This window comes from Eublepharis macularius, chromosome 3 (assembly GCF_028583425.1).
Source record: "Eublepharis macularius isolate TG4126 chromosome 3, MPM_Emac_v1.0, whole genome shotgun sequence".
In the NCBI taxonomy this organism is placed as follows: domain Eukaryota; kingdom Metazoa; phylum Chordata; class Lepidosauria; order Squamata; family Eublepharidae; genus Eublepharis; species Eublepharis macularius.
Window position 1 is genome coordinate 167,570,840 of NC_072792.1, and position 121,657 is coordinate 167,692,496.

The 121,657-nt window shown below is 45.4% G+C and overlaps 1 protein-coding gene across 2 annotated transcripts; it reads right to left on the minus strand.

Annotated features, from left to right (window-relative positions):
• Positions 1 to 9,779: 9,779 nt before the first annotated feature.
• On the minus strand, positions 9,780 to 113,309 carry AMOTL1 (angiomotin like 1). 2 transcript variants are annotated; one of them, XM_054974117.1, is made up of 15 exons: positions 113,159 to 113,309; positions 105,832 to 105,941; positions 99,210 to 99,260; positions 62,298 to 62,438; positions 57,655 to 58,567; positions 43,623 to 43,920; positions 40,671 to 40,815; positions 38,492 to 38,581; positions 33,582 to 33,709; positions 31,462 to 31,611; positions 24,094 to 24,284; positions 23,447 to 23,572; positions 14,413 to 14,639; positions 12,064 to 12,336; positions 9,780 to 10,390 (listed from the first exon to the last, which is right to left on the minus strand). In XM_054974117.1, exons 2-15 carry the CDS (start codon positions 105,914 to 105,916, stop codon positions 10,284 to 10,286), a joined length of 2,925 nt encoding a protein of 974 aa, XP_054830092.1. In that variant the 5' UTR covers positions 105,917 to 105,941; positions 113,159 to 113,309; the 3' UTR covers positions 9,780 to 10,283. The 2 variants fall into 2 exon arrangements, with proteins under 2 accessions (XP_054830092.1, XP_054830093.1); XM_054974118.1 differs by lacking the exons at positions 99,210 to 99,260; positions 105,832 to 105,941; positions 113,159 to 113,309 and adding an exon at positions 63,837 to 63,968.
• Positions 113,310 to 121,657: the final 8,348 nt, after the last annotated feature.

A 121,657-nucleotide genomic window follows, 5' to 3' on the forward strand; every position in this document is an offset into this window, starting at 1 on the left:
CAAAAGATCAGGGCAGTATACATTGTCCTCATCTCTATTTTTTCTGACTTCTATTTTTTCCTCACAACAACCCTGTGAGGTAGCTTAGGCTAAGAATGAATGACTGGCTCAAGTTCACACAGTAAGTTTCATAGAGAGCTAGGATTTGAACCTGGGACTTCCTGGTCATAGTCAATCAGTCAATCTTTATTATGGCTCCAAGACATACAGAAGCAGAACAAACAACATTAATGAGTTAATCTAAAACTATATTTCAGGATACATCATTCATCTTAGCACATCAGACAATGAAAAGAGGGTATCAAAGGAAATGGTCTTAATCTAATAATACTCTAACCACTACACAACACTGGCCTTAACCAAGTTTCATCTCTTAATCTCAGACCCTTCTCTAATCTGTAATTTAGGAATAATACTGGGCTAGCCTACAGGGCTGCCTTGACCTGGGCTGAATCCATATTACCTCGGTGCGTCCCAGTATTGCACTAAATGTTCGCTAAACACCGGGAAGTATAACATCTTTCAAGCGCGATTTCTGAATTGCGCTAGAAAGACGCTACACTTCCGGGTGTTTAGTGAACATTTAGTACAACACCGGGATGCGCCGAGGTAATGTGGATTCAACCCTGGCTAGCCCAGGCTAGCCCAATCTCACCAGGTCTTGGAAACTAAGCAGGGTCAGCCCTGATTAGTACTTTGATGGGAGACCACCAAGAAAGTCCAGGGTAGCTATGTAGAGGCAGGCAATGGCAAACTACCTCTGCTCATCTCTTCTCTTGAAAGCCCTACAGGGTCATCATAAATCACCTGCGACTTGACAGCACTTTCCACAACCAGTTTAATGGGGCTACTATGAGAATGACTGCAACTAAAGGTGGTTTTAAGTGGGGTAGTTTTACATAGGTAGCCATGTTGCTTGCAGTAGATCAACAGGATTTGAGTTCAGTGGCACCTTAGGGACAACAAGATTTTCAGAGTACCTTTACATCCCGATGTCCTCCCTTACACACCCCACTGACCTTTGGCTGAGATAGAAAGGCTTAGGGATCTCTGCTCCAACTAGTGTCTGAAGAAGGGAGCTCTGACTCTCAAAAGCTTACACTCTGAAAATCTCATTGGTCTCTAAGGCGCCTGTGGACTCAAATACTGCTCCAAATAAGATGTGTGATATCTTCTCCACACGTCTTGTTTTCTATAAATGCTGGATTGTTACTGGAGTATGTCTGGATTTGGGGCTCTCCGCTGAAGCCTTAAAAGTAACTGAGACTGCAGGAGTGAGGGGCTCCTGACCATATGCACAGCAGACACATGTGATGATATGATACCACCACTTATGCTGGCCCAGAGCTGGTGGTTCAGTGTTAAGAGCAGAAGAGCTTGAAATCAATCCCCAGCATCTCCCATTGAAAGAATAAGGTAGTAAGTGATATGCCGGATCTAAGACCCCAGAGAGCAGCTGCCGGTCAAAACAGGCGATACTGTTGATAGACCAATGATCTGATTCCGTATAAGGAACTTTTACATGTTTGAATGTGTCTTTGCATATTGAAAAAGAAGCAACTCCTTGTACATTTCAAGCTATATGGCACTCTTGTTCCCTAAGTCCAGAAAGCCGTATTTATACGGTGGGGCATTTAACATTCAAGCCTCGCCTAAAGTTTGAATGGAGCTGCCTGGCCAGCAGAGTTTGGGTGACAAATTAACTCTCTGAATGAATTTCAGAGAGGTAGCCGTGTTGATCTGCAGTAGAACAGCAGGATTTAGTCCAATGGCACTTTACAGACCAAAAAGATTTTCAGGGTATGAGCTTTCAAGACTCCAAGCTCCCTTCTTCATTCTAAAGTATCTCAAAGGTGCCACTGGACTCAAATTCTGCTGTTCCCTCAATGAGGAGGATCTTTCCCCACATGCACAGCTCTATGTATGTAAAGAAGGATGTATAATGTTGAAACAGTTTCCCGTCTGTGTTGAGAAGGAAGAGCATCATAATATGGAAACTATCGTCAGACATCATAGACGAAGCTTTCTTGTACTCTCTCAGCCATTGCCAGAAGACTGGAAGGAAGAAGCAAGTTTAGTACTTAATGGGCAATCTGACAACATCCCTTATATTTGCACAAGTGTGAAGGAGCTGTTCGTTTGTTTTTTTGTTAATGGAAGCTAAACATTTAAAGGAAGGGGCCTGAGGTGGGGGTGGGGGAGATCTTGGCTCAGTGATAGAGCAACTGTTCTGCATGCATGTTCTCAGGTTCAGTTCCCTGCATCTCCAGTTGAAAGGTCCAGATCGTTGGTGATTTCCCTGCCTGGGAACAGGTTGGACACTTGTCAGCTTTCCTCAAGTTTTGATGGGAATTGTAGGCGTCCTGGTCTTGCAGCTTGGCTCTCCATTTAATTGAAGTTTACAGAGCGGCAATCTATGGGAGGGAGAACATGCAGTCAGGAGGGGTTTCCAGACATCAGGCTCTTGCTGGGTGCCCCTCTTCCCCTCTGCTGGGTGGGTGGGTGTGGGTTTCTGTAAACTTCAATTAAATGGAGAGCCAAGCTGTAAGACCAGGATGCCTACATTTCCCATCAAAACTTGAGGGAAGCTGACAAGTGTCCAACCTGTGTCAGGCATCACTTGTAGCTTGGCTCTAAGTAGACAGCACTGACCTTGATGGATAGATTGTCTGACTCAGTATAAGGCAGCCAGGCACCTGTACTACTGCACTGATATGTGGCAATTAATTGGAAGTGTCTTCAGCAGGAATTGACATAGAAGATGAGGTGATGATCTTTGTTATGAATGCGCCAGTCCTGCAAGGGAGATCTGCACATGCAATGGCCATGAATGTCCCTTGCACTGTGTAGCTCATTGAACTTTTAGTGGATGGATGCACTTTGAGGAGAGATGCATGTCCTGTGAACAGCCAAGGCCATTTTCTTGGAAGCAATTCGCACAAACTTGTTTCCATGGAAGGAGGCTCAGGCTCACAACAAAGAAACATGAGGGTTTTGTGAATGCTCGATGTGCTGAAAAGCAACAAAATGAATATCTTTCAAGGCACGAGAGAAACGGAACCTGCCCTTTTGGGTGGTTTTTCCATCTATGGTTGCGAGTCTTGGCAAATCAGCCTTCCCATTCATTTCTCCAGCTGCTGGCTGAGGTCCTGCTTGGGAAATTCCAGAGGAAAAAAATACTTTCTCAAACCCGCTGTAAGAAGAGGCCATCCATTTCTAAGTGGAATGCAGGCCAGAACAGGGAGGTTTCTTTCTCATGGTCTTTTGGCTCGGAGTAGCAAATTCCAAAGCCAGCTTCCATCCTGACCCCCAAGTTATTATGACAGGCTGGGCACTTAAACAAAAACTCCCTCCACAAAAGCAGAAAACGAAGACTTCTGGCAATGTCTCGCACATTGCATTAGGAAGTGGTGGTGGTGGTGCTCTTTCCATTGGCCTCAGCCAGCAGAAGCAATTTTAGCCCAAGGTCAGACGGTGTAAGGTTCCAAATAATGGGTCCCATCAAGACTGCAATTGTGTAGATGAAACTTCAGGAATCCAACGTTTGGGCTACTCCCAGTGTCTTTACCACTACTGCATGCGAATAACAAAATCTACAAGGAAAGCATTCTCCCAGCAGGAAATATCTATCCCTCCGGTGGCTTCTACACAGAGATGATTCCCTGTTGTGTACTCATTGCAGCTGCCAATGCGGAGACACTCACAGCAGCTATGGTTGCCAGCCTCTAGGTGAGGCTTGGAGATCTCTTGGGACTACAATTGGTCTACAGACTTCAGAGACCACTTCCCTTGGAGAAAAATGGCTGCTTTGAAGTGTTGACTCTATGCCATTATACCCCGTTGAGGTCTCTCCCTGTCTTCCTCAGGCTTTACCCCCAAATCTCCTGGGATTTTCCAACCCAGAGATGGCAACCTTAATGCAAAGTGCCACAAATACATGAAAATAAAATCATGTTTAAGTGTGCAGGCTAGAACATGGAATGCAGAGTGGAAATGGCGTATGTGCATGCATGCATCAATGGAGATATTAATGTATGGTTAAAGTGTGTCAAGTATAGGGTTGTGATTGTGAACCCTGGGTTGAGAAATTCCTGGGGAGGTGGAGAGGATGGGATTTGGGGAGGGGAGGCAGTTCAGCAAGGTATAATGCCACAGAATCCATCTTCCTGTTATGATAGTCAACTCAGCATGCCTTGGACATGGGGCGGAGGGGTTGCTGCATGTATCTATGTGTCATTTTCCTGATTAGCAAATTGCTTCTCTTTGTCTAAGGTGGGAATGCCTCCTGACTCCTCCTCTTCCTCAGAGAATTTCTCTCTTGTCCCATGGCTTTCCAAGGAGGATGTTCCTTTTCAGAGTTCTTGCCATGAAGGCCTGATCCACATAACTGCAAGCAACCATGGCGCCAGAACAGCTGGCCATGCCAATAGAGAAAGTTTACTTTTAGAGTAGGATTTTTTCTTCCATCTTCTATGAGAAAAAAAGCTGTGAATGGAATCTACCTGAATAAATTACCTGGGGACTGCATGTTGAGGAAAATGCTTCTGACTGGGTAATGGCTACCAAATGAAATATAACTTTCTCCAAGGAACTGATCTCTGTCATCTGGAGGTCAGTTATAATTCCAGGAGATCCACCTGGAGGTTGGCAATAGCAACTGTAGGTGAGGAGGAGGAGGAGATGTGAGTGAAGAAAATTCAGTGGTATGTGTTTAAAAGGTATGTTTTGTGAAAGGCTCAGAGTTTCACAGGATTTCATGTCTACTTGTGAGGATAAATTGAACATAAACAAACTGTTGTGTTGATGGGGCCCACAACCCTTGAAGGTCAGGAAGCCCTGGCTTTTCCTGGCCTTTCCCACTTTCTTCACCCCTGTTCCAAATTTTCTAGCATTGAGATTGTCTTTAATTTAAAAAAAACCTCAATTTTTAAAGATAAACAATTATCGAGTGAAGTTAATGTTTGTTTGGGCCCGAAACCAACAGCATTTGATGGATTTCTAATAAAAACCATGTGTTTGGAGTAAGTTTTATAAAGATCACTTCTATCCTCCAGTCAGCAAAGAAATTACCTCAGTTAGGGAGACATGCCAAATGTCCCTTGCCTGCCATGCATCTTTGAGAGACACACTCTACCATCTTTTCCTTGTGAGAAAAATGGGAAACCCAAATTATCAGAATCAAAGCAATATTGCCCCGGGCTTTTCAAAAACCAGCCAGAGCTTTTTTGGGGAGTGGGGTGGTGGTGGTATTGTAATTCTGGGAGATCTCCAAGCTCCATCTGGAGGCTGGCTTCCCTACTTTGCATTTATATAGCATCATGCTTCTCCAATGTAAGTTCCTATCACATTTTTAACCACCCTTCTTCCAAGGAGTTTGGGGCAAAATGATATCTGGATTTCCCATTCCCATTTTATTCTTACAGCCCTGTAAAGTAGGTTATGATCAGAGTGACTGACTGACCCAAGGTCACCCAGTAGGGTTGACAGCCTCCAGAATGGAGAGTTAAACTTGAACCTCCCCAATCTTATTCCAACACAAATTGAGCCACTGTACCCACACTTTCTGTATATTCCTGCCGTCATGGTCTGTCAGCCCATGAAATGTTGGTGCCTGAGACAGTGGGAAAAATTCCTCTCCAATAAAAATCAAGAACGAATAATGAGCAATTTTCCATCCTTCAGTGTTTGCCATGTGAAGGGTCTCCCTTTTGGTAGGCACACACATTTTAATACTCATAATCTCCACACAGAAAGAGAGTTGAGAGACAATGCTTAGCTCACCAATCCCTTTTTTGCAGTTTCCAATTAGACACTTGCCAGGTGGAGCCAAACAGAATTTAGGCTCCCGCCTTCTTTACAGTGTGTCTCCTATGCGTGAAAGAAAGAGTGGCACCTAACCAGAGTAAGGGACAGTGTCCCCCTCCCCCAATCATCATCCCAACACACACATTTTTTGTTTCTATGGCAGCATAATACTCTGGGAGGGGAGTATTTATAGCATCCGATTTTTCTCTTGGATTAGATTCCTGTGTATGTGCGTGCATGTGTGGGTACGCAGAGCTTGAAGAGAACAGGAGTAGCATGAAGGCATGGGTCTACGACTTTGCTCTCTTGATGCTTTTTAGGCCAAGAGCTCTTCCCCACAAGACCAACGTGCAGGCCTTTGCAAAGCTCAGGCCCAGCTTTTGAAGCCCTAGTCAGCATAAAAACAAAACACGACAGGCTTGCCAGTGTCCAAGCAGAGCCTGGAGGCCTCCTGGAACTACAACTGATCACCACTTGACCAATTTCAGTTTCTCTGAAAAAAAATGGTTGTCTTGCAAGGTGGGCATAGGGCCCCTAAGCCTGTAGTCTGCATTACAAGTATGATGACATCACTTCTAGGGAAAACCTGGAGCAACTGCAGTAACTCTAGGAATTGCCAGAAACTCTATGGTAACACTTTCTAATTTCATGTGATTCCTAGAGTTTCCCAGAAGTGACATCATCATTCTAGTGGCACTGCCCCCTGCCATATCCCTGCTCCATCGCTCCTGCTGGTAGCCCACTCTGCCTGGCAACCCTGCATCCTGCTGAACTCCCTCTCCTCCTCAAGATCTGCCCTCATCAGGCTCCACCCCCAAATATCTAGGCATTTCCAGGGTTGGCAACCCTAGACTGGACTGTAGAGAGTTTCTTGCTTGGAACAATCATCTGCTTAGTCTTGCATGCAACCAGCATGACATAATCCGTGCTGGTGTTCCTGGAATCTTGCTATGGCTGTTGACAAATGTTTCCTCCAGAAATGGTGGCTAAGGGAGGGAGAAGAGTTGCGTTGAACAGGTGCAAAACGGCAAGATGAGAACGTGTCAAGGCACTGGGGAAGAAATGTACTCAGTAGGTGTCTTGCCTTATAACAGAGCTTCTAGATAAGATCCAAAAATTTAGAGATTCATTTACAAACTTCCAGAAGCCCATTATTAAACTAACACCAGAAGCTATGGTTTTAAACATTGCTCTAATTTATCTTTTACTAAGGTGTTTCACTTGTGCATATGGAAAGCATATGATTAAGCAAAATACACAAACGTTTGGCCCGATTTTGCTGTGATGCAAAAACTGCTCTCTGGTAAGGTGATACAAGAATTGCAGGGGAGATTAGGCAATACACATGACTGTGGCTGGCTACCAGTAAACACGCCCCCAAGTGACCAGAAGAGCAGAAATAGCAAGGCAGACCACAGAATCACTCACTTTACAGATATAGTGCATTGTATGTTATAAATTTGTGGTCTGCCGACTTATCAGTGTTCCTAATTGAGAAGATGGTGGTCAAACAAGGCCACTTCTACTTCCCCTCCTACATGCTGTGGTGGCCCAATGTGCCGATCCCTCATGAACGGGCCATAGAAAATACCTCAGATACCGGGTTTTGTGACAGATATACAAGAGTTCTGCCTCTCGAAAGCTCAGACCCTGGAAATCTAGTTGGTCTTTAAGGTGCTACTGGACCCAAATCTTGCTCTTCTACTACAGACCAACATGGCTACCCCCCTGAAAAAAGTTGATGTAAAAACAGTTCTGGTGAAGACTGAAAAGTTTTAAATTATTACTATAAAATATGTTATATATGAGTGTCTACAGATCATACCAAAGGGCAGGTCATTGAGAAAAGTGATTGGCCCCATTCTGTGCTTTAAATCCATCCACAAGGAATAGCCCCCTAAGAATTTATGGTCTCTGCTGCCAGTCTTTCTTCCATCATGGACCTGAGACTGTGGCATACACTGTGTTTCCAGGAGTTGTTACCACCAACCAAATCCAAAATGGGATGAAATAAAATCAAAGTTTTAAAAAAGGTATTTTTGCAATGCTACTTCGCACAAGATCTTGGCTGACATTTGGGGTTGCCTGATCAACCTAAAACAACTTTGCTGAGCCCCAGAGGAAGAAAGTAGGGGATGGTGGAGGGAGAGATTTCCCCAGTCCTGCAGGTTCTTGTGGCCCCCCTTCTTATTTATGCACGTTTTAAAACTTATTTTAATCAGATACTGTGCTTCTTTATCAGCTGCCTGCAGCTCGTAAACTGCTTAGTTAGATATACATATTAACATAAACAAATGGCAAATCCTTAGGGCCTTCCTTTCCCAGGGACCTCAAGGAAGGGAGGGTTGGGGGAAGTTCATCAAGAAACAGCAACATCCACTTTCAGGTCTGACAAAGAGGATTTGCAGAGTTTGGCTTTGTTTCAGGACCTAGAAATCTTTCCATGATGAGCTGATCTTGAGTCCTATGCAGTCAGTATCTTCTGCTTTGGTGAAGTCGAGTTAGAAGCAAGGTTTTTAAATAGCGGAAGAGCAGCACTGTCCCCAAGAAAGTGAGGCAGCAGTAGGAACAAACTTGATAGGACAACAGACCAAAGTGCCGTGTTCATGGTCACCACGGCAAGCACCAATGAGTTTCTGGGAGCCATTTGGTTCTTCAACAAAGCAAAATTCTGGCTTTCCTTACCCCTCTTTGGCCTAGGAGGTGCTTCAGAAGTACCCAAGAACCACCTATTTGTCTCCAATAGTAATTAAGGTCCCATTTCGAAGTTCAAGAGCTATTTTTTGAACTGAGCACATTGTCCCAAAAGTTAGCAGAAAAGCAGCAATCACTGATGATCAAACTTTTATAGGAAGTATTTGACTTCTGGCTGTAGACACATCTCAGTATGTACAACTCTGCAAAATTTTAACAAAATCCATGATGGGTGCAAGCTGTCCTGAGTCTCAGACTACAGAAATAAATAAGTAAATGAATATCCCCGTTTGTTGATTTGGTATAGAATTTCCCCAAGTGTGAAAAATGAGCGCTTGTAAAACGCATCCGTTTTGTCAAGTAGTGAACAGAAGCACCTGTCTGTGAATCAGCTTGCACAGGACAACTCCAACGTAACTTACCTAGCCATTGCTCAGGGATATGGCAATTGCTTTTCATGGAAAAAAAACCCCTTGTTTCAGCCTCTAATGATACCCATTGAATAGATCTTAGGTCTTGATAGAAGACTTTGCCAGAGGGTCCAACTAGACAAGATACCTGTAACTATGCTGCTTGTGATTTTTTTTTTTTAAAGCAGCTGCATGGGGCTCTATTAGGTTGTCATAGGGCCATTGAGAGAGAAAAATAATTGACACAGGTATCTTACTGTGTATTTGTGTGTTGAATTAACACAAGGAAAACAGCGCAAGGGAAAGACTTAAACACCCTTCTCTTCTACTGTTGCTTCCCCTAATCCATTTTGAGGGCCCCTTTTAAGCTTTAAACAGCCACAGGAGATCAGATAATGGATCCGCTTTGGTGCCACGTCTTTGGAGAGCCACCAACTCTCTGACGGAACCAGAGAGACCTACGGTCTTGGAACACCGGTTAACTTCATATGCCCCTACCAACCTTCTAGACTACTTTATACTTGCAGTGAAGTGAATCCACACAAGTTTAAGCTACAATAAATTGGTCTTAAGTGATGCAAAACTCTGCCATTTTTTAATGGTTTGGTTCAACCAACTAATACTGTCCTTCTGGAAGAACTGTAAGGCTTCCTCTGTAACGTGTTTAGAAACAGAACATCCAGCTCTAAGCCCTCTGTCTTCACAACGGCACCTGGCAAACCATTGTAATTTTAATAAATATTAAAAAGCAAGATGAGACAAGTAGGGAAAGGATGAATCCTTGTTCATCTCCCTGTTATCGTAGGAATGTACTGAGATGTCGATGCTAACAAATGGAAGTGAGGAGACAAAAAAGAAGAAATCCATAGATAATATCTAAAACTTTAATAACCGGAAGTCCTGCTCCCTCATCCCAGATGTGTATGCGGTACAAGAAGTTTCACACAGGGAATGTAGCAGCTCTAGTTAGCCAACAGCAGTGATAAAAACATCATCCAGGTCATTGCAGAACAGCACCCGGCATGACAACTGCACCTTCTAACGATGTGCAAGAGAGAATTTCTTTGCAACAGAAAATGTCGCTTCCTATGAATTGCTGCCACCACCTCCTTCATCCACATCTCCATGGTCAACACTCTTTTGATTGTCTGTAGCAGATAGTCCAAAATGTCCACTTGTTTCCGACCTCCCACACACATTCCGCTTTGGCAAGAACAAAGTCAGGTTTACCCGGTTTTTCCTTCCAGATTTAATCTTTCTCAGTCTAGATTTTATTTATTTTCCAAAGTTCTCAAGGTTTGCACGACATCAACAACGAGACCCTCCTGGGGATTATGTGCTCTTGCACAAGAAGTGGAGGAAGCTGCCGCAACTTTATATAAGGACTTCCATCATGTCCGGATCCGGGAATTCAGGCTTGTGGAGCAGACTGCTTAGCTTTCCTTTGCCATCAGGTAGCTTCCCATGGCTGGGGGAGTGCTCTGTGGGGAAAGGGGCACAGAAGACTTATGCACTGATCTTAGATGCAAGCAAAGGTTTCCTGCTTGAAATACCTGCAAAACAGATCTTGGGACACTATAAAACAATATAAGGTGTAATGGATCACTACGTATTACATTTTTATCTTGCCCTTCCTTCCAAAAGCTTAGAGCAGTGTATGTGGTTCTCTAGTTTATCTTTACAATAATCCTGTGATGTATGTCACAGAGAGAGAGACTGGCCCATTGCAAGAGTGAGGATTTTGCAGGTCATGGTCTGATAAACTTATATTACACTGAAACCCGGTAACTTGCATTGCTAGCACCAGTCTACGCAAACAGAATGAAGTAAGCACTGCAAGTTCTTCTCCCCAATGAAGCACCCATTCTTGAGCACTAGAAATCCAGCTCAGCCTTCTCCCGCTCTCTCCCACAATTTGTTTTTTGCCAGTATGGCACGCACACAAGGCCATCTTCACTTTAAGATGTGAAACACGTGCCAACTTCAAATGCCACAGAACGTCAAAATCTACCCACTAATATACATCACCAGCATGTCTTTCTTTTTATTTATGTGATGTCTCACTTCTTACATCAACTTAGACCAGAGCGAGACATTACTGGACATGGGTGGCTTCCCCCAAATACAGCAAACTGACAAACTCAAACTGGGATTATGACTGTTGTCAGACATAATATCAGTGTTATTATTTCTATGATGTTACACACTTTTTTCCTCCCTTGTGTTTCTGGGATTCCTGCTTTGTTAATGGGGGGTGGGGAGGGACAAACATTCAATTAATTTTTTAAAAAAGACTTAGAAACTTTAGTAGATTTACAATAGCAAAGAGTCCAGTAGCAGCTTTAAGACTAACCAACTTTACTGTAGCATAAGCTTTCGAGAAACACAGTTCTCTTTGTCAGATGCATGCTACTGGACTTTTTACTATTTTGCTACTACAGACTAACACGGCTAACTCCTCTGGATCTAGATTTACAATGCAATCCTAATCATAACACAATCCTATTCAGAGTTACTTCAGCACAACCAACAATTAAATAGATTGCATAGGATTGCACTGTAGAAGTTACTCCAGCCTAAGTTCTTGAACTTCACGCAGTGTTGTCCTGGCGCCACCGTGCTGTACATTTCATTAATGAACCATAGAATCATAGAGTTGGAAGGGGCCATACAGACCATCTAGTCCAACCCCCTGCCCAGTGCAGGATCAGCCTAAAGCATCTCTGACAAGTATTCATCCAGCCTCTTCTTGAAAACTGCCAGTGAAGGGGAGCTCACCACCTCCCTAGACAGCTGATTCCACTTTTGAACTACTCTGACCGTGAAAAAGTTTTTCCTAATATCCAGTCGGTACCTTTGTGCATGTAGTTTTAGCCCGTTGCTTCGCGTCCTACCCTCTGCTGCCAACTGGAACAGCTCTTTGCCCTCCTCCAAATGACAGCCTTTCAAATATTTAAAGACAGCAATCATGTCCCCCCTCAAACTCCTCTTCTCCCAGAGTCTGCAGAGTCTGTAAATTTTAGTCGATTTGCCAGTTGCAGAATATGGCTTTTTCTGATGGCTTTTTTTTTTAAAGCAGGCAGTAAAATTTTTGGATTTTGCACAATACCCGCCTCTGAAGGCCGGTCGTTTCAGTGAGATTGGAATTACTCACCCAGTCTCTCGCCGACACCCTTGGCTGCTGTGTGCCTCATAGCTGGGCTGCCAACAGGAGTGTTACTAAACTTTCCGCGGCCAGGGAAGGAAGCTGAGTTTGGCCAGAAAAGCTCAGACCCCTTTTCCGTCTGAGTGCTGCTGTCTTTGCTCCCTGTTTTAGCATGGCACACCGTCACTGGCCACGAGGACACTGCCGATGACAATGAGGGTGGCGGAGGTGGCAGCGAAGGTATGGATGAATGTTCCTGGGGGTCCTTCCCTAAGAGCAGGCCTGGGGGGGGGAAAGCCCAAAGGGGCACAAAACCCTATTAGATTGGCATTGTTTCACTAAATTCCTATTCCATATCCCCCTAAAGGTCAATGGACAGTTGATCAAACAATATCTGAAAGGAAAGATATTGCTGAGGTTTTCTTAAAGAATATTGCAGAAGTGAGACTTGACAAGAGGCGATTTGGTCTCAGTTAGCATTCCCGTAATGCTGGTGACAAGTATTAACTAATGACAATGAGGATTAGCATTGATAGCCAAGAAAAATACCCCCCCTCCCCAAATGCCCTTCAAGTAACTTTCAAGATATTCACTTAAAAACAAACAACAATAACAACACCCCTCCCCAGCAATATTACTTGGGGGGGGGAAGAAATCATTTTAGCCCTTAGAACACACAAGGAATGATTGGGGAAAGGAGCAGTCCCGCACATCTATATTGTATCGCAGAGATCCCCAACATGGTGCCCGTGAGTGTCATGGCACCAGCTGACCTCTTTATTGGAACCCCTTTATGGGAAAGTGGGTGTGGTCAGGTACCCAGAAAGGCTTCTGATTGGCCATTGGAGATCTGAGTGGCTGCACAGATTAAAACAATGTTTCAGCAGCAGCTGTCACCTCAGTGTTGCTTTTATTCTCCCCAATGCCTCTTTCCCCTTGAATTTTTAAAATTACCCCTCTTCTACGCGTTTCCTCTGTTCTGCATGACTCTACCTTTGCAACAGCTGTTTTGTGTTTGGCTTCACCTCCTGTGGCAGCCATTTTGTGGTTGTACCCGCCACCCTTTGTCAGAGTTCCAAAGGTGCCCACAGGCTCAGAAAAGTTGGGGATCTCTGCTGTACTGCGGTGTAGCCTTTGATATATACTGACTAAGTTTGTGATGACCTGGAATGTTCACAAGCATTCCAGCAGTTCAAGAAATCAAGCAGGTAGAATGTAGTAGGTTATCCCTACTACTAGGCAAGATGGGATAAGCCTGGACTAACAGTAGAGAACCACACCTAAGGGACTAAGATCCAAGCTACAAGTGACGCCTTACTCAGGTTGGACACTTGTCAGCTTCCCTCAAGTTTTGATGGGAAATGTAGGCGTCCTGGTTTTACAGCTTGCCTCTCCATTACAGCTGCAAGACCAGGATGCCTACATTTCCCATCAAAACTTGAGGGAAGCTGACAAGTGTCCAACCTGTGTCAGGCGTCACTTGTAGCTTGGCTCTAAGATAATCAAGAAGGCTTATAAGATATAAATTTTTATAAATATATTTTTTGAATTTTAACGTGCCAAAGTGCTAATAAATATATAAATACAGAAATCTCTTTACATATAAGCTTCATACAAAATCTCAATGCAAAACACTGCTTGCAAGGATGACATTTAAATACCTAAGAGGCAAATGGCCAAACAATGTTCAATATAACAAGGCTACATTCAAACTGAAATCCTCTTGTATGAAGATGCAAAGGTGTCAGAGTAGTCCCAAAGGAGTCTCTAGACAAAGGCAGGTAAGCATCCACTTTTAACCCTCCGAAAGGTAAGAAATACTCATATTCTTTTTTCTTTAGTGTTTGCAGGTGGACCTAAGAAGGTGGAAATCGAGGAGCCGCTGACCCAACAAGGAACCGGTCATCAAAAACGCTTGTATCCAGGTTGTAGCTTCATCGGGGTCGGTAGACCTGGCCAACCTGCATCAGTACTGACAACTGCAAACTCTCATGGGTCAGTACGGCGCACCCACTGAACTGGCTGTGCACCTTTTGTTTTCTGTTTTATGAAGGGATACACAGCAGAGGGGGAAATGGGAGATGAATAACACATTGTAATTTGAACCTCACTAGCCGATTCCTTGGCTGTAGCCTCATCATCGACTGTGCTTCCCGCAAGGAAAACCAATGACTGAAACACGTGAGCACTGCTGAGAAATGAAAGCGTTGTACACACCCCCTTTTTTTTTGTTTAAGCTTCTATAGACAAGCTAAAATATATATACGAATCCAGTATTGTTTGTGTTGTGTATGTGGCTCATTTCCTAGCTTCTGTGTCTTTTTTGTTTGCCAGCGAGTGGCTCACCCCAAAGCTCACCTACGCTCCCTTTCCAAGCCCCATCTTCTTTCTTCTCCTCAACCAGCTGGTGGCCAGTGAGGGAGGTCTGGCGGGAATGAGTTCCCGTGGCTGCAGCAATAGACGGGACAGACCGGGCAGGCCGCAAGCTCGCAGCGTCGCTTTTGCCAGGATCCCTTCTGGACCGCTGCTGAAGGACCTTGATCATGGCGTCTTTCTCTATGATTTTTGCATGCAGATTCTTTATTCTATTAAAAATATACATATAAAGACGTTGCAGAAGTGAGACTTGACAAGAGGCGATTTGGTCTCAGTTAGCATTCCTGTAATGCTGGCGACAAGTATTAGCTAATGACAATGAGGGATTAGCGTTGATAGCCAAGAAAGATACCCCCTTCCCCAAACACCCTTCAAGTAACTTTCAGGTCATCTGATAAGACGCAGGTGATTACTCAGACAGGATGGGAGGACTGCTGAAATGTGGGCGTTCTGTTCCTCCTTCATGCACCTGATGAGGCCTAGAATGTTGATTGACATTTGCAGAACGCAAGCGCAAACATCTCTCGTGCCGATGCCCTGCATAAACCACTAGCTCTTCCAAAGGAGGGGTAATTGGAATGGATAAGGGGCTAAAAAACTGAAACTTAACCCTGACAAAAAGGAGGTGCTGCTGGTGGGAGGAAGCGTTGATCCAGGAAATGGGATCTATCTTGTTCTGGATGGGGTTGCACTCCCCTCAAAGGAGCACGCTTGTAGCTTCGGGGTGCTTCGGGCAGTTAACCCACGGCAGCCCTTCGAGGGGAGATCTTACTACCATGATGCATTGTCCTAGTAACATCTAGATTAGATTACTGCGAGACTTCCGGTTTGGGATTCATGGAGGTCTAACGCAGCTCCATTTGCGGAGCTGACCGGACTGCCGTTTTAACCGGCCGGAGGGGTGAAAATAACCCGCGGCCGACTGCTCTCAGGCGGGGAGCAGGCAAAGAACGCTCAAGACCCTAGGGTGAGCTAGATCTCGGATGAGGGGGGGCTCTACTCAAGGAGTCTCCCCCCCAATCCTTGAGGTCCCACCTTGCGACGGGTCGGCTATAATCTCTGCGGCAGTTCTGGGGCCAATTCGGCTGGCATAAGACCTACATACCCAAGCTTCGATCGGGGAGGGAAGTCGAGAGGAGAATTTAAGATCGAAACAGCGATTACAACCCGAGAAAGTTGAAGAGAAGGTAAAGATCGCTATCTCTTGAAACGGGACAGATTGATAAAAACAGAGAGGAAAGAAAGTAGATTTTTAAACTGCAACAGACTAGTGAAAAGGAGGTGAAGACTCGGCAGGAGTTGTATTTTAAAAGAGACTAAATTTAAAGAAGTTATTGCAAAAATCGGACTATTGTTTTGAATACCTGTGGTTTTGGAGCTGTGGGAAAAAGACACCATCGCGAGACCTGCTGTGGGAAGACGGGAGACAGGAAGTGCGTAACAACAATAGAGTGGCTGGAGGGAAGCGGCCCTTGCCGACGGACAGGAAGTAGGGAATCGCCATTTTTGAAAAGGGAAGGGTCGCGGCTTCAGCGGAAGAGGAAGTAGGCCATCTTGGATTACAATAACATAGAGAAACCATAGAGAAAAGACGCCCGACATTTTGGATACAAAAAATTAATTTTGGCAAAGATTGGGACATTTGAAAAAAAGGAAAACGTTTAAACATACGCCACGGAGCTAAGGAAGAGAGCAGATTCGTGGGAGCGAGCTAAAGCAAGCCCCATGATGTCGAAAAAAGAGTGGCAATCGGCAATAGAAAATTTGGACAAAAAGCTTATAGACATGATGAAAGAACTTAAGGACACGAAATTGGAGCTTATTAAAGAGGTCAAAGAAGTTACACAGACAGTAAAGTCGGAGCTGTCAGAAGTGAAAAAAGGCGTGGAAACGATTAGTAGTGAATTACAAGGAACGCAGCAGAGAGTTAAAACAGTAGAAGACGCGATGGAGAATTTAATAGAAACGCAACAAACAGAGATGAGACTGGTGAAGGGGAGGATGTCAGTTGCAGAAACTAAACACATGGAGAAGCAGCTTCGTTTTCGTGGTCTGCCAGAAGTGGAAGGGAAGTCAGCGCAAGAACAGATGACTGAGGTGTTGGCTGATTACCTGGGGAAGGAGGAGGAGGAAATTGTGGCTATCCTAGATGTGGCGTACCGTGTGAACTCGAGAATTGCAACCCAGAGGAAACTACCAAGGGATGTGATTGTGCAGTTTACAACTAGAAACATGAAAGAGAGGATTGTGACAAAACAATTTCAAGATCCATTGGAGATTGATGGCAAGACGATTATCATAATGAAGGAACTGCCCAGATCAGTGTTACTGGACAGGAAAAAATATAGAGTGCTAATTCAAACTTTGAAGGACATGAATATCAGATACAGATGGGAGTTACCGGAAGGAGTGTCCTTTGAGTTTGGAGGGGCAAAAAAACGCATCAGATCTGAGCGGGAGATGGAGAGATTTATCAAGGACAATGAAAAAGACTTACCAACAAAACCATGAATATGGAGTGTAATGTATTATCTTGGAATGTAAATGGACTAAACTCACCGAATAAGAGGAAAAATATTTTTCATTGGCTACTAAAACAAAAATGTGATATTGTTTGTTTGCAGGAGACCCATATTAGAAAACAGGATGTAAAATATTTAAAATCTGGAAAATTGGGCAAAGAATTTGTAGCGGCCTCTAACAAGAAAAAAAGAGGAGTGGTGTTGTACATAAAAGAGGAGCTGCAGCCAAAATTTGTTATGAGAGATGTGGAAGCTAGATTTGTAGCGGTGGAATGTAATTGGAATTTAAAGAGAGTGTTGGTAGTCGGACTTTATGCACCTAACGGTGCAAAGGAAAGCTTCTTTGAGGATTTAAGGAAGCATTTAGACGATCTTGTATATGACCAGATAATTCTTGCTGGAGATTTTAATGGAGTGACAGATTTGGAACTAGATAAAAAGACTACAACAGCACAAAAGAAAAGAGGACTATTGCCAAAGCTTTTTTTTGAGTTGATTCAACAAGAGACTCTCGAAGATGTATGGAGGAGAGAATATCCTAAAACCAAACAGTTTACTTTTTATTCTGCAAGGCATCTTACATTATCAAGAATTGATATGATCTGGGCCTCAAAGGACTTAGCGTTATGGACTAAGGAGGTAGAAATAATGCCGATGGTAGGCTCAGATCACAATCCAATTATGTGGAAATTTGGAAAAAGGAGAAAAAGGAAAGCCTGGAGAATAAATGAGGACTTGCTACAGGAAAGTGAAAATATGGAAATATTGAGAAGAGAGACAAAGTTTTTTATACAATATAACGTGAATAAAGAAGTACCAACCAGTAAAGTTTGGGACGCGTACAAGGCGGTTGTAAGGGGCATACTAATGGACTTAAATGGCAGAGCAAGGAAAAAGAAAGAGGAGAAAAGACAAGAGATTGAGGAGAAAATAAAGGCCAAAGAAATACAGTTAAAAAAGAGACCAGGGAAAAAGAAAATACATCAGGAAATTAAAATTCTTCAAGAACAGTTAACAGCAATGAGTAATAAAGAATTGGAGTGGAACCTTAAAAGACTGAATCAAAAAGCTTTTGAGGGTGCTAATAAACCTGGGAAATATTTGGCATGGCAATTGAAGAAGAAAAGGGAAAAGAAAATAATAAATAAAATCTGTGAAGAAAATAAAACGTACCTGGAGCAGACTACCATTAGTAGAGCCTTTTATAAATTTTATGCTAAGCTGTATAATAAAAAAGAAGTAACCAAAGAATCAATAGCATCATATTTGGAGAAAACCAAACTTCCAGAGATCTCGGAAGCTTGGAGAAATAAGTTGAATAGTGAAGTAACTGATGAGGAAATAAGTAAGGCAATACAATCTGCAAATCTAGGAAAGGCGCCAGGGCCAGATGGACTTACGGCTAAATTTTATAAGACAATGGCCAACGAACTGGCACCATTCCTAAAAGAGGTGATGAACGGAGTTTTTAGGGATCAAAGAATTCCAGACACTTGGAGCGAAGCGAATATATCATTGATCCCAAAAGAGGGCCAAGATTTGACTAACGTGAAAAATTACAGACCTATATCACTACTTAACAATGATTATAAAATTTTTACGAAGATATTGGCGGAGAGACTGAAGGGGTGGCTCTCGGAAGTCATAGAGGAGGAACAAGCAGGCTTTTTGCCAGACAGACAAATAAGAGACAATTTAAGGACAGTGATCAATGCTATTGAATATTATGATAAGCGTTGTGACAAAGAGGTTGGTTTCTTCTTTGTAGACGCTGAAAAAGCGTTTGACAATTTAAACTGGGATTTTTTGTTTGCCACTATGGAAAAGCTACAATTGGGAGAAAGATTCATCAGAGCAATTAAAGAAATTTATAGAGACCAGACTGCAGCAATTGTAGTGAATGATGAACTGACCAAGAAATTGACGATTAGTAAAGGAACAAGACAAGGTTGCCCGTTATCTCCATTGTTGTTCATTTTAGTATTGGAGATTCTGATGATACAAATACGACAAGACGAGGAAATACGAGGAATAAAAATAAAGGACTATTCATACAAGGTTAGAGCATTTGCAGATGACATAATGTTAATTGTAGAAGATCCATTGGAGAACATGCCAAAAGTGATAGACAAGATCAAGGAGTTTGGTGACTTGGCAGGTTTCTTCATTAACAAAAAGAAGTCAAAGATATTATGTAAAAACATGACTAAGCAGAAACAACAATTGTTAATGGAAACAACGGACTGTGAAGTAACTAGTAAGGTGAAATATTTGGGAGTTGAGCTGACTGCAAAAAATATAGATTTGTTCAAGAATAATTATGAAAAATTATGGACTCAGATAGAGAGAGACTTGATCAAATGGAATAGACTGAATTTGTCATGGTTGGGCAGGATTGCAGCAGTTAAGATGAATGTGTTACCAAGAGTAATGTTTTTGCTACAGACAATACCAATCATCAGAGACTCTAAACAATTTGAAAAATGGCAGAGGAAAATATCAGATTTTGTTTGGGCAGGCAAGAAGCCTCGAGTGAAAGTAAAAGTTCTACAAGATGCAAAGGAAAGAGGCGGAATGCAACTGCCCAACCTGAGACTTTACCATGATGCAATCTGCCTAGTTTGGTTAAAAGAGTGGATGACATTAAAGAATAAGAAACTATTAGCCCTAGAGGGATATAAAAAAATTTTTGGATGGCACGCATACCTATGGCATGACAAAGTAAAGGTCAACTCGATGTTCCTGCATCATTTTGTAAGGAGAAGTTTATATACAATCTGGAAGAAGTACAGAATTTACCTACAAGAAGGAACCCCTTTGTGGGTGGTTCCATACGAGGTGATAGATCCGAGAGCTGTTGATAATGAACAACAATGTTTAACGTACAAAGAAATAACTAAAACTGAAGTGTCTAAACTTAGAATAAAGACGCAAGAGGAACTATCACCGAACTACGATTGGTTCCAGTATAGACAGATCAGAGATTTGTATAACTCGGACTCTGTAAAGGGAGGTATACGAACAGAGAATTCGGAACTAGAGCAGACCCTTTTTAAAGAGGACAAGAAAAGAATATCCAAGGTATACCAAGTACTGTTGAAATGGTATACCGAGGATGAGACAGTTAAAACACAAATGGTGAAATGGGCTATAAATTTTAATAAAGAAATAACAATGGAGGCATGGGAATACTTGTGGAAAACTACAATGAAGACAACGACATGTATTAATATTAAAGAGAACATTTTCAAAATGATCTATCGTTGGTACATGACACCAAAGAAGATTGCGCTAGGAAACTTGAACACTTCTAATAAATGCTGGAAATGTAGAAAGCATGAGGGCTCCCTCTATCATATGTGGTGGTCGTGTGAGGTAGCTAGGCAGTTCTGGGGGGAAATAATAAGAGAAATGAGTGAAATTTTACAGTTTCAAATAAATAAGAACCCAGAACTCCTGCTGCTAAACTTGGGAATGGAGGGAATCCCAGCCCACCATAGGACGTTGATATTTTATATGACTGCAGCAGCTAGACTTTTGTATGCGCAGAAATGGAAAGTACAAGAAGTGCCAACTATTGAAGATTGGATCTACAAATTGCTGTATATGGCTGAAATGGACAAGATGACAAGAAAACTGAGAGATCTGGACTCAGGGCAGTTTAACACAGACTGGGAGAAGCTGAAACAATATCTGGAGAAGAAGTGGGAGGTGGGAGGAAAACTGTGGCAGTTTGAGAACTACTGAAGTACAATAAAAGTATAAAAGAGAGGGGTGACTTTACCGGGGGAGGAAGAGAAATGTGAATTTATAAGCAGTTAGATTAATTAATTGATTGAGATATATATAGATATGTAAAGGTTAATTGATAGAATATTGATAGAGAATAATTAACGGTTTAAACATGAGGATTGAGTAATTAACAATATTTTTTTTTTACTTGATAAGACTTATATGCACCAAACTGAATGTATAGAAGAGTTAAAATGACTGACTATGTGATGAGTTATATAGAAATACTATAAAAAGAAGAAATGATTAATATAGAGAGAACAAATCAAATTGTTTGATTTAAATGTGGGAAATTTTTATGGTTTATGACATACAGAAATATTCAAAACTGGAAAATGGGATAAATTGTTTATCTAAAGAAGTATAGTTTGGATGTTTAGTAAGTAAAAGAGTTAAAGATGTACTGCTTAATATAATGGAGAATATATATTTGTTTTAGATAGAGGAAATTAATAGAAGTAAGGGAAAAGGGACAGAGGGTGGGAAAGCTGTTGGAAGTCAACAAAAGGGGGGGAAAGGGAGGGGGTTAGAAACGAAAAATTAGGGGATAATTGAATGCAATGTAATGTAAAAATATTAATGTTCTAACCCAATAAAAATTTTACAAAAAAAAAATAGATTAGATTACTGCAATGCACTGTAAATGGGGCTGCCTTTGAAGACTGTTCAGGGCCGATTCCAGAAGACTAACCTTAAGGCGCTTCATGCCGCCCTCTTCCGGATCGCGACGGGGAAAATGCGAAATATCGCGTTTCCTTGCGCGAGTTTTGCGCGTCGTCGGCCCAGGTGTTACAGTTGGTACAGAATGCTGTAGTCACAACATTGACTGGAGAGGGCTCCTAATGCAGGGTGGTGGTATTGACATTTAAAGCGCTATACAACTTGGGCCCAACATTCCTTAATGACCATCTTCTCCCATATCAACATACCCATCCACTACTGTCATCTCCGGAGACCCTGCTTTGGTTGCTCCCCCATCATATATAGACGGGGCAATCCAAGAACGGGCATCTCAATTGTGGCACGAAAACTTTGGAACTCCCTCCCTAAGGAAATTCATCTGTCTCCCTCTATCATTGCCTTCTACCTGCAGGTGAAGCCTTTTTTGTTTGGTTTAGTATACCCCCCCAAAAAAACCCTGTTACTGGCAAATCCTCCCTGGTTTTGGTGTTATGTGTGTTTATATTTTTTATTGAATTATTTTATATATACATTATTTTAAATATTGTGTCAGTCTTGAAATGTTTTAATGTTGTGATGTTGGAGGACCCTATTTGGGTGGGAAAGCAGCATGGGAATGTTTTAAATAAATAAATAATCTACTAAAGGGGCATTGCAGATTTACTTCATTTACCCCTTATTTACTTCATTTATTATTTTATTTTCTTCATTTACCCTCTGCCATTCTCCCCAATGGGGACCCAGCGTGGCTCATATCAGTCTCCTCCCCCCTTCATTTTATCTTCACAACAACCCTGTGAGGCAGGTCGGCTGCGAGAGACTGCCTGGCCCAAGGTCAGCCAACAAGCTTCCATGGCAGAGTGGGGATTTGAACCTGTAACCTCCCAGATCCTAGTCTGCTACACTGCATTGGCTCTGTATTCCTTATAGAGTACAGTTTCAGGTAGGTATGTACGTAACCATGCTGGTCTGCCACAGAACAGCAGGATTTGGGTCCAGTGACACCTTAGAGATCAACATGATTTTCAGTTTATAATGCCCGGGTATTATAAACTGAAAATCTTGTTGGTCTCTAAGGTGCCACTGTTATTATAGACTATCTTCACTATCCATTGTTTTGGGAGAAACCAGATAGTAAGTAGCCACATTTCGTTCTCCCAAACTTACACAACACCAAAGTACACTTTAGCACATGTTGCAGCTGTGATATTTAGGACAACACAGAAGTTATCCAAATCCACCCCTTGAACACAAAAGTCACAGGAATTTGGGATTGATTTTCAGGGGAGATATCTAGAGGTGAGCCTACCAGGATGCAAGGGGAACAGACTGCTATTAAGGCCAAACCGTGTTATATATGTTTAAAACATGTTCATGCTGCTTTTCCACCCAGCTTAGGGTCCCCAAGGTGGGAGACAGACAGGGCTCACCCACATGAGCCATATACTACTGCTAAGACCTACACAGGATCCTAGCTTTTCCGGTGCTTATATTCTTGATTACAGGTACCTTAGAAGGCACTTCAGCAGCCTGAATAGCCCAGACTAGCCCGAGCTCATCAGTAGTCAGAAGTGAAGCAAGGTTAGCCCTGGTTAGTACTTGGATGGAAGACCACCTTGGAAGAGCAAGGTTGCTATGCAGAGGAAGGCAACGGCAAACCACCTCTGCTCATCTCTTGCCTTGAAAACCTCATGAGGTGTTGCCATAAGTCAGTCACAACTTGATGGCATTTAATTACATTATACTGAAGCCACATCATTTCCAAACTCTGGTTTCTTCAGAAACCAATCAAGATGTGACATCTTCCGAAGTCCTCAGTTAAAAAGGGTAAATTGCCCTTTTCTCATTTCCTTTAAGAGCCAAGAAGGAGAATGTCTCACACTTGAACTGCCTCTCCCCTCCCAATTTGGGAAAATGCGTGTTGCTGTGTAAACTCAGTGAACTGCATGTTGGAACACTGAGGCTTCAGCATCATAGATGCACACGGAAATCCCCTCTGGAGGCATTCGGCTGTTCCTTACGTGTATTCCATGTCCTGACATCTCCGGTTGGCTTGCAAAATCTCCTCCTCTTCCTGCCACATGCGGACCTCCAGAGAGCTCTCGCTAAAGCTGCCGTTCCGCGAGTGATTAGGGGCTGAAGCATCCCTAATAACAGAAAGGGAGGGGAAATGTAGAAGCAGCCTCTGACACAACACAAAGAATTGCTGTCGGAAAAGTTAATGAAGGAACAAACCCACCTAGTGTGAATTTCAAGGTGAAACTAAGCATGTGTAAGAAACATAGAAGTTAACATGGCAACCCTGCACTGAGTTCCCTTCTCTATAACGTCCAGTGCAACTTGCCTCATGTCCTAACATCTTCATGCTATAAACCCTCCCACAAACACACACACACTTGATATAACTGGCTACAACTGGCAGGAGCAAGGAAACAGGATAACGACATCAGAACAGACTCAGGGCCAAGCTACAAGTGACGAGTGACACTTGCTTGGCAAGTGAACAGACTCACGTGTATTCCTCCCTGTTCACTTGCGCTCCACTTGATCAAGTGGAGCGCAAGTGAAAGAGATGATAAAATGGTAAAATGATAAAATCAGAATGCTTGATACTTCCCATGCCCTATTTAGAAATCAGCAAATCAGAGAGAACGGTCCTAGTTCTTACTTCTCCGTGGCTGATGTGGCCGCAGCATTCATGGCAAAGTGTCGGATGGTGCTCTCTTCCAAGTACTTCTGCTCCCACTTGGTCATGTCAGCTTCCAGAGCCAGAATCTTCTCCTCCTTCTCCCGCACCAGCTCCATTAAGGCAGGCACATTGTACTCTGGCAAGGTGGATGCCTGGTAATTGCCTTGCTTCTGGAGACACGCAATGGAAGATACAATTAATGGAAGATCATAACGACCTATCTTGCTTTCCTGGAGAGTTTATACATTCATTAGAAATGGGAGCAGCCCAAAACGTCTTTCTGAGTTGGAAAGAAGTTTGGGAACTTTATATATGATCACGGCAGCAAGAGTACTGTATGCACAAAAATGGAAAACTCCAATATTGCCTACAATGGAGGAATGGGGGATAAAGGTTTTGGAAAATAGTAAAGAGTCCAGTAGCACCTTTAAGACTAACCAACTTTATTGTAGCATAAGCCGAGAACCACAGCTCTCTTCAGCAGATGTAGTTCTTGAAAGCTTATGCTACAATAAAGTTGGTTAGTCTTAAAGGTGCTACTGGACTCTACTATTTTGCGACTACAGACTAAGATGGCTAACTCTTCTAGATCTATGACCATGGAAAGGTTTTGGAGTTTGCATCAATGACAAAACTTACCTCACTGATTAGAGAAAGAACTTTATCTACATTTTTGGTTGAATGGAAACCAGTCATAGACTTTTTACATGGAATAGATAACAGTGATTTGATGATATCTGGATTTATAGATTCAGAATAATGAATAATAGAAAAAAGTGGGCTCTTATTTTTAACACAGAATAAATGAGACTTTGAAAACGATATATACATGTCATGGAGAAAAATCTAAACCCAACTTGTAATTCAGGGATTTCCCCCCCTATCTTTCTTCTTTATATCTTCTTCTTCTTATTATTATTATTAGTTGCTTTCCCTGTTTGTTTTTTCATGTTAATATGTACTGTTAGTTTGGTTCTTAAATTGTTGTGCCTTTTATCGTTTATGTTTACTATTTATCATTTAAATATATACATTTATATCTAAAGAAAAAGAAACAGGGGTGACCCAAGGAGGGTGCATGGGTTAAGAGATGAGCAACATGTTGGCCAGTCTGAGCTTTTCAGATTTGCCCATGAGCACTGTAAAGTGCAGGACTTCGCCAAGCCCATGAGAAGCAGCTTTTGTCACACATGTTTGGGGCACATGATTTATAGCTTGACTATCATTAGTACAGGAAGATGAGAAAGAAAAATATTAAAGGCGGACTTTCACATGTTGCATGGCCGTCTGTTCATTAATCTCAATTCCTTCAATATCTCAAAACGGTACTTGTAATTTGATTTTAATCAGATCACCTAAAAATTCCTACACCCAGGGACAACTTTTTACAAACAATTCTGTACAAGTCTCTCTCTGCACATTTGATTCGATAGCACAATGGGTTGGATCAAGCCAGGCTGTTTCCACACGGCTTACCTTGTTCCGGAAAACAGCAAAATCTCGCGAGAAGATGCTGTTATCACACGAGAAGACACGATAACAGCGTCATTTCATGTGAGATTTCGCTGTTTTCCAGAACAAGGTAAGACGTGTGGAAACAGCCCCAGTGTTTTCCACTCAGTCTCATTTAATCCCCTCCTTACTACAGCCTCTGCCCCACATGGCTTTTCTCCATGCAGGCCCTATGACCCCTAGCAAAGCCTTTTTGCTAGTCAAAGGGGACCACTAGTAGAAAAACTGGTTGGATCTACCCAGGGCTTTTTTCTGGGAAAAGAGGTGGTGGGACTCAGTGGGTTGCCCTTGGAGAAAATGGTCACATGGCTGGTGGCCCCGCCCCCTGATCTCCAGACAGAGGGGAGTTGAGATTGCCCTCCACGCCACTGAGTGGCGCGGAGTGCAATCTAAATTCCCCTCTGTCTGGAGATCAGGAGGCGGGGCCACCAGCCATGTGACCATTTTCAAGAGGTTCCGGAACTCCATTCCACCGCGTTCCAGCTGAAAAAAAGCCCTGGATCTACCCCAATATATTCATTTGCCAGACACAAGATTTCCAGTTGCTTATTCAAAGGCCTTGGTTCAACATGAACTCTCCTTTCTAAAAAGATAACCCTACTTTGGGAGACCTTACACAGCAAATCTGCCAAGCCGGAATAATTTTCAACACATATAGGTCAACATCCCTCAGAGCCAATTCCACAAGGAAGGGAGAATGTGGTTGCAGACAGCCTAAAAAGCAAGGGAAACAGCACACAGGGAAGTATTCCTGGCTTACAGAAGAAAGCCTGCTGAGGAGCTGGCAGGACATAAATAGAATGGCATTTGAAGACTCATTTCAGAATTTGTTTCCCTTGAGAGAGAGAGAGAGAGAGAGAGAGAGAGAGAGAGAGAGAGAGAGAGAGAGAGAGAGAGAGAGAGAGCATGTTCACAAGCGCTCCACACATTAATGACACTTGGCAAAATAAGTCAAGCTCCACCTTGATCCTCTCCAGCCAGGCTTGTTTTGGCCAAAGGCCCTGGTCCAACGGCAGCTACCCATGGAACAAATTAGTCACTAATTGAAACCAAGGCTGCCTTCCACATGGCAAATATTCTTGCTTTCATTTCCCCTGCTGATGCAGAGGCATGCCCATTTGCAATGGGGCTTCTGCCTGTAGGAGTTTTTGAGCACTTTCCTCTGTCGTTTCCCCCAGTGATTCCCTTCCACATGTAAGAGGCAGTGACTTTGGACTGGCTCTTGAGCACGGGGCTGTCAGCCCCCCCTTTTTGTCCTTTTCTGTATGCGGGCACACAGTAACCAGATATAAATGGCCATATAGCACTGTAGAGATCAAACACTCTATTGCCAATTTCAATTTTTAGCACAATCATTATAGCAACAGATTATTATAGCGCCGTAGTAATTATTGATTTTTTTAAAAAAAACCTCTCTAAAGCCCTTTGTTGCTGCAGCAGGGGGAAAAAAATTCTGGGAAAATGGAACCCATTAGAAACTGATGGAAGGAAAATGGCACAGTAAAGAGCAAACCATTCTTTCTAGACAACTTACAGTCTCTCTACATGAGACGCCTGAGTACGTGTTTGTCAATGTCGGGAGATGCAATATTAGCCGGGAAGCATAGTTTTAAAAGACAGAGTTGGCGGAGATCACTCTGGAAGGGATAGATTCTCTCACAGCCCTCTGCTGCCTCCGGCATGCCAGACTCTCTCCCCTTCCGGAACTTTTACCCTGCCACCCTCGCTCCTTAAAACTTTGAATTAATGAAGCCTTGGCAGGGCAAAGTCTCCAGAAGGGGAGCCGCCCGAAGTGGCAGAGGGCTGTGAGAGAATCCGTCGCCTACGGAGTGATCTCTGCTGGCTGTCTTTCAAAACTATGCTTCCCAGCTAACATTGCGTCTCCCAACACGTGAAGAACATGTGTCAGATGTCTTGTGTAGAGAGATTTGGATGCATTTTGATTGTATTTGCAAACAAAGCAAACAAACAACAAAAACCAGATTAAACATGCTTAGGAAGGGGTTATTGAGGATGGGGGAAACTCAGAAACAAGATAATTACAGCACAACGTTGTGTGGAAGCCCCTCTACCCATAAAAAAACCTCACAAGAAATCAAGCTTGGAAGCCAAACCCTACGTGTAGAATTAATCCAACAAAACAAGTTAGTCACAAATAAAGTCCCATCGTTTTCACTAAGGCTTAGTCCCAACTAACTTTAGTTAGACAGGAGTGACTCGTGTAACTTTTAAAAGGCAGCAATGGCCTAAAAAATACCTATCCTGCAAAGAAAAACCATTTCACTTTTTCTGATGTGGCTACACCATTCAAACCTATACACGTAACTAGTATTGTGTAATGTCTAAGGCTCATACTAGGCATTGGGGGGCCTGGGCTGGATACGCCAATGTATAATTTAGTTTTTTTAAAAACCCAAAGGGTGGGGTACTGATCAGGGCTGTGGCACTGGGAAAGGGTTTTTTTTAAAAAAAAAACAAAAACCCACGTTTCCCCCCACACAGTTTTGCCTGATCAGAACTCCCCCTGCCTTCCGCCCTGGTATGGGGGCAGGGGGAGGGAGACAGGCACAATAAGGGTACCTGTTTTGTTGTCTCTAACCAGGGCAAAAGTTGCAGAAAGGAAACAGAATTTTTATTGGAGGAAATGAGATGTAATAGGGAGAAACTTAACCCCCTCTCTTCCCCAGCCCTGATCCATACCTGGTTGCTATTTGGCTTCACTTATTTAATCCCTGCCAATTTCCCCAAGAGCTCAGGGGGGCTAACAACCCTTTTAAAAACTATAAATACAAAATGCAACACTGACAGAAATTTTAAAAGACACACACACACCCCGCCCAAAGTAGACCATCAAGCATGACAACTAAAACAGTTATGTCTTGTGCCTAGTAGAGAAGCTTATTTCCCCAATCAATTAAGTTTGACAACATAAACAAAGATCTCACTGTACGGTTCTGAAGGAAAGCAGGAAAGGAGATGGGTGAACACACACAGCTGCGTGACACTGAATCAGACCATCAAGGTCGGTAATGACTCCTCTGACTGGCAGTGGCGTTCTCCGGAGTCTCACAGAGAGGTCATCTCCACCTACTACCTGGTCTTTTTTTCTTTTAAGATTTTTTATTTTTTTTTATTAGCTACATTGACTAACAATACAGAGGGAAAGAAAGGGGCCAGGGGAAGGAAAGAAAAAAAAAACAGCAACATATAACAACACTACACTACACATAATGCTTTCCCTTCATACTGCCATTATTAAAGAATTAAAACTTTGTATGATATTGATGGAGTGGTTGACCTTGCAAAATACAGATTACAATCCAAATTAAGTCTTCCTCCCCCCCCCCCGGGCCTCGGACACAGTTCTCTCTGAGCAACTGCAACCGCAGTGCTCGTTCCCCCCCCCCCTTCAGACTTTGCCTTTTCTTCTTGCTTGGTGTCTTGCTGAAATTCTTGGTTTTTGTCCTCAAAATCCCTTAGTTGATCTTCTGATATTATCTTGTAAGCTTGATCTTTGTAACTGAACCAGATACCTTCCGGAAATAGCCATTTGTACTTTATTCCACGTTCCCTCAAAAGAGTTGCGAGCTTTTTATACGTAAATCTTCTTTTCCGAACTAAAAATGGGACGTCCTTCAGTATCTTGACTTTATTACCCAGAAAGTCCAGATCCGCATTGTATGAGTTGTATAGGATAGTGTCTCGGATCCTTTTAGATACTACCTGGTCTTTTTAACTGGAGATGCCAGGGGTTGAGTCTAGGACTTTCTGCATGTCAAGAAGATCCTCTACCACAAAACCAGCGCTACTCTCCTGAGGAGAGGGTCCACTGACTGAGGTGAGCCACATTCCACAAAGATGGGGCAACAATAAAAAGACTCATAGAAAGAAACATTGACTGGATTGGCTGATTCCGCACACGTTGGATAATGCACTTTCAATGCACTTTATCAATCGTTTGAGGTGGATTTTTTGTTCCGCACACGAAAAAATCTGTTCCAAATGACCTATAAAGAGGATTGGAAGTGCATTATCCAACATGTGCGGAATCATTCATATGAAAGCGCACAATTAATACCAAGCAAGGTAGTCCTCCAGATAGGTGCATCCCAGATCATGAAGGGCTTTAAAGGTAATAACCAGCTTTGAACTTGGAAACCAACTAACGAAAGTCATAGTTTCAGCACTGCATTTATGTGCCCACAGCAATTCACCCCACCCAACAGATGGGCTGCCACAGTTTTCAAGCAACTTAAGCTTCTAAGTTTTCTTCAAAGCAAACCCCAAAGTATGAAGTATGTTGCAGAAACCCATGCTTGAGACTATGGTAGCATGGATGAATATGGCCTGACCTCCTAAGTCTAGAAGGGAAGACAGTTTCTTAACCAGATGTAACTGAAATGGTGGCACTCTCGGTCACAGCAGCCAAAAAGCTCTGGGTACCTTTAGGTTTTTTGCCTGATCAGACAAGGATAGCCTCTCTCCATTTAAAACAGAAAGATCAATACTCTCCAGCGGGGGTCATTTCATAGAAAAAGAGCTGGAGGAACTCATTAGCATAACTCATTAGCATGAGCTTACCCCTGTGAATCCAACAGAAAAACAATTATTACAGCAGACACTGTCTGGTTTTAAAGACAGCCTTGAGCCATATGGTTTTTCCAGCTGTGTTAGAAAAATAACAGTCCCAGATAAGACTTTAGGTCATTCAACTGTATATTAGGTTCCCCAGTGTCTCTGGGGTGGCAGTCCAACTCATAGGCTCAGCTGGGGAACTCAAAGAACAAAAATTTGAGGCATATATTGCCATCTAAAGGAAGGCCCCATAAGAAGTTCAAAGTCTAAGATTTCCTAATGGCACTACTGTACCAGTTCAATACGCTTTATGTGCTTTGAGCAAATACTTTTGTCTTTTTGTCATTTATAGCCAAAAAGATTTTTTTCATACAAAAGTGGTCCAGCACATAATAGTTCAGCCCCCGCTGAGTGTAAGACAAAAGTAAAGTAAGGAGTAAAGAGGAATTAAGATAATTTGTTTCAACAACACTACTCCAATTATTCTTTCTCTGTTTTCAATACACTCATTCCCAAAGCCTCTTCAGTCTTTTCGGGAAGAGCGTTATCCAAGTGTATTATCCAAGCTCCCACCGACATTAGTGCTATTTTTCTTTCCTCAAGTCCCTCTAGCTGACATTTTCCCAGCTGTAGCCCCAGAGAGTTTTCGGGGGGCTTAAAAATAGTAACAACTAGATTGCTATAACTTTATAACAATCTATTGCAACAATGTACTCTCAATTCCCAGATTTCATATTTTTAAAGCAAGTCCCTTACCCTATTTGTTGTGCAGATACATGGGAAAAAATGAAACAGAATGGTAAATCAAACTCTCTGCATTGTTCAAGAAAAGTATTTATCATATGGCTTTCTCCTTCCTGTTGTTATCTCCAATGTCTAATCTTGCTAACGATTGTGGGGGGAGTCAAGAAGATTAGCTCCGTGCAAGATATTCCGACCAGAAGATTTGAAAAGTGTAGCTGGGAGCAGCAGTAGGCCTATCTGTTTATTTACTTGATAGATCTGCATGCTGCATTCTCCAAAGAAAAGACAGAGGCAATTTATGAGAATATCAAATGATACAAAACATAAAACTTCAACCGTAATATAAAAATAACGTGCAATTGATACTGTGCCTACGCCAACAACAGAACCGCGCAGGGCTGCAACTTGAGCGACCCTGAAAAGGATCAAGACATTGTGAACCGGGGGCTTAAAAGTTCCTTTGGAAACAACACCGACGACGCTGTCCTAGTGGCCCAGCCCCAGGCTCCTTCTCACCTGCTGCATCCGCAGAGATTCCAGCTCTCTTTCCAGCCGCGTGCGCAAGCGGCGCTCCAGTTGCTCCCGCTTCTCATAGGTGGCCTGGAGCTGAGCCAGCGCCTGCTGAAGCTTCTCTACCTTCTCCACTTGCACCTGCTTCTTCCGCAACTGAGGACAGAATTTCACCATGTGAAAAGAAAAGTGGAGGGGAAGGAGGGCGGAGGAGGCACTTTGTATGTGCAAGGCCCATCCCTTGTGAGCTCAGCTGTTGCCCACTTCCACGTTTCAGACATCAAGACAAGGAAAGGGTGTCTAAGAGCCAAGCTACAAGTGATGCCTGACACAGGTTGGACACTTGTCAGCTTCCCTCAAGTTTTGATGGGAAATGTAGGCATCCTGGTCTTGCAGCTTGGCTCTCTGACTGCTGTCCAATGGACTTTTCAACTGTCACTTGTCCAACATTCTGCCAAGCTGCCTACATTTCCCATCAAAACTTGAGGGAAGCTGACAAGTGTCCAACCTGTGTCAGCCGTCACTTGTAGCTTGGCTCTAAGGGCCAATACACTTTCTGGTGAGTCAAGGACTTGTTTTCCCCACAGCAGCTGGAAGGAAATGACATTTTAAAAATGAGAGGGAGCCCAATTTGGCTTAGAACTACGGTGTCAGTACCAAGCTGTATCAAGCACCTGCCAATTTTAAAAATGACATTTCCCTACAGCTGCTCTGGGGCTACCGGGAAAGTGTGTCTCTGCCTTGCCAAAAACATATTGCATAGTTTAACTTTAAGATAAGAGCAATCGGCAAAGTTTTCATGCTGAAGAGTCTACTCATTTGAGTTTCAGGGGACACGAGCTGAGCTTCTTAAACTCTCCATCCTCTAAAAAAAAAAAATCCAGCAAGTTTCTGGCCTTCACTGTAAAGGTAAAAACAATGGAACCAGTAGGGGGTTCAGCATCGGACTACGATCTGGGAAACCCAAGTTCAAAACCCTGCCACACCAGGGACGCTCACTGGTTGACACACTCACTCTCTCTCACTCTCTCACTCTCACTCTCTCTCCCCCTCCCCCTCTCCCTCTCTCTGCCTAACCTACCTCACAGGATTATTGTTGCTGTAAGTATAGGGCTGAAGAGGGGAGAGCGATGTTAAGTTTGCAGTGGGGAGAAAAGCTGGGTATAAATGGTGGGAAAGAAACAATATTTCTCTGCCACCATCGCAACTGCACAATACACAGATAGGAGGGCTGTATTTTAGGGAGATGATTTCAAAGAGATGCTTCACTAACGAGTTGGGGACCACAGACTCCACCACTATGTTGCCTTGCACACTATCGGTCGCTTTAAGTATATGTTCCTATGTACTACCTGTTGCTTTATGTATGACCCTATTGGGTAGTTCTACGTTGTCTAATGTCAGTGTTAGAATTGCTTATGCTCTGTTTCAGCATTTCTTCAACTTTGTATTGGATTTTTGCTAATGTTATGTCTTTGTAAATTTGCATTTATTTACCCTATGGCATTGTTTATTGATTTTGCCACTGCAGTACATGTCCTAGTAACATTTAGATTAGATTACTGCAATGAGTTCTACATGGGACTGCCCTTGAAGACTGCCTGGAAGCTACAGTTGGTACAGAATACTGCAGTCAAAATGTTGACTGGAATGGGTCATAGGGACCATATCACTTCAGCCTAGTTCTGTCTACACTGGCTCCCAATTTGCTTTCAGCCTCAATTCAAGGTGCTGGTATTATCCTTTAAAGATGGTATTAAATTTGGGGCCAGGCTTAAGTGCTATCTTCTCCCATATCAACCTACACCCATCCACTCTGGTCATCTTTGGAAGTCCTGCTTCTGGTGCTCCTGTTACAGTAGATTAAATAGATAGCAACCCAAGAAAAGGCCTTCTTGGTGGTGGTGCCAAAACTCTGGAACAGCCTCCCCAGGGAGATCGTCTGTTTCCCTCTATCGTTGCCTTCCGCCAGTGGGTAAAGACTTTTCTGGGGTTTTTTTTGGCATACCCCCACCCCAAAACTAGTATTGGCGTTCTCTAGAGAGAGAGAGGGGGAGGGAGGGAGGGAGGGAGGGAGGGAGGGAGGAAGGAACGAGTGTAGATATGAGGATGCTCTGATTTCTCACCTCCTCTTCCAGTTTGATGACTCTGGCCTGAGCGTTGTTCAGAGCCTGGTCCAAGATTTCAATATGCCTTCGCTGTTCCTCATTGGTCAGACGCACGGCTGTCAACTCCATTTCCATCTTCTCTTTATCTGGAAGGAAAAGTTCAGCCTCAGAAGAACACAGAGACTTTAACCCACATGACAAAGGTAAGTCAGAAGACAAGTCTTTTGAGAACATCAGAGCCTTGCCAGATCAGACCAGTAGTTCATCTAGTCCAGCATCCTGAATCAAAGATGGTCAAACTATGGAGGGCCAACAACAGGGCACAGAGATATTGCCTCCTGGCAATATCCAGGAGATATTGCCTCCTGGAATTCAGAGGTCTACTGCCTCTGAATGTGGTTGTCCCATTTCCATTCATTGTCTGACAACACACCGAGCTGCTTCAGACAGAGTTTGAGTTTCTCTACACGAGACCTCTTACATGAGGATGCTCAAGTGAAGGGAGATGCAATGTTAGCCAGGAAGCCGAGTTTTAAAAGACAGATCGGAAGGCTGAGAAGTGACAGTTACAGCCTATTAGAGAGGCTGCAGTCGTTGTCCCCTGTTACTGGTGATTTGTTAAATAAATGTTGATTGTTTGAAGCATTGCAGTTGCCTTCCAGTCTCAATACATATTAGAGACACAATGTTAGCTGGGAAGCCGAGTTTTAAAAGATAGATCAGAAGGCTCTATCAATTTCCCGTCTCTACAGAACCAGCAAAGATCACTCTTCAGAGGGTTTATTTCCTCTTCGCCTCCAGAAGGCTCTGTCAGTTTCACCTTCCCTTCTGGGAAGCGAAGAAGAAATAAACTTAGAGCCGTCTGATCTATCTTTCAAAACTCGGCTTCCCGGCTAACATTGTGTCTCTAATATGTACTGAGACTGGAAGGCAACTGCAGTGCTTCAAACAATCAACATTTATTTAACAAATAACTAGCAACAGGGGACAGCAACTGCAGCCTCTAACTAGCGGTAACTGTCACTTCACAGGCTCTCTCAGCTCTGAGGAGAACTACTGGCTCCACAATCGAAACTACAGTGGCTCCAACAGTCCAAATACATAACAGTCTCCCTTCACTTGAGCATCCTCGTGTAAGAGGTCTTGTGCAGAGAGACTCTCAGACCACTGGTATATCAGGGTCAGTCTGTCTACTCTAACTGGCATCACTTATGTTACCTCTTACTTGATCCTTTTACCTGGCGATGCCAGGGATTGAATGTGGGACCTTCCGCACACAAAGCAAATGCTCTACCACTGAGCCACAGCTCCTCTCATGTCTTAGCTTGACTGGCAGGCTACTGATAGACCTGCAGTTCTCATGGCCAGTTCTCACACCCTGTTTTCCCTTCCAGAGCCTCACATTTTTCACTGCAGCCAGCCATATGGGAGAGAGCTTGGGAATCTGAAATCTCAGCTGTGATATCTGATCCTGTGTCCATACATGGGAGAGCACTGCATGCAGGACACCGGGGATTTCTTTGCCATTTCCGCTTGAATTACGGAAAAGCCAAGCCCCTTTGCAGATCAGAGACTTAAAACACAAGTCGATTTGCTTCTTCAGCTTGTAGGGGAAGCGGGGGCAGAATCAGAGAAGCCTGTGGCTTGCCAGCATTTTATTTTCACTGCATGTGGGGTGGGAGAGGATTATTTGAAAATTCACCAGGGACTGTGTTCATTAATCCGCCTTTCTTCAAAGAACTCCAGGTGGCTTACATGCTTCTCTGCCCACCACTTAATAGTTACTACAGCCAAGCAAAGTAGGTTAAGAATTACTGGCCCATAAAGTGAGCTTTATAGCTGAGAAAAACAGGGCTTTTAAAGCCCAAGCTTCCCTGATCCCATGCGGGCACTCTGTTCTTTACCTCAGAGTGGCACTTTGTTTCAGAACCTCTGTTGATCTTTTTATACCAGCTGTTGATTCGGAAGATGTCGTCCAAATAGCGACAATCCTTCTTCCGTGTTCTTTATTTAGCCTCGCACCATTCAAGCAAGCTTTGCGGGGAGTCATCAACATGCACAGGAATAAACGTGGCTTCAGCAGCTGCGAAACATTCCAGAATAGCTCTCATTCCCTGGAATGGCCAGCGGGTTACACGTGGCCTGCTCATTCAGCAAGAGAGATTATTTGGCAGGCTAGCAGACCTCTTGACCTTGACAGAGTGCAGATGCCTTAACAGGCTCACGGGAATGAATCACAGGTTTGTACAGTTCAACAGGGATGCAAAGGATCATCTAGTCTGTACTAAGAGGTGATGGACAGCCTACTCGACAGTCTGTGTGGGTGGATTTTCTGCCCAATGGGTGTCCAAGCAGTGGACAGAAGGTAGGGAATAAGAAAGCAAAGGGAAAAGAGTAATTATATAGGGCACTGAAACTCTACCTACAGCATGGAAATCTTTTTCCGTTGTCCCCTCTGACCTCTTAAGATTTCAACAGCTACTACCTATACAAACCTATCTTCAGTCATAAAGACTAGAACCTTAGCACAATTCCCAAACTTTGAGAGCTGTGGCACCCTATCATTGTTTGATTTCACTATACCTCCTTATGCTCCTAAAATTTTGAATTATATGTGGCATAGAACAAAAAAACCCATTTTAACAGTAACATTTGGAATTCATGAAATATTGCACCTAGAATTACAAATGCAAGCTTAATAAAAATTCTGCTCATGGCACGGAACTTTCTGACCTCTCCGTTCCCAAGACAGGCTTTTCTGCTCCCCAGAATTCATCTCCTGCCATGTTGGTGGTTATTTGTATATTAGCCAGGTTCCTTCAAAACCATGCCAATACACTGATAGTTTTGGAAAAACAAAACAAAACCACAACAAAAGCACGTATTTTAAAAAAATATTAAAGTAAATTAAAATTGATTTTGTTTAGAGCATTTTTTTTTTAGAATCCCCTATGATAATTTGTAAGTTGCAAAAACAGGGCTAGGAATCACTGATCTAGTACCTCATTCTCCGCTCAAGTGCAATTATGGCTTAGGTAGAGCCCAGGCAAAGGTATGAGAATATAAATAAACGCAACCCTCCTGAAGAAGTCCTACATATAGCTCTTTCTATTCTTGGAAATATTTTTATCTTCTATTTGTAGCGTTTCGCTGTCTGGACTAGCTAGGCGGAACATGTCAAACAGACTAGTCGTTTTTCTAGGATCCTGTCTGAAGGAACTCTGTTTGCTCTTTCAAAGCCGTGTGCTGATAGCTGCCCCCAGGCTGTGTTAACTCCCTCTTCCCAATCAACATTTTTAATGCTGTGTAAACATGGCACATACTTCTGAGCATCGCTGTGGTCAGCCACAAAAGAAATAGCCAGGCAATGCTGATTTTAGGAGGAGGAGAGGGGCTATAAGAAAGAGACCTGGGCGTCTGGGACAGACACCTTTGTGTCACTTAGGGCAGAATTTGGAGAAAACTGTTAGCTTGCTAGCAGCTGCAGAGCTCAATCCGGGCTGACTTAATTTCTCTTTCCACACTACAAGGAGATAGTTACAACCGTTTTTTAAAGGATTAGACACATTCATGGAAGGATCCGCTGTCAAGGGTGATTAGCCAGGAGGGAAAAATGAAACCCCCATAGCAAAGACCAGGTGCTCGAGCCAGCATATAGTTTCATCATGGCCTGTATTTTGATCTTGTGTTTTTTAAACCTGCTTTATAAATTTTTCCCCAAAACTCTACCGCTTTTAATTCTGCTCTCTGTCATATGATTTAATTAGACACTGTAAGCTGTCTTGTATGTGTTTGCGTACTTTAACAATACATATATATAAAAAGAAAAATATTTTTTAAAAAAAATCAGGAGAGGGGAACATTTTCTTTCCTGCTGCCACTTGCGAGCTTTCCAAGGACATCTGACTGACCACTGGAAACAGTATCCTGTGGTCTCATCCAGCAAAGCAATTTACCACAGTGCCATGGGACAGAGCCTCTTCGAAACAGCTCTCAGAATGCTGTGGTCCGAAGGCTTGCTCACACTCAAGGTGCTTTTATTCACACCCGCATGAATTTGGAATTATCTGCAGGATTCCATCTACTTAGCAAGCTTGCTTCTTTTGAGATGTTTTCCTTGGCCGTTTCCACACGTCTTACCTTCTGCCGGAACATCTCAAAAGACAGTGTCTCTACTGAGAAATCACGCCAGGAAGATGCGATTTCATGCAAAAATCCCAGACGACAGTGAGCAGAACCACAAGTGACAAAAGGCACAGATTGGACACTTGTCTGCTTCCCTCAAGTTTTGATGGGAAATGTAGGCGTCCTGATCTCGCAGCTTCGCTCTCTGACTGCTGTCCAATGGACTTTTCAACTGTCACTTGTCCAGCATTCCGCCAAGCTGCCTACATTTCCCATCAAAACTTGAGGGAAGCAGACAAGTGTCCAATCTGTGCCTTTTGTCACTTGTGGTTCTGCTCAGTGTCTTCCTGAAGCGATTTTGCGTGCGAAGACGCGGTCTTCTGCAATGTTCCGGCAGAAGGTAAGACTGTGGAAATGGCCCTTACCTCAAATTCTTTATTCAACAAGCTCCTTTCTCCCTACCCTTGCAACGGATCCAGACTACATTCTCTACAGGCTCCCAATTTATCCCTCATGCCATTCCTGAGGGTTCGCTTGTCCCTCAGAAGCAGAATTTCAGGAAGATCAGGGAGCTGTAGTGGGGGAGGGACAGGCAGGAAAGCTCTGTTCCACTGATGGAAACGCCATCTGTTCACGGAAAATTTAGTCTGGATCCAGCCCCAGCTCCAGCATATCAGTTCCAGCAAACACCTCGTCTGCAGTAGTCAGCCTTCAAATGCACAGATGAAGCCCAAATGCTCCCCCCATTCTCATACCCCCTCCGCCATGTATGTACCTTCCGCGTACATTAAAACGGCACTTACTCTGAGAGGAATAGAGACCCTCTGTTGTCTTATCTTCAAGCCCATCGAACTGTCTGCTGGCCAGCTGCCTATTGGCTGTCTCCAATCGCTCTGCACAGAAACAGGAAATTGTTGAAGCACAAATATATATGTAAGGAAAAATAAATTGAAGGCCAGCCTCAGAAATAAAGACGAAAACCGCAACAGAAAAGGAATCTTGGAAGAGAGATAATCTATAAGTGGAAGGAGGCCAATTTACACAAACAACAAATAACGGGAGCTCAAGTTTCCAAAAAAACCGAGAGAGCCAATTCCAGACAGTTCAGCGACAGTTTTCCAGAAGGGTACGAGTTTGATCCATTTTAACAATTATAGTTACAAACGTTGGGAAGGTGGTGGAGAGGACAATTATGTGTATACACCAAGAAGCAGTGCTATAGCTAGCAAAGCCTACTGATTCCTGCCAGCTTCTGCACCATGACAATCCAAAATGCCACCCAAATTCTGGCACCTTTCTCGCGCTCTTTTTTTTGGCAGCCTCTGCGCATGTTCCACTATCCCTTTTTTGGAATGGTTAACCTAAAACGAGTGTTCTGTTTTTTGAAGCCAGATTGTTCTGCAAACCTGAGGACTTCCTTGGATTTGCAGAAACCTAAACCGTAGCTGTGGCTGATCCCATTGCGTGGATTTGCGTATGTGTACAGGAGAAATTCAATATATGAAGGAACTGAGAGTTTGGGGGTTTCTTTCATGGAGCAGAAGGTTGGATTCAGTTTTATAGATGGGATTCTGAAGATAATCCTCTAGGCCAACAGAAGTCACCTTACTGAAGCTGGCAGGTTGGCTTCTGCCCGGGCAAGCTGCCCAGGGATGGTTCTGCCAGCCATATCATAGCATTCTCCACCAAGCAAGTTGGTAGGTCTTTGCATCTTGAGAAATTAGAAGTCATTCTAGTCTGCTTGGGGCAAGATTATCCTGAAGGCCTTAGAGGCTTTTGGGATAATGCCTCACTGCTCGTCAAGAGTTGGGGGCCGTCTACCTAGTGACTGAGATGGAGTGGGCCATTCCCTTATGTGTGTCCCCGCTCCCTCTCGGCGAAACTAGGAACATGAGTTTCAATGCTACTTCTTACCTGGTAGCACCCTTCTTGTTCTTCAAATGAAGGGAATTACCTGGCAAGAAGTAACACACTCAGAATCCAAAGAAGTATGGCAAGGGCTGGGGGAAGAAGTTAGAATGGGGGCAGGACGAGGCCCTCAAACCATCAGCTGGCCATATAGGCAACGTAGGGGCTAAGCTGTATCTGGACCTTTATCTCGCCAAGTCATTATCCCATTTAAGAGCCAAGCCACAAGTGACGCCTGACACAGGTTGGACACTTGTCAGCTTACCTCAAGTTTTGATGGGAAATGTAGGCGTCCTGGTTTTACAGCTTGGCTCTCCATTACAGCTGCAAGGCCAGGATGCCTACATTTCCCATCAAAACTTGAGGGAAGCTGACAAGTGTCCAACCTGTGTCAGGCGTCACTTGTGGCTTGGCTCAGTCAGTTATTGTGAAATAAGACATGGATTAGAATAAAAGTAGCTTCAGGTCTTTTGGAGTAAGTATTTTCTCTTTTAATATTTTGAAGGATGGCTGACTGGCTGGAGGTGAATGGGGGTCTGTGACCAAGTTCTTTTGTGGAGGTCAGTTTTAACAGATTCCCATGTGGTTTTAACCTGCTACTGGCAGCATTTTTTTGGTATTTATTGGTATTTGGATTTTAGATGGAAGTTGTGTTTATACAGTCTTTACCAGTGTAAGGGGCTTTCGGGGGGGGGGGGTGCCTTGGTATTGAAAAGCAGCATGTAAAACAAAATTAATTAAATAAAAGTATGAGACGTATGGACTGATAGAGCTTGGGGCAAGACCTGGCTGTTTGGGGCAAAACCTGGCTGTTTAGATTGGCACCACAGACCTTACCTTTTTTTTTTAATTCAAAGGCATATTGGGACATATTAAAGGACTCTTGAGTATTCGGGCAGAAGTACAAATTTTGATCCAGGTCAGAAAATCTGTTAGCATCCCTTTCTAAAAGCCATGGCAGAAGACAGGTTTTGTCTAGTGGCTGACGTGGCAATCTGGAGTTTCACTCTTTAGAAACAAGATACACGCGCTCTGAAAAATTAAACATATCTCCGCAAAAAAAAAAGAACATACCCCGCAGGTCCCTGTTGAAGTCATGGAGGCGTCGGATTTCCCCTTCGAGTTTGTTTCGCATCGCCTTGTCGAGGGACTCTCTCTTGGTGGTGGTCTTCACCAAGTCTTCATACGCTTCTGAAATCCTCTGAATTTCTATTTCAAACTGGGGGGGGGGGGGAAGCAGCCCATAGTGTGAGAGAGGGAAAGAGAAAGAGAAAGAGAGAGATTGTCCATTAAAAACTGGGCAGGGACACATGCCATTGGCTTGAAGCTTTTGAAAGGGGGTTTTGTGTGGTAGCCAGAGGTGCGTGCCAATTTTCACACTAGCGTGATTATGCAGGATGAATTCTCCTGCCGATTATGCCAAAATGGAACTCCTTCACTGGCATTAATAATCTTGCTGCAGTTGGAAGCTGTTCCCCACGTATGTTAGTGACTTGTGGCTAGTCAAAGTCCTTCTCTCTTGGTCAAATGCTCCTGAAGAACCAGAGAATTGGGAAGGGGGGGTGCATAACACCCTGATGGATTCACCATTCACAAGCCTGAGCAGAACCTAATTTCATGGTCTTCTCTAAGGATTCCGTGTGGGAAAAAAAAATTATGCTTGCATGTAAAATCCAGGTAGGCATTGTGGGAAGTTTCATTCAGATAAGTCATCTTTTTTGGGCTCATTCCTGCTAAAATCCACAATTTTATATCCCACTCGCACATTTTTTCCTCAGATTTCTTCTGTTGGTATTCTTGTTGGAAATGAAAATGATTTGTTGGAATCAGCCTCTATCTTTTGAATGTATTTTTTGCTAGGCTGAATGCTGGGTTCAGTCCACACTTCTTTAGCATTCGAGAACTCTTGCTCTTTTCTGCTGCTACAGACAGACTAACATGGCCACCCATCTTAATCACTTTTACTGGTAGTCATGATATTGGGAACTCAAATTGACCAGACAGGACTCTCTGGAAACTTCTACAGCCAAGCCATAAAGGACTTCCAGGACATGCTCTGCTGACTGTGGGAGAATAAGCTCCACTTCATCACAAGACTGAGACTCCCAATAGTTTCTACTTTTTCTTCTTCTTGGGTCTGGCATAGTAGCATATGGTCTTTGAGTATGAGAAGATTAACCCCCCCAATACCAGTTCCTGCCAGTGGATGGAAACTAAAGATGAAGATGGCTTTAGTTTTGCGGGAGCTATTGACACTGAAGATACAGAGAGAGTGCCAGTCAGATTTGGAACACCCTTTGAAACTGGTGACAGGGTCAGCTCCCACAAAGTCACTCAGAGTTGCAAAATAGAAAAGAGTCCAGTAGCATGTGCATCTGACGAAGAGAACTGTGGTTCTCGAAAGCTTACGCTACAGTAAAATTGGTTAGTCTTAAAGGTGCTACTGGACTCTTTTCTGTTTTGCTACTGCAGACTAACACGGCTAACTCCTCTGGACCTCAGAGTTGCAACAGTCAGTTATGAGCTTATACTGTAAACAGCAGACAGCGCTGACGTGCGTCAACTTTATGTTCCTCTCCACAAGCAGGAGAGACAGAAGTCATGGCAATTTTAAGTCGTCGGTGTACCAGTTTGGCGTAGTGGTTAAGAGCGGCAGGACTCTAATCTGGAGAACCAGGTTCGATTCCCCACTCCTCCACTTGAAGCCAGCTGGGTGGCCTTGGGTCAGTGACAGCTCTCTTAGAGCTCTCTCAGCCCTCACAGGGTGTTTTGTTGTGGGGATAATAATGGCATACTTTGTAAACCGCTCTGAGTGGGCATTAAGTTGTCCTGAAGGGCGGTATATAAATCGAATGTTATTATTTATTATTATTACCTCCACAAGAACAGCATTTTAAAAAAATCTGTCTGCTGTAACATACAATCCAGTGTGATGGGGGAAGGGGAAAGGGGGTGGGAAAAATGATAATAAAGCTCCACACATCAACAATGATGAAAATCTAAGATTAATAACGATGATAAATGTTTTTTTTCTCTTATCCCTCAAGAATAAAAAGAGGCCTAGCTTGGCTCACATGTTCTCCGGGGAGTTCTTCCCAATGTCTCGGCTGTCGCAGAAAGGCACTGCTCCACCTGCCTGGGGTATGTGCAGCGGAGCCTATTTTCTCCCACACTTGCCAAGGCAAGCACCACAGATCCCTTCTGGCTGAGCTCTAGAAGTTTCTGAAGGATCCTCTGAGCATGCCTGAGTTCCCATTAGAGTGATGCACAGAGACTACAATGAAGAACCAACCAGCGCACGTTATTACTTTGCATGACTGTTTCCTTTCCAGTTCTTTCTAAGTCTTGCCGCCAGACAAATATCTGGTAGAAATATGCACAACTAACTGCTTCAAGCATGGAAATATGCAACCAGACTCTTCTCGGCAGCAAGCAGCAAGAAGAAAGTCCAGTGGCGGCCAGGTCAGCAAGTGAACTCTCTGCCAGCTAGCTCAGGAAAGAAAAAACATGCCGACAAAGGCCGGGGGACCCCTTTTTTGGCACGAGGCAGCCCTCGGCTGTATAAACAAACCCTTTGCTTATAATTTGGCAAAAGTTGAAAGAACGAACACTGTCAGAAAGAAAGACAGGGCAATGTCAACAAACCAGCGCCATCTAATTTACACTGAATTTTGCTACAAGTCAAGCAATAGTACCTAGCATTTATACTGTGCTTTAGACAGCGCAGAAGAGGGTGTGTATATCACTGCAATGATCCTGTACAACAGCCCTGGAAAGCAGGCCTATAGTAACCACTCCGTTTCAGAGAGAGTGAGGATGAACTGAAGAATGGTGCTTACAGCTACCTACTGAGTTGGACTGGAGACCTCCCCTGCTTTCTCTCTTTGCTAGGCTATGGCAGCCCCAATTCATACAAGCCACAGAAATTTCAAACATTCCAGACTAACAAAGCTATACGGCTCATCACGCCACTAATACAGAGGGACCTGGAAACAAGGGCCTGTTCTCTTAGAGCATGCCTTGTACCTTCTGAAGTTTGTCTGCTTTCCCATAGTAGCCCTCCAGTTCCTTCTGCAGAGCCTCATTATCTTCTGACAGCATTTCTACCATCTGCTGAGCTCGCTGCACGATCGCAAATGCATCCGGTGGGAGTTGCTGCTGGCTGGGAGGAGTGGCAGGCAGAGACTGGGACCCCGCAGCCATCGAAAACGGCGGCAAAGATACAGAGTGCAACGGGCCTGTCAGGGAGGAGGCTTGGGAGGACATTGGGCTGTGCTGCTGCTGCTGCATGGGGAGGGATGGAAAAGACGGCTGGCTTTGACGGCTAGATGGAAAAAGGGAAAGAAAACATAGACTAATTAGACTGGACGGTTTTTAGAGGGTAGGCTGCAAATAATGTCAGGATCGCTGGTGAATGAGAAACTGAAGAAGCCCAGTGCAATGGAAACGTTAAATCCCTGCCTTAAATATCTCCCAGTATAAATTTTGACAATGGGAAATTCAACTGGGGTGGGGGGGAGGTCAAGGGACAAATATGAGCCCATGAAGTTACACGCACTTACATTTTATTTTAGTTGCAAAGGAAGGAAGCAACATTTTAAGTGGGAGTTGACTTTTGAGCCAAGTATTAAGCCATACTAGAACAAATCAAGCCTGAATTCTCCCTAGAAGCTAAAATGACAAAACTGAGTACTTTGGTCACATCATGAGAAGGCAGGACTCTCTGGAAAAGTTAATAATGCTAGGAAAAGTGGAAGGCAGTAAGAAAAGAGGAAGATCTAAAATGAGACGGCTTGACTCAGAAAGAAGCCACGTCCTCCAGTTTGCAGGATCTGAGCACGTCTGTTAATGATAGGACATTTTGGAGGTCTTTCATTCATAGGGTCACCATAGGTCAGAAGCAACTTGACAGCACATAATGCACACACAGTAAACCATAACCAGAGTTACAGATACTATTCCTTTGAAAATGCAGCTCCCAAATGCCAAATGCAGTGAAATCTTACCCAGCTCCCCTTTTGGCTTGTAAGACTTCAAAAGACAATGCATTTTGAATGCATCTTCCCAGCAATGAGGACTAGAAACTCGCTTTGAGAAAAGAACAAAACTGTGGTGAAGAGGCACCAATATTCTGTCATTAATACCACATCCTGGAATTGCTTCTGCATATAGACCCAGAACATCCACACAGGCCCTAATTCAACTCAAACAAAGAAAGGCCAACAGGGGCTAAACCAATTTGTAGTCAGTGCATAATTAAGGCCTCTCGTTTGGGACATAATGGAGGTGAGCTAGACTCACTCTGTGTTTTCTCCATCAGACCTTCCTTCCTGATTTGTGCTGCTGCTCCTTATGTATGGCCGTTATGCACACTGCTCTATCAGATGAACACTTTCTCCTGTCCTACTTATCAACGTTACTCTCCCCAGAGTTGCCTCTGAAGCCTTTTTCTGTTATTTTGTGCACACAACTGTGCCAAGCTATAGAGACGAGGCTGATCCATACAAGGCATGCGATGCGTCTCACAGCAGCAGGCAAACCTATTTTGGAATGAACAGGCTCTCCTGGATGCCTCCAAGTAATATCCAGCCTCCCATGAAATGTTTTTAAAATAACTAACTCGGAACCGGCAAGAAGTAACCCTGTCCTACAGCAAGGATTTCTTTAAGCAGGCAGTGTGGGGCAACAGCTTTGCAATTTGTTGTTCGCCTAGGGTGAGTAGGAATTCCCTCCAGGTGAATGGCAAGAACATAAACGTGCTTGCTTTACCTATTGAGCATTACCTGCTTGCACCATTCCTGCACTGGCCTCCCCAACTAAATGGGACAATTTGGCTGCCATTCCTTCACCTTCCTCTCTCATCGGCCAGCAACCCTGTTCCTCCCAGTTAGCAATTCACTGGCTAATCTTTCTCCTGCTCTCTTTTTTATTCCAAGAGAGGAGAACTGATTAATTTAAAACATTTATTAGCCACTTTTCCTCCAAAGGCGGTCAAAGCAGCTCACAGTGTAAAACAGAAATAATATATTTAAAAAACAACAGTAATAAAAACAGACTTAAAACACAGTTTAAAAAAACATGAAAAAGCCGTCCCAAATAACACCATCTACAGCTGCCTCCTAAAGACCAACAGCATGCCAGAAGCACCTCCCTGGGGTGACTGTTCCAGAGTTATGGGACTACCACCAAAAAGACCTTTCCTGTATACCTACCTACTAACCAAACATTTTTGCTTGATAATACAGTTAAGAGGACCTCTCGCTATGATCTTAACTGCGGGACAGGAATGTATGGGGAAAGATGGTTCTCCTCAGTCTCAAGCCATTCAGTGCCTTAAAGGATAGAACCAGAACCACGAATTGGGCTCAGAAGATGAGGAACATCCTGCTGGCAGCAACCTTACAAGCAGCTGAGGTCCATCTAGGCTTGACTGTTTCTGTCTTCCTCTTCCTACAGGTATTTAGCCTGGGAAGGATTAGGCTAAATAAGCCAGGGAGTAGAGTAGTCTGCTTGGCAGACCTGGGCCACCCCAAATTTATTTGTGCTTTTTTGTTTGTCTGTTTTTGTAATTTGGAACTCTTATCTCCTTTCTTGTGAGCTACCTTGGGTGGAGAAAAATGTTTGCTTAAATAAGATCTGATCATTCCTTCCATCGACCCAGTATCTGAAGGGAAAAAAATACTCTTCTATATTCTTTACAAAATAAGATTTTGGGAGCTGTATGCAAAATGATAAAAATATGCATTTTAATATTGCACTGACGTATTTGTTAGAAATAACAATGTCTGGTGTACTGCAGCAGCAAGAAGTAAGAAGAGCCTACCATGCAGGGGGCAGCAAGGATCACTTAGTTAGGACAGTGAGAGTAGCACCTCTCTTGTTTCCTGGGGGTCATTTCCTTGTCTTGTCTCCTATTGGGCTAAACAGGGCAATATCCTGCTTCTTCTCTCTCCTGCCACACTTCTTCTCTCTCTCTGCAAGATGTAGTCAGATAGCTAGGATCTATCTCTCTTCCCTTTCCCTCAAGTATGTAACTTCCTCAAATAAAGCTTTTGCCTCTCTGACCAGCTCGGCGTTTAATTCCGCAGCGTAGTTTAACACTCGCTCTAACAGGGTAATGGGCCACAGAGGCAATTAACGCAAGCTGAAGTTAAGAGAGAGCAATAAAAGTTCTGCTGTAGCCGCAGGCTAAAGCACAGAGGGCAGACAATAGAGGAAAGATGGCTGACTCCTACAGTGCACAGCAGGGGTTCCAGATCGACCAACTAGGCGACGGGAGGAACTATGATCTTTGGGCAGAAAGAATAAAAGCCCATCTTATTCAACTGGACGTCTGGTCTGCAGTAACAGATGAAAAACCGACTGGAGATCCTCAGAAGGAAGCCAAATGGGTCAAGCATGACAATAAGGCAAGATCTATTATCACTAATGCTTTAAGTGATAAACAATTGATAAGAGTAATTCATGAGCCCACTTCTAGACAAATGTGGAAGTCTCTTCTAGAAATAAACCGTCAAGAATCAATTAAAACTAAAATTTTGCTAATGAGGCAATTGTATCGGATTGAGATGAAGCCACAGGAAAAACTGAAAGATCATATTGCAAATTTCATGGAATTAACACAGAAATTAAGATCCCTTGGAAAGGAGATCCAGGATGAGGATCTAGCTATAATTTTGCTGTCTAGTCTTCCTCAATCTTATGCAAGCATTGTACATGTTTTGGAAATGAGAGAAAATTTAAGCTTAAACTATGTACTTGCAACTGCAAGAGGAAAGTTTTAGCAAACTGGATCATATAAGTGAGCCAAGAGAGCTAGCTTTAAGAGTCAGTTCAAGAAGGGATTTCTCCTGCAGCGTCTGCAGAAAGAAAGGACATTTAAAGGAAGACTGTTGGTTTCGTGATTCACAGAGTAAGCAACCCGCCACGAGGGACGGGAACAAAGGGCTTTAGGAATGCTAATGCAGCCATTAAGTCACCTAATGCCGATGGTCAAAGGAAAAGCAGATCTGATAAGAATTGTTTAAATGTTGGTAAAAATGATCAAAGCACATGCAAATGGGCAATTGACAGTGCGTGTACTAACCATCTATGCAATCAAGAAAAGTTTTTTAATGAGATGAAAGAAAGCCACGACAAATTGTATACAGCAAATGGAGAGGCTTTAACGGCTCGGGGACAAGGGACCATATCTGCATGTTGTGCACTACCCAGTGGCCAAACTAGAGAAGTGCAGATCACTGATTGTCTATACGTACCTGAACTTAAATCTAATTTAATATCGGTTTCTGCGATGGCCAAAAGAGGAATTGAGACTGTATTCAAAGGAGAGAAATGTTTTATTAGCAATGAAGGTGAATTAATTGCACAAGGCACATTAGAGGATGGCCTGTATATGCTGGATTGCTCTGAAGGCGCAGTGAATTTAATTGAAAAGTGCACTCACAAGAATTGTACTAGTCTTATCCCTAGAAGGCTTGGACATGCTAATATGGATTATATATATCAGCTTGAAAGGCAGAATCTGACTAATGATTTGCAAATGAGAAAATGTCCTGATGCAGAGAAATGTGTTTGCTGTATTCAAGCCAAAGGCACAAGACCTTCTTTCACCAAACAGAGTGAGAAGCAGATGACAAGACCACTGGAGCTGATTCACAGTGATGTCTGTGGACCCATGGGAACAGTAACACCCAGTGGAAGTAAGTACTTTCTGACTTTTACTGATGATTTTTCAAGATTTACTGTGATTTACCTGCTCAAGGAAAAGAGCCAAGTACTGGAAAAATTCAAGATGTACCTAGCAATGGTGCAGAACAGATTCCAGAGAAAACCAATGGCTATCCGCACAGACAATGGAGGCGAGTACGTGGGGAAGGAGATGACAAGCTTCCTAGCAGCTGAAGGAATAGAGCATCACCTGACCGTGCCATACACCCCCGAACTCAACGGGATAGCAGAGAGGAAAAATCGTTCTCTCACAGAGATGTGCAGGAGCATGCTGCAAGAAGCACAGCTACCTCAAAAATATTGGGGAGAAGCTATCAACACTGCTGCCTATCTGCAGAACATGCTACCTACAAAGGGTGCAAGCAGCACACCATTTGAACTGTGGTACAACCGCAAGCCCAATGTAAGGCATCTGAGAGTGTTTGGATCAAAAGCCTACACTTATGTTCCGAAGGAAAAGAGGTCTAAGATGGATCTCAGAACAGAAGCAGGCATATTTGTTGGATATGCACTGGGATGCAAGGGATATCGAATCCTCAACCCAGAGACAGACACGGTGAAGATCCGCCATGTGGTGCACATTGATGAAGAAGAGAAGGCAAGCAAGCCTGACACCAGAGAGTCTACACCGAAGGAAGCTGATGCATATCAGCAGCAGAAGCATGCCAAGAACTCAAGTGGATTCTACAACTATTAGAAGACTTTGGGATAAATGAACCCAAACCTATACAACTCCTTGAAGATAATCAATATTGCATAAAGCTTGCAAATACAGAAAGAATTGGATCAAGAACCAAGCACATTGACATAAAGAATCACATTGTGAGAAATATGCAAGAAGAAGGGCTTGTTGAGCTACAGTACTGCCCTACAGAAGAAATGACAGCAGACATCCTCACCAAGCCACTTGCCAAAGAGAAATTTCAAAGTCTACGAGAAAGACTGAACTTTGTGGACTTTGTACACTAGACATTGAGAAGGGGTGTTAGAAATAACAATGTCTGGTGTACTGCAGCAGCAAGAAGTAAGAAGAGCCTACCATGCAGGGGGCAGCAAGGATCACTTAGTTAGGACAGTGAGAGTAGCACCTCTCTTGTTTCCTGGGGGTCATTTCCTTGTCTTGTCTCCTATTGGGCTAAACAGGGCAATATCCTGCTTCTTCTCTCTCCTGCCACACTTCTTCTCTCTCTCTGCAAGATGTAGTCAGATAGCTAGGATCTATCTCTCTTCCCTTTCCCTCAAGTATGTAACTTCCTCAAATAAAGCTTTTGCCTCTCTGACCAGCTCGGCGTTTAATTCCACAGCGTAGTTTAACACTCGCTCTAACAGTATTTTGATTGCAAAGTTCACACAGAGGGGAAAACTTAACCCACAAATTAACATCCAATTTCATGTGTAGTTCGTTCCTGCACAGACCTCCCAGATATTATCTAAAGTTCTTACCTCCTGCGGACATTTAAATAGAATCTAGAGCCTAGTTACCAAACCAGCACTTCTGTGGGTTATAAAAAAAGCTACCTTGTTTTGTAGCTATGGTGCAAGTTTGCCATCATATTGAAACCCTGTTGTCCGCTTCTTCTTTTTTCATACCCTGACACAAAAAATGCCTGAATAGTGAGGATTCACCTTTTGGATCTGAAGAAATGGATTCTAGTCCACAAAACTGATGCTAAAATAAAATTTCATTAGTCTTTAATGTGCCTCTTTACTTTTGCTGCAAAAGACTAGCAGTGCTGCCCTGCTAGAATGGGCTTGGACAAAAGAGGCATGGGGCAGGAAGACGCCACGACAAAAGGAGAGGTAATGTTTCTTAACAGTTGTAGATATCTCCTTGGTGGTGACAAGTCCCATCAAGGTGCAGCCTTGACCCTGCTGCGGTTTCAAGGCAAGAGACATTCAGAGGTGGTTTACCATTATTTGCTTCTGCGTAGCAACCCTGGACTTCCTTGATGATCTCCCATCCAACAACTAATCAGGGCTGACCTGCTTAGTTTCCGAGATCTGATGAGATCAGTCTGGGCTATCTCCTCAACGGACCTTAATTGTTAGGAAATGGCTCGGTCCAAGCTGCTGTCATGACTTGGAAGAGACCATCCCCACAGCTGGTGGGAGTGGCCAGATGTGTGTCTGCGTGAAAAGAAAGATGCTGGAAGAGACAGAGAAAAAGGCAGACAAGCTGCAAGTGGGATGAAACGCTTTCAAATGCATGAGGTTTCTCTAGGGATCTGACGAAGGAGAGCCAGTTTGGTGTAGTGGTTAAGAGTGCAGGACTCTAACCTGGAGAACCGGGTTTGATTCCCCACCCCTCCACTTGAAGCCAGCTGGGTGACCTTGGGCTAGTCAAGGCTCTCTGGAGCTCTCTCAGCCCCATCCACCTCACAGGGTGTTTTGTTGTAGGGATAATAATGACATACTTTGTAAACTGCTCTGAATGGGCATTAAGTTGTCCTGAAGGGCGGGATACAAATCGAATGATGTTGTTATTACATTTGCTGCCCTGTCGGAATGCCTCTTTCCTTTCACCTGTGCTCCACCTATGCATGAAAATAAACTAAACGCCGCAAACAGTGAAATACTAAGCAGAGTTACTCCAGTCTAAGCCCATGAGCTTACACTGGAGTAACTCTGCTTAGGATTTCACTGAAAATACTGTAAAGTCACTGTAAAGTGCTCTCTCCAAATGGTACCAACTGAAGTACTGCTGGTAACCTCTGGGGCTGGTGGGGTGGAGGGCAGGGCAGGGCAGCGCAGGGCAGAGCCAGAAGCAACAACAGGCAAAGGCAATTTTTCCGCTTTTGTCCCTTGCAAAAAAAACCCCTAAGCACTGCAGTACAGTTCTTTAACACATAACTAATCCCTACACAGATGCCAACCTAACACAACCTTTCCTTTTAATGTTGTGTTTGCAACAACAGTAGGAAAGTCATGCAGGAGAGAAACCTTACCCATATCTCCATCCTCTCCTAATACTCACTACTCAACACACCAGGCAGAAGAGCAAGGTTTAGGAGTAGGGCTGCCAACAGCCTGGAGACAAAATGTCTTGCCTCTTTAATAGAAGCTTAAGGGGATGCCATTTTCCAGGTGATGCTGTTTACCTCCATGCCATGAAAAGGAGCACCTGCCCATTTCCACACATGAAAAGCTTTTCTGAAAGACAAAGGATATTTTCTTCTCCACGTTGTTGGCAATTCCATTCATGAGGCAAAGAAGGATATGAGCACTGCAAGTTTCTTATTTCAGAGGATTCTTGACTTCATGTTTCTGGGAGCATCTCAGTTTTTTTGTCAAGAAACAACCTTGGAAGCAACCAGTTACAAAATGGCGGCTCGGCAGGCAGAGCCAGTTTCAAAATGGCAGCTTGTACAAAAATTACAGCATTTCAGAACCAGGTCGCAGTTCTTGCATAGGGACACTCTTCCTTGTTGTTTCTGCAAAGCAAACCACCCCAAACTGTATCTTGCCATGCAAGAGAAAAATATAGTTACCTCTATATTTTACCTGGAAGAGGCAAATAACAGTTTTAATACAGGGGGGAAAGAGTCCAGAGCAAGAGTGCATGTCTGTGTGCACTCACACCCATGAAGGAGGATGAAAAAGGATGCTGGTGCCTTCATTTCCTCCTCCAAAGTCAAAGGGTGTGTGCATGCCTCCTTCTCTTTCACAAAAGAAGAGAAACTCCTGTGGAGAAGGATAAGGAAGTGACTGTAACATCACTGGATGGGGAGAAGAGAACTACTTTCAATTGCTTGGAGAGTAACTGGTTGCTCCCAGGCAAACTTCTGTCCACCCCTGTCTTACCTGGCCCAGAACTCCCCAAATCTAGGAACTCACTCTCTCCATTCTGTAAAGCAACTCAAACCAAGGACACCTCTCACCAGGGGTGAAAGCATTTCCTCAACACTGGGAAATTAACCACATACAACCAGCCCAAACCAGGTAACGGCTTGCTGGTTCCAGAGGAGGGGTGGGGGAGCCTTGCAGGAGCCCCAGCACCTTGGTGTTGTGAAGTTATCATCTTTGCAAACATCCTGATAACAATGGGATCAAGAGAACATGCGCAGAGTGCCTGTAGTTAACCACTATGGATGCTATGTTTTGATAAGAAGGAAGTCCTCCTTATAGTCAGTTGTACTGAAGCAAGTGGGTGCATAGAATAGCCACTTGAAGGAGGTTTGGTTATTTGGAGTGAGGGAAAGGGAAAGCTCTAGCCTTTTCCCTTGCATAAACACTCTGTTCAACAACTGAGTCACCTTCCATCCTCCTTCCCCTTCGACTTCACAGAGCCATGGGAAAGGCAGGAAGACGGTATTTTTCCTCCTGACACTGAGCCAGGTGTTGCCATAATAGCAAGATTTCACTGTGAAACACATACCTGTATGAATGTTCTTCTCCTGACTTTCTGGTTTTCCTATTTAAAAACAGCTGCCTCCTCATGGCTGTAAAGGAGTAGGGCTAAAAGTCCTGAGTGGAATGGGCTTGTGTTAAAAAAGAAGAAGAAAGAAAGAACCCCGCCCTGGATTAATTCTGTTATATTGGCCCGATTCTGAATGGGAGGTGGGTGGAGCCTTAAAGAGACATTAAGCAAGTTCACTTAAGCATTGGAAGTTATCAGAGGCCTCCGTCTTAAGAGAGGCCCTGAGTAGTCAATCTCCATCCCTCCATGGGAAAGACAAAAAACATGGATGGACCAGGTCTGCATTCCTAGGGATCCATTAGGCAATCCAGTGCTCAGATGGAGCCATACGGACAGCTGTCCCTGCCTACTGAAGGAGTGTACTGGTGAGCATGCCTAGATAGCCCAGGCAAACCTGATCTCATCAGATCTCAGAAGCTAAGCAGGGTCAGCCTTGGTTAATAATTGGATGAGAGACCTCCAACGAAGACCAGGGTTGCTATGCAGAAGCAGGCAATGGCAAACCCCCTATCTTAGTCTCTTGCCTTGAAAGCCCCAGCAGGGGGTGCCATAAATCAGCTATGACTCGAGGGCACTCTTCACCACCACTGGTGTGCATGGCCCTGACTTAAGGGTGGGGGTCAGGAACGGTCTCACATGCTGAGTATATAACACATTGCTTTCACACACTTTCAATGCATTTTAGCAATAGTTCGCAACTGGATTTTTGCGAAAGTGCATTATCCAACATGTGTGAAAGTAGCCAAAGATGACACAGAGATCGATTCCACAGCTAGCAGCCTGCCAGCTAAGGAAAGTAAGGAGAAATGCAGGAGGGAGCCAGGGCAGCCAGAGCTGAGTCAACATCCAGTGAACACTATTCTGGAACATCTCACCCATCAGGAGAGCCCATAATGGTATTAAAAGAAAATGACTGATGCGGAATCAGAGACAGAGGTGCTTAGCCATGACCTGGGCTCTAGACGCATCAAGGGCCCAATGTTTGGAGACCCCTTAAGCTTCTCAGTGTGGAGCACAGATAGGGATACCTGGCCATGGGGGCACTCATAGGGCAATTTGTGTTAAACCACAGAGATTCTGGTAAGCCCTAGAGCATCGACCCTGGCATCATGATGTAACTTCTGTTTTTTCCTAGAAGTAACATGCCACTCTACCCCGTCAGCCTTTGAGGCACCAGTGGGCAATGGAGGGGAGTTGCCAAGAGGTGGGAGACCTGGCACTGGTATGGCCAGATAGGCTGAGGGCAAGGAAATAAGGTGGGATATAGATATTTTACATAAATTAAAAAAACATGCTGCTTCTGGCCAAGCCGGTCCTGGTTCCAAGACAGCTTGCAACTCAGAGGACTTTACAACTGTGCAAGGGATTCCAATATCATGCACCAAGTTGGTGGAATCATGGACATATTCCACAATCCCTTGCAGTTGTGCAGAGAACTGCTACGTTAGGTCTCCTGGTAAGCTCTGGAAAAAACTCTAGAACTTGGCCCTGCTCAGAAGTAGTACCAATCAGTGCCAAGGATTTTGTGCAAGGTCACGGGTGGGATCACTAGCTGATCAACTGTAATCCTACTTGGCCTTGGTCTGCCGCTTGGACTAGCAGAAACGGGGTCACATTCCTTGCATGGCTTTTGCCTGTCAGGCGTGTTGAGTCTGTGCTCCCGACACCTGCAAAAGCTCCAGCCTTCAGGATAGTATCCTCTTACAACTTCCTAAGAGCACAACCAAAGCCTGACACTGCTACCTTGTGTTTCTCATTAACTTATTGATGCCATGCTTATATAAATAGGGGTTTTTAGTTCTCTTTTAAAACCATTTTGGCAGGAGGGACACACAAACCCTCAGTATGTTGCAGGTGGAGACTCGGAACACATGCAGATTGGGTGGAAGGCAACACCGTTTCCCTGCATTTCAGGAATGCACTATAAAACAAAACAAAACCTAGCAGCCAATAAACTATGAGCTTCAAGGCCCTTTCCCAAATTATCGTTTCAGGAAACACATTTCTACGAGGGGAAAAAGAAAACACTGACCTGGTTTAAACACTGAGTTCGTGTGTATTATAGGTCAGTCCTTTCGGGCCTCATCGTTATCCTGCTTGAACAGAGAGTGTGACCTAAAATACACCCAATGCTTTCTCTGGTGCAAAGATTCTTGGAGTAGAGGTTCATCAATGGCAACTAGCCATGGTGACCAAATTGACCTCTGCATACCAGTGCTAGGAAGCAATGTCAAGGGAGTCCTTGGCCTATTTGTTGGCCCTTCAGAGCAACTGGTTGGCCACTGTGTAAAAGAGGCTGCTGGACTAGATGGACTACGGGCTGATCCAGAAGGGCTCTTCTTATATTTGACTAGGGTTGTATGCAGGGCTACTCTTGAGATTGACTCAGAAACTGCAGCTGGTCCAAAATGTGGCGGTGGCGTATGTCCTTACAGGGACACCGTTAAGAACAAATATACATCTGGTGCCACATCAGCTGCACTGGCTCCCAGTTGAATTTTGAATCAAGTTCAAGGTTTTGGTTCTAACATTCAAAGTCTTAAGTAGACTGGGACCAACATATCTACGGGACTGTCTCACCCACTATGCCCCTCAAAGGGCTTTGCGCTCTTCTGATCAACACCTATTGGCTGTTCTGGTCCAGATCGCCTGGCCCCCGCCAGAGCTTTTTCGGCTCCGGCGCTGGCCTGGTGAAATACTCTACCAGCTGAGACCCGGGCCCTGCAGGATCTAATGTAGTTCCACAGGCCCCGTAAAACGGAGATGTTCTGCCAGGCCTACGGTTGAGGTGACAGCAATTCATCTCCAATGGCTTCCCCTGTTCTGCCTTATTTTATTCCATCTTGGCAGATTCTCACCCACCTAATTGCACTGTATAGTTTCTTTTACAGCTACCACAAGTAGATTCTGTAGCCGACACCATCAAATGTTTTCGCAATATTTGGTTATGTTAGTATTTACATTACTATAGATTTTTAAATTTTTATTTAATTTTGTATTTTTATTGCGTACTATTTTAATCATGTTGTAACCCATCTTGAGCCTACTTGCGGGGAGGATGGACTAAATATTGAATGAACGAACGAACGAACGAACGAACGAACGAACGAACGAACAGAGGGACACAATGGAAGTAGCAGCAAGTGGTTAAGCATTGCCCTGAAACCCGCTCTCTGAGACATTTTGGACCCAGAATTTTAGGGGTAGCCAATGCTGGCATGGGAAATTCCTGGAAATTTGGGGGTATAGCCTGGGGATAGCAGAGTTTGGAAAGAGGAGGGAGCTCAGCTGGTATGTGATTCCATAGAGTCTACTCTTTGATGAGGTTGTTTACTCCAGGGAAAATGATCTGCATAGTCAGGAGATCAGTAGTAATTCTGGGAGAATTCCAGGCCTTACCTGGAGAATGGCAACCTTAATCCAGATACATGTTTGCCATATCAAGTGGAGGGAATCAGCTTGGAAAGTAGCAATGCGAACCTCCAAGTGGAGTCTGGAGTTCTCCCAGAATTACAACTGATCTCCAGACTACAGAGATCAGTTCCCCGGGATCAATGGCATCTACAGAGGCTGGACTCTATGGCACCACATCCCTGCTGAGCTCCCTTTCCTCCCCAAAACCAGCACTTCCCAGGATCCACCCCCAAATCTCCAAGAATTTCCCAACCCTAAGTTGGCAACCCTGTTGGGAAAAGTCATGGGGGAAGAAAGAAGGCAAAAGAAGAGTTAAGCAGTATTCTCGCTATCCATGTTTTTCTTCTGTAACATAACCAGCCTGCCCTTTTAGGCACCACACCCCTATGTCAACAGCAGAAAAGAGTTCTCAGTCTGCTGGACAGCTGGATAGTAGAGTTAGTGGTCAGAACCACCCCCATAATATTAGAAGGTTATGGATATGCCGTAAATCCCTTCTCTAAAATGTTCTTCCAGCACTAAAATTGCTGCGCAAGCAGGCAGAAAACATGGAAGCTGCTGCCCAAGCAAGCAAGCCAGATCCCGCCTGGGAGATGGAAAGTGCAAACATGGGGAGAAACAAGCAAGGCTAGCTTGACCCCATCCCTTACCCTGGAGGCGCACTAAGTATCCTGATACAATAGGGCCTTCCCAGAGTTCCCACAACCTATCCTACTGATCTCTCCTTAACTACTTTCCAATTCTTAAGCAATTTAGAGTACTGATAGCCTCATCTATCCACCTCGCAGGCGTAACTTTAGTTACGCCCGGGAAGACTTAATCAAACTTTTTCCGTTCTTTGTTACACCCAGAGATGGTTTACCTGCTTATTGTCCCATTTTGGGAACAATTTATGAGCTCTTTTCTCAACCCAGAGACAACTTCGCAATCCTTTGTCCCACCCCAGGACCAACCACTCAAACTTTTGTTCCTGAGGTAGAAGATGCAACCTTGCCCCAAGGTAGGATCCATGGTCTAAAATAGACTGCCCCTCAGCCCAAACTGTGTGCACACTTTGGATCCAGGATCCACCCTCGAAGCTCTGTTTGAGTTCCAGCTTGGAGTGCAGGCCGCTCAATGCTGCTCCTCTCTTCGATATCTGGATAGGTAAATATCACCTGAACCTTCAAACTCTATCCTATTTCACCACTACTTTCTAGTTAGCTCTGAATGCATGTTGTATGTCTGTTGTATGCTGTTGATCTTTGTTAGCCTGAATAAAAACCCCTTTTTGATTGATCATCTGTTTACTGAAGGAGTTCTCTAGCTGGGACAATCCCCGTATACATAGACTAAAAGATCCCTAAGTTACCCCTCCTCTTGCTAATTCTCTTTGCTGCTAATTCTCCCCAACTCGCAAGGAGATCCCTTTGGGTAACAGTAGCTTTGCCCTCAGAATCTTACTTCAGCTTTGGAAACTCCCTACAAGTTTGAAGGAAGGAAAGGTTTTCTTTTTACCTGCTTGTGCCATATTCTGGGGGAGGCTGATATCGGACAACAGCTCCTTCAGTCCTTGTAGGCTGTGGAGCCGAATAGGAGGATTTCGCAATTTCCTGCATCATTGCAGAATGCTGGTCATTAAAAAACATTCCATGCTCCTGAGTTTTGCTCACTGGAGACACCACCTGTTTGCTTTTGTAGGGGTACTCTGGTGGCGGCCCCCTCAGATCCATGCCTTTGCCTGCTGTCTGGGACGAGGGCGGTCCACCCGCTTTGAACCCTTTGCTTCTCCCCGAGGCCGGGGGATGCTGTTTCGCACCATTTCTCTCCAACGACAGCTGCATGATCCTCTCGCTTAGAGACCGCACGTGGCCCTGTTTAAGTTCCTTAAGAGCGTCATCTTTGTGCGCTTGCCCGCTGTTGGCACGGGCCAAAGTAGGCCTCCCTTCTGTTCTAGACTTCGGACAGGAAGCTGCAGCCCCATAAAAGCCGCTCGGCCCAACGGCGCTGGGCTGCTGGCCTCGGAAGAACTGAGACTGGGCTTTGGCCTCCTCGTAGGTGGGTAGCTCCTCATTGTTCTGCTGAGGCTGGGAGCCCCTGGACAGCTTCTCCATCACAGTGTTGTCCCCTTGATGCTCCTGGCCTTGTGGTTCCTGCCGTGCCGACTGCTGGACCATTTGTGGGTCTTCCAGCACGAGGTTTTCTGCAGAAGAAGAAAGCGGGCTGGCAGTGGAGTTGGATGGTCCTGTGCTCCCTGTGGCCTGGTGCTGAATGGCCAGCAGGTTCATGTTCTCGTTCGGGTTGCCATAGCGCAGCTCTTGGATTAGCCGCTGTAACACAGTGCGAGGGGCAACATCCTCCGAACCTCTCATCTCCACCTCTGAGACCTGGAGGAAGTGAGGAGGGTGGAAGCTGCTCAGAGGATCTTCAGCTGTACCAAACGGAAACAGAGAGGAAGAGAGGAAAGTGAGGACTGAATAACTGGAAGGGTTGCAGCTTTGAAGAAAAGCCGAGAAATCTTTGGTGGCTTTTTTTTTTTACACTAGTTCAATCCTGTTAATGATAGGACATTTTGGAGGTCTCTCATTCATAGCATCGCCATAGATCAGAGGCGACTTGACGGCACATAACACACAGAATCTCCGGCCATCTCCACTCAAAGGGCCTCAGGAGATAGGTACTGGTGCCCTGGTGAATCTCTGCCAGCCAGAGACGACCATGATGAAATAGATGACTTGGAGTAAAGGATGACTTGGGATAATCTAGTCCTGAAAATGAAATCCTGCCCTCAAGTCATAGTTGACTTATGAACCCCTGGTGGGGTTTTCAAGGCAAAAGACGAACAGAGGTCTTTGCCATTGCCTGCCTCTGCAACTCTGGTCTTTGTTGGGGTCTCCCATCCAATTACTAACCAAGATCAGGCTCACCTGGGCTATCCAGGTCATAGCTAATCTATTTCTATGGTGCACTTATTTCATTAGACCAAGGGTAAGGCACATACAAATGTGATGAACTTAAAAAGGGCCTATTGATGTGATTTTGTTTATGGAGAAATGTCCTCCATATGGATTTTTTCTTTTCAGTTATTTCGTAGAGAAGCGATCCATCAAACTAGCCCCTTCCATCCACAGCTATTTCATTTTATTTACTTCGTTTATAGTCTGCCTTTCTCACTGAGGTTCAAGGCAGGTTACACAATTGAAAACAAAGCTGTCAGACCCGTACATGGCATACTTTCAACAACACAATATCACCTCTTTGAAAACGGCCTGTTGCCTGCCCTGATCTCTGTTGTGGCACACTGTTGTCTGGAGTGTGTGAATGATGATGGGGAGAGACTACATAGGGTTAGGTTGATGTGTAGGCAGCCTAAGCGGGCCCCTTGCTTCCCTTTCAACTCTATAAATCTAGCGATGTATGGGTATTGTACAGGAAGGTTAGATAGGGCTGCCAATACCTCGGTGGGCAGAGCAGCCCCCGTGGCCAGTCACCCAACCAGCAGGGGGGAAAGGCCCCAGGGAACAAACCTGGGAGGCAAAAAAAACCCTCCCAGGTCAGCACGCAGCTGGCGTGCTCCCCATGGGTGTGTGGATGTCTCTCCTAGAAGTGAAATCATTATGCTGTGCCAGAAGCATGTGCATGAGGGCTATGCAAAGTTGAGTGCCGGGTCCCTTCTCTCCCACCATGAGGGTAAGGGGACCTGGCAATCCTAAGGTGAGAGCACAGCTCTCTACAATTCAAGAGAAGGAAAAAAGCTTGGGCAAAGCAGAGAAAGAGGTCCAAGTTGAGTTGGCTGGGACTTCATTCCCCCGCTTAAGACTCCAGTCTACAGCCTGGAGGTACTCTTGAATCCAGTGACGTTCCTGGATGCCCAAGTAGTAGCAGCAGTGGCCAAGAATGCCTTAAAACTGGTGTGCCAAATACACTCCTTTCTGAATGTTGAATGCCTAGTCATGATAATTCAGGTCCCAGCAAATTCTGTTTGAAGCCAATAATGTGTTTGAGGATTGCAGTTGGCTCAGAATGCAGCCACGAATTGTTGACTGGAGTAGACCACATAGAATGGCAGCTTCCAGTTGGCTTCTTGGTTGGCTTCCAGTTGGCTTCTTCTGGGTTCAATTCAAAGTGTTTGTGTTGACTGTCATAGCTCAAAATGGTCTGGGCCCAGAATTCGCACTCAACCTTTAAGACCTTCCTGCCCTGTGTCCCTCAACCATCTGTGAAGTGGGTATCTAGAGCTGACAGGGCCTTCTTTGCAGTAACACCAAAGTAAAAGAATTCTCCCCAGGGAAGTTCACTCCGTCCTGTCGTAGCTAGCCTTGAGACACCCAACTAACAGTGCAATCCTAACCTTCCAAGTCCCGTGAAGCAAATGGTCTGAGGATGGTGTAACTTTGCTTAGAATTGCACTGTAAGAGTTTTAATTCCAGAAGGCTCTCTGATTTTGACATATTTCACTTTATTTAACATTTTATATACCACAATTTCCTGGCACAAGGACCTTTCCTATATGCTCCTAATTTGGCTATACTGTTTTATATTAATCAAGGACTTTATACAATGCTTGCATCTTAGACTGTGTTTTTCTTCTGTGAACTACCTTGAAGACCTTGTTTTTAAAAGACAGGGATAAGTATTTTAACAAAATTAGTTAAAGGTGTTGCTGCATTTGGAATGAATCAAAAGAACCGCTGGTGCTAAGCGACCACACACCATGCTGTCCTGTTCCTATTTAAAACTGCAAACGGTCCTAATTCAATCCATACTGGAGTGCTACAGAGGTATATGGTACACAGATGAGGCATTAATCATCCTTATACCAGTTCATAGATGTAGCCATAAATGGTTGGCACTCGCCAACTAAGCAGTTCCAACCCCTTTCTTGGAAATCCTGTTCCAGTTTCAGGGTGTGGAACGCAAGAGGGAGAGGGCAAGAGCTCGTGCTGCAGCCCCTTGAGAAAAATGAATGAGGCTCTGTTTACTTGTTCCTGACCTGGATAGGTCAAGTGAGCCTGATCTCATCAGATCTCAGAAGCTAAGCAGGTCAGCCTTGATTAGGAATTGGACAGGAGACCTCCAACAAAGGCCAGGGTTGCTATGTAGAGGCAAGCAATGGTAAACCACTTCTATTAGTCTCTTGCCATGAAAACCCCACCAGGGGTCGCCAAAGGTCAGCTCTAACTTGAGGGCAAGATTTCATTTTTTTCCCATCTACTTATTCTGAAGTCCTTGCATTTGTTGGAGAACAATATGAAGACTCTGAATCACATGTGCAATGGGAGTTTTGTGACGTACGCCGGCTCTTTTCTGTTTTCGACTGCAGCAAGGACAAGATGCTTTAGCTTCCTCTACCCACACTGTTTTCGTGCCCTCACACTGTCTTGTGGAGCCATTACTGGCTGTTGTGGAACTTAACATGTAGCTACCACCTAAGTAACGTAATTTTTACAATAGAGCCAGTAGCACCTCTTTGAGGACACAAAAACAGTGGGAGGAGAAGGATGCTAAAGCTGCTTCTCCCTGTGTATTGTGGTCACAAGCAGAAAAGAACTGGTGTGCATCTTGGAGGCTGAAAGAGCTGGTGTGCATCTGGAAGAGCCAGTTTGGTGTACTGGTTAAGAGCGGGGGACTCTAATCTGGAGAACCGGGTTTGATTCCCCACTCCTCCACTTGAAGCCAGCTGGGTGACCTTGGGTCAGTCACAGCTCTCTCAGAGCTTTCTCAGCCCCACCACCTCACAGGGTGTTTTGTTGTGGGGATAATAATGACATAGTTTGTAAACCACTGTGAGTAGGCAAAGGCACTATATAAATCGAATGTTACTATTATTATTAAAACTCCCATGGCATTTGAGATACAAAGTCCTCGTGTTGTTCCCCAACGAACATGAGGATTTTGTAGAAGTAGGATGGGGGAGTGTCGATGACTATGCTGGCAAGCCATTTTTGAGAGGGAGAAAGAGAGGCCTATTTTGTCTCCTACCATGAAGACGACACTCTTTCAACTTCACTCATCCTCTTCTCTTTAAACCAAGGCCTACCAACAACACCTATTGTCAATCAGGGATCCAAACGATTTATTCAGGAAAAAAAGAATATGAAAATTCTATTGGCAATACACAAAGCAGCTGGGGGTCAGTTTTTACAAACACAAGGACTTACCGTCGATACCACTGATCACTTCTACCATGAATGGGGAATCATCTTGTCTTCTGGTAAGCAGTTGAGGCTCTGCATACAAATAGCCAATTTCTTCCAGTATCTGGGAGGGAGTACTGGAGGTGTAGCAAACTGATGGGGGGCCTACAGGAAAAGATAGGGGAGGGGGAATGGTTATTTATTTGTGTGAAAACTTCTCTCATGTGTGATTCATGTTTCATGGCTTATCAATAAGTTTTTGAGCATCCCAGGAAAAGTAAAGCGTGCTTTCATAAGACATCTGGACTATATTTCTCACTGATTCATAGCACATCAGCAGTGTGCAAATTTTTCAGCTTAAGGGCCATATCTGAGTCTTTGCCCTCTTTTGAGGGCTCTGAGGTGGATACTGGTTCTTCCTCTTTCCAGCACCAGCAGAATCTCAGAGCCATAAAAAGTGGGTTGAGCCCCAGATGTGTCTAGGATTCCCGTTTCCCCCAGTGAAAGCAAAAGAAAAAAAAATTAAACCCCACAGCATTGCATGTAGCATAACATTTTTACCAGGAGTGAGATGGGTAGCTCTAGGAATCACTGGAAACTCTATGGTAAAGCTACAAAGTTTCTGATAATTTCTAGAGCTGCCTATGTAACTTTCAGATTCTCTTTACTGGAAGTGACATGATGCCACAGCCAGTGTTGCACCTCCCCACATCCCCACTCACAGCCCTCCCACCAGTTACCAGGCACTACCTGACAACTCTAGTTGTCTCTCTCTTTCCCAGTCTTTTGGTCTTAACAGCACATAGCCCTGAAACTGATTAGCAGTCATTTATGAGTATCAGCCCAGGAGGAACACTTTAGTTCAGCGGGTTAATGCTGACCGTAGAAGGCAGAATGAAAAGCTCCTGTGTACATACAAATTTGCATGCGGAAGCACAAAGGGGAGAGCACAGTAAGTTTGCTACGGAACTGTAAGAATAAGGAAGTCTAACTGTTTACGAACATCAACAAGAGACAGCCCATGACTTTTCAATGTCCAAGACAAAAGACCCAAATGCATCTAGTAAAAATAGCCAGAGCAAAATTAAAATGGGTATGGGCCCTGCTCATCACCCTTGCACACAAAAGTTTCCAGATTCAATCCGGGCATCTTTGGTTAAAAGGACTAGGTGATACAAGGGGCCTCCACCTGAGATCCTGGAGAACTCAAGAATGTTTCGCCCACAGAAAACAATGGCCACCCTGTGCTGTTTGCCCCCAAGTCAACATCTGGCATCCAGTGATAATCTGCTTTTCAATTTAGGAGATTCCACTTATTTGGCTTTGTTTTGTTTTCAAACTGCGCCACATGTCTCCACAGTACCTTCAGGGCAGCTTTTACAACATGTCAGAATAGCAGCAAAGTAAAAAACAAGAGCAACACAATATCAAAGCAAAGCAATATCCACCAGGAAAAAATTAGTACGTTAGAAATTCTAAAGTGCCGTTAGAATCCCTAAGTGCCTGTTGGAATTTTTAAAAGGATTTTTGTTATATTTTGAAAAATAAAAAAATAAAGCTGACCTGACAAACGTTTTTTCTGTGGAAGAAACTTTACAAGGAGTGTGTCCTCGAGGACAAGGCCTTGCTTCTTGTTCTTACCAGACGGACCTCAGAAAGAACGGCGAAAGAAACCTTTGGACGGATCAAGACACACCAGAAGGACCAAGAGACCTAATAGCTGTATTGTTAGCCGCAGATAAAGCCACTACAGCATCTATGTGGAAGAATCCTAAACCTCCTTCCACTACAGTTTGGCATAATAACATTTGAGATTTTTTTTAAATGGAAAAAATAACTTTTCAGTTAAAACAGGCCGACTCGATTAATCTACAATCCAACTTCTGGGAAGACTGGCTGCCAGTTTTGGACTACATGACCAATCACAAGATAAAACCATGCAAGCCATACCCAATAGATCCCTTCTGCTTTTCAGAAACTACGTCAATGCTTCCACCTGTATCACTATAACCAATTGTTTACTGTATATTGTCGAAGGCTTTCACGGCCGGAGAACGATGGTTGTTGTGGATTTTCCGGGCTGTATAGCCGTGGTCTTGGCATTGTAGTTCCTTACGTTTCGCCAGCAGCTGTGGCTGGCATCTTCAGAGGTGTAGCACCGAAAGTGTCAAACTGTGGAGAAGATGTTGTCTTCTCCACATCTTCTCCACAGTTTGACACTGAGAGATCTCTGTCTTTTGGTGCTACACCTCTGAAGATGCCAGCCACAGCTGCTGGCGAAACGTCAGGAACTACAATGCCAAGACCACGGCTATACAGCCCGGAAAATCCACAACAACCATCGATTGTTTACTGTGTTTAACCTGTTTTAGTTCTGTACAACATACTGTTAATTGTTCAATGTTAATTGTCAATTGTTTTGTTTAATCTTGTTATAAAAACAAAAAATATTTCAAAAACAAAAAGCTAAGAAAGAAAGAGATCCAGTTTGGTGTAGTGGTTAAGAGCGCGGGACTCTAATCTGGAGAGCCAGGTTTGATTCCCCACTAGAGATGGGCATGAACTGAAATACAAACAAAAATTAAGCACGAACCAGGCTGGTTCATGGTTCACGAACCAGTGGTTCATCAGATCCCATTTCTGACGAACCGCCACGAACTTTAGGGTGGTTCGTTTGGTTTGTTTTTTGGTTCATCACTGCAGACAGCCTGGTGCCAATCAATCAGTTTCCTAGGCAACAGGGGATGGACTTCCTGCAGACCTTCTGCTGACCCAGAAGTGACCTTCTGCTGGCCCGGAAGTGACCTTCTGCTGACCGGAAGTGATGGTTTTCGGACCTGGATGTGCCGTTTTCATGAACCAAACGAACCAGTTTGTGAACCAGGGGCAGGTTTGTGAAAGTTTGTGGTTTGTGAAATTTGACGAACCACAAATCACATGGTTCGGGTTTTTTCCGGTTCGTGTCTATCTCTATTCCCCACTCCTCCACTTGAAGCCAGCTGGGTGACCTTGGGCTAGTCACGGCTCTCTGGAGCTCTCTCAGCCCCACCCACCTCACAGGGGATTTGTTGTGGGGATAATAATAGCATACTTTGTAAACCGCTCTGAGTGAGCATTAAGTTGTCCTGAAGAGTGGTATATAAATCGAATATATTATTATTGTTGTTGTTGTTGTTGTTATAAGAAAGAAAGAAAGAAAGAAAGAAAGAAAGAAAGAAAGAAAGAAAGAAAGAAAGAAAGAAAGAAAGAAAGAAAGAAAGAAAGAAAGAAAGAAAGAAAGAAAGAAAGAAAGAAAGAAAGAAAGAAAGAAAGAAAGAAAGAAAGAAAGAAAGAGGCCTTGGAGGAGGTTATTAATGCCTTAAGTAGATCTCAAACATGAAGCTACGGCCTCAGACCCAAATGCAGCTCAGTAAGGAACCATATATGGCTCTTTAAAAAAGGCAGTGAGCTATTTAAGTTAAGAGCTATTGGAGGGGTAGGTGGAATGCTAGAAGAACCAGAATGCAAAGGAAATGGCAGGCAAACATTTTTATGGGACTAAAGGGCTTCTTAACAATGCTTTACAGAAAGGGAAATTACAGAGGTAAACAATCACTAGGAATCCAGGTGTAGCTTTATGCCAATACACAAAAACAAATTACACAGGGTGTTCTCATGTATATACATTTCTTGTTGTGAGATCTTGTGTGTACCACTTCCTAATAAAGAATTCACAACAATCAGTATTTGGGCTGCAGAAATGTAATGGATTATTAATCCACAAGTCATTTATCAGTAACGTTAAACTGTATTGTTTCAGTTGTGTAGACAGGCTTTCTTATTCTAGCTCTTTGTCGATCTCTTGCTGTGAGTTTTGATGCTTGGCCCTTGAACTATAAAAGGCTGCTGACCCCAGCCCAAAGCATTTCACCTTCATGGTTAGTAGTCCTTTAGTAAGTCTATCATGAATTTGTCTAATGATTAAAGAAAACTAAAAGACAGCTAATTGGAAAGGGACAGCGATATGAAGATTTAGTGAAATGTTCTGATTTCGGTTCAAAAGTGGGATCAGATGCCCCAAGGGAAGTTGCAGAAACTCTTTATACAGGACATCGAAGTTACTCCCTTTACGAAAGAACAAATGGATATTAAAAATTCAGAAATCAGTGGGGAAACCATTTCACTTTCCCAAGGCACATTACTAAGCCTTCCATTTACCTGTCCGGGGCAGGAAATTACTAGTCCCCATCACCAATTTCCCATGCCCAAGGAACTGAGCAGCAGGGGGAAAAATGACCTCCGCTCTAGAAATGTACCCTAGTCTCTATGGCAAAGACCATAGAGACTAGGAGAGGTAGCCTAGAGCATCACCTAGAAGTGACATCACATCCTCCTAAAACTATGTGCTCCCAAAGCACAACCCCTCCCCAAATATCTGGGCATTGGCAGAGGCAATGTTGGGAATCCTAACTCTCACTGATCTAAAAGTTGCCATTCTCTAGCAGAATGTCAAAGAGAGACTTCCGTGTAAGTGACACTGCTGAATTAGAATTCATTAAGACATTTTGCACCATCTCCTCAGAATTTAACAAGGATTTGGGATTCCTCGGTCATTAAAAGTGCTCGACGGCTCAGCAGTAGTGGGGATTACTTAGCATTAATCAGCTCAGCAAAACTAGGAAAATGGAATTCATCACCCAATTACTATTAACATGAAGCATCTCTGTACTTTTCTTGATTACATTTGAATTTTGCTTAATTGTGGTCTCTCTCCATGCACTTCCTGGCTCCTTGATTGCCATTTACAAGTTTTCTTCTTTATAACCTCATATAATTAGGCATTACCTCCCTAGAGAGCTGCAGCTATACAACAGAATTTAAATCGTAGCATAAACTTTTGTGGATGGAAGCCAATTTTATCAGATGCATGTGTTAGCCCAAACTGTAGTGGTTCTCACTGAACAGACAGACATATTTAAACAACAAATGCGGTTAATATGCATCTGCGTATGTGGGAGAACCAGAGAACTGTGAATTCATGCTTTGTGGTTTCGATTTTTAAGAATAAGGATCTGGGATATCAAGAAGATTAGATACAGAAAAAATATATTAATCAGACTACAAGCTGATTGACACTAAAGGAGGAAGTGTTGTAGGTGAAAAACTGTAATGTTTTAACAACATGCTTATTATGCTTTTTATTTTATTTTTTACCTTGTAGATGGATGTAGGCCATTGGTGGCTCTCTGTATTTGTGTTTTTGTTATGTTTTACTTTCTTTCCTTTGCTCTATCTTTTAACCTTTTCATAATAAAGATAAAATTAAAACAAGAACTGTGCATCTGGGCATTTACAAAATTCATCTGGGATTGTCAGCTTTCACACTAAATGCACTATGAACTTGCTGCTTTCTTCGTATTCTCTGGCAAATGTTGAATGTATAAAATATCATTATAAAGGTGAAAAGTCCTTGAGAATTTGCTGCCCTTTGATGTGCAAAGACGGATTCTGACGTGCAGACAGGAGAGCCTCCTGCTTCAAACCTTCTCTTTTTTCCTCCAAAAGGGATTAAAAACAGAGCGCTTCAGTCAGCTGGGATATGAAGGAGTAAACTCTCACAGTCACAATGATCTAAAAAATATTGGCACTGAAAATCTAAGAATATTTCAGCTGGGAAGCCCTTAGAAGAACGTTGAAACACAACATAAAGAACACAGACATTTTCTTTCTGTTGCACTAACTAACTCGTAATGAGGGCTTTTTTTCTGGGAAAAGAGGTGGAGGAACTCAGTGGGTTGCTCTCGGAGAAAATGGTCACATGGCTGGTGGCCCCGCCCCCAGATCTCCAGACAGAGGGGAGTTGAGATTGCCCTTCATGTCGCTGAGTGGCGTGGAGTGCAGTCTAAAATCCCCTCTGTCTGGAGATCAGGGGGCGGGGCCACCAGCCATGTGACCATTTTCAAGAGGTTCCGGAACTCCGTTCCACCGCGTTCCAGCTGAGAAAAAGCCCTGCTCGTAATCCTTTTTTAATTGGATTGCAAATAGTGAGTGTTTATTTTATTTCATTTATATTCCACTGTTCTCCCCAGTCAGGACCCAGAGTGGCTTACAGCATTCTCCCCTTCTCCATTTTATCCTCACAACCACCCTGTGAGGTAGGATTGCTGAGAGTGTATGACTGGCCCAAGGTCACCCAGCAAGCTTCCGTGGCAGATTAGAATTTGAACCTGGGTCTCCTAGGTACTAATCTGATACTCTAACCACTACACCACACTGATATAACAGCTAATCTAGTTTAAAGGGGCATAATAAAAATAACCTTGCTTGCCCAGAACAGTTGCAAAGAAACTTTTGCAAAGTGTGAGTTTCTCCGTCAGCAGGGGGCGCCGCGTCCGTCGGGTCCGTTGTGGCGGGGGTGCGGTCAGCGCAGCCGGCGGGTCCGGGGGGTTGTCCCGCTGCTACCTAGGCCGGGCAGGCGGCCTGTCTGCTGGCTCCAGGGGTCTCAGCTTCCCTTTTGATTGGCCTCAGATGGCCCCAGGGCTGTTAAACCGTGTCTGGCAACAGGTAAGCACAGCCTCTGGGCCCAGGGTGTCAGGTCCAGTATATATCTAAACTGTACTGACTCCATTTTCTAATGCTTCTAGTGTTTAAGTGCTTTCTCCCCAGGTGCACCAGTTCCCAGGCAGCATTCCCACCAGAGGAGATTGTTGTGTCTAACACCGTTCCACCAAGCATTGGCCTTGAAGGAGAGCAGCTTCCCAGGACTGAAAGATGTTGTTTTGAGAACTATGGGGGGAGGCTGTTCCAGATGGGTATTGTTACTCTGTATCCTATGCTTGCTCTTCATTGGTAACAATGATCATGTACCATCCTGAGTCTCCTATTCAGGACAGTGGACTATAATGGACCTTTTCTGCAATAAAGCTTCCTTTGCCAGACATTGGACTTATTCTTGCTTCTAAAGGGAATCTTGCAGAGAGTACCTTATTTAGCCACAGTCTGACATTTTGTTACCAATCATGTCTGCGTCGGGCCCAGCGGAATCCAAGGTTGTCCCGGACAGGGATCCTTTGTTTGATCCGTATGCGTCTCCCGACAATCAACCGGTGCAAACCCAAGACTCCCAGGAGCTGGGAGCAACCGGGAACGGAACCGGAGCCTCCACTTCTACCCTGCCTCTCATCGACTTCAGTACTCGAAACGAGACCGAAAGCAATCTCGGGGCAAGGCCGAAAGCAACCGCTCTCCCCTTGATCTCGGTGCCCACCCCGTCGGAGTGGGGAGCCAGACCCCGAGAAACCAGAGAGCGCCGGGCAGGTGGACTCCATCCACGAGTCTCGATGGACGGGCGCCGAAGCCTAGAAACCGTCCCGGAACTAGATAGCAGCCAACCATGGCGATATTGGAACAGGACGTTTGAGCAGATGGAGGGGGACACGTCTCGCCGAGGCGCCCTGAGTTGGGATTATTCCGAACTTGCCCCGTGGAAGGAGCCAACGGAAGTCCCTGAACCAAGTTGGGAGCAGATACGAGGTCGCACCTATGCGGTAGATACCAGCATCTCGGCCGTGACGGGTATGGCCAAGGGAATTCTAGCCGCGAGGTCGCGAATAGTTCAAGGGGACCCTCCTCCGTGGGGCCCTTTCTCCCCGGTGAGTACAGCGAATGAAGGTTCCCTGAGCGAACAACCAGGGCCAAGTCGTATACAACAATTAGAAGCTAAGCTGATGGATATGGAAGAAAGCTTGGCTCACGCCATTCATTTAATTTCCTCAATGGGGGCAGGGGAAAGACTGTCTCCTGAAGAGATGGCGATACAGATAGCTACCCTTCAAAGTGTCATCTCCTATCCGATGGAGGAAGTTCAGCAGCGGTCGTCGCCTACCGGCGGGGGGGGGGCACCTATCCTGGCGAATCGGGAGAACAACCCAAGGAACTTCCCCCTCAGCGGGAAACTCCACCGAGAAGGGACCACCCGGTTGTGCCATCCGGTGAGACTCCCATCGAACCTCCTATCACGGGAGGGGATGTGCCGCCAGACGAGACCCCCGTTGAGAGGCCTACGGAAGGGGAGGAAAAGCCAAGTGATACACCGGTGATACCCCCCCATACTTCCCCGAAAACGGTCCGGCCGGACCAAGCGGGAGCACCCGTGGCTCCATCAGGGGAGGGAGCCCCTGGTCAACCGCGCGAAACTGTTCCCGTCGGGCAACCTCCGGGAGATGGTCTACCAGCGCCAAAAGGCCAGCCGACGCTTCCCAGAACAACAACGCCCGGAGGGGCAAGCCCGCGCGGCCTTCCACCCATTCGGCCTTCGCCGCTGCGGCCCCTTCCGCTTCGACCACAACTAACCCCGCCGCTGCAGCCGATACGTTTGCCACTGGAACAACCCGTAAGACCGCCTCCGACCCAACCGATGGGACCTACACCACTGCGACCCCACCAACCCACCCCTCAGCGGCCGATTATTACTCCGCCACACCAACCTCAACCGCCAGCACCTCAACCGCTACGGCCAGCACCTCCGGCATTGCCACCAGCCCTGCCGAGAGCACCGCCACCAGCCCTGCCGAGAGCACCACCGCCAGCCCAGCCGAGGCCGGCACCCCCGGCTCAACCGGTGAGGCCACCGCCAGCACAACCGGGTCCCCTCATACCTCAAGTGCCATTGAGGCTTCCGGCGGACTTCTACCCAGCCCCGGCTCCGAGGCAAGACCTCCCAATGGGTTGGGTGAAACTGGACGCCACTTTTGACGGGGATCCCTCCAAACTGGGCTTTTTTCTAGTGCAAGTCGTGCAATTCTTCAACCGGTGGGGACACCTCTTCGGCAGCGAGGCCAGCCAAATTGAACACCTCGGCTCCCGCTTACAAGGGAAAGCAGCGGACTGGTACGTAGGACTATATAATATCGGGGCCCCAGAACTCGATACTCTCCAGGGGTTGGTGGATGCTATTAGAGCACAATATGAAGATCCCTTAGAGGAAACCAGGGCCCGAACAGAATTGCAGGCCATTAAGCAGGGCAGCATGGCAGCGAGAGACTATATCACGAAATTCCGACAATTGGCTGCCAAGTGCCCCAGGTGTGAGGAGTCCACAAAAATTATTCTGTTCAAACAAGGACTTAATCCGAGACTTTTGGACAGAGCCCTCATGCAAGACAATCCCCCTACGCTGTTAGGTTGGATTCAACTTGTTTGCGAAGTGGAAAATCGCATTTTAGAAGTCCGTTTGGTTGAGCAACAACAACAAACGGGACAAAGAAGACCATTGACCTTACAGAAGGGAGCTCGGGGAGCTGGCTACGCCACCCGTGGAGCGAGAGATGCTAGATGGCAACAAGGGCTGTGTTTGCAATGCGGACAGGCTGGTCACTTTGCAGCACAATGCCCCTACCGGCCTGTGCAAAGACCTCCGCTCCAATTACGGCGTCCAACCCTTGCTCCGTTCCCTACGCTCCAACGCCCGACTCCAGCTCCACGAGCAAACAGAGGCCGCGGCGCTTCCCAAAGGCCAGCCTCAGAAAGAGGGCTGGGAGCGGAAGAAGTTATGGAATACGATCCCGCTTCCCCATCTGCAGAAGTCAATCCAGAAAGTCCCCAGTCGGGAAACGAGATGGATCTGTCGTAAAAGGGCCCAAACGACAGATCCGCCCCAAGCCCGTCCCTGCACGGAACCGGCCACCTGGGTCCATTTTATTCATGCCAGTGACTTTAATCAACCCAGAGAGAAAAATGCACATTCGGGTGCAAGCTCTTATTGACTCGGGTTGCTCAAGAGATATCATAGCCCCAGCTCTAGTCAATGGACTAGTCTTACCAACTCGGGAATTACAAAATCCAGTAATTTTTGAACAAATGGATGGTACCAACATGAATCCGGTCACAACTGAAACCATCCCGGTGATCACAGGCATGGGACAGCATTGGGAAAAGAGGTCCTTTGTCATCAGCTCTACTGCCAAGTACCCGTTAATTCTAGGCAGCAAATGGCTATGTGATCACAATCCCTACATAGACTGGGCTCAAGGATGTATTACCTTCAATCATGCCAACTGTAAACTTCACCGTTGGAATCAAAACTGGGGCGAAGACCCTACTCAGAAAGAAAAGGCCCTCCTTACCCAAGAAGAAGTCAACCAAATACCCGAACCTTACTGGCCTTTTCTAAACGCTTTCTCGGAGGAGGAAGCGGACACGCTGCCCCCGCATCGACGAACGGACTGTGCGGTGGAAATTTTACCAGGAGCCTCACTACCCAAAGGGAGGCTCTACCCCATGAGTCTCCATGAACGTGAAGAGCTCCGGAAATTCATCGACACCAACCTCCAACGAGGGTTCATCCGCCCAGCCTCTAGTTCCCACGCCGCTCCAGTTCTCTTCGTGAAAAAGAAGGATGGGGGACTTAGACTGTGCACGGATTTCCGAGGACTAAATGCAGTGTCCACCAACAACGCCTATCCTATACCGCTCATCCGAGACCTTCTCAACGTCGTGGCCCAAGGTAAGATCTTTACGAAATTAGATCTAAAAGATGCTTACTTCCACGTTCGTATCAAGGCAGGGGATGAGTGGAAAACCGCGTTTAATACGCCCCTCGGACAATATGAATACTTAGTTATGCCTTTTGGATTGACGGGAGCCCCGTCTGTATTCATGTCCATGATAAACGAAGTTTTACATGAATTTCTATACAAAGGGGTGGTGGTGTACCTTGATGATGTTTTAATTTATTCTAACACCGAGGAAGAACATGTTCAAATGGTACAAAAGGTCCTGGCCACCTTGATGAAGAATAAACTGCCCATCAAGTTGTCCAAATGTGAATTCCATAAAACCGAACTCACTTACCTTGGGTATTGTATCTCACAAGAGGGGTTGAAAATGGATCCAGCCAAAATACAGGCGATCCAAGATTGGCAAACACCCACCACCCGCAAAGAACTGCAATCCTTCCTGGGTTTTGCCAACTTCTATAGAGACTTCATCGCAAATTTCGCCCAAATCACACTCCCCTTAACAGAATTGCTGAAAACCAAAGATAAAGGGGACCAAGCCAAAAAACCCTCTGCTAAACTACAATGGACCCCCGATTGCCAAACGGCCTTCGAATGCCTTAAAAAGCAATTTGTAACGGAACCCATCCTCTCCCACCCCAACGAACAGTCCCCCTTCATAGTACAGGTCGACGCCAGCGATACGGCGATAGGGGGGGTTTTGCTGCAGAAGGGGGAGGATGGGAATTTGCGGCCTTGTGCATTCTTGTCTCACATTGTCTCACAGTCTGACATGGTCCTTCCCTCAGGACAGCCTCCCTGTTTCTCCTCCCTGGCCAGGGAGCCTCTGACCCCTTTTATCCCCTCCCTCGCTAGGGGCAGCCCCGCCCCGCTCCCCAATCGCCAGCGCCCCAGGTGAGGCTCATTATCTGTCCCAATGCCGGCAGCAACACCTGCCTCCAGCCTTTCCGGGGTGGGAAGCCTGGTGCTCCTTCCTCCCGCCTCCCAGCTGCCATTGGGCGCCCTTCCCCCGTCTCCCTGGTGGGCGGGCGGGCCGGCCTATCGCCTGCCGACGCCGGGGCCGGTTCCCACCCCCTCGCTGCCTCGCGGCCCCGGGCGAGGCTCGGCCTCGCAAGCGCGGGCCTCGCGGCTGCGCCGCCTCGCCTCTGCCGTCGTCGCCGCCACCGCATTGGGGCCGTCTGCCCTGGAGGCGTCCGCTCCGGCGGCCGCCCAGCCTGCCGGTTTGCTTCCCCCGGGTCGCTTCCTCCCGCCCGGGTTGCTGCCGCCGCCGCCTCCTCCACGGCGCCGCGACAGCGCTTCGCCCGGCCGCCGGGCCGGCTGCCGCGGCCGCGCCCGTCCGCCGCCGCGCCTGCCCCGGCTAGGTGAGTTGTGGGGCCCCTGGAGGCGGGGGGGGCGGCGGCGAGGAGGGAGGGGAGGCTCGTCCCCGGACACGCCCTCCCCCTTTCGCTCCCAGATGCAGGTGGGTCTTCCTCGTGCATTCTTGACAGGAAGTCGGCGTTCCGGTGCAGGTGCCCTGGTCGGTGTCTCGTCACAAAACTGAAAGGTAAGAGCGACATATACCATCTAAGTATGCGGGCATTGTGGTCCTTCATCCGCGCCATCCACAAGAGGGGGGCATGGTCCGTAACCAGGGTGAAGGGGTTATTGGTGAGGTAATACTGGAGGGCCCCCACCGCCCACTTGACGGCCAAGGCCTCCTTCTCCACTGTGGCATACTGCCGCTCGGCCTTCTGCAACTTGCGACTTAGGAAGAGGACTGGCCGCTCCACCCCGTCGATTTCCTGAGAGAGCACGGCTCCGAGCCCCGTGTCCGAGGCATCAGTGTGGACGACGAAAGGCTCATTGAAGTTGGGATTGTGGAGGACCGGGGCGTTGGACAGGGCCCCCCGGAGCGCCCGGAAGGCCTCATCGGCCGTTGCCGTCCAGGGGAGCTTGGTAGGCAGTCCTTTCCGGAGGAGATCTGTCAGGGGGCTGGCCCGGGATGCGAAGTTCGGAATGAACTTGCTGTAATATCCGACCAATCCCAGGAAGCGTCGGAGCTGCTTCTTGGTGGTCGGACGGGGACAGTCCTCCAGCGTGGCCACCTTCTCGGGGACCGGCCTCAGCACGCCGCGGCCAACTATAAATCCCAGGTATTTGACCTCCTGGAAGCCCACCCGGCTCTTCTGCGGGTTTGCCCGTAGGCCGGCAGCGTCCAGGGCTTGCAGAACCCGGCGAAGGTGTTGCATGTGGGAGGGCCAGTCGGGGCTGAAGACGAGAATATCGTCGATGTAGGCGGCGGTAAACCCCTGGCACTGGGCTAATGCCGTGTCTACCAGCCGCTGGAAGGTGGCGGCCGCCCCGTGTAGCCCGAAGGGCATCATGCGAAATTGGAACAGCCCCTGGGGCGTGGCGAAGGCTGTCTTCTCCTTGTCACCTTCCGCCATGGGCACTTGCCAATAGCCCTTCGTCAGATCCAGGGCTGTCAGATATCGGGCGGTGCCCAGTTGGTCGATGAGGGTTTCCGCCCGCGGCATGGGGTAGGCGTCAAACTGCGCGATGCGGTTGACCTCCCGGAAGTCAATGCAGAAGCGGACGGATCCGTCGGGCTTCGGCACTAGCACCACAGGGCTCCTCCATGGGCTGCGGGAGGGCTCGATAACCCCGAGCTGGAGCATGTCAGCTACCTCGTGGTCCACTTCATCCCACTGCTTCCGGGGCAAGGGCCGCCAGGGTGCCCGGACCACCCGCCCCGGCGGGGTAGGTATGACATGGGTCACCGTCGTGGTGCATCCTGGGATCCGTGAGAAGCTGTGGGGGAAGTCCCTCAGCAACTGTTCCACCTGCTCACGCTGTTCCGGGAGGAGCGCCGGGTCTAGCGTGGGGGCCTCCGGGGGGCCCCCCCGGGGGGTCCAGGGCAGGTTTCCATCGGCGGGCTCCAGGGGGTCGGCGGCGAGTTGACACGCCTGCGGCTCCCGCTCCCGCCACGCCTTGATGTCGTTGACGTGCAGCCTCTTGGCTTGTCGCCGCGAGGGGCCCCACTGGACCAGATATGTCAGAGGGCCCAGCACCCGGGTGATTGTAAAGGGGCCCCTCCAGGGGTCTCCGGCTTGTTGCGGGCCAAAGACTCGCCGGTTGACCAGGACCTTGTCGCCTTCCTGGAAGGTGCGTAGCCGGGCTCCCTTGTCATAGCGCTCTTTTTGGGCCTCCTGGGCCTCAGCCAGATTGCGCTGAGCCGTCTCCCGGGCGAGCTGGAGGCGTTCCTTCAACTCCCGCACGTAGTCCGGCGCTGCTGTTGCGGGGTCGTCTCGGGGGGTCGCCCATTGCTCCTCGACCACCCCCAAGATGCCTCGTGGCCGCCGGCCGTACAACAGCTCGAAGGGGGCGTAGCCGGTGGATGCCTGAGGGGTTTCCCGTAGGGCGAAGAGGAGGGGATCGACCAGAAGATCCCATTGGTTTGGCTTGTCCCGTGCCAGCTTCCGCAACATGGCTTTGATGGTCTGGTTGAGGCGCTCCACCAGGCCGTCGGTCTGCGGGTGATAGATGGACGTAAAGATCTGGCGGATGCCTAGGGTTGAGCAGAGCTGTCGTGTCAAGGAGGCCGTGAAGGGTGTCCCACAGTCGGTGAGGATTTCCCGGGGCAACCCCACGTGGGCGAAGAACCGCATCAGTGCTCTAGCGACGCCGGCCGCCTGCATGGACCGCAGGGGAATCGCCTCGGGATAGCGGGTGGCGTAGTCAACCAAGACCAGTAGGAACCGGCAGACGCGGGCCGTACGTGGCAGTGGTCCCACGAAGTCCATGGCTAGGCGGTCGAAGGGGGTCTGTACGAGCGGCAGGGGCATCAGTGGGGCTTTGGGGGCCGGTCGGGTGGATGCTCGCTGGCACACTGGGCAGGAGCGGCAGAAGGCCTTGACGTCAGCAGCCACGGACGGCCAGAAGAAGTGGGCCAGGACCCGGGCCAGCGTATTATTGGCCCCCTGATGGCCGGCCCAGGCGTGGTCGTGGGCGTAGGAGAGGACGGAGGCCCGGAAGGCCTGCGGGACCAGCAACTGCCGGGTCTCAACCCCCCGACTGGCAGTCAGCCTGTACCAGAGGCCCATTTCCTTGACAATTCGGGGGTAGCGGCCAGCCCTCCGCCCGTCCCGGATGCACCCCTCACTTACCGCCACGGCGTCCCGGAGGGACTCGAGGGTAACATCAGTCGCCTGGGCCTCCCGGAAGGCGGGATCGGCACCCCAGGAGGGTGGCGAGGGATCATCAGGCGATGCCGAGGTCCCGGCACGGGGCTCGGGGTCAGTGGTGGCGGGGAGGGCCTCCGCTGGTGAGGTCTGCAACCGCACCTCCAGGCCTGGCGCATCTCGGCCCAGCAGTACCGGGTAGGGGAGCGCGGGCACTCGGGCGAGCTCCAACTCCCACTCCTGTCCTTGGTAGCGCACCGGAACTCTCACCACCGGGTACTCTTCTGCGTGTCCGTGGAGGCACGCGACGGACGTGCGCCGCACGACAGGCAGGCCCTCGGGCAAGAGCCTGGTCCGTATCATTGAGACGGAACTGCCGCTATCTAGGAGTGCTGACAGCCGCCGGCCCGCAATTTCAACGATGACCAGTAGGGGCGGGGGCCGGACCGCGCGGGTGGCCAGTGGTAGGGCTTCCTCCCACCCGGCATCGCACTCCATTAGGGGGCAGTCCCTCATCAGGTGGCCCCGCTGTCCGCAGCGAAAGCAGGGCCCTCGGTCGGCAGTGCTGGCAGGGGCCGGGCCGCCGGGGGCCTTCACGTTGGGTGGTGGTGGTCGTGGCCAGCGGGGCGGGATTCCGCTGCTGCTAGGTTTGGCCCCGGTGGGGGGGAGGGCAGCGGAATCAGCCCCCAGGGGTCCACGGGGCCCTACCCGGGCCCTCCCGGTGGGTCGGCCGTCGCGCCCTGGTGTAGCTCCGTCCTTGTTGGGCTCCCTTGGCTCTGCCGCCATGAAGTTTTCCAGCAGGGCCGTGGCCTCCTTGAGATCGGCCGGCTTGCTACAGGCCACCCAGTATCGTGCCTTGGCTGGCAGAACGTTCAGGAGCTGCTCCAGGACGACCTGATCCGTGATGGCCTTTTCGCCCGGCGTCTCTGGCTTGAGCCATCGGTAGGCCAGGTCCCGGAGGGTGGTTACGAACCCCCGCGGCCGATCACCCTTGTTATAGCTCAGGGCCCGGAACCTCTGGCGGTACGTGTCGGGGGTGATGGCGTAGCGGTCCAGAATGGCCTCTTTCAGCCTCGCGTAGTCGGCCGCCTCCTCCTTTGGGAGAGCCTTGAGCGCGGCCTGCGCTTCCCCGGTCAGGTAGGGTCCGAGAATGAAGGCCCACTGGGCGGGGGGCCACTGGGCAGCCTCCGCGGTGCGCTCAAAGGTTTCCAGGAACGCGTCCACATCATCCTCTGGCCCCAGCTTGGTGAGTTGGAACGGGGCGGCCCTGTGGGGGCCCCCCGGGCCAGCTGGGGCTCCGGCGCCGCCTTGGGCGTCCCTTAAGGTGCGGCAGACATCCCGGAGGAGGGCTGCCTGGGCGTCGCGCTGTTGGGCCACGATGTCTTGCAGAATCCGCCCCTGCTGCTCCGTCTGCTGCGAGGTTATGTCGCGCAACAGGCGCCCCTGTTGCTCGGCCATCCACTGCCCGAACTGGGCAAAGTCAAACGAGCCGCTGGGGTTGGCAGGCGCTGCCCCTCCGCCTCCTCCTCCCTGGTCCATAGCTGTCGGGGGTGTAGGCGGTGTGGTGGTGGGTCCCGGAAACGTTGGCGGACGGAGGAAAGACCGGCTGCTGGCCCACCCCGCAGGCGTGGGTAGGTAGGGGAGGCGCTTCACTAGCGGTCGAAGGCCTGCATTCTCCACCACGTTGTGAGTTTCTCCGTCAGCAGGGGGCGCCGCGTCCGTCGGGTCCGTTGTGGCGGGGGTGCGGTCAGCGCAGCCGGCGGGTCCGGGGGGTTGTCCCGCTGCTACCTAGGCCGGGCAGGCGGCCTGTCTGCTGGCTCCAGGGGTCTCAGCTTCCCTTTTGATTGGCCTCAGATGGCCCCAGGGCTGTTAAACCGTGTCTGGCAACAGGTAAGCACAGCCTCTGGGCCCAGGGATGGTCCTTCCCTCAGGACAGCCTCCCTGTTTCTCCTCCCTGGCCAGGGAGCCTCTGACCCCTTTTATCCCCTCCCTCGCTAGGGGCAGCCCCGCCCCGCTCCCCAATCGCCAGCGCCCCAGGTGAGGCTCATTATCTGTCCCAATGCCGGCAGCAACACCTGCCTCCAGCCTTTCCGGGGTGGGAAGCCTGGTGCTCCTTCCTCCCGCCTCCCAGCTGCCATTGGGCGCCCTTCCCCCGTCTCCCTGGTGGGCGGGCGGGCCGGCCTATCGCCTGCCGACGCCGGGGCCGGTTCCCACCCCCTCGCTGCCTCGCGGCCCCGGGCGAGGCTCGGCCTCGCAAGCGCGGGCCTCGCGGCTGCGCCGCCTCGCCTCTGCCGTCGTCGCCGCCACCGCATTGGGGCCGTCTGCCCTGGAGGCGTCCGCTCCGGCGGCCGCCCAGCCTGCCGGTTTGCTTCCCCCGGGTCGCTTCCTCCCGCCCGGGTTGCTGCCGCCGCCGCCTCCTCCGCGGCGCCGCGACAGCGCTTCGCCCGGCCGCCGGGCCGGCTGCCGCGGCCGCGCCCGTCCGCCGCCGCGCCTGCCCCAGCTAGGTGAGTTGTGGGGCCCCTGGAGGCGGGGGGGCGGCGGCGAGGAGGGAGGGGAGGCTCGTCCCCGGACACAAAGAAACGTATATGGATTTAAGTGTGGCCATTTCCTAACCGAGAATGAAAGTGTAGGGTTGGGCTTGGGATGAAGCCGTGGTCCAAGTTTCAGCACTTGGAGTAGGTCACTTATAACCAACCACTGCATGTATTGGGTGGCAAGTTAACAGTTGTGTATTGACACAGCAAGGCAATGCTATGCAATGTGTCAGACCTATACATTTATATCCTGCCTTTCTTCCCCCTGAGGACCCAAAATAGCTTACACCGGTCTCTTCTCTCTTTTATCCTCACAATAACCCTATAGGGTAGGCTAGGTTGAGTGTGTGTGACTAACCTGAGGCCACCCAGTAAACTTCCATGGCAGATCTGAGTCTCCCAGATTCTACTCTGACACTCTAACCGCTTTACCACACTGGCTCTGAAACATGCATCTCTCCTTTCTGCAATTCAGATATTCTGAGCTGCTGAAAACAACCTCAACCACCCTAAATCCAAAATTTCTTTGCTGAGTCATTTTATGTAACATCTCTGGGACCTTCATGGGCAGATGACACGTATGATTTTAAAGTGCTTTCCTGCCTATTTCCAATATGTAAAATGAAAACATTAAGAGCACAGATTAAGAAGGCCTCAAACCCTCTTCAATCCTCTGGCCGCTCTATCAGGGAATTCACATTTGCACATAAAGCAGATCCAGGATTAAGACAGGGGTCCCGTTATAAATCTGCTTATCTCCAGAAAGGACCGAAACTGCTGGTTTATAATGGAAATGCTTCCTTCAAGCGATTTGTGGATTTGTGCATGGAGAAATAAATTTGTGAGAATGAGGGAAGGAGGAGAGAAAGAATAAATCTACTGATGAATGGGATTAATATTTGTGGATTTCTGGAACAGAGAGTGAATGTTTTGATATTTTAACTGCATCAGACAACGGCTTTGGATCTGAAGAAAGCCATACCAATAAGACAGTTGAGAGCACACCTACACTGCAAACTCATGCAAGTTTTCTATGAAATATGCAGCGCGAGTTTGATTTGTTGATTGTTTTTTTGCAGAGAGTAAAAGAAGTGGGACAGTTACAGGCCTGTGTGTCTTAATGTCTCTGCTATGTCTAATAAATTGGTTTCTTAGTTCATCCAAAGTGTGTTTCCTTAATTAACACTTTCCATTTTCTATAACTGACCAAGGCAAACTGCCCCCAGGCCATAGAGGCAAAACTCCCACCCACTCACCCCCCATTCAAAGGAAATGAGTCACTCTAGTTGGATTTCCTTCTTTCTCCATCTCTCTGTCCAGATGCTAACCACACTCCTGTTCTAAATAATCCCTACTTTAAAACAATGCAACAGTAAAACCGACTCCCTCTTTAATCACTTAACAAATAGGGCAAGAACGAAATGTCAGGTTTTCGCAGAGACTGGAGGAAAAGCTCAGTTTTAAATCATCCGTCTGCATGCATTTCCTGCTCTTCTCTTCTGCAATGCACCGTTCACAAATCTGGGGTGTGGGAAGTGCAACATGCCTCCTCTTTTAAGATCTTCGACTTCCAGACCCCTTTTGTGAAAAGGGGTCTGTGCTTTGTAGTTATGACTGATGACTTCAAGGTCAGTTTGCAGATGTGCGTAGAACATTCCTTCACTCACCAGTGGATTCTTCACGGGACAACTTGATTACATTACTCTTATTGTTCAATGATTGATAGCAAAATGATCTCCATTCAGAAATATGGTTTCTGAGTTGACTTTAGGATAGTCCAGGAGAACCTGATCTTGTCAGACCTCAGAAGCTAAGCAAGGTTGGCCTTGGTTAGTAATTGGATGGGAGGCCTCCAGTGAAGACCAGGGTTGCAGAGGCAGGCAATGGCAAACCACCTCTTGCCAAGAAAACCTCACCAGGGGTTGCCTAAGTCAACTACGACTTGGCCATTTTCACACAGCCACGTGCCCGGAAGATCGCACAAAACTCACGGCATAAAAGCATCTTCCTAGTGCTATTTCCCAGCACGATCTTGTTTAATGGCCCTTTTTCTGCCAGGAGATCGTGCTCGGAAGATGCTTCATGCCGTGAGTTTGCGTGATCTCCCAGGGCACGTGTGAAAACGGCCAACAGGATTTCATTTTTTAAAACGACCTTAGTGTGTGCGATAGTACATGCAATCCCTCATTTGATTTCAGAGATAACCATACAGGTGTAAAGAGGCCCTAATTAGTTAATTTTCTTCTAATCACTGATTGGCAGGAGGAGCAATATAATAATTTATTCTTAAATATTATTCCAATACTATTTTATTTATATTTTTGTACCCCATTTTTCTCCGAACAGGGACCCAAAGCTGCTTACATCACTCTCCCCTGTTCCATTTTATCCTCATAACAGTTTAGGACTCTAAGAATTATTTAAAAGCACATTTCCCAGTCTTAAGTATCATATTATGGCACAGTTTGACTAGTGAGTGAAGCCGGTTGTCAGCCCTATCAGCATAGGAGACTACCTGGAAATCATACAACAGCAATTAAACTCTTTGGAGGAAGCCTGGATACAAACACGTAGCTGTATCTGAAGTCCCCTGCGTTGATGGCCTCCTTCTCCCCCACTCCCCTTTTAGGCCTAATAACAGTGGCAATGAGAAGGGTGGGGGTAAGGGTAGGAAAGATTTAAAAGAAAGTTCAAAAGAAGGAGATTGAATCTGCTGCGAAGTCCTACGCCGCTGGCTTAAGTTTGGAGGAATAAGGGTAAAAAGGATCTTTTGTCCCAGTTCATTTCATCCACCTACACGCTGGCTGGGATGGGCTGTGAAGGGCAACATAACTCCCACCCCACCCCAGAATGTACCATGTTGCAAAGCTGCAAGTACCACCCAATCTTTGGAGGCAAACAGACACGTGATACTGATAACTTCGCCAACGCTGCTTTTGGGATACATGTGCAAAGACTGGACTAGAACAGAAATATTGGTTATTCTTTGACTTCTTTGGAGGTGCATTAGAAGAGATCCGACCATGAGTTGGTTGGTTTCGAGCACCAGTTGCAGCTATCCAGGGAGGGAATGAAGAGAACCACTGTTGAATAGAAGATATATTGGCTCTAAATATGGAGGTTCTACTTCTAGCTGTCACACTTAGTGTCAGCAATAGACGTCACCAGCCTTCCATAAGACAGTGTCCGGGAGGAACACAGTAGATATCTTAATAATGTTATTTAAGATATTCAAGTAAAATTACTAAAAAGTCATAAGGTATTTATTTATTTGCTTCACTTATACCCTGCCTTTCTCCCCAGTGGAGAAAGCCCTATACACCTTGAGGACGACACACTTTAAGCACTGCCTTTTCCCATATGACGTTATCCATTCATTCTGGTGAAAATATTCTGTCTTGCTATCTGAAGCACAGTAACACCAAGGGGCAATGGATAAGCTTGCCATCCCGAGAGTGCAAAAGATCAAAACTGCAAAACGGTAACAGATTGCCCCCACGTTCGCTTGTAGAAGCAAAGCAAGAGGTGCAGTAACTAGGTGGAGCCTCTAACTAGCAACGCAGGTACAGAGTGCTAGATGCACAACTCCATTTAGCAAGAGATACTCTCAGAGTTGCTGGTGCTTGCAGCTGTTATTAAGCTGTTATTAAGCTGCAGAGTGAGAAGCACAGGAGGTATTGCCAAATACAGATGGAAGAACCACAGAGTTTTCTGACCTCCTAGGCCTGGAGGAACAGGGAGGGCTTGCAAGTTTGTTCCTTCACAGATGCCATTAGACATTCTCTGATAAACAATGAAGTACAAAGTACAAAGAAGTACAAAGCTAGAAGCTAGAAGTACAAAGCTAGAAGTATAACGTTAGGCAACAATGCAAACAACAAATTGTCTAAGACAAGGTATGCAATAAACAATGCAGAACGTGGAATTACTGAAGTGGTAATGCAGTAAAAGCAAGATGATAGCTACAATACAGGGAGGGAAGGCGGCAAGGGATAGATCTTGGAATCTAGACAGGGACAGTCCTTGGATGTGGAGCCACTAAGGAAGTCTCTGCAGAGGAAGGCAATGACAGACCACCTCTGCTTCTCACTTGCTTTGAAAGCCCGTTGCTTTCAAAGTCAGATGCCATTTGACAGCACATACACATCCATGTGCCTACAATACAGGACTACAAAACTATACCATTATAAAGGAGCCCTCCTGGACTGTTAGAATTCGAATCCCTTTATATGAGTGCCCTCCTGAACATTGCAGTTTTGCACATTCTGTGGAAGGAGAGAAGTGTGGAAACCTTCCAGGCCTCCTCAGGCAGGCCATTCCACAAGGTGGGAGCCATCCCCAAGTTGTTGGGGGGCAATTTTTAGTATATCATCCCCTTCCCCACATGACCTGCAGCTTCCATGTCATGCTGGAAAACGGCATCATTTTCAGGCGTGATAGGTGGGCATGGGTTCACTTGGATAGCCCTGGTGAGCCCGATCTCATCAGATCTCAGAAGCTAAGTAGGGTTGGCCTTGGTTAGTAATTGGGTGGGAGACCTTCAATGTAGACCAGGGTTGCAGAGGCAGGCCATGGCAAACCATCTCTGCCATAGGCTTTTGCCATGAAAACCCCACCAGGGGTCCCCATAAGTCAGCTATTACTTAAGGGCATTCTTCACCACCACCAAGCGGGGGTGGTCATGCAAATTGCACACACAAAGGGTGAGTACGCACTGCCTCCTGCCCCCCCGGTTTGGCCACTGGGGGACATGGCACCCCTAGAGCCAATACAATTTAGGACACTCTCACCACATATGCCAACTATTATCACCACCATCAATTATTTCCATAGCACTTTAGTGTAAAGGGATTACAACTTTTTTCTTCCTTTGTAGCTCATTCACCCACACTGTGGCCACCTCTCTCTGCAACGCACAGCAGCCCAAATCCCTTTAACCTCCTACTGCAGTTTCCAACATGAAAAGAACCCTGAAAGTAAATAATGGCAGATAATCCTTCTTGTGTGTTCAGCATTTAGAGCAGTCAACGCACAATTTGCCTTTTCTCCCCACTCCCTCCTCTTTTTCAGGCTGCTTGCCAAAGAAAGGTCTTTTAAGATCATTAACTCAGAATTGTTCGTACGATTAGGCAGCACATTGTTGATACCGGTGTGTGGTTTTCCTTACACAAACCACACCATTATTTGCTGAAGAAGATTTATATTTTTAAAAAGAGAGCGGCAGAGCATCAGCTCAGCACATAAACTGTGAAAGGGATTTGGTACCTGCTGTTACAAAATGCATGGAAGTCACTTAAACACTACAGTGCACGTTCAGAATAGGCGATTGCTGTAATAATTGTTTTCATGGTGTGCATCTACCATTATATACTAAATATAACAAAAGTCAGCAATTGCAACAAATTATAATATGCGCATAAAATTTCATACATTGTTCTGCTTGCTAAAAATTTGGCTTCTGCAGAATTAGGAAGTGCTAGAAGTGCACACAGCACCTTGAACTGCAGGGGTCATAAGCATGTCAGCGTGAATTTCCAGTACAGAATTTCTGGTCCTACATATAATTAACGTTTGTGCCTAGCATACAGGAGTATATATTCTTTTAATTAAAGGCTCCCCCTCCCATGAAAAGTACATAGAACAAGGTTTACTAGATAGTCTTTCATTTATTAGACGTTTTAATCTTTCCCATCTCCCAAGGAGCTCAGGTTGGCATATGTGGCTCCCTCCCTCTATTTTATCCTCACAACAACCCTACAAGGCAGGCCAGGCTGAGGCACATTCAATAACAAAATGGGTATTTAAAACCGAGTCTCCCTTGTCATAGGTCAATACTCCAACCACCACACAGGCGCTGGAAAACATAACCACTTAATGCCCATTTTAAAAAAGAAACATCAAACAAACCTCTTTTGCGGACCATTCTAAAGAAGTCTATCAAGACATCTGGATTACAGGAGATGTATTTGTTTCTTTTAGGTTTTTAAATTATTTCTCAAATTTATTTCAGATATTTTTATCCTGCCTTTTGGTTAATAATCCCCCCCTTTATTACTATTAGAAAAGAGCAAGAGTCCAGTAACACCTATAAGACTCACAAAATTTGTGGTAGGGTAAGAGCTTTTGTGAGTCACAGCTCACTTCTTCAGATACAGCTAGAATGTAAGTCCATCTGTCCTTGTATCTAGGAGAGTGGAGTGATTTCTAGTGCCAAATGACAATAGCAGGTAAATGACAATAGCCTTTTGGTTAATAATGCCCCCTTCCCCTTTATTACTATTATTATTGATCACATTTGTACTTCAACTACCTCTACATATCTTAGGGCACAGCATTCTCATTGCCTCAATTTATCCTCACAGTCACCCCAGGAGATGTGGTGAGGTGACAGAGGCTGACTTGCTTAAGATACGTTTCAGGTGGGTAGTCGTGCCAGTCTACAGTAAAATAGCAAGATTTGAGTACAGTTGCACCTTAGAGACCAACAGAAGATGGATTTGCTTAAGGTTACCTAGCTAGGCAGTGTTTCAACCTGGGTTTCTGACCACCAAATCCAACAGTACAGTATGAAAGATTTTGGAATTATCCAACAGCTGAGACAAGCCGTTTTCCTAAATTAGAACTGCAACCGTGCTTCATTCTTAGAGTCCAAACAGTTCATCGTCATAATGTGCAAGAGTAAAAATTGCCCGCCTGCAGCCCACTGTTATGTTCCTGCAGGGTCCAGAATTACTTCCTGATTGGAAAAAAAAAATTCTGGTTATGACAACAACTCTTGCAAAGATGGGACAGGTCATTTGCCAGGTCTGTGCTTAACAGCTGATGCACAAACAAATGGCCAAATTTACTTAGGTTGCCCAACAAAGGCTTAAGTTGAAAGAGGCGCATCTAGAGCAATGAACTATACAGAGTTGCGACAAGCAGCCTCCTCTGTGGGAGTGTGCTTGCAGCTTCCAGTAGCTTTCAATAATTAATGGAGTTCCCACAGCACGCTAGCAGTTTTCTCACAGCACAAAGTTTGGGAAATTATTGTTCTAGCCGTCACAAGATGCTTAAGGTCAGTAACAGCCTTATATAGACAAAACAATTATTTAAATATTTTTAAAAACAGACAACTCAAAAGTCTGCTTTAAAGATACCCCTTTCTTATTCTTAGCCACCAAAATCTCTCTCAAACGCTCCTATATTTTACAGTTCCTGCAGAAGATGCCTAGGATCCGACAAGTCTCAGGAAGCCAAGAATTCCAAATTTATTTAATTTATACCCTGGCTTTCTCCCTAATGGGGACCCAAAAAGCTGACATCATTCTCTTCTCCAATGTATCTTCACAACAACCCTGTGAGGTAAGTTAGGCTGAGAGTATGTGACTGACCCAAGGCCACCCAGCAAGTTTCGAGCGCACAGCAGGGATTCAAACCTAGGTCTCCCAAATCCTAGTTTGACGCTCTAACCACTGCACCACACTGGCTCTTCTCTCTACTTCTCATTACTCTTCTAAACTCAGATCATGCAATTAAGAAGGAATTGAACTAAGATCATAGAGAAGCAGTTTGTCTTCTATGAAAAATTCAACTGTGGGATTCCTATGCACAATGGGATACTATACAGGATTTGTGCAGGAAAGGGCAGGAAGATTCAATTACCACTTCAGGCCTCACTCACTTTTCAGGCTGCAGTTCTGTGGCATAATAAATTGCCTTGAGTGGAATATAGACAAGGACAGACCATGACATTTCCATGCCCAAGGCAAGCTCTCCAAAATGGTAACAAATGATAAATACTTGACAATTTGCTAGCCTCTAAAAGCATTTAAAATCTACTTCATAGTACAGCTGATTCCCGATTCAAATGGCTGAATTTAAACCTGAATCTCTTCTGAACACCAGAGTTGGGTTCCCTCTAGAAAAACGTGAGGTAATAATGAAGAGGACATCTCTGAACATGGACAGAGTGATATCGGTTTTTGATTCCATTGCTGGATTGGTGCTGATGTTTTACATCTTGTTGGATCCTTAGAGCCAGTTTGGTATAGTGATTAAGAACAGCAGGACTCTAATTTGGATAGCCAGGTTTAATTCCCCATTCCTCCACTTGAAGCCAGCTGGGTGACCTTGGGTCAGTCACAGCTCTCTGGAGCTCTCTCAGCTCCACCCATCTCACAGGATGATTGTCATGAGGATAATACAACACACTTTGTAAACCGCTCTGAGTGGGCATTAAGTGGTCCTGAAGGGTGGTATATAAATCGAATGTTGTTGTTGTTGGTACGACTGGGTATTTCCTACCGTAAATTTATTCTTGTTTGCTAAATGCTGTGTGGTTTTTGTTCTCCTTATGGACTACTTTTATTTATACTTTTTCAGCTTTTAGAGTTACTATTATTGTTTGCACTTATCAGCTTTTGGTCTGGCTGAAAATGAGACAAAAATATTTTTTAATCAATCAATGATTCTGACATCCCTAAGAAACGACTCACCATGAGACAAAGCTTCTACAAAAGATGGGGTAATGTTTTTGCAGGCCCATGGAGCCCTAATATCTCATGTTTTAGAAATTAAGCATTGGTCAAAACCATTATTTCTGTGTTGGGGCTCTTGAACAAGGGACAGCCTTGGTTAGTAATTGGATAGGAGACCTCCAGCAAAGACCAGGGTTGCAGAGGCAGGCAATGGCAAATCACCTCTGTTAGCCTCTTGCCATAAAAACCCCACCAGGGGTTGCCATAAGTCTGCTGTGACTTGAGGGCACTCTCCACCACCATACACAACAGACAGCCAAATCTATTCCTCTTACGAAGATACAGTCATGGGAAAAGCTGCAGGTTTGGATGTTTTCCTATCAGATAGTTACCTATGAAAGACAGAGGTGGTTACCCTTTAACAAAAAGTGTCAACCCTAGCCCAATGTGATTTTGCCATCTTCTGACACCAGATCCAACCGTTCTGAGAAATCTGACAACCCAGGAACAATCCCCTATATCCTTTAATTCATCAGAAAGGGAAAAAAGAAATCCCACTTGGTGGCAGACTTATTCTTGCAAAAACACAATGTACGTAATGCTCCATTAGAGCAAAAAAAATTCAGCAACCTCCAAAAGTACAACACATGTAAGCCACACCCAGAGGTGGCATAGTGGCTTAGACTGTTGGTCTTTGACTGGTAAGACCTGAGTGCCAATCCCACTCAAGCACAAAGCTCACTTTCTCAGCCGAGCCTACCTCACAGGGTTGTTGTGAAGACCCAAATAAGCAGCCCTGAAATGCATGAAGGAGGCAGGAAATAGGGCATCAGTGTTAATAAAATCTATTTTTAAGAACCTTCCCAAAGAACAATTGTCGTTCTACTGAGATAGTTTCAGTTGGTGAGTCATGTTGAACTGTAGTAGAAGAGCAAGATTTGGGTCCAGTAGCACCTTAAAGACCAACTCTATTTCCAGGGTGTGAACTTTCGAGAGTCAAAGCTCTGTTTGTCAGATACATGGACCAGATTTCCAGGGTATGAGCTTTCGAGAGTCAAATCTGAGCTCTGGAAATCTCGTTGGTCTTTAGGGCGCTATTAGACTCGAGTCTTGCTCTATTATTCTATTCCAGGTCGCCCCCTCAATCTTTTTGCAAGCATGCAACTTATAAAAAGCAGTGCTGTGGGGGAGGGATCCCTAAAATTCAGGAGGCGCCCTCCTCTGCTGTACTTATCCTGCCCAGCGGAAACATCAACAAGGCTCGCATTGATGATCAGACTTGGTCTTTGATTATCAGAGAGAAGGAATTTCCTCCCGCCCCTCGCATGCATGCAAAAGAGAATACATTCTGCCATATGTCAAGAGCCAGGGTGCCATCTCCGCTCTGGCTTTTTGGCTTGCGATCCATGGTGGAGAAAGGGGGAGGGCGAGCAGACAGCCCACCACTTTCCCTCCCCGTCTTCACGAAAGACGGCGCAGTTGCAACTCGGGGTCCTGCTGCCCCCACTTTCCAAACACACCCGCGCGAAGTTGGCTTGCGTTACCTCGCTCCTCGCTCCTTCCTCCGCAGTCTCCCGTGCACAACTCTCCGCGAGCCTCAGGAAACTAACAGTCCTTCCTCCCGTCCCAGCCCAGCACATTAAAACCAAAAAATGCAAAAAAGAGGAGGGGAAAAAAGCCAAAGGAGCTGGAGGGGGAACGGCTTCCCGCGTGCAAAAGCGCAGGGTCTCCCCTCCTTTCTTGCTTTGGCTGGCTGTATTGCAAAGCAGGTATCCGGGACCCCCCAACGGAAAAGCCAGCCCCATTCTCATGCTGGAATGAAAGGAATGCCAGAGCTTTACCTACTGCCCAAATCATAGCAACGTCTCTGGGTCCTAATGTTGGCCCATGTATTCGCCCCGGCCGACGCGCGGATCCTTCTCTCGGCGGGCGGCGGGGCGGAGAAGGGGCCGGCGTTGCCAGTGTAATCCTACCCGCTCGGCCGCCGCCGGCACGCACATATATATGTAACCTCACTTTCGGCGCTTGCCAGGTCCTAGCGCTCTTCGCTGCCCTGCCAGACTGGCGGGGCACCTGGCGGGGCTCGCCGACGGGGTGGTACAGTCCTGACGTTGTGCGGTGGGCTGTACCATAAGAACTGGGAGGCCACCAACGGCGATGAAAAATTGGGGTGAGGTGGACAACAAACTCTCCCAGTTGTTCTGGGTAGAACCTAATTTCGTGCACACTGTCGCTTTCTGTGTGCAAAAGAGAGGATAGGTACATACGCACACATGTACATATAAGCACACATCCAGTCTTCTGTACATAGAAAACTAGAATTTCGCTCCTGAGCCTTTCGAGTGTGAATATATCTTGGCTCTTTTGCACACCGAAAGCTAGACTGCAGCTTGTGAGCCTTTCAAATGTGAATATTATTCCTTGAATTTGTAAATCCCACACACCCCTACCCCAGAAGGAGCTCAGAATTTAGGGTTGCTAACCTCCAGATGGTGGCTAGAGATCTCCAGGAATTACATCCGATCTCCAGGCCGCAGAGATCAGTTCCCCTGTTGAAAATGGATGCTTTGGAGAATGGACTCTGGCATCATATCCCACTGAAGTCCCTCCCCTCCTCAAAACCTGCTGTCTCCAGGCTCCGCCCCCCAAATCTCCCAGAATTTCCCAACCTGCGCTGGCCATCCTATCAGGATTCCATGCGTGAAATAGGTTTCCTTTAGCCTCCCGATGTTCATGCGAAAGAGCCCTCAAATCAGTTTCACAACAGGCTGAGGCTGTTCAAACCTATGCAAAGTTACTGCAGTGCATTGTGCGACTGTGAAGAAAAAGAGGTTTCCCTGGGCCTGATTCATCACAAAATGGCTGGTGTAGCTGAGCTGGGATTTCTCCTCAGTTCCTGCATGTGGGATGCTCAGTTCAGATCAGGACTGAAACAGGTATGGACAATGGAGAAGGGGCATCCGCCTTCCCCCTCCAATACCATTTTCCTGATCTGAAGTGATGTTGCACGATGTTGCCCCAATGGGCCAAATAAGCTCCTCCCTGGGGATGTTGCAGGTCCAGAAAATAGCATGGGGGGGAGGGATGAAGCCCCTTCCCCACATGTGCCCCAGTCTCAATCTGAATCAGGCACTGTCTGAGAGGAAGGCAGGAGAGCAGTGCCCGCGGTGCCGCCTGCCAGTTGCTGGAGTTGCTGCCTGATTTGTACCACTTGGCCTTTTAAGATGCCACAAGCTGGTCTGCTGCCTTGGGCCTCTGCTATCTCAATCTAAGCACATACTGCTGCCTGAGTGCAAAACACAGAATGTGTCATTAAACTGACAGGGATCGTATGTCAAATGTGACAGGAAAGCCCACCTCAAGGGACATTTTGGTCAAGAAAGGAACATTCCTGCTTACATTTCTACAAAACAATGACTGACATGTGTAGTCATTTTCACAAATAAAGTCGTTCCCGTGTATTTCATTCTGCCAGCACAGTGGTGATAAATTATCATGATCAGGGTTTTTTTGTGTGGTGATACTCACTGGTACTGAGTACCAGTACCTTTTGTGAGGGGTATCCAAAGTCCTAAGAGGGAAATTGATAGAAATCAGTGCTACCGTATATATAAGTACTGTCAAGTTTTTAAAAACAACCCCCCAAAAAACACTGATCGCCATATACGTTGGTAAAGGATAGAGGGCTGAAAAGTGGCTCAGAAATGGTGGCTTACCTCAGGACAGGGAGAGGGATAGGATCTCCTCTTCTCCCCCTTTTCCTGAGTGGAAAGAAACCATTTGCCCTCATGTGGAACCAACAGTTCACATTGGCAAGTGGACAGGAAGGCACTTTAAAGAGTACAGTATTTAAAAACCATATGATACCTTAAAACAGGAGAAGTGCAGGCAAGTAAGTTGCTGACTGGCCAATACCTCATCCTCTTCAAATGTCCTTATTTAGCAGGGACAGTCCCTGTTTCTTGGAACCAGTCTCCAATAAATCACTCTATTTTTACCTTTTGAGGAATGCCTTATTAAAACACTGTTAATATGTCACTGTGATCTTTCTTCAAGGTCTTCAGCCCCTTCCTCTGGTCTCCAGAAATTAAATCTCTAAAGGCCAAAAGTAAGTGAGACATGAGAAGTCATTGATCAGGCCTTCAGATACTTTTTTAAGGCTAAAAAGCAGCTAGTGTCAGACTGGAATGTAGAGAAGAGCAAGAGTCCAGTAGCACCTATAAGACTAACAAAATTTGTAGCAGGGTGTGAGCTTTCATGAATCACAGATCACTTCTTCTGATCTACTGATACAGACAGACTAACACAGCTACCCATCTTGATCAGACTAGAATGTGGGAGGTTCAAATCCCCACATTACCATAGTTCCAGAGGAGTTAGCCATGTTAGTCTGTAGTAGCAAAACAGAAGAGAGTCCAGTAGCACCTTAAAGACTAACCAACTTTACTGTAGGATTAGCTTTCGAGAATCACAGTTCTCTTCATTATCTGACAAAGAGAACTGTGATTCTTGAAAGCTTACGCTACAGTAAAGTTGGTTAGTCTTAAAGGTGCTACTGGGCTCTTTTCTATTTTGCCACATTACCATGGAATCTCCCTGTGTGATGACCCTGGGCCAGTCTCTTTGGGTCCCCATGGGAAAGCGGAAGATAAATATCTAAATAAATAAATAAAAGGCTGGGAACAGGCTCCAGTTTGCCAACTGGCCTATATATCACCAACCTTGATTTGGGCCACAGTCAAGTGAGAGGGCAATTAATTGTTCTCCCCCCCCATACCATTTTCCAGGCTGAAATTGCCCCCAGTGCTACCTGCCCCAGAAGGGATAAAAAAATCCCCACCTGTATTATGGGCTCAATAGAAGCTTGTCAGAAACCAGTTTCTAAAAGGAAATTAGCATGAAGGTAAAGGATTAAACCCTACTACCTTAATGCTATTACCTCATAATATTATTCCATACTACCCCAAGCCAAATTCCTGTCCAGCTACTTTAAAAGAATACATCGGGGGAGTCCAATCACTGATCTCCTACGTCTCATTTAGTTCTGCCCAAAGTGGGGTGCAAATCTAATCTCTAATGCATATGCAGATAAATGCTTGTGCATGAAATCCCCATGACATGTACAGTCTGCCCTTGCACATGTTAGAACTGATATTGGGCTTACTAAAAAAAAACTGTGGGTAACATATACTATTCTGTTTTTCTAGCATATATTTAACCCAAAGAACAAGCAACCATGTGACTTTGACATCAGTAGAGGATGGGCTCCCGCAGAAGATAAAACAGAGGAGAGGAGAACGAAGTTGTAAGTCGCTTTAGGTTCCCATTGGAGATAAAAGTGGGGTTTGAATAGCTAAATAATAAATAAATAAAATGTATACATAAATAAAATATATAAAGTAAGAAACAAATGCCATAAGATGTAGGAAGGGCTAATAGCTTGGTGGTGGAAAGTGCTGTCAGGCTGACATGGCAATTTTGTAGGGTTTTCAAGGCAAAAGACAAACAGAGGTGGTTTGCCATTGCCTGTCTCTGGGTAGAGACCATGGACTTCTTTGATGGTCTCCCATCCAAGTATTAACCAGTGCTGACTCTGGATCTGATGAAACTGGGCTAGTGTCAACCATCCAGGTCAGGGTAGCTAATAGATTAGACAGTTTTAAAAGGACATTAGAGAAATTCATGGAGGACAAATTTAGGATTAGCCTGTTTAGGTATGAATGTTAAAAGAATCTCTGTGTTCAGAACTCTGAATGCCAGACGGCTTGCTGTGGGGCAACAGTAGGGGGAGCTGTAGCCTCCATGCCCATCTTGCAGGCCTTCTGGGGCGAATATGTAGGAAATTGGATGTTTGATGAAAATTGGCTAATCCAACAGGACACTTAGGTCTGTAAACCAATCACAATATTCCCCCAACATCAATAAGGTCCCCTAATAACATTATTTCCTCCCATATAGATGAGTATTTACAATTTATTTCAAGGCGAGGAAAACAATATATTACATGTAGAGACCCTCAGACTGTCACTGAGAAATACCACAAAGGGCCACAATGTTTCTTTACGGGCAGAGTGCCCAAAGACCCAGTGTCAGAAACAACTCAGGGAGTATTACCAATTTTTAAGGGAGTATTAACAATATAATCACCAAATCACTGACAGTTTGATACCTTTAAACGGTACTTCCAAAATCGGTTGCCTGGAGCTGGCTGCCTCACTTGGGCTAACTATAAGATCCTTGAAAGAGCTCCTCTCACCAGATACATACTTCCTGTCAGCTTATAGACACTTTGTTTGTAAATAAATAAAATTAATGAAGGGGGGGGGAGAAGTCACTAACCATCCTTTTCATCCCATCGTATTAACACAATAAGAGCACAGTGTGTTCTGATTAGATATAAACCTCATTCTTTCCCCCTCAGTGACACACCTTGTTGCAGCCCCTATTACTGTATGAATAACTCGCATGCGGAAACTGTTCCACATGAAGAGGCTCACGGTTACATTTAATCTTCAGCAGTCGGTCCGAAGTGCCATTTGCAAGAAATGTTTAAAGCAATTGTTGTCCACCCTGTGGCCTGTAGCTACCAGGATCCAGAAGGCACTGAATGAAACCTGTATTCTACCCCCAAAACTAATAGGTATCATGAGATCTTTGCCATGGTGATGAATGTACACATTTGTAACTTACAACCCTCCTGTGCCTTCTCTGATTGTACAGCGTGCTACAGCTGGAAACAGCAGCCCAAAAAAGTTCACTGTACATCTGTTTTCTCCATTTGGATGAAGGGCGCTCATTTCTTTCTTTCCTTTAATAATTTGACCTCTTTTGTTTCTGACCGAGGATGCTGTGAGGCAGAGCATTGGCTCCCTGGATTCGTTCCAAGCCAAGATGAGGTCAGAAATGAGAGAGGGGGGAAAGAGGCCAGTTCTCACAGCTGGGTGGCAATCTGAACAAACAGTGGGAGATTTTTTTTTTTAAAGAACATCAAATGGAATTGGATTCCTAGCGGTAATGGTTGGACAACAGACCCAGGAATTACAAACGCTTCAACTTCTTCGCTGTCATGGTTAGCTGCGGTTGCATCTCTTTTTAAAAGCATGTCTGCATCAGTGTCTTGGCATGTTCTGCATCAATTCCAAACCAAAGCACAACTGACCCCTGGACTGATCACTGTTCTGTTGATGTCTGAGTTGAGGTTGGAGAGATCGAGAATCTTAGTTCAGATGCTTGGGAGCCTCTGTGCTAAAAAATTAGCTCTTGACGAGAGCACACAAAATACAATGACCCCGTGTGTAGCCCCCCACACTGCCCAGGAGCCAATTCGTACAACTGGTACCTCCATATGATCCTGCCTGGGTCACAAGCCCCTCTATGTCCCCCATGCAAAAGGCTGAATGGGGCTGTCACACATTTGAACAGCTACACAATGCTGGACAGTAACTTTTGCATCCACACGGGTTTATCTTGGCCATGGATAGTGGCAGCTAATTTAGGGGAGGAGGGGAGCATCCACACAACATGCATAGCCCACTGTCAATGCTTTCCCAGTCCCTGGTACATTCTCCCTGAAACCCAATTTGGTACAATCTTTTTGGAAGCATCACAGTGCATGCACATTAGCAAACTATATTGATGGGAAGGTATGCAATTTTGAAGATCCTGCTCACATGGGTGTCATTTTTCCTTCTGACAGCTCCTCATAGCTGCTATTTTCTCCACCACATCACCAGTGGGTTTTTTGAGGGCTTTTTTAAAAAAATGGTAATTGTTATTGTGCTATAGTGGAATAACTTCCAATGATCTATTACCATGATCAATTACTTCCTGTGAATTCCTAGGATCCTTTTCTTTTTAATTTAAAAAAGGAAGAATCTAGCCCTCTTGGGGCTAAATCAGTGATACTCACTCAGTACCTTAGAAGCCACAAGGGGTTTTTGGCATGCCAACTGTGGTGGCTCTGAGCACTGTTTCCCAATATGGCACCTGCCACATATTTCAGGAAAGTGAACAAGGTCCTTCCCTGGTGGGGCTTGTGGTTAACAGGTGTTTCCCACCTTGAAAGAGCCATTGCCAGTAGAATAGGTAAGCTGTGAGCCCATCTGAGGGCAGGCCTCATACTGGGTTGGAAGTAAACATGGACGTTTTAGTTGATGATAATTGCAAAAGTGGCTTCCAAATGAGTACCATTGGGCTAAAGGATACTGTATTTCCACAACAAAAAGGGCCGGAGATTTATTTTTTAAGCCAAGAATTTGGAGAGACTAGTAAATTGTAGTGGCAGATCATTATAATATTATTGCACTGCCACACAGTTGCAATTACCATTTTTTAAACATTCACAGCAGCTGTGATAAGAAAACAGAATTCCTTGCCAGGTAGGGTTGCCAGCCTCCAGGTAGTGGCTGGAGATCTCCTGGAATTACAACTGGTCTCCAGACCACAGAGATCAGTTCACTTGGAGAAAATGGCTACTTTGAGGAGTGGACTCAATGGAATTATGCCATGCCAAGGTCCTTTCCCTCTCCAAACCCCACTTTCTCCAGGTTTCACCCCCCAGATCTCCAGGAATTTCCCAACTTGGAGCAGGCAACCCTATTGCCATGGGATGCAGCCACTGACAAAATTCCAGTCTCTTGCCCACATCATTCACTTTTCTCTCCAAAGCAGAACACCTTCTAAAATAGAGGAGATCTTCCAGCTTCGTCAAGAGATCAAGTCCACCAAATCTCAGCCAGTACAATTTGTCTTGAAAACCTCCGTTCCAGAAGATTCCATAGTATTTCTATGCTCTCAATGCCATCCTTCAAGTTATTTATTTATTTAAGGCACTTTTAACCCTCTGCGCTCTGTCAGCATACTCAAGGAACTTTATACAATTTTGAATACATGTCGCTGCTTTATCACTGATCTGGAAAGCCCGGGCAAGCCAGATTTCATCAGATCTCAGAAGCTAAGCAGGGTCAGCCTTGGTTAGTCATTGGATGGGAGACCTCCAACAAAGACCAGGATTGCAGATGCAGGCAATGGCAAACCGCCTCTGTTAGTCTCTTGCCTTGCAAACCCCAGCAGGGGGTCACCGTAAGTCAGTTATGACTTGTTGGCAATTCCTACCACCAGCTGCCTTATACTGAGTCAGACCCTTGGTCCACCCAGGTCAGTATTGTCTACTCAGACTGGCAGCAGCTCTCCAAGGTCCCAGGCAGAGGTCTTTCCTATCAGCTACTGCCTGGCCCTTTTAAGTGGAGATGCTGGGACCTTCTGCATGCTGGGCAGATGCTCTACCACTGAGCCACAGATCCTCCCTTAAAAATAATGAATTATAATAAAAAGTGTTAAAAGCATAAGATCATTAACTCAATAAAGGCACAGACCACAAGTTAACAGAATGGTCAGGCAAAATCATAATTTGAAGAGGCAAACTTCCCAGGAAACCGTCCAGACAGGTAAGGCAGGTGGAGAGAGGATCCAGGCATGGGGTCACGGACCGATGGCAGCGCATCAAAGCTGTGGTATTAAACTTGTTCATAAATTATCTGGAAGCAGGCATGGTTCATGAAGCAGCCAAGTCTACAGGTGGCACTGCAGTATTCATTCCTATATTTACTTACTTAGCGATTGTAGACCACCTCTTGGCTGCCTGAAAATGGCCCTCAAAGCAGTGAACCAAAAAAATAATAAAAATCATCCCAAGGGCTTGCATTGCATGGATCTGTTCCACTAACAGTAGCTCTTTTCTCCAGTGCAAACAGCTTTGCTCTGTTAGTGGACTCCAGCCCAAGAAACATATTAAAACCATGTCTAAAAAAAAATCACAGAACTTAGAATTACATGAAAGAGATAAAGCTTCCAAAGACATAAAAAGTGGATCAGTATAAAAAGAAATTCAGCAGAACTTTCTCTTCTACTAGCCAACATTAAAAGCCTTCCCGAGTAATTAAGTTTTAACCAGCCATCAAATGCACACCAAGCAGAAAGTGACCCAATAGACCTGCCATAGTAAAGTAGTCGGGAACTTGGTGCCATGTTGGAGAAGGCCCTGTGCCCTTACAGATTGTATGTTTGTAAAAGCCCGAGTGCGTGAAGCATCACCACCCCTGCTGATTTCAGGGAGTGGGGAAAAGCAATGTGATGCTCCTGAAGAAATACACACTTCAGACATTAAACAACTTTAAAGGTAATTGCCAGCCCTCTGATCTGGGCCTGAAAGTATATAGGCAATACAGTTGGAATGAAATATATAATCCCTGCTGCTGCCCGCCCTTGGCTGCTTCCAAAGAGAGGCACAAAAACAGGCAACAACAGCAAGAAGTGCAGGAATGAGAGGGAATGATGTCCACCCATCCCAGAAACACTCACTACTGCCTCCACCCTTTGCTCTTCTTCTTTTCTTTCAGTCTTGCCAGGACCCCTCTCCCATAGGCCTGACCCCTCCTTTCCTACATTTTCCTACTGAGCCACACTGTAAGGGTACAGCATGGCTTAGCTGGGAAAGTGAGGTAAAGCCCTTTAAAGGGCTAACGGGGGTGGAAATGCTCTGTGACAGTAAGCCCCATGTAATTTTGAAAGCCGCAGAGTGCCAATATAGTGGCAACAGAGGGAATGTTCACAGATTACTCCACTGATTACCCCTTGGAGCTGAATTAAAATAGGGCTTTCCCCTTTGCAGCATAAAGGGGAAAGACCCAGGAATGCCAAGGTGAGCATGACGTCACATGGATGTTCCCCTTTAATGTGGGGGCTTCCTGCTTTCTACATGGGGGAAAATCTCCAAGAGGCAGCAGCCCTTGTGAGGAAGTGAAGTACAGCATTTTGCACTCGCTTCTCCTTTCAAAATACCTTCAAAGGCAGCCCCATGTAGACAGCATTGCAGTAGTCAATACCTCGGGCTTGTAAAATCCTAAACTGACTTAATTTCTTCTCTCCAAAAATTTCCCACTGTGGGAACTGCAATTACAGAAGAGAGGGAGGCCTCTAAATATAGGACTCGTCTGCTGCTTATACTGATCTGTCACTTGTTGGACTCCATGTTTCTAGCAAGCATCATTCTGCAGAAATGACCTCTTCAGTCAAAGCTTCAGCTTGGGTGACTGCAGGAATCACCATTCAGCCGGGAAAAGATTGACTAAGTGAATCATAAGAATAAGCCACTTGTAAACTTGAATATGCACATATTACATCATAGGGAGGAATATTTTCAGTTATTACAGTATCCAAAGCCTAAACACGCTGAAAGATGCAGAAAATAGCGATGATCCATTAAGCAATACACTTTGCGTATCCTTACCTGACTCAGTGGCACCCAAAATTGCTGGAACAGCTTTGGAAGCTTCCGTTTCTGAGGGAAGAACAAACCTTTTTGAAAGATCAGCTAGATCAAGATGTACAAACCGAGCAACTAAATTAATTCATGCTGACTAACAGCTGTTAAGGACTCTCTCCTTAGTGCCTTAATTCCTGTCGTCCTTTGGGGTGTCCTAATTCTGCATTTTCTGACTGGAAAAAGAATAATCATCAACCAAACTTTGAGTCAACTGTACACAGAGGGGACAGAGGAAAAAACCCCAAAACATCAGTCTATTGATCCTGGGTCTCATCTGCCCCAAAACTTTGAACTGGTAAAATCTCTAAGGTCTACTCTTTGATGGCCAGGCTGTGCCGGAATGATGGATCACTCTCACCTCTTTATTTTGGTGGTAGTTCCCTGATCCCATCTTCTTTCTTCACCAGAGCCCAAAGTTTGCCCCCTGAACAGCCGCTCATGGCTTCAGAGACAGCAACTGAATAGAGCATTCCAATCTTGCACCCACCTGAATTGACACAGCTAAGTCTCCTCCGTCAACACAATCCTCCTTGCCATCCAGCCTGCCTCACACTAGTTGCTAGGCAACCGAAGCGGGCATGTTCTGGAAACGCAAGAGGCATTAACTCTCCATCCTTTTTTTTTTTAGGTTATATTTTCAAAATGCTATTTTCTTATACATTTATATAAAAAGGCCAAGTCCTAGATGCATAAATCCATTGAAATGCTGTGTCGCTCTGAATTTAGCCTGTGGTAACGAAAGCAGCCCGTAGGGATTTGTGTACTGCCAAAGTAGCATGCTTGGAATCTGGCTATCTTATCTCACTCTATCCTTTGGACTTGGTTTAAAGTGGCATGTCTAGAGAAAACCAGAGTCTATGACAAAAAGCATGGTAACATTTTTAAAATTATTCTCAACGGGACTTAATTATTAGGTAATGGCTCTGTCCAAATATCCATCAGAGCTCCCCCACAGCTGAAAAGAGAAGGCAGAAGTGTATCTGTGTGAAAAGAAAGTTCAATTTTACATGCTGGAGGAGACAGAAAGAGGTAAATAGACATTGTTGTAAGTTGGATGAAGTACCTAAGAGAGCAAGCGCTCCCTCCCCGCCCCCCATCTCTCTTTCCCCTCATTGGAGCTCCCATGTGGATTAATGAACCTTCTGCTCTGTAGGAATGTCTTTACCTGTATATTTGTACATAAAGCAAGTAGTACAAACATCCCACAAGAGCCAGAGGGGAGTAGTGGTTAGAGTGTTGGATTAGGATCTGGGAGACCAAGATTCAAATTCTGCCACAGAAGCTTGCTGGGTGATCTTTGGCCAGTCACACATTTTCAACCTAACCTACCTCACTGAGCTGTTGTGGGGATAAAATGGAGGAGAGGTGAATGATGTAAGCTGCTTTGGGCTCTCAAAAGGGAGAAAGGGAGGTATAAATTAAGCAAATAAATAAATAATGTCCAGTGCTTTGTCCTCCAAAGGGAAGTGACCTAGGTTAAGTGTAACCCCTAGAACTTGGTACTGTTCAAGGAAGTGGGGAGCATATAACAAGACTTTTTATCTCACACAATACACAGTACACACAATATTCTGGTTTCTCTTCAAATCACATAAATCTTTCGCCTTTCTACAATACAGGAGGCATGACAGGAAACTAATTGTCATTTTCACCTCATCACCTGAAAAGACTTGAGGCCTGCCAGCTTTACTGTATCTCTTCAGTCAGTGCTATAGAATCCTTATTGTGGCTGGCTGTGATGTCATGGAGAAGTACCCCAATCCATTTCTCCTCTCAGGAGCTCTGCATGTATGAGTTTATCCTATTTTTTGTTTCCCCACACAACCCTGTATGGTAATTCAGGGTTGTTCTGAGTGATGCGCTGGCTAAGATCTTGTGAGCACCGTGGCTGGGTGGTAATTTTAACCTAGCCTTCCCCAGTCCATGTTCAGCACTTTGTACATTACACTGCAGCAGCCCTTACACTAGCTTGACCTAAATGGCTCTATGGGTATGGGGAAACCCAGGGCTTTTTTTCAGCTGGAACGCAGTGGAATGGAGTTCCGGAACCTCTTGAAAATGGTCACATGGCTGGTGGCTCCGCCCCCTGATCTCCAGACAGAGGGGAGTTTAGATTGCCCTCCACACCACTCCAGCGGTGCGGAGGACAATCTAAACTTCCCTCTGTCTGGAGATCAGGGGGCGGAGCCACCAGCCATGTGACCATCTTCTCCGAGGGCAACCCACTGAGTTCCACCACCACTTTTCCCAGAAAAAAAGCACCGGGGAAACCTATCAGGTGGGTATAGATCCTCTCAATATGCGCAGTTGCCATGTTGTAAAAACGGGAAACGTGTATTTTCCATGTGTGTACAGCTCCAGTATGCCCAAATGAGCCCTGGATTTTTCAAGGTTTGTGTCCACCCGTATGAAGGCTATATGCCACATGATAAATATACGCATTGCCCCCGTTCATACAACATGTTGAGGCTCATGGGTGGGATGCATTCCCAATATGCATGGCTGGTGGCCTCCCTGTACTTAGAACTGTAAGGTCTGAAAAGATCTAGGGTTACAGGCACTGTCTGAAATGATCCAATCCAGCCTCTTACATGAGACGGTTATAATATATAAACCAGCATGACTCACCAGCCTGAAATGGGAAATGCAGATTTCATATCTATCCATTCAATTAGTCAGAGGTGTCTATTGCACTCTGGGCGTACTTAAGCACACATGTATTTTATACTAGTTTAATGATCAAGGGATATCCTTTAAAAAAAAAAATCTTCAGAATTGTAATTTGGTGACCCAGGAGGACTGTCACAGTTTTAAAAGCCATTCTAGTCCCCTCCCCTTGTCACATTTCCCCATTTTAATCAAGCCTATCGGTTACAATGTTTTGCTACCTCTCACGTTACCTCTCCTTTGATGTGTGACAGTTTATAGATGTTCCTCTAGTCCTCAGACAGGACTACACTTCTCAGATTCAATGAGAGGGGGCAGGACTTTTATTGTGGAGGTACTCAAACGTACTACTGGTGCCTTAATAATAATAATAATAATAATAATAATAATAATAATCAGGGCTTTTTTCTGGGAAAAGAGGTGGTGGAACTCAGTGGGTTGCACTCGGTGAAAATGGTCACATGGCTGGCGGCCCCGTCCCCTGATCTCCAGACAGAGGGGAGTTTAGATTGCCTTCCGCTGGCAATCTAAACTCCCCTCTGTCTGGAGATCAGGGGGTGGGGCCACCAGCCATGTGACCATTTTCAAGAGGTTCCAGAACTCCGTTCCACCTGAAAAAAAGCCGATAACAACAACAACAACAACACTCGATTTATATACCACCCTTCAGGATGACTTAACACCCACTCAGAGCAGTTTACAAAGTATGTTATTATTATTCCCACAACAAAACACCCTATGAGGTGGGTGGGGCTGAGAGAGCTCCTTGAAGCTGTGACTGACCCAAGGTCACCCAGCTGGCTTCAAGTGGAGGAGTCGGGAATCAAACCCAGTTCTCCAGATTAGAGTCCCGCACTCTTAACCACTATACCAAACTGGCTGTCTTGCGGAGGGGCTTTCCCAAGTCACGAGGGGGAAACTAGTAGAAATTGGTGCAACCTTATGTATGAGCAGGGCTCATTTCAAGAGGGAACGCACAGGAATGCAGTTCCGGCAGTTCCCCAAAGAGGTCACATGTCAGGTGGCCCCACCCATCTGACTCTCGGCCATTTTGGGCCCGTTTCGGCCTGGATTGGGGCCAAAATGGCCCAGATCAAGCCTCTAATGGGTGGTGGAACACTCTCCCATTCATCAGCAGCCTGATCCTGACCATTTTGGGCCCCTTTTCAGCTATTTTGGGCCCCTTTTTGCCATTTTCGGCCCAATTTTGGCCCTGAATGGATAAGATTGGGTCCAAAACAGCCAGGATAGGTGATGTCAGGGGGTGTGGCATATGCTGATGAGTGATGCTAATGAGTGATGCTAATGAGTTCCTCCAGCTCTTTTTCTATGAAATGACCCCTGTATATGAGTCCCAGCATTTTAAAAAAACAAAGCAAAAAAGCACTGGGGGAGGGAATGACCGTTCAGCCATTTTAATTAGATAAACAAGGTCTCAGTTACATGACCACGATCGGCATGAATCATCTACAGATCTATGCTTAATAATAGCCGGTCACATTACAATATAAAGATGACCTGTTAACCTGCATTCCCTTAGATCAGCCTAAACTACAACTGATTGTAGGTCAGTAAAAAACTTGATAGGAATCTTGGAGTCCTGAATTTAGGAATTTGGAACTGGAGTCATTGGGTCTGTGCATACAGTTGCAAGGTTGCCCCAGGTAAATAGATTTTATGACCCCTGGATCAAGACAATGGCTATGCATTTTATGGCTTATGAAGCAAGCTACTGCGCAACATAGTTCTTTTTACTAAATCACAATTCCTAAATTGTTGGGTTTTTTAGGATAGCCCTTGAGATGTATGTAAGAAACTGCTGATTTCCCCCCTCCACTTTGTTTCTATTTTCTGAATAAAGTCCTCTGAAAAATGCAGACCAAGTGTTATTTACTTCACCAAAGTTCCCTGTTTCTAGCTCTATCGGTGTGCTCGCTTTTCCATAAGGAGTTAATCCAATGTTGAGTTGCCAAACCCACATGGTAAGAAAATGTGTCTTTTTTTGTTTCCTCCCACTAAAACCAATTCATTCCATAGTATATTCCAGTCCCCGCAGTAAATGTGAAGGCTGTTGGACTGCTGAGCTCAGCACAAGCTGACCTTTCGTACAGTGCGGCAAAGGCCCAACTAGGTCTGGTTGTGGTGATGGGATAAAAACAAAGCCATATTGAATGTAGCAAACAGATATCGCTGTCACACATCCTCCTTGGTGGTTTGCTACCAGACTGGAATTCTGCACACATTAATATATTTTGCTGGCAAGCCATGTAAAAGGGAGAGGCTTGGTTCCAAATTAAAGCACAATTATGTTTGTTTTTAACTATGGTTAGTTTGTCACACCAAGATGTGGCTTGTGGATAATCAATCTCTCAGATTCTGGTTTATTTTAGCAGATGCTGCTTTCTTCTGTTACTCTTTCTCCTGCTTTGCCCAGAGAGACCCAGGTAATATCTTGGCTTGCATTGTGGCGAGGGTTGGGGGAAAAGTAGAATTTAGCCATGAAGTTCAACTGCATGCATCGTGCGAAATCATAATTGTGGTTAAGAAACCAATTTCACGTAGGGTTGCCAACTCCAGATTGGAAAATTCCTGGAGATTTAGGGATGAAACCTAGGGAGGTTAGTGTCCAGAGAAAGGAAGGACATCAACAGGATATAATTCCACAAAGTCCACCCTCCAAAGAAGCCATTTTCTCCAGGGTAAATGACCTCCAGAGATCAATTGTAATTCGAGATCTCTAGGCCTCATCTGGAGGTTGGTAACCTTAATTTCAAGTCATGGTTTCATGCTCCATACTAACCATGGTAAGCAGAGGAGTGGCCCATGTTCAGACAATTAAACTTAACATGGCTAAATAAAGTCACAGTTTTATGGGATATTTGAACCAATCCTCGGTGTGTTTGGGTACTATTAAAGCTATTCTACAACATTTCAGGGGTCCAATATGAAGAGAGACATTTGGTTGAGACAAAGTTAGAGACAAGGGAAAACAAGGAAGTGTATGCAGGTCCCTGGCGGCTCTAGGGCAGTGGATAGTGGTTTGAATATTGGCTTAGTCAGGGCTTTTTTCTGGGAAAAGAAGTAGTGGAACTCAGTGGGATGCCCTTGGAGAAAATGGTCACATGGCTGGTGGCCCTGCCTCCTGATCTCCAGACAGAGGGGAGTTTAGATTGCCCTCCACGCTGCGGCGTGGAGGGCAATCTAAACTCCTCTCTGTCTGGAGATCAGGGGGGGCGGGGCCACCAGCCATGTGACCATTTTCAAGAGGTTCCAGAACTCCGTTCCACTGCGTTCCAGCTGAAAAAAAGCCCTGGGTTTAGTTTATGAAAAATGTATGGAAAATGTAATGTAATGTAGACTATCAAAATGGAAACCAAACCTACTTATAACATTGAACAACTCTTACATAATACAACTGAGCTTGCAAGAGTTCCTCCTTGCTGATTGTTCCTTCAGGATGTTTCCCTCTATGATAAACAAGGTGAACATTTTAGGCTGTATCTAGAAAACATTGGATAGTATGCTGTACAGCAAATACTCGTTACTGGATTGTCTGGTCTAAACTTGGAAAAACCAGTTACAAATGATAAGCTATATATGGCAACGATAGCAGAATATCAGCAATGTACAGATGGTCCTTTAGTTCAGTTATGCTGCAAACTGGCTTTCACACAAGTGGTGTTTCATCCAACTGTTGGCATTTTATGATTATTGGTTATGCAAGTCAATCTGGTTTAATCAAGTTGGTTCTGTTTCAGTAACCATCCACTACTCATCCTGAAAATGAACACTATCACATTTCCAAAAATATCTCATGCAAAATTAGGAGACCTTTCGGAACAGCATCAGGGATAAGAGATTACAATCAGCAATACAGTGGACTAAAAGCCAACTGCTGCCCCCCCTAAAATGATCATACCTCTTAATTTATTGACAAAATGAAGAATCCCACTGTGTGTCAGCCAGCTGATATCATCCAGGGTCCAGGGTTCACCGAAGTCCATCTTCTGTACCAGGTCACGTACCAACCTGTCAGCAGATATAGCTTCACAAGTCGGCTAGAAACAAGAAGCCCCCCCCCCAAAATTTACAACATATAGTTACATTATATTTATCATCAATGTTAGAATATAAAAGAATGGCAGTTTGAAATTTGCCTGCTTATTTTCCAGGTTAGTTTCCCCCCATCTTTGCTTGTAGTGAAACAGTTATGTGTAATGTTACCAGGGCTTTTTTTCTGAGAAAAGAGGTGGTGGAACTCTCAAGGGGAAATAAGGGAGAAACACATGGGCCCTCCCCCCTTAAAAATGGCCGTTTCCTGCAGGGGGCATGGCCACCGGACTCCATTCCACTGCGTTCCCACTGAAAAAAGGCCCTGAATGTTACCACCCTCAAGATGGGTTCTAGAGTTCTCACAGCATTATAATTGATCTCCTGAATAGAGAGAATAGTTGCCCTGGAGGAATTCGGCAGCTTTGCTAGCTTTGGAAGGCAGACTCTATGGCATCACATCCCTGCTGTGCCCCCTTCCCTTTCCAGCCCCTCCCACAATTCTCCAGGAATTTCCCAAACCAGAGTTAGCATGTATGATGGACCTTCCGCCTTCACTCTCCCCTCTGTGAGGCAGATTTTCCCTCCAAAATTCAGTATCTCTGCTTTGACTGAGCAGCCCCAAGGAACATATTAATATCTGTGGTTACAAAGTCTGCTTGTTCCACCCTGACATGCAGATACTATTTTGGCTTTTAGCCCAGCCCAGGAACCTGATGGGGAAAAGCCGGAGTCCTCTTCCTTTTTGCTTGGAAATGGCAGTAGAGACTGTATAACATTCAAAAAGAAATAACTTTATTTAACAGGCAGGGATTAAGTGAGTATAGTCAGGGGATGGAATATGGAGGTAAATTTTTGTTGCTGTTATAGAATACACTTCTTGTAACAGGCAAAATAGTATCCTTGAAACTTATTTTCATATATTCTTGGTTCTTAACAGTGAGAGGTGTTTTACTTAGTAATTTAGTTACAGCAACGTTTCTTCAGAAAGTTTCCTTTGACAGTTCAGGTTCCTCAGAACCCACCTCCCCCCCCCCCACACCAGAAACTAAGCAGGCATTAATCTTCTCCTCAGAAAATATAACCCTTCTTTTGGTTTGAAAGGGAGTCTCAACCCACTACCCAATCACTCTCACCAAAACATACACCCAGTTATCTGGTGTCTGTGTAAAGCATACTTCAGCTTATGCTGACACTTAGACTTTGAATTCTTAGATAGAATTCTTCCTCAGGACAATAATACTACAGCTAAGGAAAAGTCTTCTGCCTTCACTCTAAAGGTGAACCTGTCTAACTTTTCTTGTCAGACTCACTGATAACAAAATCCTGTCAGAAACCAACTGCCTTCAGACTGGTTCTAACTGACCAATCAGAGAAGAGGGAGCAACCTGTCACTCAACTCCCCATTCTAGAGAATAGCTAACCCTTCCAGCTCTCTGATTTTGCTGCACTTTGGAAACTTGCTGTTAAGTGCAGTCCGTCACAGTACTCCTAGAGGCCTGGTCCTCATGGGGTGCAGAATGAGATAGTAATGGAGTTATAGAATGCTGGGGAGAGTGTAACACTTCAGCCTGCGGGTGAGGAGATTACATTTTTTTACATTTCCCAATATTAATAGTTCTTAGGATTTCCAGCCAAGATCTTTGGCCATGTGCAATAAACTCTGCTAATGCTACAACAAAAACAACAGTAGTATACTCCATTTTAAATTAGGACCAAGTGATATATTACAAAATAGTGAGCATAAGAAGGAGCTTAAGTACAAGTAAAGAAGGCAGGAAAAGAAAAGATGCTCGAGGGCATATTGGCAGACACAAAAAGTCAGCATTTTGTAGCTTTCTTAAAATGGAGACAAGGGTTGTATTTTAAATACAGAAATAAACAAAGCAAAGCGAGACCTAACATGAAGGGTCTGTTGCCATCTGGATTTTCGTCCAGGGGCACCTTAGAGACCAACAAGATAACATTTTATGAAATCATTTTATATACTTTACCCACCACATCACACCATGGAAAGAGGTGGGGCTGGAACACACCAAGTTTTCCTTGCCTGTATGGCTACCTCAGGAGAACAGTTCCAGAATAACGAGCTCTGGTTCTGGCTGCTGTAAACAGATTCTTAAACCGTTTTTGAAAAGACCAGTTGCATCAGCTCAGGTCATGCGCATGCGAAGAGTGAAGTTTATATGCAAGCTTCAAACTATACTACCAGTTTGTGGCTCAGTGGCAGAGCATATGCTTTGCATGCAAAATGTTACAAGCTGGATCCCTATTATCTCCACTTGAAAGGGTGAAGAGGAGGTGATCTGAAATATCTGTATCAGAGACCCTGGAAAGCCAGTGCCAACCAGAGTGCCCTGTATAGCAGCACTGAAGCTATCTGCCCTACTGCTGCCCAGAAAAGGTATCATGTTTACCTACACCATGAAAAATCTGCTGTGCTGCAACTTCTCCATAACTAGAAGACTAGAGTGTGCTCAGTCCTTCTTACTGAAGTCTTCTTATTGCTGATACTTCTTATTGCAGCCTTAATATGCCTATACTGAGCATATCATTCTCTCAAAACCATGCACAGCTGCAAATAGAGTTGGCAAGTACACGTGAAGAAATTCTTGGAGATTTGGGGATGGAGTCTCGGGAGGGTGTGGTCTGGGGATGGGAGGGAGCTCAGCAGCGATGCAATGCCATAGGACTCACGCTCTGAAGCTGCCATGTTCTCCAGAGAAACTGATGTCTATAGTTTGGAGATCAGTTGTAATTCCAGGAGATATCCAGGTACTACCTGGAGTTTGTCAACTCTAGCTGCAAAGTTGACTCAGCCCAGAGACAAACTGTTGGTGCTTATGATAGGAAAGCTCCTGTTGTCTTTTTATATCACTTCAGAAACAAATTTTATTTGTCTTTCACGGCTTTCAGAGAAATGAAGCTTGGGCCTGGTGAATGGGTAAAGTTGCCAGCACGAGTCTGGCAACCAGCAGGAGTCTTACCCAATGTAGGGGGCAGGTGTTGCTGGTGATGTCTTGATGTCACTCCTCATGCACCTGGAAGTGACATCGGCACATTGCTGGTGATGCTCTCACATGTAGACAATACTCTATGGTTTAACCATAGAGTTTTGCCTGAATGCTAGAGTGTCCCTAGAGACACACTAACATCACTTTTGGGCACACATGGAGTTAATCAGTGTGTTGGGCCACTGTCTGTCCTTCCTCCAGTTTCTCACCAATCTTCTTCCGCTGCTCAGCTGAGCAGTGGCAGAAAGTGTCTGCTGGTGGCCAGGAATCTCCCGCCACAAGAGGGAACTTGGCAAACCTATGAATGGATTGCCTTTTCCAGGTCAAGCAAGCATCACCAATCACTGAAAATGGCAGGAGGCAAGAACTGCAATACGGATCCTCTTCCAACACTGAGTTAAAAGAAGTTTCAGGTGGATAGCCATGTTGGTCTGTAGTAGAAGAGCAGAATTTAGGTCCAGTAGCACCTGAAAGACCAACTAGATTTCCAGGATATGAACTTTGGAGAGTTAGAGCTCTCTGACAAAGGGAGCTCTGACTCTCCAAAGTTCATATCCTGGAAATCAGTTGGTCTTTCAGGTGCTACTGGATCTGAGTCTTGAGTTAAAAGAAAGATCACTTCTCATCCCTGGTGCTCAAACAACCTCTTTCATAGCCTGCCGGTACAACACAAACATGTTGAGACCCACATGCTAGCCATCTGCTGCTGTCCCACACTGATTAAAATCCAGCAGACATAAAACCATCAGCTGCTCGGCAGAAAATATTCCAGCAGCAGCTACAATGGTTCTGTCTTCATTACTGCAAGTGAGCAGCCGTTACTGATTCAGAAACAAAAACCCCAAATATAAGCAAAATCTCAGCAGGTAATAAGCAACAACACTGAATGTCTTGGATCAAAAAAAGAGGAAGAGTACACTGATTTTTATTTTTAAGCATAGCAGATGAAAGCCAAAGTATATATAATCTTTTGAAGAGGGTGAGATTTGTTTAAGAGGTTAAATGCGCTGAAGTACTGGGTCTCGTTAATCCATGAACTTCAAAATATGAAGTCAGCCCCTCCTTTCTGGAACCTTCCATAAGGGTAGTATGAATAGAAAAATCCAGTTTAATATACAGTGCACTCTCCCAAGTACATTATAAAAAAGGAGTCCATTGTTGCAGGTCATTCCCCTACATACCTACACTAACGAAATCAGTGGAAGAAGAATGGGGCCGTGGCTCAGCAGAAGAGCATCCTTTGCATGCAGAAGACCCGGGGATCAATCCTCAGCAACTGAGGATCAAGGAGAAGGGACTAATGGGAAAGACTTTGTCCTAAGGTTGCCAACTCCAAATTGGGAAATTCCTGAATATTTGGGGGTCAAGCCAGGTAGGGTGGACTTTAGGAAGGAGAGGGCGCTCAACAGGGATGTGATACCATTGGTAGACCGCATCTGCTTTGCTTGTAGATGGTCCCAGGTTCAGTCCCCGGCATCTTCATTGAAAAGATCTGGTGATATATTGGAAAAGAACTTTACTGGATTCTCTAGAGAGCCCTTGAGAGACTTGGTATAAGGCAGCTTCTCGTGGGGCTAGCACCTAATGAGTAGTGAAGCAAAAACTGCATCACTGCATGATTCATGGGAGTTCATGCTTGTTATCTTGAAATAATCCACTGTTAAATCTGACTATACAGCAGCACAAGCAGGGTTCTTGGACAAGTTTCAGGCAAGCCAGAACTGGTTTCTTTGCTTATATAAAAAATCCTGCTGTATCATTCAGAGACAGTCACAAGTTTGCACAAGACATATGAATGCCAATTAGAACAACAATCCGTTTTTCTTGATTCAACGTGCATTTTGCACCTTTGTTCCCCAAAGACAGGCCTGCCTTTTGTGGCAGAAGTTCTGAGCACCTCAGTCCCCAAATGTACATGCCTGGGCCCTAGTTACTTGAGGGTGAAAGAGGTGCTTTGCACATGCTTAGGAGAGGGTTTGTTCTGTTTTTGACTGAATATCCATTGAATTATTAGTTGTTCCGCTGTTACAGTTGAAGAAGCCCCAGCAGAAAAATGTAAGAAAGGTAACAACCCTAGTCCTTAGTGATGTCATACAGGTAGGGAGTAACCAGTCACAAATATTTGATACTGATTAAGTTAAGGATCAGAAAAATGGTTGGGAAAAGTTAGGAGGCTAGTTGCAATATTATCAGCTAAGTAGGGTTGCCAGCTCCACTTTCCTGAAAGTAAGTCCCGCTGAATAGACCTCAGTAGGATTCCGAGTAGACCTGCTAGGACTGTTCTCTTATTCAGGTTTATGTGATCTGTTCTACCTATAGATTAGCAATGGGTGTTGAATATTTAAATACAGAACAAAAAGGTTGGGATTCTACAAGCAAGTGCTTTATGTGACAGATGGCATCCCCCCCATAACGACTTCATCCTTTTTTGAGATCAAACACAAAAAATCATTCCAATGTTCTGTCTTCCGTAGTTGCAGTTACTGGTGAAGTCATTAACAGTGCAATTCTAAGTAGAGTTACTCCAGTCTAAGCCCATTGATTTCAGTGGGCTTAGACTGGAGTAACTCCACTTAAGGTTGCACTGTTTATTGTGGAAACAGCCATCTGCCACGGTGTATCAGATTCTGTCTTTAAGGGCTGTAAGGACTTACTATTTAGATAAGATTCTATCATTGGTGTGTCTGATACTGAATTTTCTGCCTGTTGTTACAGGATGAGTTTCCAGCTCCAGGTGGGGAAGAATTCTGGACATTTGGGGGAAGTGCCTGGGGATGGTGAAATCTGGCAAGGAGAGGGATCACAAGTGGGGATGTGATGCCATAGTCTGCTTCCAAAGCTGCCATTTCTTCCAGAGAAAATCAAGGACTGATCTTTCTAGTCTGAAGATCAGCTGTAATTCCAGGATCATTCCAAACCCTTGCTGGAGATTACCAATCTTAAAACTGTATAGTCTTTAGCTCTTTTTATTTTTAACAATGTTTTAATGGAATTTTTGCACGCCTAATTGCTCGTCTCCTGCCTACCTTGTGAATCATTGCAGTGAGATTATCTAAATAAATAAGTTTTTTAAAGGACCTAGAAGGAAGTATTCACAGTAAACAAGGCCTACTGTTCCTTCAGTTTGCTGTGAGCACTCCACTCTGAGGAGCAGCAGCTGTATTTTGGGCAAACATTAAGTCCAGTGAATCTTAATCAGGTTTCCACTTTGCAAGCTTTATTTTTGGCTGCTGTGAGAAGACCCTTTTGACCCTTCTAGCTGGTATACCCAACTGAAAGCTACTGTCAAATGCAAGCAAATAAAAATTGCAGATGATGCTAATGCAGCCCTCAAGAACTAGTTGGTTTAGCCAAGTAGGGGGTGGAGTCAGTAAATGTTGGTTAGCAGAGAGGAAGAGTCAGCTTATTATGCTGGAAAGCCAGATAAAACTTTTTTGGGCTGTTAACAACTTGCTTCGGGTAATTGGAAAATTATGGCTGCAAAAAGTTAATCAGTAAAGCGGAGGGAATTAAATTTGGTATAGCTGGTATTATTGTTGCAATTATATTGTTATTTTTAGGTGGGTAGCCGTGTTGGTCTGCAGTAGAACAGCAGGATTTGAGTCCAGTGGCACCTTAGAGACTTGTTATTGCAAGTCTTTAAAGCTGAAAGTTGCTATCTGGTTATTGTGTTGTCCAGTTTGGCAAAACTGAGTTCCTTTCGAACAAGGAGTAAATCAGAAGAACTCAGCAAATTGGTGGATTGGAGAAGAAGTTGAACTAGGCTCACCACAAAGTTTTTGCGAGCAAGAATGTTGTTTCATTGAACTCGGAGATACCATTGGTTGCAAGTCTGTCCACTGTTATAACCTATAAGTTCACTATACATTTCATAGTTGTATATAGTTTTCAGTTAAAAACATTGTTTACAATTAATTTGTCTCGCAAATTCTGTTCCATATTTAGCACCGTAGAAGCCACACCAAGACCTGCAGTGCAGTCCCCCCACATTAATAGACATCAGCCAGTTTTTTCGCACGTGGCATCGGCTAACCTATTGTCCCGTTGTGGTTTCCCTTCCAAAGCCTTTTTCAGGAAAGCAAAAGATTCTCTTTCCCTGTGCCTTGACAGCAAACATGACAGCCTCGATCAAAACAAGAAAACCCTTTAATAAATGCCAAAATGCAAAGCACAAAAGCTTACCTGTCTGCTGCAAACTCTGCTCTCCACACTCTAAAAGAGGACTAAGATCTGTCCCCTTGTAAGCTATTTGCTCCTCATCCGGTGATGCCTCTCTGAAAAGTATGCAGCAGTTGTCTGGGCTTGCTTAAGGTTTGTATAGGGAAAGGACTGGAATCCAGCAGCTCCTGAGTTTTCAAAGAGCTTCAAAAGGCTTCTCCGAGCCTCCTACCAGCCCTGTAAATAATGGGAGTATCTGCAATGCATATTCATTTTCAGGAGTCATATAATTAACTTTGAGAACTAAACCAATGAAATGCAGCTGGAAAGAGGGAGACAAAAGCGCCGATTGTTTCAATCCCTACAAGATAGGAAGTACTGTTGGATAGGTTCAATCATGTCTCCTAAATCGCTGTGGGATGGGTCCTACCAACTTTTCTGCTGGCCCAAGAAAGTGAGGGATGATCTGATCTAGTTTCCTTCCTCACAGCAACTTTTTGTCACCACTTGTCCCATAATCGCTAGCATAGTAACAGGGGCCTCCTCGTAGCCTTTTGTGCTATGGTAAAACATGGCAAGACCCAACTCAGCAGCCATATTATATGAAACCATTAGCAGAAAATACAGGACCTGCAAGACTTTCAGGGATAATCACGATCTTCCTTCCAGCTCTGCTCACGCACTGGCCAGCCTGCCTGTAGTGGTGCTCCTTCCAGTGGCCTGGCTGGCATAACAGAGGATGGTATGGGCTCCAGTCCCCCCACCTCTCCTTCACAAACTGCCTGCAGCACTGTACGAATGACTGGCTCGTCATGGGTGGCCCCACTGTGGGAAATCAGTAGTTAGTAGTTTGGAACTACATCGTTTCCATTTGCACAGATAACTCCTCTCTCCATTTGTGTGTTTTTTACAAACCCAGTTTGGGACTCAGAGCTAGATATAGAATTCTCCTGATGGTTCACTTTGATCATCTATCAAGGCCCTCCCATGGGTCTTCCTACCTACTGAATAGAAGAGAGTGATGACTTCAAGTAGGGTCTTCTCTGTGGTGGCATCAAAACTATGGAATTGCCTTCCCCATTATACTCACCTGTTTATTTGTTTAGACATTCAAGAGAACCTGATCAAGGTAGCTGCCAAGACAAAATATAATAACATAGAACAGCATAAAAACTATGAATAATAAACTTAACACATTAAAAACGAAGTCAGAGAATTAAAACCAGCGCAAAACATTTAGCAATTTAAAATTACTCTCATAAAACAATTCTCAAGCTAGAAGCAGACAGTAAAAACAATTTTAAAAGATCAACTCCCTAATGAAAAGCCTGGGTTTAAAGAAATGTTTAAACCTGGCACATAAAAGCACAGTTGGCACCAGGCAAGCTTCAAGGGGAAGGGCACTCCACAGACACCACAGAAAAATTCCAGTCTCTGGTTGCCTCCTGCCTTGCTCTGCAGGCAGGGCCACCAGGAACAAGGGTCTTTACTGGCAGGCTGGGCTGTACAGGAAAAGATGGTTCTTCAGGTGTGACCGAAAGACGTTTAGGCCCTTAAAGGTAAGAAGCAACACAGGTGGACAGCCAGTACAGTTCCTTCAGCAAAGTAATGATACGATTCTAGTCCAGAAGGCAGATGACCACATGACAGAGCTGTATTTTGGGAACAGCTGTATTTTGGGAAAACATGGAAGCAACCTATGTCAGTATCTCTTAGGGCCAAGCTACACATGACGAATGACACTTGAATGGCAAGTGGATTGAGTGGAGGGCAAGTGAACAGGGAGAAATACACTTGCTGTTCAAGTGTCATTTGTCATGTGTAGCTTGGCCCTCAGGGACATCCTAGATGTGCAGGTTTTTAAAGAGTTGGATCTCGGTTCCCTAGACTCAACTCGAGTTCCCTGCAGCCACACGGCAGCTGTAGGGAATGGCTGTTAAAAAATAAAGCTTCCTTGTGGAGTATTCTGTGCAACAGGGGGAGAAACTCCCCTCGTGCTATTGTGACATGGGGACATGGCTTGAGGGGGGAAGGAGGAGCCCATCTTCCTCCCATGGGGGCATTCTGAGGCACTTGGGCGCTCTTTTAATTTTTAACAGCTATTCCCCAAAGCTGCTGTGTGGCTGCAGGAAACTCGAGTTGGGTCTGGGGAACTGATACCCAACTCTTCAAAAACCTGCACATCCAGCTTGAACCTTAACCCAATAATTAGTAAGCTAGAAACAGGCTTGTAACATTTTGTTAGTAGCAGATTATGAATATTATAAACAGGGCTCATTTTGAGGGGGAACGCGCAGGAACACAGTTCCGGCATTTCCCCAAAGAGGTCACATGTCAGGTGGCCCCGCCCACCTGACTCTCGGCCATTTTGGACCTGTTTCAGCCTGGATTGGGTCAGCCCGGATCGGGCCTCTGATGGGTGGTGGATCACTCTCCCACCCAGCAGCAGCCCGATCCGGACCATTTTGGGCCCCTCTTCAGCCATTTTCAGCCCCTTTTTGCCATTTTGGGCCCAATTTCGACCCTGAATGGACAGGATTGGGTCCAAAACAGCCAGGATAGGTGATGTCAGAGGGTGTGGCATATGCAGATCAGTTATGCTAATAATACACTTCTGGGGCTGTCAAGGGGTGTGGCATATGCTAATGAGTTATGCTAATGAGTTCCTCCAGCTCTTTTTGTATGAAATGACTCCTGATTATAAAGATGTTATTTCTGAATATATATGTTCCCTGGAAATGCTGTCTCAGAATTGAGGAGTCTTGCCATCATCTGAGGAAGATGGGACAGAGTACAAATTGATTGAAGGGGTTATTTTCCTCCATCCAAGTGTATTCAGTGGATATGGTTGAGAGTTCTGAAAACATGAGATGTTCCTATTACACCTGATTACCTTCCTCTGGGCTGGCAAGCTATTATTCAAGAAACATGTTTGAGAACAGGCTCTCCCCCTCTCGTGCATCAAAGATAAGCTTTGAGAGACTGGGTTGTTTTCATCTTGGTTGGGAAATCTTTTGCTGATCATTTGGGACTCAGTTACAGCGTAGTTTAAGGAGACAGAAAAGTCACACCACCTAACAAAGAGCTTCTTTGTCAGTGTGCACAAGGAAATTTTCTCAAGAATGAAATAATTTATTTTGTAAATGTACATGGAGTATAACGGTATGGATTTTCGATCAACTACATGAGAAATATAGAGTTGGAAGAACCAGCACAACAATCAGGCAAGGATCACACATCTTCTCCACTTTTTCTTCTCCTCCAGCAGTTCTTCCAATCCAAAAAAAGATTATTCCTGGGTTCAAGAACCCACATGGATTAATTTTTGTTGTTGTGTGGTTTGTTTTTCTCACTAGTTCAAGAACCCATGCAGGTTAGGAGGCTGTGGTGAGGAGGGAGATGAAGGTGGAATTGTTCTCTTCCTCTTTCGTCAGCAGAGGTCCACTGGTGGAAGAACCAGGAAGGATGGGGAAGGGTGGTTTTGTGCCATCTCCTTCCCCTTGCCCAGTGTTGCCTCCTACCCTGCATGGCTAATAGTCCAAGTGAGTCCCATGAACCAGGGAATAAATGTTCCCAGGTTCTGATATGGCTGCTAGGAGGAGTGGAAATTTGTGACCATCAGCACCTTCCACTGACATATTGCTGGACCCAACCCATAATCTCTTGGGAGGAAGAATCTAGTTTGTGACAAGTTAACTGATGGTCTCTTTGAGCTGGGAAAATTTTATGTGCTGGAAGACTGAACTGCTTCCTTATTACATGAATTATGTACTAGAAAATTAATTAAATAGGTGCTGAGAAGATTAAGAGGTGGTAGAGGAAAGGGCCATATGGTAGAGCACATATTTTGCATGCAGAGGTTCAGTGCTCAACCAGAGAATAGCTACTGTGGGGGAAGTCTTGTCTCTGTCTGAGATGCTAAAGAACCTTTAAATTGCACAATACTAAACTCGTTGGAGCAGGGCCCTGATTGAGGCAGTGTCATGTGAGAATTTTCATAACCCTGAGTCATAACCATGACTCAGTGGTAGACCATATGCTTTGCAAGGTCCCAGGTCCATTTTTGGATATGGACAGGGAAGGCCTATGAATCCATACAATAATGAAGAGTTAAGAGCCCATGGATTCTTTCCCCTAATGCTTTCTTTTGGTGAGGCAAACCATGAAGGTGACATGTGGGTAGTTACAGTTATTCTTTGTACATGGAGATTCAATTTCATTATCATGACTAACAGGTATATTGACTGAAGCTGTAACAATACCCACAGAGTCACACTGGAACAAACCAACAGTCCAAGGCCATGATTCATATATTGCTGTTGACACACAACTCCTCCATGAATGTGTCTAATCTCTTTTAAAACCGTCTAACCTAGGCCTTGTTACCACATCTTAGGGTAGCAACTTCTGTAATTATTCACTGAGAAGAATTTCCCTTTATTCATCCCAAACCTACAACCGATTTGTTTTGCTGGGTCATCCTGATTCTGATATCGTAACAGTAGGAGAACGATTTCCCACTTTCCCTTGTTCCTGAACTACAGATGCTCAATTTCCCTCTAGCTTGGTTTGTGATTGACTTGCAGCTAGCAATCACTCACCTACATCTGAATGTAGATAAAGGCCATGCTGTTTTCGTTGCTCCTTCTGGATATAACTGCAACCTTTGATGCAGTAGATCATGCCATCCTGTTGAGGAATTTAGAGGCAGAAGTAGGTATCAGGGGATGTGCTTTGGACTGGTTTCAGTCATTCCTCATGGAATGAACTCAAAGGGTTGCTGTTGGAGGCCAGCTATCTTCAGTTTGAGAATTATCTTTTGGGGTTCCACAGGGAGCAATTTCATTCCCCATGTTATTCAACCTCTATGTTATCAATATGCAGTTGACTCCATCTCTATATTTCACTGTCCAAATCCCCCGGTGTTGCAGCAGAGGCCATGAGTTGCTGCCTAACAGCTGCAGTCAAATGGCTGAAAGCTAACAAACTGAGACTGAACCCAGACAAGACGGAAGCGATGCTGTGCATACAGCCAGGATCTGCCCATATTGTCTAATCATGCCCAGGCAGATGTGTGGAACCAGCAGTAAGACAAATAGCCTTTCCCCCATGTTCCTCCTCTGCTAGTTAAAATGTGTAGGGTGCAAAGGAGGGAATGAAGAAGCTTCTCTTGCCTCTGTGTGGGCAGAGGAGCATGCCCCCCCCCTTTAAAGGTAAGGTTTGGGTCACATGATAGACACCAGTTGAATTTGGATTTCCCCCAAATAAAACTTGAGCTTGGCACATGTATAAAGAGACCCATAGAAGAATATTAGTCAAAATTCTCATCCTTCTGGTGACCTCAAAGGCTTGCACACAGTTTTGTGCTACTGTGATTCATCCTAATAAAAAGTATTACAGGGATTTTATTCTTGGATTTTGTGTTGTCCAATACGGCTTTATCTGCAAAAAAAAAAAAGATAATAATGTAAGGCATTTAAATGATGCATCCTACTGCGCAGGCTAAAAGGGGCAACCTGGCAGTTGGATCCCATGGAGGATTTCTGTAGATGGAAGGAAGAAGCAACATTCACCCCCCGGATTGCAGGCCTTCAATTCCTCTTTCATGCTGTATATGGTGACCCCATCCTCCAGGAACAACATTTCAGGAGGCATTTTGGGCTAGAACAGAATTGGGAAGGCGAGAAAGTCAAACTTTTCATCAGAAGAAATTACTACTAGAGGTGGGCATGAACTGGGAAAATACTGGACCATGCAGTTCATTGTTTTGTCATGTTTCACGAACCACGAACTTTCACAAACTTGCCCCAGTTCATGAACCAGTTCATTTGGTTCGTGAAAACGTCACTTCCAGGGCAGTAGAAGGTCTGCAGAAAGCCTCTCCCCTGTTGCCTAGGAAACTGATTGATCGGCACCAGACTGCATGTGGTGACGAACTGAAAAACAAACCAAACAAATCGGCCTAAAGTTCATGGCAGTTTGTCAGAAATAGGCTTGGACGAACCACTGGTTCGCAAACCACGAACCGGCCCAGTTCGTGACAAACTCTGATTCATGTTTTGATTCATACCTGCCTCTAATTACTACTAGATCCAAGCCCATGAGCAGCGTGTACTTGAAAAACAGGTTGCTTTAGTGACACAACACCGGCCTTAGGAAATACATATCATCTTCTGTGGTAATCAAGAAATTTTATTCCGTATGTACAACAGCAGCAGCAAGTTGCAATATGGAAGTAAATGAAAGTTATCTAGCAAGGCACAACCAAGCAAAAACAGCTACTGTGCATTTGGGTTGAATGCTCGCCGTTCAGAGGAATGGCAAGCATCTAATTATTTTAAATAACTATTTTAAATAAATAAGTGGATCCTAAAAAACAGCATCACAGGGTTCCAGCAACAGCACAAGATGTTTGATCTAAGCCAGTTACTGAACCAACAAATCACACCGATACATATATTATGTGAATAATACACGTAAGTGACCCACCCATTTATAACAGCAATATTGCTGATAACACTATTTTTTTTGGCTATATTACTCTTATTTTAAACATCTGTAAGTGGGAAGAAATACCTGTTCCCTAGAGTTACCAGTAAACCTGGGAAATAACTGCTTTGAATCTCACCTCTATCTTGCAACAAGGTGGCCTTAGGCAACTCTCTTTATTCACACACATGCACCTCTTTCTTCACTATGGTTATAATAATATTAATATGGCAGATTAATGTAATATTAATGTGAAGGATTTAATGTAAAGCTCTTTGAACACTTCAAGCACAATGTGAATGTTATTTCTGGGAAGAAGATGTCATGCATCAATGAATGGGAGAATCCAGCCAACAGGGCATGTCTTAATACAAAATGAAACTTAACCTTTCAAAGAACTTTTCAAAACCTCTGAAGAGTAAATTATCTATCAATCATTTGCTCTGTTTTTAAAAAAGGAGTTGAGTTCGCATACATTCTTTAACGGCATCATCTTTAGGTACATGCCTCTTCTTCCCCTAACCCCCTGGGGCAATATCTAAACATATTTGAAAATAAAGAATACATCTGCTGTTCAAATATTCATCACCAATATGTACTGCATGGGGAAATGCTGTGGTCAAAAAGTTTACTTTCAAGCACATTGTTATGGTCATGATTCATGCCAAGTGATACACCTTGTGGGAGTGACGGTTATTGACAAAAGAATGACAAATATTCCTGCTCTGGAACTAAGGGCCAAGCTATAAGTGACGAATGACACTTGAACAGCAAGTGTATTTCTCCCTGTTCACTTGCCCTCCACTCAATCCACTTGCTGTTCAAGTGTCATTCGTCATGTGTAGCTTGGCCCTAAGATCCCAAGGGGAGGCCATCCTGACTGTCTCGTTAGCTAAAGAAGCTCAACTTGGTAGGTACACAAGAGAGGGGTCTGTTGGTGGCAGTCCCACGATTATGAAACGGCATCCCCAGGGATTGCCGTAGGATTGTCTCTTTGCTTCCACATGCAAACTGTATGTGCTGAGCGCTATTGTCTTCATACTCTACTTATAGACTTCTTGAGAGCATCTGGCCACTGTGGGAAACTGGATGCCGAGCTCCATCCATGTATGTCATTCTTGGCACCTTACAGGAATTTATATAAACATGAAAATGCATCAATGGTCTGGACTGGGGTCCCCAAGCTTTTTGAGCCTTAACACCTTTGGAATTCTGACATAAGAAGGTGGGCATCATAAAATGGCTACCGCCGGAGGTAGAAGCAACCATAAAATGGCTGCCACAGAAGGCGGAACCTCACACAGAGCAAGCCCAACTGAAGAGAAGAGTGGCAATTTAAAAAATACACTGGGAGAGAGGAGTGAGAGGATAAAATCAAGACTGTAGTGCAGCTGCTGCTTAAAACATTATTTTAATTGGTATAGCTAATCAGATCTTCAGTGGCCAATCAGAAGCCCTGCTGGGCAAGATTCCCACATGCTCCTGCCCAATTACTAAAAATACTTGGTGAGCATCAGCAAAGCTGTTGGGGGACACAATGATGCCCACAGGTACCACACTGGGGATGGGGATCCCTGGCCTAGACAAACCCTGATTCCACAGAGGTCTTTTTATTTTACCTTGTTTTATGTATAGTTCCCACTTGATGTAGTTGTGAAGAAATAACATTTTGATAGCCCAGGCAAGCCTGCTATCATCAGCTCTTGGAAGCTAAGCAGGGTTGACCTTGGTTAGTAATTGGATGAGAGATCTCCAAGAAAGACTACAGTTGTTATGCAGAGGCAAGCAATGGCAAACCATCTGTGTTAGTCTCTTGCCTTGAAAACCCCAGCAGGGGTCATCATAAATCAGCTACGACTTGTTGGCACTTCCCACCATCACTCAAGTGCCGGTTTGGTGTAATGGTTAAGAGCGATGGGACTCTAATCTGGAGAACTGGGTTTGATTCTTCACTCCTCCGCTTGAATCTAGCTGGGTGACTGTGGGTCAGTCACAGCTCCTTCAGAGCTCTCTCAGCCCCACCCACCTCACAGA

What these genes read in the sequence shown, in the direction of transcription:
- AMOTL1 (XM_054974117.1), bottom strand. Translation starts at nt 105,916, where the DNA reads ATGGACTTCGGTGAACCCTGGACCCTGGATGATATCAGCTGGCTGACA. An exon ending in AGTGATCAGTGGTATCGACG is followed by an intron (nt 58,568 to 62,297) that starts GTAAGTCCTTGT and finishes CGTTTGGTACAG; the next exon opens with CTGAAGATCCTCTGAGCAGC. An exon ending in GGGTCTCTATTCCTCTCAGA is followed by an intron (nt 33,710 to 38,491) that starts GTAAGTGCCGTT and finishes TTTTCCTTCCAG; the next exon opens with ATAAAGAGAAGATGGAAATG.